The sequence below is a fragment of the Sarcophilus harrisii genome, chromosome 5 (assembly GCF_902635505.1).
Source record: "Sarcophilus harrisii chromosome 5, mSarHar1.11, whole genome shotgun sequence".
NCBI classification, from domain to species: domain Eukaryota; kingdom Metazoa; phylum Chordata; class Mammalia; order Dasyuromorphia; family Dasyuridae; genus Sarcophilus; species Sarcophilus harrisii.
The window spans coordinates 9,864,564-9,979,563 of NC_045430.1; the positions used below are offsets into that span (position 1 = coordinate 9,864,564).

The 115,000-nt window shown below is 55.5% G+C and overlaps 8 protein-coding genes across 16 annotated transcripts in view; 4 read left to right on the plus strand and 4 right to left on the minus strand.

Moving 5' to 3' along the window:
• LOC100926939 (cytochrome P450 2D15) overlaps positions 1–7,157 on the plus strand; it is a gene marked incomplete at its 5' end in the record, with an annotated part of 7,908 nt that extends 751 nt beyond the window's left edge. The window contains 7 exon segments of the mRNA XM_031938665.1: positions 2,082–2,234; positions 2,620–2,780; positions 2,941–3,114; positions 3,235–3,376; positions 4,504–4,691; positions 5,181–5,322; positions 6,802–7,157. Coding sequence (XP_031794525.1) covers positions 2,082–2,234; positions 2,620–2,780; positions 2,941–3,114; positions 3,235–3,376; positions 4,504–4,691; positions 5,181–5,322; positions 6,802–6,980 — 1,139 coding nt within the window.
• Positions 7,158–21,284: 14,127 nt separating this feature from the next.
• Positions 21,285–23,219, plus strand: NDUFA6 (NADH:ubiquinone oxidoreductase subunit A6). The gene is made up of 3 exons (XM_003772238.4): positions 21,285–21,617; positions 22,221–22,336; positions 23,025–23,219. Exons 1-3 carry the CDS (start codon positions 21,467–21,469, stop codon positions 23,154–23,156), a joined length of 399 nt encoding a protein of 132 aa, XP_003772286.2. The 5' UTR covers positions 21,285–21,466; the 3' UTR covers positions 23,157–23,219.
• A 1,115-nt stretch (positions 23,220–24,334) lies between these two features.
• On the minus strand, positions 24,335–27,464 carry SMDT1 (single-pass membrane protein with aspartate rich tail 1). 3 transcript variants are annotated; one of them, XM_031941049.1, is made up of 3 exons: positions 26,926–27,438; positions 25,578–25,718; positions 24,335–24,574 (listed from the first exon to the last, which is right to left on the minus strand). In XM_031941049.1, exons 1-2 carry the CDS (start codon positions 27,328–27,330, stop codon positions 25,581–25,583), a joined length of 543 nt encoding a protein of 180 aa, XP_031796909.1. In that variant the 5' UTR covers positions 27,331–27,438; the 3' UTR covers positions 24,335–24,574; positions 25,578–25,580. The 3 variants fall into 3 exon arrangements, with proteins under 3 accessions (XP_031796909.1, XP_031796911.1, XP_031796910.1); XM_031941051.1 differs by lacking the exon at positions 24,335–24,574 and adding an exon at positions 26,240–26,294 and having other exon boundaries at positions 25,634–25,718; positions 26,926–27,463; XM_031941050.1 differs by lacking the exon at positions 24,335–24,574 and adding an exon at positions 26,231–26,294 and having other exon boundaries at positions 25,637–25,718; positions 26,926–27,464.
• A 369-nt stretch (positions 27,465–27,833) lies between these two features.
• PHETA2 (PH domain containing endocytic trafficking adaptor 2) lies at positions 27,834–32,978 on the minus strand. Of its 2 annotated transcripts, none has more exons than XM_031941048.1 (3): positions 32,922–32,978; positions 30,267–30,519; positions 27,834–29,456 (listed from the first exon to the last, which is right to left on the minus strand). In XM_031941048.1, the coding sequence occupies exon 3, from the start codon at positions 29,435–29,437 to the stop codon at positions 28,700–28,702; it is 738 nt and encodes a 245-aa protein (XP_031796908.1). In that variant the 5' UTR covers positions 29,438–29,456; positions 30,267–30,519; positions 32,922–32,978; the 3' UTR covers positions 27,834–28,699. The 2 variants fall into 2 exon arrangements, with proteins under 2 accessions (XP_031796908.1, XP_031796907.1); XM_031941047.1 differs by lacking the exon at positions 32,922–32,978 and adding an exon at positions 31,816–31,880.
• A 1,555-nt stretch (positions 32,979–34,533) lies between these two features.
• NAGA (alpha-N-acetylgalactosaminidase) lies at positions 34,534–36,338 on the plus strand. Its single transcript, XM_031940111.1, has 5 exons — positions 34,534–34,845; positions 34,935–35,112; positions 35,270–35,322; positions 35,556–35,699; positions 35,864–36,338. The coding sequence occupies exons 1-5, from the start codon at positions 34,534–34,536 to the stop codon at positions 36,017–36,019; spliced, it is 843 nt and encodes a 280-aa protein (XP_031795971.1). The 3' UTR covers positions 36,020–36,338.
• A 1,404-nt stretch (positions 36,339–37,742) lies between these two features.
• Positions 37,743–53,724, minus strand: WBP2NL (WBP2 N-terminal like). The gene is given in 11 exon segments (XM_031938201.1): positions 37,743–37,944; positions 39,221–39,474; positions 40,140–40,211; positions 44,145–44,242; positions 45,043–45,390; positions 46,098–46,250; positions 46,350–46,442; positions 46,626–46,767; positions 47,099–47,207; positions 53,603–53,644; positions 53,646–53,724. Coding segments are annotated over 8 exon segments (936 nt in total). The 5' UTR covers positions 53,666–53,724; the 3' UTR covers positions 37,743–37,944; positions 39,221–39,474; positions 40,140–40,211; positions 44,145–44,213.
• A 2,141-nt stretch (positions 53,725–55,865) lies between these two features.
• On the minus strand, positions 55,866–84,398 carry SEPTIN3 (septin 3). Of its 5 annotated transcripts, XM_031937870.1 has the most exons (14): positions 83,717–84,393; positions 73,646–76,109; positions 72,734–72,799; positions 67,391–67,582; positions 66,990–67,118; positions 65,543–65,624; positions 64,983–65,120; positions 64,339–64,456; positions 63,918–64,013; positions 63,465–63,564; positions 59,573–59,624; positions 58,384–58,477; positions 57,229–57,301; positions 56,809–56,895 (listed from the first exon to the last, which is right to left on the minus strand). In XM_031937870.1, the coding sequence occupies exons 2-13, from the start codon at positions 76,086–76,088 to the stop codon at positions 57,254–57,256; spliced, it is 3,558 nt and encodes a 1,185-aa protein (XP_031793730.1). In that variant the 5' UTR covers positions 76,089–76,109; positions 83,717–84,393; the 3' UTR covers positions 56,809–56,895; positions 57,229–57,253. The 5 variants fall into 5 exon arrangements, with proteins under 5 accessions (XP_031793729.1, XP_031793728.1, XP_031793732.1 ...); XM_031937869.1 differs by lacking the exon at positions 57,229–57,301 and having other exon boundaries at positions 55,866–56,895; positions 63,465–63,561; positions 83,717–84,398; XM_031937868.1 differs by lacking the exon at positions 57,229–57,301 and having other exon boundaries at positions 55,866–56,895; positions 83,717–84,394.
• A 13,711-nt stretch (positions 84,399–98,109) lies between these two features.
• Positions 98,110–104,925, plus strand: CENPM (centromere protein M). Of its 2 annotated transcripts, none has more exons than XM_031938092.1 (6): positions 98,110–98,346; positions 99,432–99,514; positions 100,202–100,300; positions 100,772–100,851; positions 101,544–101,635; positions 103,335–104,925. In XM_031938092.1, exons 1-6 carry the CDS (start codon positions 98,197–98,199, stop codon positions 103,476–103,478), a joined length of 648 nt encoding a protein of 215 aa, XP_031793952.1. In that variant the 5' UTR covers positions 98,110–98,196; the 3' UTR covers positions 103,479–104,925. The 2 variants fall into 2 exon arrangements, with proteins under 2 accessions (XP_031793952.1, XP_031793954.1); XM_031938094.1 differs by lacking the exon at positions 98,110–98,346 and adding an exon at positions 98,610–98,939.
• The last annotated feature ends 10,075 nt before the right edge of the window (positions 104,926–115,000 follow it).

Consider the following 115,000-nt stretch of genomic DNA (forward strand, 5'->3'; position numbering starts at 1 on the left):
AAGAAAGAAAGAAAAGAAAGAAAGAAAAAGAAAAGAAAGAAAAAAGAAAGAAAGAAAGAAAAGAAAGAAAGAAAGAAAGAAAGAAAGAAAGAAAGAAAGAAAGAAAGAAAGAAAGAAAGAAAGAAGAAGAAAGAAAGAAAGAAAGAAAGAAAGAAAGAAAGAAAGAAAGAAAGAAAGAAAGAAAGAAAGAAAGAAAGAAAGAAAGCCACCAGCCAATCCTGGGGGAGCAGCTCTTTCCCCTACTTGGACCTGGTCCAGCTGTTGGTACAAAAGTAAAAACAAGCTGCAAACTGCCTCCTGCCCAGGCCTGGTCTAAAGTCCCTCCTGATCCATCGATCAGACCTATGGCCTCTCGTCCCAGCCTCAAGCAAAGGGGTCTCTGGCCGTCTCCCTGACTGACCAACTCCCCTGTTCCAAACCTTCTCCTCTCTTCCCCAGCCTCCATGCCTCGCCCTTCCCCTACCCAGAGGAGACCCTTGCCTCATATTTGGTGAATGAGAACATTCTCCCAGAGGTCTCCCAGACATCTTCCCCCACCGTCTCCCTCTTCCTTCCATTGTCTCACAAAGACAGGGCCCTTCTCCTTGCCAAGGCAAATCCCCGCGCCACTGGACCGCATCCCCTCCCATCTTCTCCAGCTGCTTGGCCCCGTCCCTGTTTCCTCCTGACTCCCTTCCTGCTTTCCAAAACCTCCCCCTCCTCCATCCTTAAGAACCTCCCTATCCTTTCTTGCCTCTGCCTGCTAAAGCAAACCCCAAAGTACCCTCTTCCTTCCTCTCCCCCTCTTCAACTTTTACCACCTTTCCAACCCCATCAGAGTGATCCGTGAGCTCTTTTTTTATTGCAATAGTCACTTTATGACGATACTCTTTAGAACTGAGCCACAATCTTTCTCTTTTTTTGGAAAGCTTTTTATTTTCAAAACACACGCACGGATACATTTTCAGCACTGACCCTTGCAAAGCCTTGTGTTCCAGATTTTCCCCTCCTCCCCCCACTCCTCCCCTAGATGGCAACAAATCCAATATATGTTAAATCCAAAATGTGGTAACATATTTATACAAAACAAAAAGCAAGTGAATACCTCTCTCTCTCTCTCTCTCTCCTCTCTTTTTTTTTTCTCTTTTTTCTCTGTCTGTCTTTTCTCTCTTTCTCTTCTCTCCTCTCTCTCCTCTTCTCTCTTCTTCTTTCCCTTCTCTCTGTCTCTTCTGTTCTCCTTTTCTGTCTCCCTCTTTCTCTTCTCTTGTCTCTGCCCTCTGTTTCTCTCTCCCTTCTTCTTTCCTTCCTCCTTCTCTCCTTCTCTCTTTCTCTCTCTTTCGTCTATCTTCTCTCTCTTCTCTCTTTCTTTCTCTCTCTTCTTCTGTCTTGTCTTCTCTCTTCTTTCCCTTCTTCTCTTTTCTTTCTCTTCTCTTTTCTCTCTCCCTTCTGTCTTCTTCTCTTTCTCTCTCTCTTCTCTCTTCTCTCTCTGTCTCTTATCTCTTTCTTTTCTTCTCTTTTCTCTCCTCCCACAAAACTCCTTCCAACCTCTCCTTCCCCTTTATTAGGGCCACCATCCTCCCAATCCCCAGGGTCCCCAGGACTGTCCCAATAATCCTCCTGTCCACAGGGACTTTCCAAACCATCTCCTATTGGTTGCCCTGCCTCAGGTCCCTCCGGAGGCCCCCTCTTGTCTCTGGCATCAAATACAACATCCTCCGTCTGCATCCAAAGCCTCCGTAGCATGGCCTTGTGGGTTCCTCCCCTTCGCTGACTCAGTGGGCAGTGCCGGCAGCTAGCTCGCCATGTCCCTTGTGCACCGCTTCCCAGCCCCATGCCTTGGAAGGGGCTCTCCCACATCTGGAGGCCTTCCCTCCACCCTTCCGCCTCCACTTCTCTAGAGACAGCTCCGATCCCATTCCCCAGGACCCTCTGCTGGGCGGGAACCTTGCATCCAGAAGGTGTCTCCTACTTTGCGTTTGCGCCTCGTTTTCCCCAGGAGGATGTAAGCTCTCTGGGACCATGTTTTTACCTTTCGTTTGGTCTCCCGTTTCGGGCGCAGAGAACAGACCAAACTCACCGATCCAGCTGCTTCTTCCCCCCAGGTGTGGTACTGGCCAGGTATGGGGAAGCCTGGAAGGAGCAGAGGAGGTTCTCCCTGACCACGCTGAGGAACTTTGGGCTGGGAAAGCAGTCCCTGGAGCAGTGGGTGACCGACGAGGCAACGTTTCTCTGCTCTGCCTTTGCCTCCAAGGAAGGTGGGTCTGCGCCCCCTCCCCGGGAGGGCCAGAATGAGCAACTATTCCTGCTGGGCTGGGACTGTGGAAGCGGGAACCCACAGGGATGGGGGCAGGGATAGGGGCGTCCTTTAAACTCAACTGGAGGTAACTCAGGAAAAAGAAAAACGAGCTGTTTCGAACTTGGGGCCGAGTCCACTTGCTTCTAGCCTCCCAAAGGACCGGTCCTAATAGCACTTCTAAATTTCAGCACTTTGTGGCAAAGCCCTGTTGACCTACCCCTGTCTGTCTCCTGCATTCCAGGGAGGACAGACAAGTCACAGAACTGGGGAAGGGGGCAGGAGGGTGAGGCTCTGGGATCTCGGCCTCCCGCTTCCCTTTTCCTCCGCCTTGCCTCCCCCCACAGGACGTCCCTTTGATCCCCGATCTCTCCTGAGCTTCTCGGTCACCAATGTGATCTCCTCTCTGACATATGGCAAGCGGTTCAACTACGACGACCCAAAGCTGGAGAAGTTGCTGGAGCTTCTGGAGGCCAGCCTGAAGGAGGACACGGGCCTGATGCGGGAGGTAACCTATGCCCCCCCGTCCCCTCCTGCACCCCCGTCCCCTCCTGTGGCCCCATCCCCTCCTGCGCCCCCGTCCCCTTCTGCACCCCCATCCCCTCCTGTGGCCCCAGGGATGGGAGCCGGCAGACAGGGCTGGCCGTGACCCCCGGCTCCCCATTCAGGTGTTCAATGAGTTTCCGGCTCTGCTCCACATCCCGGGGATGGCCCAGAGGTTCTTCAGAGCTCAGAAGGCCATCTTTGACATGCTGGATGAATTCTTAGAGGAGCACAAGAAAACCTTGGACCCGACTCAACCCCGGGACCTGACTGACTCCTTTCTGATGGAGATTGAGAAGGTGAGGGCTCGGGGGTCCCAGGAGGGCTGCGAGGGGCCACACGGCTGGGCAGGAGAGCGGGCAGAACGACTTCCCCAGCCCCCAGCCCCTGCAGCCTCCCCACTTCCTTCTTCCCTCTAGGCTAAGGGGATCCCGGGGAGCAGTTTCAACTTCAAAAACCTCCGCATGGTCACCGGGGACCTGTTCTTTGCGGGCATGGCAACCACGTCGACCACACTCCAGTGGGCACTGCTGCTCCTGCTCCACCATCCCGACGTCCAGCGTGAGCCCTGGGAGGCTGGGGAGGGAGGGGGAGCCCCAGGTCCTGAGAACGTGAATGCAGGCCCAGGATCCGAGGCCAGTTTTCTGCTAACCACAGCACACTTCCCGTCACCCGGCAGCCATGATAACGTGGCCCCCATGCTCTCCCAGCCCCCTCCCACAGATAAGACACCAAGCAGGGGGGTTGGGGAGAGGTTCTCGGCCAGTGCTCCCGGCCGAGCCCCCGCCGGCAGGTGCCCCAGCCCAGACTCACAACTTGTGCTGTTGGTGTCTGAGGATCATTTACCTTGGGAGGGAACAGGAACGATGGGGAACAGCGGTTCTAACTGTGAGAGCGGCCCCCAGGGGGGTGAGCCGCCTCCCGGGGCAGGGCCAGGGGAGGGCAGGGGCTTGGAGGAGAGATGCCCGCTGGGGCAAATCCCTGTTAGAGTCGGGGAGTTCACCGCCTCTCAAGGAAGCCCTGCTGCATCTGCACCCAAAAGTCGGGACTTTGGGGACCCCACAAAGAATCCCACTTCCGCATCTTGCCTGGCCCTCTGGCTGGCATTGGGACAGCTTGTGCCTGGGGCTTCTTCCCAACTCGGTGTTCCCGGTGCCCTTGGGCAGGGAAGTCACAGAGAGGTGACTGACTCTCTTGGTGCCCAGATCTGCGCCCTGTCCCCTGGGCCGATTCTGGTGGAACAAACGCTTCCCAACTAGAGCTGTTCCAAAGGGCGCTTGGCTCCTCTTGGGAGGCAGCGAGTTCCTGGCTCCCGGAGATACCCAAACCCGCCCGAGAGAGGGGATCCCCGCACTAGCGCCAAGGTGCCTCTTGGGCCCCGGCAGCGAGCAACAGCCATCGATTAAGTGCCCACCTTTTGCCAGGAGCTGTGCTGAGGCTGGGGATAGGAACGGCACGTCCTTTCTGAGGAAAATGGGGGAGAGTCCCAAGAAAGTCGTGCCCCATGACCCTCCATGACCAAATGTCTGAGCTGGAAGAGGCCATAGAGACCGTCCAGTCATCTTGTAGAATATAGAGGTCAAGTTCATGCAGCTCCTTAGAACCAGGGTCTAAGTGAAGTCCTCCCCCCCCCCCCCATGGCTCCACCACCACCCTCCCCTCAGTCTCACCTTCACTGGTCTCTCCAGAAAAGGTCCAGGAGGAAGTAGACCAAGTGATTGGCCGGGACCGGAAGCCAACCATGAAGGACCAGGCCCACATGCATTTCACCAATGCCGTGATACACGAAGTCCAGCGCTTCTCGGACATTATCCCCCTGGGCATCCCACACATGACAAGTCGGGACACTGAGATCCAAGGCTTCTTCATCCCAAAGGTATCTTTGGGGTCTTCATCCCAGCCTCTGGGGCCTGGAGAGGGAGGCCAAGGGCAAGGCCGGCCAGATCTCAAGCCTGCTTTGTACCTTGCTGCTTCTATGGCCTGAAAAGAGTCCCTTCCTTATGTGAACCTTAGTCACTTAGTCTGAAAAATGAGGGGATGGGGAATAGTTGGCCTCTGAGTTCCCACCTAACTCTAAGCTCCCTCCCAGCCCTGACATCCCCTGTTCTAAGCTCCCTCCCAGCCCTGACATCCCCTGTTCTAAGCTCCCTCCCAGCCCTGACATCCCCTGTTCTAAGCCCCCCGTTCTGACACCCCCTGTTCCAGGTCCCCCTGCTAGTTCTGACTTTCTAATTCAGTGGGTTTCATCAGGGTCAGAGAGGACTCCTCTCAGGGTGGGGAGGCCACGCAGGTTCCGTGGGTCTGTGGAGAAGAGAGGGAGCCCAGGAGGCCCAGACTCACAGACTCTCCTGGGGCTGAACTTTAGGGAACCACCATGATCCTCAACCTGAGCTCAGTGCTGAAGGACGAGTCCACCTGGGAGAAGCCTTACCGGTTCCACCCCGGGCACTTCCTGGATGCAGAAGGCCACTTTGTAAAGCAGGAAGCCTTCATCCCCTTCTCTGCAGGTACGGGCAGGGCAGGAGGCGGGGAACGGCCCCTTAGAGAAGCGTCCACGGCCTGGCTCGGGAGGCAGGACTCCCGGCGGCCTGGCCCGGGCTGGGTGCCCGTGGAGGAGCCGCTCCTACGTGCACAGTCCGACCACTGGCTGTGGGGCCGGTCTGAGAGACACGGGACTCGGGGGCTGACCCAGCAGAGGGAGCTCTGCACCAAAGATTGCATCCTCCTCCACTGTGACCATGGGGAGGCCCAGGATGCAGCTGGGGCCAGTGATTAGGGGCGACGGGGTACCCAAGGGTGACACCAGAGCCATCATCGGACGTCCTGGCCCGGGGGGCAAAGGCAGCCGAGGGGTCGCGAGTCAGTGAGCCCTGGGAGAGGCAGAAGGGGGGGGTCTGTCCCTTCTCCCCTTCCCAGACCTCCTCTAGCCCCACAACCCCATTCCCTCACCCTCTCCCACGGCCCCCCTAGTTCCCCAACCCCTGCGGGAGAGAACAGAACTGGGATGCTCAGGCTCGCGATCTCCAGGGGATGGGAGGAACATGCCCCCCTGCTCTCCCCCAGCTGCCCCCACAGTTAGGGCTCTACTACAAGTATGTGGTGTCAACAAAGTTCTAGGGTGCTGGGGACCCCCACCGAAGCCGGGGAGGAGGATTTGAATAAACAGGAAATATCTGAATGGGACGAGCCTCGATCTGGAGTGAGAGGGACCTCAGAGTCCATGCTCCTCAATTTGCAGATGAGGAAACTGAGGCACAGACATACACATAGGAAGTAGAAGAGGCAGGATTTGAACTTAGGATCTCTGAACCCAAAAGCAACTATTGTTCCATATTCCCAAGTGTTTCTCAAAGGAATCTCTAAGCTGTGGGATAAGAGTCCATGACTTTCTGTGAGTTTTTGGCTCCATTCTCAGTCTCTCCAAGCCCCGATTATGGCAGCTGCATCCATCTTCCATAGGGCTGTTCTGCTAAATAAGCCCAAGGAGGCCCAAGGACGACTCGAGAGGGAGCCAGAACCAGGGAGAGGAAGAGGGAGCTGGGGTGAGGAGGAGAAGGGCCCCCGGCATGTCATCCAGGGCCTTCTTGTATGTCCTTAACGGGACTGGGGAATTTCTCAGGTCCTTTCTAGCGCCAACAAATTGGGCTTCCGAGGAGGAGGAGGAGGAGGGGGAAGTAGCAAAGGAGGGGGCGACGGAGATTATAGAGAATGTGCTCTTTAGAGTTTAAAAAACAATTAAAAACCTTATGACTTTGGCCCTGACACTAACAGCGTGACCTTGACAAATGGCAATGTCGGTACCTCAGTTTCCTCATCTGTAAAATGAAAGAGCTAGGGCTTTATGGCTTCCAAGGCCCTTTCTAGATCTCAATAGGTGTTCCTTTCTGAATTAATCAGAGGAGAAGTAGGGTGGGGGATGGGTGTTCCCCTTAGCCTGGGAGAGGATGGTTTCTGGGCTCCCCAATTCTCACGCTTCTCCCCTGCAGGTCGCCGAGTGTGCCTGGGGGAGTCACTGGCCAGGATGGAACTGTTCCTCTTTTTCACTTGCATGCTGCAGCACTTCACCTTTGTCCTGCCCGCGGGACACTCCCCACCCAGTGACAAGGCCGACATCTCGCTTATCTTGAAGCCTCGGCCCTTTCAACTCTGCGCCGTACCCAGATAGGAGAGCCGGGGCCAAGGGTCTCAACCCCCCTGTCCTGAGTCCGGGCCCTTTGTTTGGCCAACCCGGCTCCTATTCTTTACCCATGTAACCCCATCCTCTTGGGCTGAGGGATCATGTCCCTGACAGCCCGGGGAGTAAACCGCCTTCTCAGCTCATGAACTTCCCGCCTTTGAAGTTTGTGGGCACGGAAGGGGGAACACGGCCGGTATTACCACATGCTGGTAGCATTTAGGGTTGGAATACGCTCCGGGAAGATCATTTAGTCACAACTCCCTCATTTTCTAAGGTAGGAAACTTGGAAAGTTTGTCCAAGACCACCCAGTGAGAGCAAGTGTCAGAACCAGCCACGTCTCCGCCTCCAAAGCCTGTGCTCTGTCTCCCAAGCTAGGCTGCTTCCCTCTCGGGTCTGTCAGTGCAACAGGGGGCTGGACTAAATGACCTCTCGCGCTGCTTTTCCCACCCACTTGTAGCTAACGGTAGCAGGGGCCCCACAGGACCCCCACTTATGGGCCCTAGGTGGCCGTCACCAAGGGGTCTTTATGGTAATGGAGGGGAAAGATGAGACCTACTTTCGACATAGCGAGTTTAAGATGTCCAGTTCAAGACCTCCAAGAGTCAGTTGGGTCTAATCCAATTTCCTCAATTTACAAATGAAGACACGAGGTCAAAGGTGGTTATTATAAGTGATTTGCCCAAGATCCAATCAGAAGTGGAATTTGAACCCATGTCATGATTGTGATACAGTGGATTGAGGCCTGAAGTTTTGTTTTCCCGAGTTCAAATCTGGCCCTGGATTCATATTAGCAAATCACTTCACCCTGTTTGCCTCAGTTTCTTTATCTGTAAAATGAGAAGTGGAGAATCACGCCAGCATCTCGATCAAAAAAACCCCAAATGGGGTCTGACTGTAGAGCTGGAATAATGGACCTAAGGGGCAAGTCATGTCACTGCCTCAGTTTCCTTATCTGTAAAATGAACTAGAAAAGGAAATAACAAATCACTCCAGCATCTCTGCCAAGAAAACCCTAAATGGGAGTCTGTCTCTACAGCCGGGATGATGGCCCTAATGTAATTAAGTGAGATTCAGTATTGATACATACACCAGAGCCTCCTCCCATTCATTAAAAACATCAGCTCCACATGTGAGGCATGAGGGAGGGGCAGACCTGGGCAAGGGGAGGGGGGCAGGATGAGGAGCTCAGCCGCTCAGAGGCTTCAGCCCCAGGATTTCTAGACTTTGGGGACCCCCGCGGAGGAAGAGAAGGCAGGGGACTCTCTTGTCCTGTCTTTGGCGTAGGTAAGAGCCCATCTGGAGCAGCACTCGGTCACAGGAAGGACTGATGGGGTTTGCCGCCAAGTATTGGGGAGAAGAGGTTCTAGATCCCAAAGTACATTGAGGTTCCGGGCTGTTCTCCCAAGGGTATCTCAAAAGAATGTGTAGGTTTGGGCCATCTCCACATCAAGAGGCAAAGATTGTGCTACACTGCTGATAGTGAGCAAGTCTGGGTGGGATTTGAGCAAAGAAAAGGGGTTTTACAAATTAACGAGGGGAAAGACAAGGGCTGAGGTCCCTAGTGGGCCCCACAATTAACCAGGAACAAGTTGTTAACAGTAGAAAAAAGACACTGGAGAAAAAAATGGGGGCAGCTAATTGGTGCAGTGGAGAGAGCCCCAGCCCTGAAGTCAGGAGGAAAGGGCGAGTTAAAATCTGGCCTCAGACACTTGACACTTCCCTGCTGTGTGACCCTGGGCAAGTCACTTAACCCCAACTGCCTTAGCCAAAAAAGAAAAAAAAAATGGCTGCCCTACTTTAAGGTTTCTAAAAGAGAAAAGGGTGAGAGCCAGTCAGAACTCAAGCCCTGAGACTCGGGGAGAGCAGATTTCAGAGCTGAGAGATGGGGCCTGGACACTGCCCCTGCACTTGGCGGGCTGCCATGGCCGGGGAGGGGGCCCCGGGCTGCTTTCTGCCCTGAAGAGGGAGGGGGGAGATACCGAGGCAATCTGGAGAACTCTGGCCAGAGATCGTTCCCCATTCTCCCCGCCCTGTACCCTCCTCCCTGCCCTCGGCGGCGACAGAACTCAGGCGGGTACGTGGATGTACCCGACGACACATTTCCAATCAGGCTTTATTAGGACCTTCCTTCCTTTAGTGGTTCTGGGTCTTGGGGAGGTTGGGAGCTGAGAACCAGTCTACCCAGAGGCCTTGGAGAAGCTGGGTGACCCAGCCCTGCACTCTGTCCGCAGGGGGCTCTGAAAGGGACACACAGAGAGGGGGGGCTTGTCAGCAGGGACCCCATCCTGCTTTCTGAGGGCCTGGGGAGGGGGGCTCCGGGGAGGGCCTGGGGAGGGGACTCTGGGGAGGGTCTGGGGAGGGGACTCCGGGGAGGGCCTGGGGAGAGGGACGATTCCAGGGTGGGGTTATGGTGCAGCCCCTCTTATCCCTCTGCAGCCAAGAGAACTGGAGCTCGGTACCCCCACCCCTCAGGGGGCGCTGGCCTTTCCAGAGCCTTGGGCTCCGGGCTCTCCAGGCCTGGCTCCCACCCACCCCACGGGAGCAGCTCAGGGTGAGACTCAAGGGCCCGTGCCCAGCATGGAGGTCCTCAGAGGCGGGGCCTCCCCCGGCCTTACCCATGCCGTAGACCTTGGCCGCCTTCTGCTCACGCTTATTTTCCTGTGGGATCAAGAGACAAGGGGTTGGGAGGGCGAAGCCTGGGGCCGGCCCCAGCTCTGCCACTGTCGCGGCCTGGATTCCCACCATCTTAAAGCAGAGTTTTCCAGGACCTCGGTTCCTCACCAGGTGTGAGGGTGCAGGGCTCCGAGGGCAGGGAAATGGGGCCTCTTGGGCCAGGAGGCTTCCCCTCCTCGGTCTCCACTCACTCATTCACAAGCATTTGTTGAGCACCGGCTGTGTGCCAGGCTCCGTGAGGGGTCCCAGAGGGAGAGGGGACAAAAACGGAGCCTTAAAGCTTCCCGGGGGAAGCTCCATAGGAGCCGCCCTCATTGCTGAGCCCCCAGGCTCCTTCCCTGCTGTTCTTGGGCCCCAATGGGGGCAGCATCTGAAGGAAGGGTGCAGCCCCCCTCACTCAGAGAGACCCCAAAGGGCCCTGGGCCCTTCCTGGAGAAGCAAAGTTTAAGGAGAGCATAAAGATCTGGAAATGCCTGTTCTCCTGTGGTACAAAATCACCCGTTTCCGAAGAAAACTAAGGCACACCCAAACCAGGACAGAAATGGGGGCCCAAGTCCCGGTGCAACCGAGGCCCGAGAATCTAACAGGGTTTTCTTGCTACACGGTGACCCTGGACAAGTCCCCGCCTCGTTTCCCAAAACCCCTGGGAAGGACCAGAGGAACAAAGGGCTCAAGATCCATGCGACTGGAACGTGTGTCTCTTTCTCCAAAACCTCAGGGGTCCCTTGTTGAAAGCATCCCAAAAACCCTTCACCTGCTCCTGGTCCCGGGGGCACCGGGGGCCGGGATAAATTTTCATTGGGAGGGCCAATTTTGGTCCACGGGTTTAGGGGTAGGGCGGCGACTGCTGGACGGGGGATCTTGGCAGTCCTCTGGGAAGGCTTCTGGGGAATGGTCAGGAGGTCCTTGAGGGCCAGGCCAAGATCCAGGGGGAGGGAGGAAGGGGAGCAGGGAGGAGGAGGAGCAGGGAGGAGGGGGAGCAGGAGGGAAGGGGGATGAGGGGGAAGATGATGGGGGAGAGGAAAATGAAGGGGAGGAGGAGAAAGATGAAGGGGAAGAAGATGAAAAGAAGGAAAGGGAAAGGAAAAGGAGAAAGAGAAGGGGAGGAGGAAGTTAATGAAAGGGAGGAGGAAGATGAAGAGGAAGGAAGGGGAAGGAGGAGGAAGGGGAAAAGGAAAAGGAGGAGGAGGAAGAGGAGGAAGAAAAAAAAAAGGAAAGGGAAGAGGGAGAGAAGGAGGAGGGCTAACCTTCCTAAGTCTCTCAAGCTCCAGCCTCCCCCCTTCTCCCTCCCTGAGGGGGCACCGCAAGCTGAGCCTGTCTTCAGAAAGGGGCTGGCCGATCGGAGCTGCCCCTGTGCTTCCAGGCCCCCCAGCTGCCCTCCCGCCCACCTGTCCGTCCCTCTCAGAGCTCCCCTGGGTCTCTTGTTCCTCCCTCTAGTTCCAGGGGCTGCAGAGGTGACAGCTCCGTGAAAGTCCCCAGAACGTTTCTGTAGCTCCAGACCAACCCTTGGTCCCCTAGGACCCGGGGCCGGCTTGTGAGCACTTAGTCACTGACGCTTGTGCCTGCTCCCGCCCAGATTGTGGGGAAGCCGCCCGTCTTGTGGAGACTCGCCTTGCTGCCCCCAGGCCGCCTGCTGACACTTTTGTGGGCTCGGTCTCTACCTGGTATATTGTTCTAGGCCCTATAAAATCGGCCTTCACGAGGAGGATCTGAGGTCCGCTCCACTGGACAGGACCATGGACCCTTTTTTTCTTTTTTTTCCTGTCTTTTTCTTTTCTTTTTCTTTTTTTTTTCCTGAGACAATCAGGGTTAAGTGACTTGCCCAGGGTCACATGGCCAGGCAGTGTTATGTGTCTGAGGCCAGATTTGAACTCAGGTCCTCCTGACTTCAGGGCTCAGGCTCTATCCATGGTCCCCATGGACCCTTTAACAAAGTGCCATTGGCTCAGTCTCTTACTGTAGATGGATAATTTTAATCTCTATAGTCTCCCCAGGCTCTGTCTCCCTGGACCCAGGCTAATGATAGACACTGAGGGCCACGGGGACTGCATCTGCTTTCATTTCTCTGTAACCCTTGGCAGATGCTAAGGAACCCTGAATACAGAGGGTGTTTAATACTTGGTTGGGATTTAAGCCAGATCTGCAGCTCCAAAGTCTGTGATATACTGATCTACGCAACTTTGGGTGGTCATTTAATGTCTCCCTGAGCCTCAGTTTCCCCATCTGTAAAATGGGGAGAGTAACCAAACAGTCTCTGGATCCTACCAGCGGTGGGCCCCCCGCCCAGCCCGCCCAGCTCACCGGCCTTGCTCTCCATTTCCGGTTCTCGGTTCTGTGATTCTGTGGGAAAACCGCAAAAAGGGCCGAAGTTGGGGCCGCCTGACCGCCCCCTGCCCAATCCCTCGCCCCCCCCTCACAATTGGAGGTCCCGGCACCTGGGACATGAGGTTGTCAAGGTGGCCTTGATGCTCCCTGCTCAGTCCCGGGATCCCTCACCCCTCCCCTCCTCAGGCTCCGGGCAGGCAAGGTAGGGCCCCTGGGGACTTGGTAGGGCCTTGCAAGGGGGGAGGATGCTCTCTTACCTGGGTCACTGGGTAGCATTTATCTGCCGGCCCCCACACAGGCCTCAAGGTCTCCCCTACACACTGAAGAGGAAGAGGAGGGAAGCTCAGAAAGAGGCGGCGGTGGGAGGACCCCTGCCCCTCAGGGAGGCCGGGCCGCCAGTGCACCCCCTCGCTCACCCTGTCACCCACAAATGAGCCTCAGGGACCCAGGGACCTCACAAGCAGTGCCCCAGTTTTCTCCTCTGTATGATGGGGCACTTTGGAGAAAGTAGCGGCTAATGCGGTCCCCGCCCATCAGACTGGCACCAGTCTTGCCCAGCTGCCCCAGCGGCGCCGCCCTTACCTTTGAGATTGCCAGAATCCCAAAGTTATCCTCAGAGATGTTCTCGGATCTTGCATGGAAGAAGTAATAGACCATGCCTGCAGAGAGAGAAGCAAGTCGTTGCCCCTGTGGGGGTCTCACCGACCGGTGATCCCCACCCGCCTTTGTCAAGAGGCCCCCAAACCCAGCATCAGACCCGGAGACGGCTGCTGAGGAAGACAGAATTCTGGGAAAGGGAAACCGACCCGCCTGCCGGGGTCACAGAGAGGAAAAACCCTTTTCTTTATTGCTTGGTTTTTTTTTTTCCCCTCAATGTTTTATTTTTCCAAATAGTTTCAGCATTGATTTTTGATATATATGTTCTATTATATTTTATACACATATTAACTTTTAAAATATCATATATAATACAGTTTTCAACCTTCACTTTTCATATATATATGTTTATTATATTTTTACATGTATATTAATTTTTAAAATACCACATATAATTTTCACCATTCATTTTTCACATATATGTTCTATTATATTTATATATATTGTTTTTTAAAATAATTTCCAGCATTCATTTTCACATATATGTTCTATTATATTTATATATATTAATTTTAAAAATATATATAATTTTCAACATTCATTTTTCACATATACATTCTATTGTATTTTATATGTATATTAATTTTTAAAATATATATAATTTTAACATTCATTTTCACATATATGTTCTATTATATACATTAATTTAAAAAATACCATATATGATTTTCAACATTCTTTTTTCACATATATGTTCTATTATATTTATATATTAATTTTTAAATATATAATTTTCAACATTCATTTTTACATGTTTTGTTATATTTTACACACATATTAACTTTTAAAATGCATACATAGTTTTCAATCTTCTTTTTTCATATATATGTTTTATTATATATTTTTTATTTTATTATTATTTTATATTTTATTTTATATTTTTACATGTATATTAACTTTTTGTTATCATGTATAATATAGTTTTCAACCTCCATTTTTACATGTTTTATTATATTTTTACATGTACTAACTATTATATATAATATAATAAAACATGATTCGTAAAGAAATACATTATATTAGTAATATTTCTTTACGAATCCTGTTGGAAGAGAAATAAGTCAGAGCAAAAGGGAAAAGCCATAAAAGTGGGGGAAAACAGGAAAAGAAAGGACACATTCATTTTCGTAAGGGGAAACCTTTTCCCAAGGCGGCTCAGCCAGTGGCGCCCAGGAAAGCTCCCACAGGCTGCCCAGCTGCAGTGAGACCCAATGCCTGCCGTGTGCCGGGCACTGTGCTACACTAGGAAAGCCAAGGGACAAGACTGACCACCCTCCAGAAGCTCCCCCTTTCAGGCAGGTATTTGTGACAAGGCTACGGAAGGCTTTTATTATCAGGCAGGCCATGCTGGGGATGCCTTAGGTCTCTCCAAAGCTAAAGAAACTGTGAAGTGCCTGCCAGGAGACGTGCGAATGGTCCCTCCTGAGGGAATTCACAAACAGTTGACTGCACCTGGAAGTCCTGAGTCTCTTTCCTGGGGAAGATGGCCCCTGTCCTGGCTCCTAACCCAAGATGAAATTCAAGGGCATTTTCTGTGGACCATTCTCCTGCTATAAATAGCTCAGGCTGGGGATTGTTGTCCCTCCTCGCCCCCAGTTCACCAGCTGCCCGGGTCCTGGTCCCTCCCACATGTTAGCCCCAGCTAAGGACACTGTGTCTGGATAAAAATCTGGTCCCTTGGTTAGTTATAGACTCACGTGTCCTCCAGGACCTACAGTCAGTTATCTGAGGTGGTAGAATTATCTTCCACTGGCCTGGATGATTCAGGACCATTTGGCTTATTAGCTGTTTTAACCGTTTATTTTAATGCTCCAGACCCATTAGGGAGCTGATTGTTAAGTTTTCTGTGTGAGCATCAACACTTTGGAAATGGGATAATGCTAGAAATCAAGGCCTGATTTATTGTGCTGTTCATCTCTGGACTTAAAATAACGTAGAAAATGTTACTAAGTGTGTCACTGCATTAGCTGTCTTGGCAGTTTATTCTAGTGCTCCAGACCTTCTAGGAAGCTGTTAAATTTCCTATGTGAACATCAATACTTTGGAAATGAGTTAATGCTAGAAATCAGGGCCGGTTCCTGTCTCCCTGAGCCTCAGTTTCCATCTCCTGAGCCCCGGTTTCTGTCTCTAGGAGATCGCGTCATTTATCGGGAGTCCTCCCCGTCCCACTGCTTGGGCAGCTGATTAGGACAGCCCTGAGCCGGGCTGGGGTCCCAGACCTTCCCAGACCACCTCCTGCCGCCTGTGGGGCCGCCGGGCCAGGGAGAGGAGCCCTGGACTCCTGGGGCAGGGGAGGCTTCCTTACCTGCCAGAATAAAAAGCTGCATCACATATAGGGACTTGGAAATTCTGCAAGAGAGAACAAGCTGGCTGAGACCCCGTGGCTGAGCTCACACTCCCCCTCCCCAACCCGAACCTGCCCCCAACACCCCACGGGGGGGGTAGGGGCCGTGGCCTCCTCAGTCCTCGGTGACCTGCCCAGGGAGGCCCTCAGACCCCAAATGGGCCCTCTCTTTGGCCAGGGACCTCGAGTGCCGTTCCCCTCAGGGCGGCTTCAGCACTTGGGGAGGCCATGACCCCCCTTTCCTGGGCCAGGCCCGAGAGCAGCTTGGGAAGGGGCTCAGCCCTGGAAAGCCTGTGAGCCCCCGGCTCTGTCCAGGGCCCTGTGGCCACACGGCTCCCCAAGGCTTCCCCAAAGGGGTCCCGTCTGGGATCAGCACTCCCTCACAAGGAACCCCCCCCCCTAGAACCGAGGGCCCCGGGGGGAGGGCTCTTGCTGGGGAGCGGTGGGAAAGGCTGCCTTGCTGGGAGCCAGAGAGCTTGGGTGTCACCTGGGGCACGTCCCTTCTTCCCCCTCTGGGCCTTAAGCTTTCCTCGACTGTAAAATAGTGGTTTGCCCTCCCAGGGCCAAGTTTACAGTAAGTGGCTAATAATGGCACCTCATCCCCCACTTTGAGCTAGGGCTGTGTCGGCTGCTACCCTTAGAGGGTCTGGGGGGGGGGACGAATCCCCACGGCCCATTTTTTTCTCACCGCACAGGCTGAGGGGGAGGGAGGGAGCTGGGGTCTGTGTTATTGCTCCCATTTTCCAGACAGACCCATTGAGGCTCAGGGCACAGGGAGGGCCTCTAGCCTCCCTGGGGCCCCTGGCTAAAGCAGTAAGCCCGCCGCCCCACAGGCTGTGGGTGCCTCCCCCAGCCCCCCAGCCCCAACTGGAACCCTGGCTGGGCCACGCGTCTTGGCTGGGCCTCCTGCCTCAGACCCAAAATGTGGAGCAGGTGGGATCTTGGTGGTCCTTGGGTCCAATCCCCTAGCTTTGCAGATGAGGAAACCGAGGCTGCCAGAGAAGTTGGTTTCCTCAGGCTCCCCGAGGGCAGAGCCCCTGACCCTGCCGTGTGGCCCCTAGTGCTGGGCGGCCCCCCAGGCTGGGGAACTTCTAGCAGCTCCCTCATCCTCCCAGCTCAGGGCTCTGGAGCTCTAGGCTCACCAGCATCTGCCTTGGGCACCCCCTCACCGGGTCCTCCCCAAGCGCCCATTTTACAGATGAGGAAGGGCAGCCCCAGGCCCACTGTGCCCCACTGGCTCCTCTTTCCCAGCCTCGGAGGGCGGCACCTGGCTCTGCCCCACACCTACCTTTCTCTTGGGCAACACAAAATCAGCACCATCTTCAGTCTGGGGAGGGAAGAACAAGAAGTTAGCCCAGGCGCAAGGGTCCAGCCCGGGGGCAACGAGGCCTGGTCCAGGGATGCTCAACCTTCTCAGGCTCAGGGTCTCACACTTAAAATTTATTGAGAATTGGGGTCGCAGGTGGTGCAGTGGTAAGAGTCAGGGGATCTGAGTTCGAATCCAGCCCCAGACACTAGCTGTGTGACCCTAGGCCTGTCACTTAACCCCAGTTACCCCCCCCCCGAAAACACTGAACTCGGGCGATGGCCGCCGACTTTTGCCGAGTTCGAAATTCTATTATTTCTACTTTAACCTCGATGAAGCTTCTTTGTCTTCATCTATCAAATGATAGCATTGGGATAAATGGGTTTATACATAAAAAAAAGGAAATCCTACTATTAATGTGACAATAGTGCAGTTCTGGCCTCCCAGGCCTGCAGGGGCATCTCAGGGGCAAGTGAACAAATGAATGAGTGAATGAATGAATCAATGAGTGAGTGAATGAATGAGTGAGTGAATGAATGATTGAATGAATGAGTGAACAAGCACTAATTCAGAACTCAAAAAGACAAGGGACAGAAACCCAGAAACAACAGTTCTTGCTCCCAAATGGCTCACAGCGTCTGGGAGAGTCCTGCTTCAGCCAGGCGGGGGATCATGGGGCGGCATTAGCTGGGTGGGTTAGGAGACTTTGTGGCTTGGGGTTAAGGAAGGTCTCAAGGGACACAGAAATAATAATAATAATAATATATATATATATATGTAACCATTTTCTGGATGAGCAAACTGAGGCTGGGGGCCCGGGGTCCCCAGAGCTAACAGCAGGACGTGGGACTCCCTGTGTCTCTTTGCTCTAAGCCCAAAGGCCCTTTTTTCGCTATCACTTAAGGGCCCAAAGAATTGGGCCCGAAGCCGCCCCTCCTGGGAAGGTTTATGACCTGAATCGGCTCGCAGGCTGGGAGCTGGGAGGGATCTCGGAGCTCCTCGGGCCAAGCCCCTCATGGCCACCGGAGGAAGCGAGCCCGCAGGGGAAGGGCCCTTCTCTGGCCAGAAACCCAGACTCAGAATACAGTGGGGGCAGGTTCGGGGGGGGGGCTTTGTCTTTGGCTAGTGGCAAGTTTCCCGTTGGGACAGGACCCCGCCAGCCCCCAGGAAGCAGACCCAGGGGCTGTATGGGGGGTTTCCCAGGGCACGGCCTGGGGGGGGCCCCGGGGCTGCTCACCCTGAGCTGGGTCTCAGTGATTTCGGAGACTGGGGGCTACTCTCTGGGCATGTCAGCTCCTGCACTGACAGGCTCCCCCTGGCTCCTCTCGGGCTCTAGTTCCGGGCCGGCCCGCCCAGCACGGGCAGGACCATATTCCAAACGCCAGGCCTCTGGGGGAGAATCTCTGTGGCCGGCTCTTCACTGACCAGCCTCTGAAGTCTCCCCAGGAGCTGCCCTTCCCAGGGTGGGCCCCAGTGTGACCTCACTCGGGGGGGCTTTGTGACAGGGCACCCTCATCACCAGCAGGGGGGGGCTCAGCAAGGGGCCAAACAGGCCCGGGCCAGCCCGGGAGGGGGATAAGCATCTACTCACTATCTGGTGCCAGGCCCTGCCCAAGCGCAAAGGGCTGTCCCTGCCCTTGGGGGGGCTGCCAGTCTGGGGGGAAACCGTGTGCCTGCCCTGAAAACTCGCCAGGCCGGACAGTGGGACTCTTAGCAGAGGATGGCTGGGGGAGGCTTCCCAGAAAGGGGGGCCAGGGGCCTGGGCCATCAGGGAGGGCACGCACCCCCCCACACACACACCGTTCTCAGTTCTCAGCGCCGGGGCTCAGGGCCGCATAATCATTAGCCCAGAACCGGATTTAGAGCAGGAACATCGGCTCCCTCATCTTATGGATGAGAAAGAAAAAGGTCTTGGACAGTACTGGAGGGACCAGGCCCTTAACTGATCACCAAGTAGCAGGGTCAGAATTTGAACCCAAGCCTGAAGCTCCCAGAACATTTTCTCCAAAGAAATCTCTGAGTGAGCAGCAGCCGAAACCACGTCGGACTAACTCCAAGGGACTCGGAAAGCGGAAAGCTGGGGCTGGGCCGGGACCCTCCGATAAAGGGAGGCCACGACATCTCCGGAGAACTGCCCGCGGCTCCCTGCCCTGTGTCCGGGGCGCTGGTTCTTGCGTTGGGAGGGCAAGGGGCCAGTGTGTCCGGGGCCTGCAGGAGATGCACCGGTCAGAGGCGGGCCTGGAGTCAGGAGAGAGCATCAAGGCCGGGTGTGGAGCTTGGGGAGTCACCTGAACAGACATGGAGCCACTGGCTGTGGGGCCACAAGGGTGTGTGACACCTTCAGGGAAACAGTGATGAGAGTTCGTGGCGATTAGCAAAAAGTCCCCCCCAAAGGAAGCCCTTAGTGTGTCAGAGGGGCAAGAGCACCGTGGCCTGGGCTGCTTAGTGAGAGACATGGTGAAACGAGCCGAGAGAGGGGAGAGAGAGAAAGAGACAGAGACAGAGAGACAGACAAAAGGGAGCGAGAGACAGAGACAGAGAGAAAGGATAGAAGAACAGAGAGAGAGAGAGAGACACAACAGAGACAGAGAAACAAACAGACAAAATGGACAGAGGACGGGGAGAGCAAAGATAGAGGAAGAGACAGAGACTGAGAAGAGAAGAGATGAGGAGAGTGAGGGGGAAAGGACGACAGTGTGGGGAGAGGGCAGAGACCCGGACGGCAGACAGACAGAGACGGACAGACAGGCACACGAGCAGCTGCACGGATGTCACTTGGGCTGAGCCAGAGCCGCCAGAACCTCGGCCTCTCTCTCTCCCCGAGTCCTCCAAGGCTGTGACAGGACAGAAGTCGGGCTAACCAACGGTGACCCGGGATGCATGAGTCGGCATCAATGTCTGAGCGTGGCGCCCGCCTCGGCCGCCTTCATGGCCCTTAGAAACTGTTCTCACTACCCATTCCCCCAGGGGACGTCTCCACATGCTTGGGGCGGCCCCCCCCAACTCACTGAGGCTCTGTGGCCCCCCTCAGTCTTGTCTAATCCATCTGCTGAGACGGTTGGACCAGGGATGGGGGCCCCACAAGCCGCAGCTTCTTGGAGCCGCAGGGGAGAGTTGGGTGAGCGCCCGCCAAAGGTGGGTGAGAGCCCTGAAAAGGGCTCAGCAAAGCCTGAGGTGCTAGTTCTCCCTGAATATCCCACAAGTGTTAGAGAAGATGGCTAAGGAAAAAAAACAAACAAAAAACAGGTAGATCAAGCAATAGATAACACACATACACACAGCGTTTATTAAGCATTTGCTCCGCACCAGGCACCAGATGAGCCCTGGCCATACAAACGTGGACAACGTTGCTCCCGTATCGAGGTTATGTTCTTTTTTTATTGAAGTTTTTTTTATTTTCAAAACCCATGCATGGGTCATTTTTCCACATTGAGCCTGGCAAACCTCGTGTTCCATTTTCTCCCTCCTTCCCCCACTCCCTCCCCCAGATGGCAAATACTCCAATATATGTTAAGCATGGCAGAAACACATGTTAAATCCAATATATGGGTGCATAGTTATACAGTTCTCTTGCTGCACAAGAAAAATCTGATCAGAAAGCAAAAAAAAGAAAAAGAAAATGCAAGCAAACCACGACAAAAAGAGTGAGAGTGCTGTGCTGGGCTCCCCGCTCAGCTCCCACAGTTCTAAGTGCCCACGGCTCTCTGTCACCGAACAAGTGGAAGTGGTTTGAATCATCTCAATATTGGAGAATCTCTTCTTGTTGCCGTGTGCGACGACCCCCTGGCCCTGCTCGTTTCCCTCGGCATCAGTCCGTGCCGGTCTCTCCGGGCCCTCGGGCATCCTCCGCTGGTCGTTTCTCACAGAACAGCGGTGCTCCATGACATCCCTATGCCACGGTTCATTCAGCCGCTCCCCAGCTGACGGGCCGCCGCTCAGCTTCGGGCTCCTGGCCACTACAAAGAGGGCGGCCACAGACGTCGGTGCGCGCGCGCGCACAGGCCCCTCGCCCTCTAGCATCTCCATGAGCCCGGCAGCAGCGCTGCCGCAGGGGGCGCACAGCTGGACGACTTCGGGCCCAGCTCCATCTCCCCCCGGAAGGGCTGGATGCGCCCCCGCAGCCCCTGCAGCATCACTTTCCCCGCCATCCCCGCCAGTCGGAGCGGGCTCACTCTGCACTTCTCTCATCCCCGGTGACTCGGAGCCCTTTTCATAGGCTTCCCCCGAAAACCTCGCCCGCACCTTCTGGCCGCTCACTGGTGCGAGACCGGCTCGCTCTCTCGGCAACGGGGCCTTTGTCCTCCCCCGCCTTGGCTGGAAGGGGAGCTCCCTGAGGGCGGGCCCGTTGCCTGGGACGTCCGGGAGCAGGGCCCGCTCCGGGAGACAGAGCAGGCAAGGGGGAAGGGCCTGGGGAGCGACCTGAGTCCCGCGGCTTGCTTCCACTTCGGCCCGACCCCGGGCCTCCGCCGCCCCCCCCCCCCGTGAGTAGCCGGCCCTACGGGGATCCGCCCCTGCCTCAGTTTCCCCATTTGTGAAAGGAGGGGGGCGGGGCCGCTAGGGGGCGCAGTGGAGAGCGCGCTGGGGAAGTCAGGAGGACCCGAGGTCAAATCCGGCCTCAGACACACTTCCTGGCTGTGGGACCCTGGGCAAGTCACTTAACCCCATTACTTCAGCAAAAAAGAAAGGAGGGGACCGGCCCGCGTCCTCTGAACTATCCCGCTTTCTCCCTGGGTCTCAGTCTCCCCTTGCACGAGCGCTCCGAGGGCCACCACAGCAATGCCCCACTCCCACCCGTGCCCGGATCCGGACGAGAGCAGCGCCCCCCGTCGGGCGCTCCGAGCCGCACACACACTCACACAGATACCCCAACGCCCTTTTTGTGGCGTCACGCATAGGCGCATGCGCACGCCGCCTCAACGGCTCTCTCTTTCCCCCGTCCTGGTCTGAGAACCAATCAAAGAACTCCGAGGTCCAGCTGGCTTCTCATCGCTCCTCCCACCTGCGGCTAAGGGAGCGTGCGGTTTCCGAACCAACAGCCAATCAGAGAGCCGGGAGGCCGACCTGCCTTCGGTCCTCTCTTCCACCCTCGCGCTCGCGGCGGCCAATGGCCGAGCCTGGAGGAACGTTTCCCCGCCTTCGAGGGCGGAGCTAGCGGCGGCTACGCCAAGATGGCGGCGAGCGGTGTGGGGCGGGCGGCCTCGGTAGCGTCGGGGGCCGTGGGCACGGCGGTGAAGCCCGTCTTCAGCCGGGACCTGAAGGAAGCCAAGCGGCGGGTGCGGGAGCTGTACCGGGCCTGGTACCGGGAGGTGCCCACCACCGGTAAGGGCCCGGCCGGCGGGGAGGGGGCGGGGCGGGCGCTCAAGGTCGCGATCCCGCCGCTCTTAAAGGGACAGGCCGTGAGTTTGTGCGGGGGGGAGGGGGGGGGCAGCGACGCGCGTCCCGTGGCCCCGCGGGGATGCCCCTCTCCTGGCGGGGAAGCCGAGGCGCGGCTTCCCCAGCGAAAGAGCCCCGGGGAAAGGACGGGACGGGGCCGGGGTCACGCAGGCAGTTGGGGCGCTCGTGGTTTTCGAACCCTGGGCCCATCGAGCACCTCGGCCCGGCGTTCTGGGCCCCTCTCCCTTTCCCCCGCCCCTGCAACAGGTTCAGGATAGACGTCACTTTGCGGGGTAGGGAGTCACAGGGAGGGCACGGGGCAGGTCCAGGGCCCCGGGGCCCCGGCAGAGGGCGGCCCTCCCCCAACTCCGGGAGCCACCGGACTGAGAGGAGGAGGGGCACGCGGGGCTGGTTCCCTCGTGTCCCAGGCCGGAGACAGCCCCGCGCTGGGCCTCTGAGGAGTCGGGGGGAGGGGCGGGGGGGCCGGCCTGCGCTGGGGCCCTGGGCCGTGAGGCCGGACCGCCGCCTGACCCGGGCCGCTTCTCGCAGTGCACCTTTTCCAGCTGGACATCTCGGTGAAGCAGGGCCGGGACAAAGTCCGAGAGATGTTCATGAAGAACGCGCACGTCACGGACCCGCGGGTGGTGGATCTCTTGGTGATTAAGGTACCGGATGTCCCACATCCCTGGGAAATGGTGCCGCCGTCCCCGGCTTAGCCATGGGGACCCCGCGGCGGGACGTGGCTGGCCCGGGGAGGCGCCTTCCCTCTGCCCCGCAAAAACACGGAGGGGCGACCACAAAGTGTTTCGGGGGCTGAGGGGCAGCGGTCAGGGCGGGCCTCCTGCGGGGCCCCTTTAGCCATCTCAGTTGTCATCTCAAGCAGAGGCCGCCTTCAGCCTTAGTCCCCAAGAGAAGCCCGAGGGCCCGGGGTGGGCTGGGAAGGCGGGTCTTGGCCCCCTCCTGCAGGACACTCGCTCTGGCAGCTGCATGGAGGGCTGGGGGGAGGGAGGGCAGCGCAGCCGCCTTGGACATTAGGACCCACCGCAGCAGAGAGCGAGCCATCGGTTGGGAGATAGCAAGGTGACACATTTTGGATCGGGGCTGTCTCCAGGCTATGGTGTGAGGTCTGGTGATGAGAGGGGGCTAGGAGAGCTGGTGAGCCTGATGCTCATTCCCTTTGGGACCCCTCGGGCCCATCATCCCTCTTCCTTGTCTTTACGGGGCTGTGAGGCAGAGCCAGTGCGAGCCAGGGTAGGGGGGCTGTGTGGGCCGTGTCAGAAGAGCATTTCCCTGGCCACCGGCAACCCCCCATTCCGAGAGGCCGGATGACTGATGCCATCCCTCCCTGTGCAGGGAAAGATGGAATTGGAGGAGACGATTAAAGTCTGGAAGCAGCGAACCCACGTCATGAGGTTCTTCCATGAAACGGAAGCCCCAAGACCCAAGGATTTCCTCTCCAAGTTCTATGCTGGTCACGACCCGTGATGAGACTCCAGAAAGGGGCGCATTTATTTAATTCTGATACTGAAAATAAACTCTATGGTGGAACCTCTGTGTGATGGAATTTCCTGGATGGGCCTGGCCTGCCGGGCCTGCTCCGTCCCCCCTCCTGCATCACTTGGTGCTCCTGGCTGGGGTGCTGGCAATTAGGACCGGCCAGGCCCTCCTGTCAGACCCTGGAGTGGCTAACTTTTAGGGATCTTAAAATCAGAGTGGGAAGGGAACTCGGGGCTCCCCTCCCCTTGCCAGCATTCCACCCCTGTCCAAAGGCCTCCCATAGTGGGCTGGCCCCTCCCTGGGCTCTGTCTCTGCAATGTCTGCCTTCTGTCCTCTGCTCCTTCTCCCAGGAGGGGAAGATCGCAGAAGTCCCCACCATGTTCCTGTTCCAGGGCAGGTTTCATTGAGGCAGGGGCTCCCTTATGACTTGGACAGCTTAACCAAGTTGCTGCAGCCATAACAACGGTCCCCAGATGTTTAACCTCTTGCTGATGAGCCCTTCCCAGTTGCCAAGGCAGGCCTGGTACAGTGGCTTTCCTGGGAGACCGGTGCGAGACACTGGAGGAAAACAAGAGGACCTGAAACAGTGGGCTTTCAATACCACTCAGACTTGTCTTTTCAGATATGAGAATGGAGACACAAGAGATTAAATGAGAATAAAGGAAACTGTCAAACTTGTGTCTGGTTCTGTGCCAAGGGAACTTGCCCATGAGATGCATGGATTTTTTTAAAGAATGGCTTCAGAAAGAAAAGCTCCAAGAGCCTGGGATCTGGGTGGATTTACAAATGAACAGTAAGCTCCTACGTCAGGGAGAAAGGTGTCCCATCCCCCATGTAGCCTTGATCCCAAGGAAGAAATCAGTTCCTCTTGAAGGCCTGCAGGGCCGGGAGGCTAACCCCCCAGGATTCTGGCCTGACCCAGAGGGTGCCCGGCCTCCTGTAGCTGAAGACAGGGTGCCATAAAAAGCTAGTCCGGGATGGCCCTCTGCTTGCCACCCATATCTTCCTCCTGGGCAGGCAGTGTATTCCCCCCTCCATCTCCACACAGTTGACCCCCCTCTGTGCTCCTGGACCCGGGGCCTGCCTGACCCTCCAGTCAGCAGCCGGCAGCTGACTCCCAGACATCACCCAGGAGACGGCACACACACAGACAGCCCCAGCCTGGCCTGGGTCACAAAGTGCTATTTATTCCTAGTTCAGTGCTCTGGGGCCGCAGCCTGGCCTTCACAGAGGGCACAGGGGCTTGGGCTAACGAGGCTATGGACACACGCCACGTCCACTGGGCCATGCGGGGATGCCGGTAAGGGAGGTGAGGGCCGAGGGTGGGTGCCCTGCCCCTCTGCTTCTGGAGAAAGAGCATGATTGCTACAGAGGCTTCGGTTGGGGCCTCAGGGGGCCGGGGCGTCCTGCGGCATAAAACAGAGCTGGGGTTAGAGGAGGCGGCACTGTCAGCTCTTCCCTGTCCCACTGCCTGGTGGCCATGATATCCCAATCAACCTCTAACAAAGGCTCAGGGGCTCCTGAAGGAGGGGAGGGGAACACCCCCTCAGCTGCCCAACCTTTTGCCCCAGCCCACCTGTTTCTCCAGCTCCCCTCTCCAAGGTCCAGCCTGGGATCAACATGGAGTCATGTCACATGACCTCCTGCATCTCCTGCATTAACAGTTAAGCCAGGCCTCTCTTCTGGGGAAGAATGTTTATTTTCTTTAGAATAATTTAAAAACCATTAAATTGAGGAATCCTCAGGACTTGATTCCTGGCTCCCAATTTTTACCCATGTGGCAGGAGGGAAGTTCTTTAATTTCTTGAGCCTCATTTTACTTATCTGTAAAGTGGGGCCTTGCACTAAGCACTTCAGAAGGCCTCAGTGAAGCAGGCATTTTCTAACCTCCTTAGAAGGCTGGACTGGGTGGCTGGGAGATGGTGGGGAACAGGAAAAGTTCTGGCCTGGAGCAGGGCTTTGATGCTTCCCTGGTAGCCGTGTGATTCTGCCAAGTCTGGGAGCCTGTTTCCTCATGTGTGATGAGGGTGCTTGACCTCTCTATCTTGTGGGGCTCTAGACGGGCTCAGTCCATCATCCATCAATGGCCTACTCTGTGCCAGGCCCTGGCCTGGAGGAAGTCAAGCCCTCGAGCTTTACCCGAGTCCCTCTCCCCAGAGCCGGGTGTCTCCAGACAACCCGGCCCAACGCTGCTCCCCTTTCCATGGCACTGTAAAGGTGGGCAAGGCGCTTTCCGCAGAACGCCTCATAACCACACTAAGGGGAACTGCGAAGGCAGATCTGCCCAGGGCCCCCTGACGGGATCTAAATCCAGACCCCGACAGGCAGGCCAGAAGTGTGCGGGCTGAGCCTCTTCTGAGCTCTCCTGCCCTTCAGCCACACGGAGGAGCGGGAGAAATCGAGTCTTACCCACTAATCGTCATCGTCGTCATCCTCTGGAACAAAAATGTCGTGCTCCTCCAAGAGGGCGGCAAAGTTCTTGCTAATGAGTGTCCCAACATAGAGGAAGGGAATCACAATGGAGAAGACCCGGAGGAGGCCGAAGGACATCTGGAGGACATAAGACACAGAGGAAGGTCCAAAAGGGGGCTGCTAACCCCCCAAGCTCCTCACCCTTGCACAAACAGGGAAGCCAGGTTGGGAGCCAGGTGAGCGAGGACGTAAAAGGCCAGGAAGTAACATTTGGGGGGGGGGGTGCAAGAAAGCGTTCCCCAGGCTAAAAACATGCCCATTTCTGGCAAGTACGGAGGACACGGACAGCCGCCAGGCAGGCTCTGCTCTGGGCACGGTGCCCAGCTGCTAGGAAGGAGGGCCCCTCAGGGTGGCTTCCTATGACCCCCTCCCCTTGGGGCTTTAAAACGGGGTTCTGCTGGTGCTCAGCTCTGACCATGGGCCCGCTGGTCAGCAAGAGGCCTGGCTTGAAGGGAAGCCAAGCCCAGCAATGGTTCTGAAAGGGCCTGGGACCCTGAGGCTGACCCCTGACCTCCCAAGCCAAAGCTGGGGGTGGGGACACGGGACAGGGCTCTGTCTGGGGCCGGCAGGACGGGTCACTGCACTCAGACCTTCCTCACCCTCCCTGAGAATCCGGACCGTCCTTCCCTTTTCCAGGAGCCAAATGAAGTGATTCTGCGGGAAGGGGGACAATGAAAACGGCCAAGATTGACAAAGCACCTACTTTTCCAATGCTGCCGTTATGCACATTTTAGAGTGGAGGAAACTGAGGCCGGCAGCGGTGACCAGTCTCAGCCAGGAGCCCGCATCTACCCAGTGTCCCGAGTCCCCTTTCCGGACTCCAGCCACTGCCTCTGGGGGGGGCTAAAACAGCCCCCTCTCTCGCCCTCCTCCGCCGCAGGGCGCACTCTCCAGTGCCCAGGACCACGGCGGCGCGTGCCCACCGGGCGCTCTCCTCTCTGGCCCCCGCTCCCCTCTCGTTTGGGGGCATCGGGTGGCCCCCGCACTCTCCCCCTCCCCAGGACCTGCCCTGACTGGGTCGGAAGCACAGCCCGGGGGCGGGGCGACAGAAAAGCGCCGCCAACTCGGGTTACGCGGCCCCAGCCCGAGGGGTCACCGCCCCCCACTAGCGACTGGAGTCTAGGGCGCCGCCCTCCCGCTCCCCCGCGATCCCGACTCTGGCCACGCCCTTAGCCGCTTCCGGGACGGCCCCGAGGCCTCCGTCATTGGTCAGTTTGCCCGCCCATCGGCGCGGCCAGACGCTAGGATTGGCCGGAGCTCCGCCTCGCCCCGCCCCCTCGCTTACTTTAGCCGGCTTGGGTAAGATGGCTCCGCTGCGGGTAGCGATGAGCGATCGCGAAGGGGCCGCGCCCTGCCCCAGGCCGCTCCCGGCTTTCCGCGCGGCGGGCCCGAGCCCGAGAGCGCCGCTCCGCGCGGCCGTCGCCGCCACCAGCCAGCGAGACGCTCCCAGCGACATCTTCTCCCCAGCCTCGCGGACGGACGGAGCCGGACAGCCGGTGCCCGCGGAAGACGCCCACCCTCGGCTCTCGCGATAGCCCCAGCGAGCTTCCGGGACCTTCCCCCGGCGCGCGTCCGAGCGGGCGCGCTCCTGAAAGGGGGGCGGGCGGGGCGGAGTTCGTCCTAGGCGCGTGGTGACGTCAGCGAGCGCCGTCCCGCACCCTGAGCCGCGGGGCTCCCCGGGGTCGCCCATTGCTCTGAGGAGCAGACTGAGGCTGCAGGCTGGCCCGGCCCAGCGGGGCGGGAGATGCTCGCGGGCCCGCTAGAGTCTGGGGACCTGGTCTGACAGATGAAGGCGTCCCCGCCTCTCCGCGCCTCCGTGTCCTCGCCCCGCCCCGCCCCCGGTCTCTACATCTTTCCCCTGGAATGGGCGGCCCGGGCAGGGTCGGCGATCCCGGAGCCGTCTCCCCTGCGAGGGCGGGCCCCAGTCCGGGGGACCCCACGTGCTCCGCCCCTCGGAGCCGCCTGCCCGGGCTTCCTACCGCGAGGCCGTGCTCGCTCTCAGAGGTGCGGAGGAGAGCGACCCCTCCCCCCCCCCCCCCCCCGCCCCCGCAGGCGGGAGGTTAGACCCGGACTCCCCTCCATGGAGCCTCCGCACTGGCTCTGGGCCCCTCCAGGCCTGGAGTCACTCCCGAGGGCCAAGGAGCATCTATAGCACACCTACTGTGTGCCGGCGGCGGCGGGCTTAGGAGGCTGGGCAGTTGCTTTGGAGACGGTCTCCCCCTCCCCCCTTTCTCCTCCCCCCGCCCCCCGCCCCGCTGCCCTGCCACTTCCGGGAGGCGCTGGGAGGGGCTCAGGACAAGGACACAAGGACACTCCGGGGGCTTCTGAAGAACTTTACAGGTGGTCTATGACAGAGGAGACCCCGGCCCAGGAGCCGGCCCGGCGGGCCTGGGGAGCAAGTGAGCCAAGCCCCGAGCGGTCGGCGCTCGTGCCCCTGGGCCATGGCCACAGTCCTCCAGAAGGAAAGTCACAGCCACCTGGGGGAGGCGCTGTTACCGAGCTTCACAGCTGGGGAAACTGAGGCAGGCCGCAGGCCGGGCCACACAGGGGCTGAGGCTGGATTCGAACTCGGGCACGGCCGCCGCCGCCTCCAGAGAGATGGAGTGGGCGGCGGAGACAGGCCGGGGGCTTGGGGACTTCTGTAAGGGGACGCTGACTCTGAGGGGAGACTTCAGCCCTTCCACCGAACCTCAATTTCCTTATCTGTAAAAGGGTCGTCACAAGCCCCAGCCACCAGGCTAAAGGGTCTCATTGTTATCCTTTTGCTCCTGTCATGTTCAGCTGTTACATAATTCAGACTTGTTCCCCATCCTGGTTATTTTTACAAATGGGGAAACTGAGGCTCCGAGCTGCTCAATGGGCCCCCTCTGGCCACCCAGCCATTCGTTAGCCATCTTTCCTGGCGGACTTTTCTTCTGAGGACCCCGAGCTCTGTGTCCTGAGGAAAGGGGCAGTGGCAGTCTGGGGGGAGGGGCGGCTCCCTTGGGCTGATCCGGGCCCCCACAGGCAATGTGTGTGTGGGGAAGGCCCGCGCTTGGGAGTTGGGGGGTCCCGGCCCCTCACAGCCCGCCCCCCAGCGCTCTGCTCTGCAGCCACTCCCTGCGGAGATTGATGATCTCCTGGCCGTACCAGTCGTGCAGCTTGGGGAAGCAGGAGGTCTCTGGGGACACCGGGCTGTCCCCCCCGTTGAGGGGCAGGCAGGCCGGGCTGCAGGCCCAATTCTCTGCCGGGCGCCGGCGGCCAACGGGAGCCGGGGGCTTTGCGGCCCCCTCGTCTCCCTCCGTCTCTGCCGAGGGGCCGCCCTCCTCCGGCTGGGGGGGCGGCCGATCCGGAGGGGGGCCGGCCGAGGCCCGGGCCTGAGACCTGGGGGCTGAGCTGCGGGAGGCGAGGCTCAGCTGCAGCTCGTGGAGCTGGCCCTCCAGCTCCTGCACCAGCAGCCGCATGTAGCCGAAGCTGGCCCTGGAGAGCACCTTCACCCAGGCCTCCTGGGCCTCCTGCTCCTCGGCCGCCAGCACGTAGGGCCGCAGCCCGGGCGCGTCGAAGCGGATGGCGAAGGCGAACTCCTGGGGGGCCTCACAGAGCTCCACGGTGCAGCCCTCCAGCACGATGAGCCCCAGGGGCGGCCGGCTCTCCTGCCCCTCGAAGTAGAAGAGCAGATTCCCCTTGAGCACGAACCAGCAGCGAGGGGCCGCGGGCTGGCGGCCCCCTGGGGTGCTGCAGCGGCGCAGGAAGCCCTCGTGGTCCGCAGGAGAGCCGCTCATGGCGTAGTGGGCCACGCTCTGCTCATTCAGCTTCATGGCACCGACTCCCAGGGCCCTGGGGAAGTGGGGGAAGCCCAAAGCCCTGAGTAAGGGGGCCGGGGCTGGCTGCACTCACAGCCGGACGTGCCCCTCCCCACAAAGGTGTCCGTGCTGATGCCAGCCCCCCCACACACCTAAAGGACCCCGTCTGAAGCCCACCTCCGGCCTGTCTTAGAGTTGGGGCCCAGTCCTGGCTCTGGGAGCTCAGGCCCATCACTCAGCCTCTCTAGGACTCAGTTCCTCCATCTGTCCAATTAGGCAATAGGTTTGGAAACCCCTGAATCCCCTTCAGCAGGGATTCTGGGAATGACATCCCAAAAGGCAGAGCGGAAAACAATGTGTGAGCTCTCTATTGTAGCCCCCTCCTCACTTAAATTCTCCTAGAGCCCTTTGTGTAAAGGTGGGATTAACCCTGCCCCCATCCCACCCCCACTGTATTTATTTGCCCACGTGGATTGTAAGCCCTTGGAGAACAAGGCCGGGCTCATGGAAACCAAAAGCTGTGCTTTGATGCAGCAAATGTCGGGGCTGCTGGTGGTGTCTGTCACTCCGTCACAAGACATTGCTCTCGGAAGGGCAAGGAGAAGAGAGATGGGAGAAACTGGGATGATGGGAAAATCAACGGGATCAAGGAAGTCTCGCTTACAAAAATCAAGGTGAAACCTTTTGTTTTACTGGGGCCCAAACTGGGAAGTGAGTCAGGACTAGAAGTCCAGGAGGGACCTGAAAGCAGAGGGATGGGGACAGGGGCGGGGGGGAGAGGGGGGGGATGGGACAGGATTGTCCAACATTCAGAGAACCAGAGTGATCAGTGTTTAGGGCCTACCTGCTTAGGTCAAGACTGCTTTGGACTCTCCGACCCGGTCTTCCACTTCTGTCAAATGAAGGGAGAGGAGAGGACTTTTGCTTCCTCTGGTTCCTCAAAGCACTCAGCCTAGAATCCTATGACCTCCTCTCTGGAGCCCTCCCATTCTCCTGGGAGCAGAAGGTTTGGCAGCCTCGGTTTCCCCATCTGTAAAATGGGCTGTCTCCATCTCTGACAACCTGGAGTCTCCATTCTCTGCCTTTTAGGGCTGGGGCTGATAAAATAAACAAACAAACAAACAAACAAAAAAACTGAGTGTTGGGTCCAGGGGCTGCAGAACAAGGGAACACTGCAATCCCTCACTAGCAACCATGTTCTGGTCAGGACATTCTCATCTCCTGCAGAGTCTAGAGATTCTGGGGAAATGGGGGCACAGATCTCTGGTTTCTTTCTGTCACACTCAGGGCTGAAGGATGTGCCCTGGTATTGCAGGGTCTCCCCAAAACTGAAGCACCCGCTCTAGTCTCTGTGCCAAGGGCTAGGAACACAAAGGCAAACCCGGGCCCTGCCCTCGAGAAGCGTCCAGCCTGATGGGGGGGGATGGTAGCACGTTGAGGGGGCTGTCAGGTGCTGGGGTTTAATGCCCAATTTCCCCAGGATGTAGGAGCTGGAGCCGACATCCAGACTTTGGTCCGGCAGCAAAAGGCACCTTCCTGTTCCCCCAGCCGGTGGCCCGGGCTGCGGGGGACAGGGAGGACAGAGGGGCTCGGCCCCCTGGAGGACACCGACCCCAGCCCATCCCCACTCTGAAAGCGGACGGGGCAGTAGCAGCCCCAGAAGGTGGCAGGGCCCAGGTGGTCCAAACACCGAGTCTGCTGCCGTCACTGGTCCCTCCATCCGCAGGGCCCCCCACGTGGTTGTCACTTAATAAATGCTAGTGACAGTGGAAGAAGTCCAAGCGAGCCCCTCATTTTTGCAGATGAAGAGGTGAAATGGCTTTCTGCCCACAGTCACGTGTTGGAGGGAGGATTCGAATCCAGCTCTCCTAGACTCAACCATACCTCGGTATGGATCCAAAACATCGGGAGACTACATTATAGGTCTGCCCATTTAGAATTTGAGATGACCCAGCCCAGCCTCGGGGGAGGAAACAGAGGCACAGAAAAGGGGAAACAGGCAAGGAGGTGGTAAAGCCCAGGCTGGACCCGGGGCTTCGCCCTCTGGCCCTGTCCAAGGTCCCTCCTAACTCTGGGATTCCAGGGGAGTGATTCTTCAAGCCCCCATTGCTCCCAAGTCCTTGCAGACTCCAGCCACGTGTCACTGCCTCCCTCTCCCTTTTGGCCCCCACCCCAGGGATCTGGGACCACCTTCTGGGGAATGGGTCCCAGGCCCGGAACCCAGCATGCTCCTGCTGCCCACCCACCCACCGCAAAAGCAGAGGGGGAAGGGGAGCACGAGGAGGAGGCCAGGCTCTGCATCTGCCGGAGGAGCTACGTGGCAGCGCCCCTCCATCCCAAACTCACACTCCACACTCCACCCAGGGACTGCAGAAGGGGAAGCGGGCCATTACCTTGACTTTGGATCTTAGGTCTCGCCTCTCCAGCCCCCCATCCCCGGACAGTGGAAAGCCGGCGGAAGGGAGGCAAAGGAAGGCACCAGGGAAAACAAGGTGGCCCCCCTCCCTAGGGCCCGAAACCAACAAGACCCTTTGCTCCCAACTGGATAGGGAAAGAGAAGGACAGACCCAAAACCCCTCCACAAAGGGAAGGCCAGAATGGGAAAAAGGAAGGGGCCCCCAGGGTATTGCGGAACCCTGTGAGGATTGTGGGCTGGAAGTGGAGGCTGGCGGGTTTGGGGGAAAAACTAAAAAACAAAAAAACTGAAACTCTCAAATCAACATATTCGTATTAAAAGTACCAAAAGGGAAAAAGGACCCAATGGGCACAACTTTTTTAAAGCCCTTTCCTAGTACAAACAGGGAAACAATGCCATCATTGGGAACGGCCCAAAATTAAATTTAAGGAATATTTTTTTAAACAATCAAGGGAGATTTCAAACGGCCTAAAGGCAGGGCTTTTCGAGGGACTGAACAAAACCAGGAATCATCTACCCAAACATGGTCATTCTACGGGCTCTTCTCTCAATTATTCAAGTCAATTCCCAAAACTTATGGAAATTAACACCAGAAGAAACTATGGAACGGAAACCCATCAAAGCAAACATTGCCCTTTTTTTGGGGGTTTATGCCTTTTCCCCCCTTTTTTTTTTTTTCCTTTTTCTTTCCAACATTTAAATAAAAGACTTTGAAACCATCTTACCAGGGGCTTTAATCCGGGAGGTAATGGAGAAAAATATCTGGAACTCCAAATCCTACAAAAATGAATCTTAAAAACCATCTTTCTGTGTCATTGGAAAAATATTATTTTTCAATTTTATATAAAAAGAAATGTTATTGCCGCTCTTCTTCCAATAACCTCCTCGATAGATCCCACTGGTCATTGCTCTGGGGCTCAGATATACAATCCTCTATTGGGCGCTCCAAGCCCTCGTTAGGCTCCCTCCCTCTACTCCGCAGCCACCTCCCCTGGCTACTGGCACGGTCCGGGACTGCTTCTGGTGCCTTAGGCCAGGCTCCTTCCCAGAACCCACCCGGCTCCCCTTCACTGGGGGGCTCACCCCCGCTCGGTGCTGGGAACTTTGCTGGGTTCTCCTTCTGGTCAGCGGCCCTCTGCCCAGCCCCTTTCCTCTACCTGCCTTTTACAGTCCCCATCGACTGTCAGTCCTTTTGTAGCCCAGGCCGAAAAGAAAGTTAAACTTCCCTAGTCGAGACTCCCACTGGGAGCGTCGGCTGGCCCACCCCCCTCATCCGGAAAACTAGCTTACCTCGGGGGAAGGCCAGGGGCAAATTTATCTATTCCCTGGGAACCGGACTTACCCCCTCCCTTCCACAAACACACCAAATTTGAAATTTTTCAAAACCTTTTGGAAAAATTATCCCCAATGGGCCCCATGTCTGAAAACATCAAATGGGCATCCCCTTCCCCATTCCTCCCCCCGGGAAAACCCACCTCCAAAACCCCCACAGAAACCCTCCCCCTTTAGGGAGACGGGACGGGTAATTCGGAAAAGGGGCAAAGGGCGGGTCTCCCCGGGGCCCTCCGGTACCCCTCACCCCCCCCTCCCGGGCTCCCCATTGGCGGGGCTCCCTCTTAAAAAACTTCCCCCTCCCAAAAACCGGAAAACCAAACACCCCCACACCTTCCGTTGCCAAAGGGAACGGGGCCCCCCTCCCCCTCCACAAAGCTCCCCGAAAGCCAGGGAATGACCCATTCCCCTCCCCCTTTCCTCCAGGAAATCCCACTCCCAGGGCCTTCCCCCCCCCTTTCCCCATCCCGCTCTCCACCCCTCATCTCCTCCCCCCAACTCTGCCCATCCCCCACATTCTAAACCTTTTAAAACCCCCACCACAGAACAACCTCCCCTTCCCAACCTCTCCCTCCCCTTTACTCCCAAATTCTCCCATCCCGGGCGGGAAAGTCTAAAATTCTGACTCCAACCTCTTTCCCCTCTTAAAATGGCCTAAGGGCCACTCTGGGGAAACTGCCCCGGGAATCTTTCCCAAACGGAAAGGAAAAGAAAAGGGAAAAACCAAAAAAAAATAAATCCTTTAACCTTTAACCCCACAAAATTTGCCCTCCTGGGGCCCTCCCCAAAACCCAAACCCCTGTCCCCATCATCCCCCTCTTTCACCACGAAACCCCCCCTGAAACAGGAAAGCTTCGAAAACCCTCATTCTCTCCCTTTAAGAAACGCTCTCTTGCCCCCAAAAATCCCTCCCAACCCCCCCCCAAATCCCCCCCCAAACTCGTTCCTCCCCCTTGTTCGCCTCTCTTGAATAAACCTAAGCCCCCCCCAAACTGCTTTAAAAAATCCCAACTAAACTTAAAAACCCCATCTTTACCCTGAGATCCCCGAAAAACTCTCCCCCTCCCAAAAGGGCACCCCCCCCCAGCACAAAACCCTTTCTCAACCCCCTGGAAAGGCCTAGGACCCTTCTATCTCAACCTCCGAACTCTGGTCCCGCGGGAAACCCTCCATCCCCAGTTTCCCCCCATCAATATCTGCGACTATTAACTCAGCGGGGCAAAACAGCGGGGCAAACACGCCCCCGAAACCCCACCCTCTCCCTCCCCCAAACTCCCCCCAACCCCAACCATCCAAACAAACAACAAAACTCTTTTACCCAAAACCCCAAAACAGTGGGCGGGCCTTTCCCATTGGACCGGGAATGCTGGCTGGACGGCTGGAGTCCTGGGGGGGGGGGGGGGGGGGGGGGGGAAGGGCTGGCCTCCCTTTGGGGGCTCCCCCGGCCGTGCCAGTCCCCGTTCTTGGAACTTCCGTGACAGGGGGTGTTTGTCCCCTTGCAGGGTACCCTGATATGGCCAGAGCCCTGAATGCCACGGGCCGCCCCATCGCCTACTCCTGCAGCTGGCCAGCCTACGACGACGGTCTCCCCCCTAAGGTGGGTCTTCCCTTCCCCGTCCGGCCCTCAGCAGAGGGGGACCAGGGAGGCCCCTGGGATTTGGGGCAAACGCGAAAGGTCTCCATTCCGGTGGGGGCAGGACGGGGGGTGGGCTCAGTCATCCATTCCCACACCAGGAGGCCCACCTGACCTGGCCCTATTTCAAGGTGAAACACACCCTCCGTAAAATCTGCAACCTGTGGGCAACTTTTGACATCAGGACCGTGGGAGGCGTCTCTCCGTGGTGGACGGTACGGACCCAGGATGTGCTGCAGTCGTGGGGCCTGGCCACGGGCACCGGACATGGAAAGGGCGTGGAAGGGGCCGGGCCCCTGAGGGCACTGGGCCAGCCCGGACTGGGGCCGTCTCTCCCTCCCATTGATCAGGGGAACCGGCCTGACTTGAGCAGGCCAGGGCCAAATGCCCTCTGGCGATCTTCGCCCCCCTCTTCATGTCCCAAATCTTGCACCCCTCTGCCTCGAACATGGACATTCGAAACAAGCTCAATTAAGTTCCCAGGACCCCTTGGGCATCCAGGGGCGCAGGGTCCTCACGGTAGGAGAAGGCTGCCTGGGCACTGGCAGCGGGGGGGCTGCCGCAGATGGAGGGGGGGAGCAGCGTGGGGGGCCCCTTGGGAAGTCAGCGCCTTGTGCCCACCCCTGAGGACTCAGCCTTGTTCAGCTTGGCCAGACTTCCCTGCTGTCCTTCCTCTTCTTGGGGAGACCCCTCCCAGGCCGGCCAGGGCTGGGCAGGTGGGTGCTGAGCCGCTTCCGGCTTCTCTGCCGCAGACCAAACAAAAGATTGATGTCTTCCTGCGCCCACTGTCCAAGAAGGCCAAAGCCATCGTCTTCTTCAGCCGCAGGGTAGACATGCCATATCACTTCCGGACCTCCCTCCGGGCCCTGAACTTCACCGACTCTGTGTTGTATGAGGTGAGGAGTGCCTTGGGCCTGGGCCCCGGGTCCGTCTCTGGCTCCCGGTGTTCCTCCCGGCTGTGGTCCCCGGGCCCCCCCCCCCCACCCCGGCTCTGGCTCCCAGCATCCCCCCAGGGAGGTCCCCCCGACCCTGTCCTGACACTCGCCCTCTCTCCTGCCAGGCTGAGGATGTCTATACTGGGGGCATCATCAGCGGGCTCACGGTAGACACCAACATCACTGTGGTCATCAACCCGTCGGGCGTGGTCATGTGGTTCCTGTACCCCATCATGGACCTGGAGAACCCCATGGTCGGAAAGAAGCGCCCCTGGTTGTGAGACTTCACTGGATTCCAACTTACAGCCTCAACTGCCCGGACGCGGGAAGGGGGCGACCGCCCACCGCGCCGCCACGGCTTGGCTGGGCCCGAACACGCTTGGGCGCCTGTCTCCGCTCCCTGCCCCGCCATCCTGTCCGGGTCCGAATGCTGGGCCCGGCTCCCGCGGCAACTGGTGATTCAGAAGCCTGACTGATTCGTGCGTGTCTGCCTCCCTTCTAGGCAGAGGGCGGCGCGGAGGGCGCGGGGGGCGGCTCTCCAGGCTCTGCCCCTGCCCCTCTGGCTGCCCTGGACCCTAATAAAGCTGCTCTTTAACCAGATCGTCGGTATCGGCTCTGATTCGGGGCAGGGGCGGCGGGGGGCCGCTGTCCTCCCCTCCCATGCCCAGGGGGCCTTGGGGTGGGCAGCCGCAGCTCATAGCCGCCTCCCTGTCCCCGGCCGCACTTTGCCAGCTGCCCATGGAGTTGTGGGCAGAATTCCCTTTCGTGGGGGCCTCTGAGGGGTCCCTTGGGACAGAGTGGGAGGACTCGGCCACATCTTGGGACTGCAAGGCCCGCCAGGAGGGGCACTGACTTGCCCGGGGCGCCCGGCCCTGGGCCACGGCTGGCTGGGGATGTGCTGTGGGCCGGCACGGCCAGGCTGGCACGAGACATTGCCACCTTCTCAGGCAGTGACCAGATGGGCCGCAGAAAATCAAATGTGCTGCCTAAAGCGGCATGTGATAAATAAACTTAGAACCAAAAAATAGAAGCTCAAATTTGCTGCTTTGTTTCAGCCGCCCCACCCAGAGGCACCCGCTCCTGGGCCCCATGGGGTCCTCGCCACTTCCCCATTTGGAAGCAGAAGAAATCCAAGTGAGATCAGGCTGTGGGCACTGGGAGGGGCGCTGGCCACAGCTGCTGCCTTGGACCCAGGAGCCGAGTTCTAGTCCTGCCTGGGAGCCTTGGGCAGGATACCACCCTCTGGGGGCCGTACCAGCTTCCAGCTTGGTCTGTGGCCAGGACTGCAGCCTGGCTCCCATTCTCGGGCAGCTGGGCCTGGTGACCTCCGGCAGGGCCTCCAGGGGTCCCGGAACCCAGCCGGCACAAGCGGTCCATGCGCACAAGAGCCGCCCTCTCGGCAGGGTCGCTCCAATCCTTCCTGTCCATCCCCTGCAACAAGCTGGGCCGTGCGCTGGTCCTCTGCAAACAGACCCCCCCCATGGGCCGGAGGACAACCAGGGCCTGGAGCTGGGAGACGAGGGCCTGAGGGAGGCTGCTCGGGACTCAGGATTCGGGCCTCGGGCCGGAGGATTCCGGGTCCCTGCCGATTCCTTCATGGCTGCCTGGCTCACTAAGGGGGCTCCCCCTCCCACCCAAAGGCCCTTCCTCCACAGAGGGCTGCCCACCTCTAGCCTAATAACAGCTCCCGTGTATTAAGTGCTGACTCCCCTTGGGGCACTGTGCCCGAAGTTTACAACTGTTACCTTATTCCATCTTCTCAAGGAGCCTGGGGGGGTGGGGGGGTGGGGGGGCGGAGCTATTATATTTTACCCATTAAAGGAACCGAGGCAGCAGGTGATGTCTCTTGGCCCGTCTGGGCTGGATTTGTCTGCATGTAGCACCCAGCAGCCCTGGGGGCTCTGCTGGGAAACGCTGGCGAGGAAAGGGCTGGCCAGCCTAAAGCCTCTCACTTCACTTTATTTAGCCCCACTGAGGGCCGGGCCCATGCTGACCCCCGTGGCTCCGGAGCTTCCTCCCCAAGTGTGATGGCTAAGCTGGGACCTGCTGGCCCCCGGCTGCCTCGCCCCATGCTCCCGGTGCTGGGAGAGACCTCCGGGAGAGGAGGGGCCGGGAGGGTGGGCAGCCGTCTCTGGGTGAAACAGGAAAGGTGTGGGACGCCCCTTCTCCGTGTCCTCCTCAGGAAGTGGCCAGGAAGGTAGGCTGCCTTTGGAGAGAACACAGGGGACTTAGTCCTAGCTGGGAGCCCAGTGCTCAGGTGCCTCTGTCCCTGGGGATGGGGAGCCAGGACCACAGAGAACCTCGTCCTGTCCTCCAGGCACCCCCCTTCCCTTTGCCCTCGGCCCACAGGGCGGGGAGGGACAGGGCCTGGTCCGGTCCGGCTTCCCCCACAGAAAGGCCCGATCCTGTCGGTGTCTGTGGTAGGAAACAGAACCGTGACTTCTGCCTTTCGGAATCCCTTTAACAGCAGGGAAGTGGCCGGTGTGGTAAGGTGATGAGACACCGATAACGAGAACAGGGCCGGCCATCCGGGAAGCCGCTTGGATTCGTGGCCTGATTCAGATGCTATGCGTGGGCGCCAAGGAGGGCAGAGATGGGAGTCGGCAGCCCGGAATTGGAAACAAAACGGGTGCCACTGGACAATGGGGGCTGGACAGACTAAGGAGACGGAACAGATGGTACCGTTAGGAAAATGACGGAAAAATTAAGTGTTGTCCTCCCGGGCTTGGAGGCGTGCCCCTGGGCCAGGACAGAAATCGTCAGGGTGGCCACTGAAGGGCCCTTGGGGAGCATCCTTCCCCTGTCCCAAAGCCCTGGGATTTCTCCTCTCCCGCTCCCGGCCATGCCGGGCTGCTGGCTCAGGGGGCCACAAACAAGGCTGGTTTGGGGATCAATGCAGAGAGGAGTGAACAGAACCAGAAAAAATGCCCTACGCCACGATTCCAAGGCCACGCTCCACCCCGCGCCCGTGGTGACCTGGGAGAGCTGAAGTTCCTCCACAGGGGAGAGGGCACAGCCAAAATGTCGGCTTAGTCTAGACTCATGTAGACACCATGATTTTAGACTTGGTTAGCGCCGGAGGCCTGGGGAAGGCCGGGGAGGGCAGATTCTTCGGAGATGAGTTTTAGCTTACAAAGGATCAATGAAAAGTGTGTGGCACTTTCTGCCCGAGCATCTCCAAGTATCTTCCAACCCAATACAATTCTAGCTTTTTTTTTTTTTAAGCCCGTTGAGAGGGGCTTCCTGTGTGACCGGCCACTTCCCACAGGTGGCCCTGCCCTGGGGGTCCATAAACCCCCTCAGATCCAGACCTGGGCCCACCCGTGAGTCTCTCAGTTCACCTGCCGAGGGGAGGTTCTCTTTACATCCTCCCCAGACACTTTCTCACTATCAGGGACACTTCCTCCCGGCCCACCCTCCACACTCCCTGGGACACACAGAGTGCGTGGGAAGTGAGGACAGACTAGAGAGACTGAGCTCACGTGTAGGGATCGTGTGCGCCCCTTGGAGCCCTTCCCCACTGGGGCCTAAGAGAGTGCCGGTCTTGACTGCCGGAGCTGGCTCTCTGTTCCGGTCCTGGTCGGCTCTCTTCTCTGCGGCCAGAGCGCCCCTCCCCGAAGCTGCCGCTTCTCCCCGAGAAGGCCTTGTTCGGTCTGATCTTTGTCTGAAGTGTTTGCTCCTTCACCTGGGCCTTAACTTCGCTCAGAAGTGACTCAAAGTGCCGAACCAGGCTCTCCTGTGAATGGACACAAGGACTAAGCATGAGAGGAGGCTAAAAGCTCCCAGTGACCAAGAGCCAGGCTTTCCCCTGATTCCCAGGACTGTGTCCTGACTCTGTGCCAGTTGTGTCTGGGGCTCAGCTATTGAAAGCCCTTGGGACTGTGGCCAATTTTCAGCCTAGCCTAACTCTGAGAAAGAAACAGGGAGACCCGAGTTCAAATCCAGCCTCAGACACTGGTTAGCTGTGTGACCTGGTCACTTAACCTCCCTTATCTCCCAGGGCTGTGATAAAGATCAAATGAGATATTTGTAAAGCGCTCCTAAAGCAGCAAGCTCTCGGTCATTATCACCATCATCCCTGCTTTGTAAAAAGGTCACTAAGGGACAGCACCTGTTACCCCATCAATCTGTGACCCTATCCTAGGATACTGTCAACTGAGCCATGTGCACGCCGGTGCCTTTGCAAAAATCTGGTCCTTGCTCCATCTCACAGTTATTGACTATTCATAGCTCTCTAGTCGATTCTATTCTATTCTATTTATTATTATATTACATTACATTTATATTAATTATATTATATGAATTACCAATGTATTTGTTCTTAGCATTCAGCATTTTAAAAGCACTAATTACATCAAAATTCTGCAAAATTATTAAAGAGAAGTTCCTAGAAACACGTACCTCCAACATGGGCTGAGCCGTGTAGACTGAGGCCCACCTCAATCAGAAGATCTCCCAGCCTCTCCTAGGAACCTTTAAGACAAACAAAAGAAGGGATGTCTAGCTATGAAGGCTGGCCCATCCCTACCTGGGCCCTGTCCAGGGGATGGTCTGGGAGGGTCTGAGATGATGTTTTCAAGGTCTAGTCATTTGGAAGGAATAGCAGATCTTCACAGAAGCAAGGAAGGCGTGCCCCAAAAAGGTGTTTTGTGGCTCCTAAACTGTTCCCCATCCCCTCCGCCCCACAAAGCCCCCCATACACACAGACATAAACACACACACCCCCATCAGAAACAAGCAGAGGTCTCGCTCTCTGTCCTTCACCACCTCCCATAATCCCATCTCTCCCTCCTTGCGATTCAGACATTTTTCCAGGCCTGGTGGTCAGCTGGATAGGCCACGGGCTGAGGGGATGAGGCGGTTTCATGCCTGCTACTTTTGGGGGCCTGAACCCTCACCCAAAATGAAGCTCCCGCCTCCCAAATGAAGGACCACTGCAGTGGACTGCTTGAGAAATCTTTGAGCCAGCCCGAATGCCATCATGATTCAGGAAGGAAGTGGCAATAATAAATAAGTCGGGTTAGTTTATTTTTTTTTTAAAGAAAAGTTTTATTGATTTTTATTTTTGTCACCTCCATTCCCAAATATATGCTCCTCCTTCCCACGTCCAGAGAGTTATCCCTTATCATTATAAGAATATAAGGAAGAAAAAAAAGCCGTTCAATAAAATAAAGCTCCTCAGTCGAACGTGACAGTGTATGCAGTGCTCCACATCCATAGCCCACCGCCCCTGCAGAGCAGGGAAGGAGGGAGGTACGTTTTCTCATCTCTTCTCTGGGGCCGCAATTGCACAATATTCAGTCTGATGGGGTTCTGTTGGTGTGGTGAACCTTTCTGCCGCCGCCGTTGGGATCCCAATGCTTGCGTTCCCTGGCTCTGCTTGTTTCCCTCTGCATCAGCTCATGGAAGTCCTCCAGGCTCCTCCACTCAGCATTTGTGCCCTATACCAATCGGCCGCCATGCTTGTGAAGCCCAAGTTGGGCATCTACTCCATCTCCAGCTCTTTGCTGCTACAAAAACACGCATCCAGAGAGAGAAGTATGGAGACTGGAAAGCTGAGCATTTCCCCCTTTTTTGTTTGTTGTTTGCTTTTTCCTTCTGGAGACTATCCATGACTGGGTACAAGCACCCCTTTGGGGAAGTAGCTTGGCCGAGGAATCTCTGGGTCAAAGGATATGGACATTTTTGTTCCAACTGCTTCCCAGAATGGCTGGATCGGGCTGCAGCTTCTGCAGTAGCACACCGAGGGTGTCGCAAACGTTCCGGGCCAATTTCTGCTCTAGTAGCGGGCTACCCATTTACCAAGCAATTCCCTTTCCTGTCAAAGTTCCAGGTAATTTAGAAAACTACCCCACTGAGAAAAGATTCCTCTCCCAACCTCCTGGATTATGGCCTGAGTAGAAGTCTTGTGGCCTACGTGTGGAGAATTTTCATTAAGATTATGGGTCAAAACAAGGGGGAAGTAGCTTTGCATCAAATATATAAAACCGAGAATTGTTCCACAAGACACAAGGTCAAAAATAGTAACAGTTTTCGATCCTGAGGGAAGTGAGTAGAACCAGGAGAACGTTGTACACGGCAACAAGATTATATGATGATCAACTCTGAGAGAGAGAGAGGGAGAGAGAGAGAGAGAGAGAAAGAAAGAAAGAAAGAAAGAAAGAAAAAAGAAAAGGAAAGGAAAGGAAAAAGAAAGAAAGAAAGAAAAAAAAGGAAAAGGAAAGAAAGAAAAGAAAAGGAAAAAGAAAGAAAGAAAGAAAAAGAAAAACAAGAAAAAAAGAAAAGAAAATGCCATCCATGTCAGAGAAAGAACTATGGAGACCGAAGGTGAATTGAAGCAGAGTATTTTCACCTTGGTCGGATTTTTCTTGTATAACGTGACCAACATGGAAATAAGTTTAAAAGTATTACACATATATAACCTGCAGCAGATTGCTTGTTGCCTTGGGGAGGGAGGGAGGAAGTAAGGGAAGGAGGGAGAAAAAAGTTGGAACACAAAGTATTTTATAAAAATGTTGAAAACTATCTTTATTTGTATTTGGAAAAATAAAATCCTGCTACTAAAGGGGAAAAAAGATATGAACAGTTCTCAAAAGAATTGCAAACTACTAACCACCACGAAAAAGATTTTTTAATATTTAAAGATAATAGCACTTTATAGAACTTTAAGGTTTACAAGAAGGCAGCCGGCTGGCTTAGTGGATAAAGCAATGGGCCTTGAGTCAGAAGACCCGAGTTCAAATGGTCACTAGTTGAGTGACCTTAGTTAAGTCACTTAATCTCTGGGAAAAGGTGACTAAAATGTCCATACCCTTTGACTCACAGATTCTGGTGCTGGGCAAACACCCCAAATGAAGAGCCCCCCAACATATGTCAAAGTCCTCGTGGGAGCAAAGAACTGGGAAGTCAAGTGAATGTGATGGCTATTACTCGGTCAGAAAAGCCCGTACTATGGGAAGACCAAGAAGAAGCAAGCAGTGCCAGGTCAACGATTTACTCCATGTCTCGGACAACATAAACGGAAGGAGGAGCAACGCAGCAGACAGCTCCGAGGGCTGCAGAAACTTAAGGGGCAAGCTTGTCCTCCAAAGAGGAAAAAGGCTCCTCCCTCCTGACCTGGGGACAGGTGGGGGACTATGGGTGTGAAGTGTTGCATACACTATCAGGAGGATGCTGGGATGTGTCATCTGGCTGGCTTTTTTTCTTTTTAAATCCTTTTGTTTAGTATTGACTCTCTGGGGAGGAGCTGAGGGGAGGATATATTCAGAAATGAAAGAGATACAATAAAGGACATTAATTTAAAAAAGAGAGAGAGATTTCTCCCTCATCTCAGATGCCCGAGGAGGTGGGGAGGTGCCCAGCCCCTTTGTTCACCAGGAGGAAGCGCATTCCCCGTTCCCCAAATTCCTCCTGTTTGGGAGCCAGGCCTCCAACTTTGAGAATGGGGAGGCTCATTCCCGGGCTCCCCAGCATCCTAATTCACAACTCAGTGCCCGGCTGGCCTCACTTGGGAGAAGCCAGGGAGGCTCCCGGGGTTCCGACTCCTGGTCAGAGGCAGCCCCGGAGCCTGGGCCCGGGCCTGCCTGGGCCTGCCAGAGCCACCATGAGCCTGGAGGGAGGACAGAGAATTATCAGCCTCTGTGATGAGACTGAGCTGGCTGTCCTCCCTTGCCCCCAGTGGGGGGCAGCTCAGAGGCCAAGTCTGGGGCAGCCCCAGCCCGGGGAGGACCCTCAGGTGCCTGCTCCCAGCCCCGAGGCAGCACCAGCCAAGCCCTGGCTCCCACACCACTGCCCACACATGCTCAGAAGCAGCTCTCCTGTCCTGCCTGGACAGCAAGCAGAGGGGCAACGGAAAGAGCCAGAGAATACAGATTCGAATCCAGCCTCTGATATTTACTATCATGGGAACCTGGGCAAGTCAGTCACTAGAGCCTAAAATGAGAAGAGACAGGACCACAACTCTCTTTCTCTCCCTCCCTCCTTCTCTATCTGTCTCTGTCTCTCTTTCTCTTTCACACACACACTCTTCCTATTGTCACGGGTTCCTTTACCATCCTGACTGTCCTCCTCGTGACCCTAACTTATTAATGTTCACCTTAAACTTGGATGCCCAGAACTGGGCACGGCATCACTTCTGACAAGGGCAGAGGACAGTGGGGGAAGGGGGGTGACTCTCCCTTCCCTGTTCTGAAAATCAGATCTCAAGACTCATTACCTTTTCCGGCTGCTGCATCCCAGCTGCTGACCTGCCGAGCTTGTGGCCCACTTAGACACCCTGCCCCTATCCCTAGATCTTCCTCAGAGCACCTGCTCTTTATCCAGACCTCCCCCACTTAGGAAGCTGCTCTTTTCCCCTGCATGACCTGGGCTTCCCTTTGGGGGGCTTGTTCCCAGTTCCTACCCTACCTGTTCAGGGCATATTCGCAGGGACTGGGGAAGGGCTCTCCTTAGAAGATGGCAGCTGTACCGCTCTCCTTACTTCTTGGTTTCTTTAGTGTCCTCTTCTTTAAAAAAAAAAAAAAATAATAATAAATAATAAATTTCCCCCAGTTACATGAAAAAACCCTATTTTGGGGTTATCCATGGACATTCATCTTTCCTTGTGAATCACATTGGGCCTTAGGTGGATTCTTAAAACATTCCCCCTTGCCTCTCCCATCAGCCGAGCTCCTTTGGATTTAGGGGAAGGAGCCCAGTGGCTTTCGGCCTGGTTTCCCGTGGACACCACTCAGGTCTCTCTGCTCCAGGGCCTTCCTAGCCAACATGTGGGATGTCCCGGGTCCTCTAGGATAAATCGGGGGGAGGCTCCCCCACCCCAAACTGGGTCTCCCCCTGCTCTCCTTTGGTCTCCTCCTAGGCTGGCCGATCAGGTCCCTAGTCTTGCCGCCCCTGCAGGTCCCTAGACCATATGTAGAAGGTGAGGTCACCCTCTGACCTCGGGCCAACTAGTTCTCCTACCGATCCCCCACTTTTGGCCTTGCCCTGGACCCTCTTGACTGTTGATTGACTTCAGATCAGAGAGGGCTGGGGTACGTGGGAGGGATTCTCCACAATCTCTGAATCCAGCCCCATACGGTCCCATTTCAGTCTGCCTGTAGCCAGAACAGGGAATGGGATGAAGCCCACAAGGGCACCCTCTTGTAGCCCACCTGCTGGCCTTGGATACTTTGCCTCGGGCACCCAACCCAGAGGGTCCCGAGGGCAGCTTCCAGGCTCCCCCTTGCCCGTAGTTAGGCCATCTTTCCCATCCCATGGACCACTAGACAAGACTTTGGTCATATCCCTTGAAACAGCTTTCTCTTACCTTTTTTTTTGGGTTCTGATTGGCTTGCAGGGGCTGGGGAGTCAGGAAGCTCAGTGATTGTGGCTGAGGGAGGAAGAGCCGGTCTGTATACAGGAGGAGGGGGTCCATATCCAGGAGGAGGAGGTCCATATCCAGGGGGAGGAGGTCCGTATCCAGGGGGAGGTCCATATCCAGGGGGAGGAGGTCCGTATCCAGGGGGAGGAGGTCCATATCCAGGGGGAGGAGGTCCATATCCAGGGGGAGGAGGTCCATATCTGAGGGGAAGGGGTCCGTATCCAGGGGGAGGGAGTGAATATCCAGGGGGAGGGGGTCCGTATCCAGGGGCTGAGGTGGAAGGGAACGGATACCCTAGGTAACAAAGAGGAGAAAGATTGTATTCAATGTGATTTATGAAGCATTCAGTATTGGGCCAGCTTCGAGGAGACCCCGGCCCGGCCCGGCCCAGCCCTCTCGCCGCTGCCAGATACCACATCTGAATAGCTATAATCCAAAGGGACACGCAGGTTAGATACTGAAGAGTCCGGAGAGAGGGCCCCGGAGCTAGGTACCAAAGGGGGTGAAGGCTGGCTAAAGCGGGATATGGGGGTTCGGGCTCAGGCGACGGAGGGGAAGATGGAGGTGACGACGGGCCCAAAGCCGGCGGGAAGGCCGGCACTGGGCCCCGGATCCGGCCGGCCCAGCCCACAGGCTCTGGATTTCCCACACGGCTCAGCCTGTGACCCACTTATGGACTCGCCACATCTGCTATTGGGGCTGCAGCTATTTGGGAGCTGCCCTGGTGGCGATGGCCCAGAGTTCCCAGGGGAGGCCCCGTCTGTAGCACAGGGGACAATGGGAGCAGGAAAAGCTCGGTTTTGGACGGGGCATCTGAGATGCGGGGGGCCCAGAGTGAACCCGTCCTGGCTGGCGGCCATCATCGTCCTCCATGACCGATGCTTGATGAGGCCATGAAAGCGTCTCCAAAGCCCAGCCCCCTTCTGGAAGGGGCCAGCCCGGACTGGCAGACTGGGGGGGGCCCAGAATGGGTGGGGGGCTTCCGGCCCAGAGCGCCTGACCTGAGGAGGACGACATCTGGGCTGAGCTGGCCGGTACCATGTAGATGACCTGGGTGGGGCCCGGTGGGGCCCCTCGGGAGTACATAGTGATCATCAGGGCAGAGTGGGGGCTGAAGCCAAAGAAGGTCACCGGAGGCGGGAGCCCTCGGGAGGCTGAAAGGCAAAGCAATCAGGAGAGCTCAGAAGAGCTCTGGCCCCATCCTGTCCCCTGGGGACGTATCCAGCGTCTCCCAGCCCGGCCTGGTCACTCACCGTTGGAGGCGCATTTCATCATCAGCCGGCCAAACTCCATGGCCCCTCCGCTCCTGAAGATCAGTTTGAAGTTGGCCTGTCCTTCCCAGCCCCCTGAGGGGAGAAGGAGCCCATTCTGAGGGGCTGGGCAGCCTGGGGATGCACACAGGGCAAAGGGGCCTGGGGATGCACACAGGGGACGCGGGGAGGGGCTGAGGCCGGCCCCGGGGCTGGGGCTGTCCCAGTGGGGCCGAGGCAGCCCCCGGCTTGGGCTCAGGCACAGAGGGTGGTACTCACCATTGGGGGCAGCAGAGATGATCCCTTTTATGTAGTTGGCGCCAAAGGTGGGCTGCTCTATCGAATAGTCCTTCATGAGATTGAAGGGCATCATGAAGGACTTGAGTGTATCCTTGCCGGGGCGTGAGGCAACAAAGATCACCTGGGGGTCAGGTGAGAGGCAGGGGGGAAGGAAGGGACGCAAGGTCAGGTGGGAGCATTGCTGGGGACCCAGAGGATCGGCATCTCAGGAGGGGACCGCCGGCGCACACGGATGCCTCCCTGGGCAGGTGGCTCCCCCCCTTCACAGCCCAGCCCCCTGCAGGCCCCCGTCTTGCAGAGAGGGGAGACTTGGACTTTTCTCTGCCCCCAAGGCCCCATCGGCAAAATGGCCTGTAGCTTCTCCAGCACCAGAGGGACCTCGGTGTGGGCCCTTCCGCCCCCCCACCCCAGCTCCAGACCCAAGGTAGGCCCCAGCCTGGGGCTCCCATTACCCGGTACTGAGTGAGGTACAGCACTCCCTTCCTGGAGCCCTTGAAGAGATTGTTGGGGACAGACAGGTTGGAGAAGGACAGCTCTACATCCTCAGTGCGCATCAGAACACTGTGGAGACAGGAAGAAGTAGAGGGCCTGGGGTCACCTCAGGCTGCCCCCGGAGCCCCCACCCACCGTCCTTTCTCTCGTCCATTGAGCTGCACATCCTATGGCTTGCAGCCCCCAACAAACGTGGGCCTGGCGATGACGCTCCTGGACAGAGTGCCCTCTCGCAGACCTCCTCATGGAGGTCAGGAGAATGTCCTGGCCTGAGGCAGATAGCAACCCCTTCTCATCTAGCTCTTCCACTGCTCCCGCAGCCCCAGAAGGGCCCACAGGCACCGGGCTGCCCAGCTCCACCACAGGGCCAGTCCCACACAGCCTGAACGCTGCCCACGGCCACTTCTGGAGTCCTGGGAAACAGCGGGCACCCTTCTACAAAAAGAAGGCAAAGTTAGACCATCAACACGCATTCATTAAGCTTCTACTGGGTGCCAGGTGCCAAGATACAAAGAAAGGTGGCTTCTGGTCAAACCGAGGTTCCCCACACCCAATCCAGAGCCCTTCCCACCGTTTCAAGCTGGAGCCCCTTGTGGGTGCTCCTGCTGGCAGATGGAAGAAGGCCGGGATTATTACTCCAAAGAGACCAGCAGGACAATCCAGCAACTGAAGGAAAACGACGCTTTGATGGCCCTAGCATCAGCCCAATGCACCGGCACCCACATCTGGGGCAGGAGGAAGAGGAGAGGGGCCAGGCCTGGGGAGGAAGAAGGGAGCAGGAGGGACGATACTGGGGAAGCCTGCGGGCAGAGAATGCAGCCACAATAAATGTCATCTTAGCGGGCCTCAGACCTTCCTCGCTGTGTGATCCTGGGCAAGACACTTAACTCTGACTCAGTTTCCTCATTTGCAAAATGAGCCGGAGAGGCCATGGCCATCCATGGCGGTATCTCTGCCAAGGAAACCCTAAATGGAGTTACACAGAGTCACACGCAACAGACAGCTGAATGACAAAAATAAAAGTTCTGAAAGGGGCGCATCTTTGTGGGAAGCCCAGCCCGTTTGCAAAGGATTGGTGATGGGCACTCAATGATTTGACTTTCTGGAAGGGGAAGCAGGTGGCTGATTTTGAGATGAGAAACGGCGAGCTTAACTTGGGTTCCAGACACGTTCCAGGACGTGTTATTAAAAAAGAGTATTATCTAACATGTATCGCAACATATTTAACATGTATGAGACTACCTGCCATCCAGGAAGGGGGGGGGGGGTCGGGGAAAGGAGGGAAAAATTGGAACAAAAGGTTATGCAAGCGTCAATGTTGAAAAATTACCCATGCATATAACTTGTAAATAAAAAGCTTCAATAAAAAAGGGAGAGAGAGAGTGTTAGCCACAAGAGAAGGTGCCAGATTTGGAAGGAGAAGCAGTGGGAGCTGGGAGTGTTCAGATAATCCTGTTGGCTTCTGTGTTCGGGCAGTCATTGGGATGGTGAGTCACTAAACATGGCCAAGGCCCACAGATGCCTGATTTTAAAAAAAAGATTATTTAATATGATGTTATGGAATATGATTGTTCTGTAAGAACCTATCGGCAGGATGATTTCAGAGAGAACTGGAGAGACATGAACTGAGGCTGAGTGAAATGAGCAGAACCAGGAGATTATCCACGGCAACAGCAAGATTATATGTCGATCAATTCTGATGGACGTGGCTCTCCAACGATGAGATGATCCAAACCAGTTCCAATTGTTCAGTGATGAAGAAAGTCATCCACACCCAGAGAGAGGCCTGTGGGAACTGAGTGTGGTTCACAACTTAAGCATTTTCACTCTTAAAAAAAATTATTTAATATTCTTATTTTTCCTGTTATGTTTAAAACATTTTTTACATTTGTTTTTAAAACCTTGAGTTCCCGATTCTTTCCTTTATCCCCACTCCAACCCCCATCAAGAAGGGACATATGAAATTATGCAAAACGTTTCCATAAAAGTCATGTATGTAAAAGAAAACATAGTCCCCTCAAGAAAAATAAAGTTTAAAAAGTGAATAGCTTCATATTTATATTTGTATATATATCAATATTAAAATATTTATTATATATAAATATATACATATTTATATTCGTATATCTATATGAATTCATATATATTTAATATATACATATAATTAAAAAGAGAGAATGCTTCAATCTGTGTTCCGACACAATCAGCCCTTTCTCTGGATATGGATAGGATTTTGCATCCTAAGTCCCTCAGAGTGGTCTTTGATCATTGTATTGCCGAGAATAGCAAAGTCCTTCGCCGCTGATCATCCCAGAGTTCTTTCACTTTGTACACGGAACATTTCGCTTGGCTTGAGTCTCTGAGACGATTCTTGGAGAGCATCCTGCTGAAGGTACCTGATTTCTAAGCAAATATTTGACAAAGCCTCTCCCTTGTTTCTTCTGGACACGGAAGAAATGGGAGTATAATTCGGTTGTACCAGCATGGGTGGGGCCAGTAAATCCAAAGAGAGGTAAACTGAAATTAACTGAGACAGCAACTTTGTCACTGAGGAGAGGGGTCTCTGTCGGAGTGTCCCGGGGATCTACTTGCAGCCCTGAGCCGTTTCACATAGTGACTAGGGTCAAAGCAAAAATGGCATGGTTTAAAAATGAGGTTTTCAGGTCAAGCACACTTGGAAGAGATAAATAACAAGCAGATGGCACCTGGCACACAGTTGGTGCTTAATAAATGCTCTCTGACCGAGCCGTTAAAAGTCAGAATTAACAGCCAAATCTCTTTCAAGAGGTTAACATGATGGGATGAGTCTAATGATATGAAAGTTAATAAGGATAAATGTAATAGCCCACATCTGGGTTTTTAAAAACCCAAACAAGTACAAGAAGTCTGGGTAGACAATAGGTCCTGTGAAAAGAATCAGGGAGTCTCAGTGGACAGCATTAGTGAAATAGCCCCCAGATCTCAGGTCCCCTCAGGCTCAATGGCAGCTCCGTTTTGGGCTCACTGACCCCTAGTTCGGGTTCTGCCCGTGAGCCACGTTGGCTGGGTGCTGTGGGGCACCTCTCTGAGAAAAGTAGCTCCAGAGAAGTGACTAGCCTGCACAGGTAGAGGGTCGTTCCTCATCCAGGAGTTCCCTAGCTCATGAAATCTTAGCCTGAGTTCATGACAACCTCAGTGGCTCCAGGAGGAGAAAGGTGAGGGTCTTGCTGCCCTTGCTCTGGCCAGGCCCTAGCTGAAGCTCCACGCTGAGTTCTGGGAAGGCGCTGGCCAGCTGGGGAGGGTCCGGAGGAGACGGCCTGACAATCTGTCCCTTGATGACTGACTGGGGGTCTGAGGGAGGGGCGAGGGCTGAGTCACCTGAGGAGAGGCAGTCAGCCAATAAGCCGATGGTTGAGAAGATACACAGAGAAAGGAGAGGCGAGGCTTGGGCAGGACTGGGAAGGAGCAGTCAGAGGGGTTCTGGGAGACCCAAGCAGGGAGGTAGGAGTCAAAGAGGCCGGGGTCTGAGAAGAGGCTGTCTGAGAGGAGGCTGTCTGGGAGGCAGCAGGAGATGGCCGGTCACTACGGAGGGAAGTTTCAGGAGAGCCGTGAGGCTGGGAACCAGCTTTTGGAGAGTTTGGAAGAGAGGTAGAAGAGAGGAAGTGGAGGCAGCCAGTGTCGATGGCTCCCTTGCAGCGTTTGCCTCAGATGGGGAAGAGGGACCAGGACAGTGAGAACAGGAGCTGCCCAGACCAGAGAGCGCTGGATCCCTACCCACAGAGCTGCCTCTGCCAGGCCCATCAAATGGGGGTAATTACCTCCCTCTCCCCGCTAAGAGCAGGCGGTCATAGGCAGGGGAAAGAACCTCAGATTTGGGGAGTCTAGACCCTGTTTTAATCGACTAAATGAGCCATCCCCCTCTTTGGTCTCAGAGTCCTCACTTGTAAAATGGGCTTTGTGGCACTTATTTCACAGGCTCGTTGGGAGGAAAACAGAAGTAACCCATGAACCCCAAATTCACAGGAACCTTTGCCTCCGTGGGAGCAGCGTCACTCCCAACAGGCTAAAGGGGATGTGCTTTCCCTTTCCAGATCTGCCCAGTTCTCGTCCTCAGGCCCAGACAGAACAAGCTCATCCCTCTTCCATGGGGTGGCTTAAACCAGAATGCTTGGGCAGGCCCCTGGGTACCATCTTGGGAAGAATGTCCCGGCAAGTCAGAGAGCGGCCACAGGGCAGGGAGGTCACCAAGGGAGGGAAGATGTGAGAGATCTGGACAGGGGCCAGATGCAACCCCAGCTGGAGCAGCCCAGGGACCGTGTCAGGTAGAGACTTCATCATCTTTCTGGGAAATCCCACCAAGAGTGCCTTGGAGATGGAGACACGTGCAATGGCCAGAGCACAGACAGCGATGGGGGCCCGACAGCCTCACTGCCTGGAGGAATGAATGGAAGGAGGGGCAGCTACTCGGGACAAGCAAAGAGAAAAGATGGTAGTTCCTCCTCCCTGACTCTAACGGAGGGAGACCAGAACCCCACTTCTCTGGGGGCTCAGCAGGAAAAGAGGGAAAAGGATCAGCTCACTTTGGCAGAGCTCAACATGTCCTCCTCCACAACTCCCCCTCATAATCCTCCCTTTCTGTCTCCATTTGGTGTCTGTGCTGGGCCCCATGCAGAGGGTCACCTTCCCATCCCTGTGCCTCTGGGGCCGTGGCTCCAAGAGGGCCTCCAGCCTCAGCCTTATCACTAGACCACGGGTTTCTGGGCTTGCCCGTTTTGTAGCTTATTCCAGAAGGGATTCTCTAGGTTAGTCTTCCATGAGTCACAGATTTTTATTAACGGGACGCTTATCTCTGCAGGCAAGTGCTTTGTGCAATACCAAGAGCTCTGGCCCTTTGCCCTCCAGTTCTGGAGGCCCCAGAAATCAGGGCCAGAAGCAGGGTTAGGGGCCCAGGTTCACATTCAGCTCCTCTCTTGCTAATGGGACCCTCCCTCTTCCATGTGATGGCTTAAAAGTAAAATAACAAAGCCTGGAACAGGCTGGCAGAACCCCACCCTGGGGAACATGCACCATTCTGGGAAAGAATTCCCGGCAGAACACGGGCTGGCCCAACAGGGCACCAAGGGGTTGGGGGCAAGGCTGGGGCCCAGATACCCCCAGATAGAGCAACACGAGAGAAAATGGCCGGCCGGAGACTCCACAATGTCTCCCTGGAAATTCAGTCCAAGTGACTTGGATCTGGACGGAATGCTTGAAGCACAAACCACCTCTTTGCATGACTGAGAGAAGGATAAGGAGCAAGAATGATAATAACTGTTATCTGTGTTTTTACTCCATTCCTTAAGGCAAGAACAGTCATCTATCTACCCTTGCACCTCCTCTTGTCCTTTTCCTGGTATTTCACAACAAGGAGGGACCAACCTAATCTGCCCAGTAGCCCAACAAAAGGGCATCCAGCCTCCAGTGAAGGGGGCTCCAACGGATCATCCTCCTCCCCACATTGTGCTTTGGGATTGATAGGGATGTTTGGTAAAAATCTGGATGCACGGGGCAGCTGGGCGGTGCAGTGGGCAGAGCCCCAGCCCTGAAGTCAGCAGGACCTGAGTTCTAATCTGCCCTCAGACACTTCGCCCTTCCTGGCTGTGTGGCCCTGGGCAAGCCACTTAACCCCAATCGCCTCAGCAAAAGCAAACAAACAAAAAACTGGGTGCATACAGCAGGCACTTAATACATGCTTGTTGGATTAAGTACTCCAGAGAATGGGATTAAGTGTTATAGAAAATGACTAGAACAACGGGCCTCTTGGGCCTCTTGCCTCATCTGTCTTGTTCACTTCTCACTCATCTTAGCCAACACATGCGCAGGTGGCCCCCGGGACCAGGCGGGCACCAGCGTCCTGGGCCTTTTGGTGGGCCCGTCTCCCTGCTGGTTCTCGGGGCCCCCACGAAGCTTCGGGGGTGACTGGGCGCTTTCTGCCCCCCGGTTGGAGAAGTGTTCCCTGCCCCCGCCCGCCCCTCGCCCTCCCCGCCCCTCCCCTCCCCCACTCTTTCCTTCCCTCTCCCCGTTCTGTCCCGGGCCGTTCTTCTGTCCCCACACTTCCCCCCGTGGTGACCTAGTAAGTGGCACCTCCTCCTCCGGAAGCTTTCCCGGGTGTCCGGGAGCAGGCCCGCCCTCCTTCCCATAACCCCCGTTTGTTTCTGTTTCCTTTGGGGGGCTCCCCGCCGCGCGGTCAGCCCAGAGCCAGGAGAGCAGCTTAATAAAGGCGGTCACAACTGACCCTGCCCTCGCCCTCCGCACCACCAGGGGGCGCGCCTGCTCTCCCGCCTTTCCGGTGTGCTTCCGTTCCCCTCCCCACCAGAGGGGGGCGCGCGCTCCACGCGCTCTTGGCGGGGGAGAGAGGTGTGGCCTGCCGTGGTGACGCGCTCGCGAGGGGCGGGCTCAGAAGCTGTCCGTTCCCCCCCCCCCACTCGCTCGCTTCCGCCCCGCACCTTTCTCCATGCGGGATGATGACGGCGTTTTGGCTGTCCTCGGTGGTGCTGATTCACCGCCATTTTCGCCCTTCCGGGGCGGGCCGCCCCTGGCCGGGGGTGGGGGACAAAGGGGGGGGGAAAGGGGAGGGAAGGGAGGGAGGGGGCGGGGTCTGCTCCGCGAGGGGCGGGGCTCTCGGGGGCCGAGTGGGTGAAGGGTGCGGAGATTATGGCGCAGGCGCGTGGAGAGAGCGAGAGAGGGTGAGGCTTGTCACGTGGGGCCGCTGGGCGGGGTCTGGTTTCCAGAACACCCGGGGGCAGGGTCTGATCCGGACACGCCCCTTGGGCGGGGAAAGGGACGGCACGAGAGGGACAATGCAAATGACGGGGAGGGAGGGAGACCGCGCCCCGGGCCGATGACGTCACAGTCCGAGCTTTCCTAGGCTCCGCCCCTCGCAGTCTGTGCCTGACGGCGGTTTAAACCCGGTCTGGAAGCGGCGAGTCGCGGGTTCGAATGTGGCGTGTTGTGGCTTTGTGACCTAGGAAAAGCTCTGCCACTCCTCTGGCCTCTAGCGTCCCTATCTGTAAAATGGGCTAATAATACCTTCCCAATGCCCCTCGGAGCCAGGGCTTTTACTCTGAGATTATCCTCAGGGATTAGCACAACGCACACAGTCGGTGCATAGTAAGTGCTTATTCCCTCCTTTTCAAAATATTGGGATTAGCACCACAGTCAAAAGGCTCTGGGTTCAAATCCCATCTCACCATTTTCTAGCTCAGCAGTCCCTTATTGTCCCTTCACCTTGCTGCCTCGGTTTCCTCCTCTGTAAAATGAGGGGATTGTTCTGTGGCTTTAGGAAGCACCTGCGGTAATGTACGGGTTGCCACAGTGCCCGGAAGCGGCAAAACCTGAGTTCAAATCCACACACTGGCTAGCTGGGCCTTCATCAACTGGGAGTCAGGGATAGGAGCACCTTCCTCCCAGGGTGATGTAAAGCACCTGGCATGCAGTAGGTGCTGCATAAATGCTTGCTGTTACTATTAAATCATCTCCATTCAGCGAGTATTAAATCATGTAAAATGCTTGGCCAAAGCTCCTTGCAGGGCAGGCCCCTGGCACGCAGCAGGCATTTAATCAATGCTTGTTATTGGTGCTACTTCAAGGGCTAGCCCAAGCTCCATGAGGTGGCCAGAAGAGTCGATGTGAGTCGACTTAAGAGGAAAGGGAAGGTGAGGACGTGCTCATCCTCTGTGCCTGTGGCAGACCTCCTTGTGAAAGCTGGGCACAATTCTGGGCACCGTGGGAGAAGCTGGCTGTGCGTACTTAGCGGGGACAAGAGAAGACTGGGGGCGGCTTCAAGCTGTCCCAGTGTGGGAAGGCTGTCCTGTGAGGCGGTGGGCCCCTCCTTTCAGGTCTCAGGCAGGATTTGTAGAGGAAGGGGGTCGGCAAGGTGGTCCCCAAGGCCCTTCCAGCTCCCAGTTCTTTCTGGGAAGTGACTTACCCATGTTGCCCAGGGGGTCAATGGCAGCCTCTGGTCTCAGACTATGGGTGCAACACTTTCCCCACTGCCCAGACTGCAAGATGGAGGCCCAGACTGGCCCGTCCTGGGCCACAGACCCAAAGCAAAAGCCCCCGGGGGCCTTTCCCCTGCCCTGCCCAAGGGCCTCTAGGCATTTCCTCCTGGCTAGGACCAAGGACAGAGCCCTGTTGTCTGCTATCCTGCCAGTGGCCTGGAGCCCCCTGCTGCCCCCTGAAGGGAGAAGGGCATCGCAAAGCTGCTCCCCCTTTCTCGACCAGGCCTCTTAGGGGCCAGGCTTTGTGGGGGGGGGCAGCAGAACAGAGGCCGGCCTCCACCCTTCTGCCTCTGGGCTCAGTTCAAGGGCCCCTTTCTACATGAGCCTTTCCGATCTCCCTGGTTACTGCTGTTCCCCCCTTACTTTCTGCTGTTCCCCCATTACTTTGTGCTGCTCCCTCCCCCCCCTGTTACTTTGTGTCTGTGGGAATGGGTTTACTTGGGAGTGGATTTAAAAGGCCCTTTCACAGGTTTCTTTGTAACAGACAAGGGCAGGTCTTGCCCAGGCCTTCTGCCCCAGGGGCTTCTGGGCCAGGGCTGGGCTCACCCCGAGAAGGGGGGCTTGTCAGATTTGATGCTGGATATAGACAGGTTTGGGGCGGGGCTTGGCCATGAAGGACCCCCAGGCCCACAGCAAGCCCAGAGAGGGTGAGGGGATGGGGGGGCGGGGCAGGGTCAGCGGCAAAGAAATAACAAACAGACCAGGTCCCTCTTGTTCAAACAGCAAAGTTTTGTGGAATTAAACAATACATAGAAAGTCAAAGTGGACACGGTGTGTGGCGGGTGGCTTGTGGTGGGTCGGGGCTGCCATCGCCGCCAGCTGGCTCGGGCCCCTCACCGGGCCCCCAGTTCTCGGGGGCCACCGTGCCCTGCCGGAGAGAGGGCAGGCGTTTCCCAAAGACCCGGTCGGGACAGCAGTGTCGGCCAACACTCACACACTCATGCATCGGGGCTCTACAGGCCTGAGGCCCATCTAGGCCCAAACTCACATTAACGGGGGCTCGGGGTAGGGGCCGGGAGGGACGGACATCTCCTCTTATTGCTAAGGGATACAGACTGGGGGGGGGGGGGGGGCTCTATCTGTAACTTCACATCTCACGGGCTTTCTAAACTTTTTTTTTTTTTTTTTTTTTTTTTAAGTTAAGGATAAAGAAAAATGTGCTTTCAGGCTACTTGTCTCCTCCTGGGCTTCTCATCATGGGGGAGGGGGCGGGGGGATGTTGGCCACGCTCTGGGCCAGCCAAGCCTGGGGTACTGTCTAGCCCCCCAATGACACAGGGGGGTCCTGGTTGTCCCCCCGGCCCCGTGCTGGGGCTCACCCCTGGAGGTGAGGAATCAGAGGAGAAGCCCTCCTGGTTCCCGGAGTGCAGGAGAGCGGCCCAGGAAGCCTGGTGGAGGGGGGCTCGGCGCCATTTCCCCTGGAGAAGGTGGTGAATGGCTGGCTATGGGTCTGCAGAAGCTGGAGCAGGTGAGGGTGCTGGCCCAGCAGAGCCAGGCACCCCAAGGGATCCGCGGGGGCAGGCAGGATGGCGCCGGCCCCCCTCCCTCCCGCTGTGGGCAGAGCTTGGCAGGTGGACAGTTGGCAGAGCACTAGAGACCTCGTCCCTGAAGGGTGAGCAGCCGGGGTGGGGGGCAGCAGGGGGAGGAGGAGCAGCCTGGAAATGACCTTCATTCGGTGGCGGCGGCGGCAGCGGTGGCAGGGCGGGGGGAGGCTGGCGCTGGAGGAAGGACGCCTTCTCCCTGTGGGGGAGGGGGAGGAGAGCGGGTGAGGGCCTGGGGAGCCCCGACTCCCTGCCACCCCTCGCTCCTGCCCCCTCACCGGCCCCCACTCTCCTGCAGTCTAGCGCAGCCCTGTTGGCACAGGCCTGGCCTGGGGCCTGGCCGCCATCAGCACCTGGAGGCGGCAGCCAGCCACTGAGTCCTGGTGGCAGGAGCTTACAGGGAGGGAGGGGCCCGGGGGGATGGGGGGAGAGGGCGAGTGGGCGCCGGGCCGGGAGAGCCAGACACCCGGGAGCCGGGGTCCTGGTGCTCGGGGCGCTCCGGGCCCACTGCTCTGGCCTCCTTCCCACTGACCTGCTCAATCTAGCGTCTCTGGGACTTATTTTTCCAAGCCCTTGAAGGAGGTGACATTTGATGGATGAGGTGCCTATGGAACGGACCAGGAGAAAGAGGTCACGGCCAGTGGTCAGTGCTGCCAGGCTCCTCTCCTACGGATCCTTCGTGGCCTCCCTGCCAAGCCTCCCGGCCACCCCAGCCCTGGAAACAGGGGGCCCAGGGGCCCAGGGCGGGGCTCCCTGGGCAGGCGGGGGGCCTGGGCCCAGAGGAGCAAGAGCCCGAGGCACAGAGAGGCTCCCCCAGCTGTCAGAACCTGGACTTGACCTGGCTCTCCTGACTCCCAGGTCCAGAATGCTAAATGAGGCTGGCGCCCTACATGCAGGCAGGCTGGGAGCGAAAAGCCGTGCGAGTGAAGGGGGAAAAGGGGAAGAGAGGGAGGAGAGGAGGAACAGAGGAAGGGAGGGAGGGAGAGAGGGAGGAGAGAGGGAAGGAGAGGGAGAAGGAGGGAGGGAGGAAAGGAGGAAGAAAGGAAGGGAGGGAGGGAGAGAGAGGAAGGGAAGAATGGAGGGAAAGGGAAGGGAGGGAAGGAAGAAGGAGGGGGAAAGGAGAGAAAAAGAAGAGGGAGAGAGGGAGAGGAGTGAGAGAGGGGGAGAGAGGAAGGGAAAGAGAAAGAGATGGGGAGAGACAGAGAAGGGTGGAAGGAAGCGGAGGCTGAGCAGGCAGTGGCTGATGGGTAAACAGCGGGCAGCTTCATGACAGATGGCGGCTGCTGGACAGTGGACAAGACACGGGTGCAGGGCTGGCATTCTCTCCCGCCCTCCCTAGATGCCCGCAGGCCTAAAGCTCTCCCCAGCATCTCCTGCCTTGGCTGCTGCCCACATCCCTGAGCTCCCACAAATCTCTGAGTCCCAAGCAGCCCCACTGGCCCTTCCCTCTCCCACCCAGATTTGGGGAGGGGTTATAGGGAAGAGCCAAATGGAGAAGGGGCCACTAGGGAGGGAAGGCCGAGAGAACAACCCAGCCCAACACCCACATCACATGGGTTCACGCTCTTCCACAAACACCAGGGGCCACAGGGGCTGCTGGACACATGTCTAAGTGGACTAGGACAGGGGGGCGGGGTGAGTCACAGGCATCCCGTGTGCCCTGGCTGCCTGCTGTGCCCGCGCTCACCGGAGGGAGGCCGCCATTGTCATTGAGCCGCCGGGCCCGGTAGGTCTCGTAGTGGATGTTGTGGGTGACTTCCTTGAGATCCTGGAGGTGGGTCCTGAAGGAGCAGCGAGAGGGAGAGGAAGCCGGGGGGGTGAGCTCCCAGCCCGTCCCGGGCTGGACGGCCAAAGGGATTGGGCTCACGGGCTGCCCCAGCGGGAAAGGGAGCGAGGCTGGATTTGAGCGGGTGTTGTGACTGCAGGCCAGCTGCCAGGCGCTGCCTCTGGCTCCTGTTGTTAGCTAACTTCCTGTCACCAGACTGTGCGACCCCCGAGGACAGACCCAAGTCCCCCTTTATCCCCTGAAATACTGGACAAGCTCTTTGAGTAGAGGGGATGCCTGTGGAACCATGACCACAGGCTCTGGGGCTGGAGAGGGCCGTCTGGCTCTCCTCTCCCCTACTGGTTTTACAGAGGGGGAAACTAAGGCTCAGGGTCCCAGCAGGGGCAGAGCCAGGATCCTCAGATCTCCTTTTTCTGCAGGCAGAGGGAGTCAGTGACTGGCTGGGTTCCCCTCTGTGCCAGGCCCACTGTGCCAGGCCCAGGGCTCCGGCCTCGGGAGAGACTCCCCTTAGTGTTCCTGCTGCACCTTGGGTGGAGAGCAGGAAGAGAGAGGGGGCTTCATCAAGGGCAGGCAGCACCCCCCCCTGGCTGACTCTTTGGTGGCTGGCACCTCAGTGGGCACTGGGGCCGGGTGAAAGAGAAACACCCCCTCCCCTCCATGGATACTTGTTAGCTGTAGGACCCTGAGTAACCCACTTCACTTCTGCCTCAGTTTCCTCACCTATAAAACGGGGAGAATACCAACATCCCCTCCCAAATGATGTTTATAATCATTATGATTATAATATGTATAATATATAATTTTGTAGAGCAGCACAGAGCCTGGTGTACATAAGTGCTTGTTCCTAATCCCCTTGAGGAGAGAAGGGACCAGGCGGGCACCTCTCAGGCAGGCAGCTGCCCTCGATGGGGCTCACCACCGGGCTCCCTGTGGACGGAGGCAGCCTGCTCCCTGGGGCTCCATCCTCGTGGGAAGCAGAGAGGGGTTGGGAGAGGGGGGAGCTCAGGCCAGGGAGAATTGAGGCTGGGGTCGTCTCTGCCAGTTCCACTGGCCTAACTAAACTGGGTCCGTATTTCTGGGAGGACCTTACCTGATGACAAAGTCTCTGAGCAAGGCAAACTCACAGTGGGTGAGGTTTTCCACTGAAAATCCAAAACAGAGAGAAGTTACTGTAAGCTAATCCACAGAAGGGGAGGGTGGCCTCCAGGGACCTCTTAAAAGCACATTACTGTATAACCGCCCAGCCTTGAGCTCCATGTCACTCATTAACTCATTCACTCATCAGCCAAGTATTTACTAAGAAGTGACTGTACACATGGTCCCGGTCAGGCTTTAAGCTCTGCCTTCTCTGCCACTTGTGACTCCTTTAATTGCTGCCAACTTTTTCACGACCCCCTCGTTCAGTTATCCACAACCCATGGCTGAAGAAGCTGTCCCCCAAGGATCTTAGAATGTGATTGGACATACTCTCACCCTATTCCCTTAGGGGAGACCTTCCAGGAAGAACACAGAAGGCACCGGTGAGCTCTAGCCCCCAGGAAGGAGGGATCGGCGTGGGCTGTACTGGGCAAGGAAAGGCTGAGGGGGAGCTCACAGAATCCCAGGATCTCAAGCAGTCGATAAGCATTTATTAAGTACTTCTGATAGCCTGGGCCCCGTGCCAAACAGTGGGGATACAGAGGAAGGCCAAAGACAGGTAATCCTTACTTGGGGAGCTCAGAATAGCAGGGAGACATCGGGCAAACACCTCGGCGCCTAGAATGGGCTGCCTCCTCTGTACAGAGGTCCTGACTAGCCACTGGTCCTCCAGCTTGAGGGCACCCCTGATGGGGTCCACCTTTGCTTAGCTTTAACTGTGAGGAAATTTTTCCCAATGTGAAGCTCATATCTGCTCTTCTGCACCCACCACCCACCGTGTCCTGGTCTGCCTTCTGGGGCCAAGCAGAACTCAGTTAATCCCTCCTTCCATGACGGCCCTTTAGACCCTGGTGGTCAGATGCGGTCTGAAACCAACCATTTCCTTGAAATCCATTTCACCCCAGCACGACCAAAGTGGTCAGTGCTTTTATCAGCAACAGTAGGGCATCGGAAGGAGCACTCTGGAAAGCCTGCCTGGACTCTCCCTTCACTAATGCCATGAATCGCCCAGACTGCCCAGACAGCTGGCACCCACTACGCGCAGGGTGGTTTCGTAACCCTAGAAAGACAAAACTCTTCAGGATGATTCGGGGGCTCCCTGGTGAATCTGCAATTTTGTCGGGGTAAATGGAATCTCTCCTGTAGCTTCTATCTCATTAGCCTGAGTGCTTGCAGGAGGATCTTTGAGGAGAAACAAAATGGGTCAGCTATTGACGTTGCTCTGGACGCTTGAGCCAGAGACTTTATGCTTCTGAGAAGCACAAAGAGGATATGGACATTCCCATTAGCCAATGCTAATGGCAATTGGCCCGAAAACTCTTGAGAGAGACCCTCCGAAATCAGACCCAGGTCTGTTATGGTGAGGGTCCTGAGGCTCCTTTCTTGGATAGGAGCTGGGTGATCTTGAACAAGTTACTTTCCCTTTTAAACCTCAGTTTCCTCATCTGTAAAATAAGGATAGTCATATTTGCATTTTCTACCTCATGTGACTATTGAGGAAGATGGGATGAGCTAATGGATGGGAAAACTCTTGGTCAACTACTTAGATCTCGACTAGTCAGCAAGCATCTCTTACAGGCCCGTGCTTCAGAAAGGCCAAGTGCTGTGGTGATTGATGGCAAACTTTAGATCCCAGCCCATGGTCCAGCACCGTCCCTCGTCCTTTCACGCGGCTGTGGTTCACAGGCAGAGAGAATGGATTAAGTCTGGCTGGGCCCTCTCTGAAACTTCCATACCCAACAGTCACTTCTAACAAAGAACGCCAAAGAGCAAGTCGGGAAAATTGTCTGTCTTTTCTGTATTCTGCCACCTGAGCCATGGCACAGCTGTCACACACAGGGAAGTGGTGCCCCACCTAAGGACAAGCTTGGGGCCGTCAAAATGAGTTGGCCAAGAAAAATGGGAAAACTGTGGCCCTGTGTGTCAAAAATGGCTTTCAAATTCTTGCTTCCCAGCTGACTGGGAGATATATGCTCCAAGAAAGAATAACGGGCAGGTGGGGCAGCTGGGTGGCACAGTGGGTAGAGCACCAGTCTTGGAGTCAGGAGGATCTGAGTTCAAATTTGACCTCAGATACTTAACATTTCCTAGCTGTTTGACCCCAAGCAAGTCACTTGACCCCAAGTGCTTCAGGATGCAGCTGTGATTCCCAGAGGATCAGAAGTCATAGAATTGCCCAGTAATAAACATGATCACTCGGGGCAGGGAAGCGCCTTGGGAAATAGGAAGAAGAAGGATGGCTTCCTTCAGGAAAAAGAACCAAAGTAGCCCCCAAAAGCCTACAGGGTGGCTGAGAACCCCCCAAGTTGCTAACAACCTCAGAGTCTTCCCCTCAAAGTCACGGGGGAGAAAACCAAGGCTGGGGAAGACTGGCAGCTCATCGGTCCAGACACCAGGGGCAGGCGGTGCCTGTCCCTCCCTAGACAAGATGAAGCCCCCTGGGAGAAATCATCTGCGATGGAGGGTCTGGGAGAGGAGGAACTAGAGAAGGAACCTCGGGGCCTGAAGCTGGGCTGTGCAGGTGGGAGCCTGGGCCCACGTGTGGGCTGCGGGGCAGACTTTGGGACGCCATGTTCCTCTCCTACCCCAACTGATCGACCCCAAGGTCATGCAGAAGCTGCCGTTTGGACTCCCCTTGCTGTCAGCCCTAATCATTCTGCTAGTCTGACACAAATCATGAAGGGATAATTAGCCAAGACAAGTTCTCACAGCCAGCCCCTCCTCGGGGTGACGGCTGCCACTTGTTTTCCAGCTCTGAGGCTCACTCGTGCAGGGGAGCCATCTGCGTCCCGTTTCCCTCAGTCTGGTGCTTTGGGAGCCCCATTACTTCTGTGCCCCCGGACCACCCTCTCTCGTCCCACGTGACGACTCGGGCGCCAGGGACAGCCCTCGCCTGCCCACCGAGATTCTGGGCCCTGGGAGCAAGGTCTGAGTTTTGCCTCTCCTGCACCTTGGGGATCAGACTTCAAAAACAAGGCCCTGGGGAGCGGGGCTCTCCTTCACCAGAGGGGCGCGGAGGTCGGCCTCGGCTTCTCCTGTCAGAGGGGGGACAAGCTCCACCCCTCCAGCAAGGAGAGACCCTGCAGAGGACTCCCGGGTTCTTTTCTGGGCACCTCTGAGCACCTGGCAGGCAGGCAGGGCGGTTGGGGCTACCCCTTTTACAGGTGGAGAAGCTAAATGACCGCCCCCCCTCCCGTCACTCCACCAGCCAGCAACAGTCAGGAACCCTGTGGTTCTAGACTAGGCCATTGGGTGCCCTTTCGCCTTTTGGGGTTCCAGATCTCTGCCGGTCGCAGATTGGGGAGAATGGGGCTGGAGAACAATCCCGCTGAAAAAGACCTGGGGGGCCCAGTGGCAATGAGTGTGGCAGGGCATCCAGGACAAGGAGAACAGACAGATGGCCTTGCTCTGTCACACCCTGGTCGGGCAGGGTCAGAGCAAGGGGCGCTCTGGTGGGAGGATGACCCCCCTGCGGAGAAAGTGCAGGTGCTCAAGGGTCTGGGGTCTGATGCTGGCTGGTACAGCCCGGCATAAGCCCCTTAAGCTCTGGAGGCCTCAGTTTCCCCATCTGTAAGGTCGGGGCGCCCCTTCCGGGTGACTTTTCTCCAGCTGGTTTGCCTGCAGCTGTCTGCATGTTAACAGACTGGAAGCCTCCCTGAGGACAGGACCCCTCCCCAACCTGCTGCCCGGCTGAACAACACACATCTTCCTCCAGTGGCACACACTTATTTAGCACCCACTATATGCAGAGCCTTGGCACAGGCACCATATCTCTTGTATAGCTCCCAGCCCAGCTTTAGGCATCCAGCAGGTGCCCACTAAAAGTCAGTAGATGTTGCTCTTACCTTCGATGATTCCCCAGGGGGTTTTTCTCCCAAGGACCCTCTTGCCATTGACCTGATACTCCTTGTCGCTTCCGACCACGGCGAAGGGCATGCTCTCCTGCTGGAGAGGAGACACCGCCGGGGGCTCAAGGTCATTCTCCAGCCAGTCCTGTCCACGAGGCGCCCTCCCCTCGGTCCGGGGGGGCAGTGAACTCCCTGAGTCCAGAGTCCAAGGGCCTAGGTTCCTATCTCATAGCTGGTCAGTAAGGTGCCTCGCTTGCCCCGAGGGGCCCAGGCCCGCCTCCCACTGCAGCAGGGTTGGGGGAGCTACTTCTCCCCACTCCCCCTCCACCCTGCAGCTCCAAGTCCATCTGCTCCCTCTCCTAGGCCGCCTCCATCACTCTGTCTTAAAGCCCCAGAAACCTAGGAGGGGGGGTCCTGCCCTCAGGGGGCTTCCACTCTGCTGGCCCCTACCCTGATCTTGTCGTTCTCCGTCTTGTCCTCCAGGTCTTCGTCAAACTCCTTCTGTGGGTAAAACTCAATGCCATTGACCTCGAGCTCCTTCCGGACCTGGGGGCCAGAGGCCGAAACCGAGGGTCAGAAGGGACCTCACCACACAGAGCAGAAGGCAGAGGGGTCTCAGAAGGGGCAGAACTCACACAGGCCCCCGGGGTCAGCTTGTTCAACTCCTCATCGGGCAGGGGGCCGCAGGAGCGGGATTCGGCTTGGCCCAAATCCTGGCTGTGGCCCCTCGAGCTCAGACTGCTCCCCAGTGGAAGGGGCAAACGCGAGGGCCACAGGGCAGGGGGGGGCAGGGGCTCACAGGGAAGGCCTCCCAGAGGGGGCCAGTCCTGGAGGGGCCAGAGCAGAGGTACAGGGGCCGTGGCAGGCTCACCCTCTGCTTGAACTCCATCTTCTCTTCCAGGGTCATGGTGTCGGCCTTGGCGATGATGGGCACGATGTTGACCACTTTGCTGAGATGCTTCATGAACTCCAGGTCCAGGGGTCTCAGCCTGGCCCGGGGGAGAAGCAGGAAGTGAGGGCCCCGGGCCCTGCCGGGGACAGGAGGATGGGGAGGTGTCTGAGGGGCTGTGGGCCGTTCTGCAGGGGAGGAGGCTCAGGCAGGAGGGGGGCCCGGGGCCCCTCCAGAGCTGGGCTCAGCCCCCTGGGCCAGCCACCCCTCTCAGCCCCCTTCCTGAGCCCCTCTACCCTGGCCCATCGTGGTCTGTGGGAGAAAAGGCCTCTGCACTGCCCTACCTGGGCACCAATGATGGGCGAGAGGCTTGTCTAATGGAGGAGCAAATGAGGGAAGGTGGGGGAGGCGGCCCCTTCCCACAGCCACCTATTCTGAACAGCAGGACTTGCAGGATCTGGATTCAAATCCTGACCTGGCCACTTCTTAACTAAGAGGGTTGGATTCTGTGGCCACTGAGATCGCGCCAGCTCCTGTTGGCACTGCCTGGGAGCTAGTGGGCACTGCCAGAGACAGCAGTCAGGCCGGGCCCTCCTTTGTGCTGGGTGGGGGGGACGGGCACTCACGAGTGTCCCGTGGGAGAGATGAAGTAGAGGCAGCAGTGGACGCGCGTGTCCGGGATGCGCTTCTTCCTGGCGATGTTCACCTCCTCCTTCAGGAATTTCTCGTACTGCTCGTTGATGTACTTCTCGATGGGCTCCCAGCTGAGGAGGCCGGACACGGGTGGTTGGAGGCCGCAGAGGGCCCAGCCTCCCAGGATCACAGAGCCCGGGGTCAGAAGGGATTCCCATAAACCCCTTGGGGCCGCCCTCATCATCAGGGTGTTCTGGGGCCCTTGGGGGCTCTGCCCATCCCTCCCCCACCCCCAGGGGCTTGGCAGAACAGCTCAGAGCCCCCCAAACACTTAAAGAAGGAGACCCCCCCCCACATCCCTGTCCTGCCTCCATATTCCTCAGGCTTCAGGGGCCTTGCCTGGCAGGCTGCCTGGGCCCGAAGCATTTAGTAAGCCCCTACTGTGTGCTGGGCCACGTGATCAGAGCTGGATCCAGCTCCCCGGAGCCCTTGATCCCGACACCCCGCCCCCGCCACGCGGGCTCTAGGCCTGGGACCCGGCCGGGGGACGCACCAGTTCTCGTTGTTGATCTGGTCTCCGAAGCCTGGGGTGTCAATGACGGTCAGCTTCATCTTGACTCCGCCTTCCTCGATCACTGTGGTGACAGACAGGACAAGGGTGCCGCCTGGGGCCCGCCCCGGCCCCCCTTCCCACCCCTGCTCTGCGTCTGGTCCAACCCCCCAGCAGTGACTGCTGGGAAAGCTCCCACCTCTGAGCCTTTGCTCCCGCGGTTGCCCGGCCCGGAACACCCTCTCGGCCTCTCCAAACCCTACCCATGCCATCCTTCAGGCCACAGAGAGCGCCTTCCTTGATCGTGACCGGGCCAGAATCCCTGGCACCCATCACCCTCCCCTTCTAAAGGAGTCACGGATGGGGGAGGAGGTAAGCATTTACAGAGCGCCAACTGGCACCAGGGAACGGAGCCCCCTCTGAACATGTCCAACAGGGGTTATCCAGCCTCTACCTGACTCCCTCAGGAACAGGGAGCTCACTACCTCCAGAGGCAGCCCCAACCCCTTCTGGGTCACCCCAGGAAGCCTTTGACATCCCCGCCCCCCAGATACTTATATGCCAAACAAAGGCAAAGCAATTCTGGGTGGGAAAGGGTCCCCAACACGGGAAAGGCTCCAAAAACGCCCCCACTAAACTCAGAATCCCCTCACAAATCGCTTCCGGGCCCATAAACACCGGGAAATTCCGGTACAAAACATCCACATCTAAATCTGGACTGAAAATCCTTCATTTTAAACCCCATAAGTTTCCATTTTAAGGGAAAAAGGGCCAATTTCCATTTACAGGAGGGAAAACGAGGTTGAAACAATTTCCATTTCAAGGAAAGGGAAAACAGGTTCAGGGCTTCCATTTTATATAGAGGGAAAACTCGGGCTTAAGCAATGGTTCCATTTTACAGGGAAGGAAAACTCTGGCTTGAGCCCGGTGTCAATCATCAGAAGGGCTGGGACTAAGTTCCAGGACTGCCAAAAGTTGCGTGGGAGGAGGGAGAAAGAAGCAGCGGGGATCCCTATCCCTAACTGTATCCCTAACGCTGGATCGATTACCGGATATTGCCAGAATCATGACTGGAAAATGTGTGTCATTGGTCACTGAGGCGGAGAGTCCCCCCCCACCCCCTCCCACCCGGGGCAGGGGATAGATCTGATCCCCTGCATCTCCCAGCAGGCAAATATAAAAATATCCTTCCCAATCAAAGCCGAGCTGTCCCGGGGGAAACTGACGGGGATCCAGCTGGGGCAGGGAGAGCAGGATCCGCGTTTCAAGATTAATTGTTAGGAAGTTAATTGTGTCAGTGACCGGCTCCCCGCGGAATGGGGGAAGGAGCCTCGGGGAGGCCGAGCCGGCCAGAGGGCAGCTCCTCCGTGGCCAGGGGGGCAGGGCAGCCTGAGGCCGGGACTCGCACCGGGAAGGCCGGGCCTGGCCTGGCTGTGACAGCCCCACTCACCGTGCCCGATGGCCTTGATCTCCACCGTCTTGGGGATTTTCTCCTCCCGGTTCCAGCTGGCTGACTTCCGGCTCACTTGGGATTTGAAGAGGGTGTTAATGAGGGTCGACTTGCCCAGCCCGCTCTGACCTGGATGGGGAGCCAAGGAGGGACCGTAAAGCTCAGAGAGAAGAGGACGATTTGGAGCCGGGCTCCCATTGCCTCACAGCCAGCCGGCTTTCAGAGCTCTGTGTCCACTTCCGGCCCAGGAGGCGGGGGTGGGGACAGAAGGGGAAACTGAGGCTAAAGGGCCCCCCAGGAGCTCCCGGATGTGCAGGCGCTCCTGGCTCCCGGGCGGCCCCCGTGGAAGAAGCCCCGGGCACTCGGAGAGGGCAGAGCTGACCAGTGGCCTCCCCGCTTACCCACAACCATGATGTTGAAGTCGAAGCCCGTCTTCATGGTCTTCTTGCGCATCTGCTCGATGATGGTGTCGATGCCGATATAGCCCAGGAGGTTGGAGCCGATGCCGAGGGGCTTCATGGGCACGGCCGGCTTGGGCCTGGGCTCTGCGACCAGCTCCGACATGGCGAGTTCGGTCCTGCTCTCTGCCAGCCCTGCAAGGGGCGGGGGGGAAGGAGGGGCACGGCAGTCATGGAGCTGGAATGGCCCCAAGCTGCAGCGAGGGAAGCCCAGGGCTCGCTCCCAAGCCTCTGAGGCCTGCAAGAAGTGAGTCCCGAGGAACCTGAGTCTTACTCTGAACCTGCCTGTCCTCAGTGGGTGCTCCCTCGCCACTTCTCGGAGGGGCCTGGAGGACGTTATTCTCTTAAATGCTATAGAATGTCTGTGCTGAATGGGTCCTTAGAATGGGGGATGTCAGAGCCGGGAGGGAGCCTAGAACAGGGGATGTCAGAGCCAGGAGAGGGCTTAGAACAGGGGATGTCAGAGCTGGGAGGGAGCCTAGAACAGGGGATGTCAGAGCCAGGAGAGGGCTTAGAACAGGGGATGTCAGAGCTGGGAGGGAGCCTAGAACAGGGGATGTCAGGGCCAGGAGGGGGCTTAGAACAGGGGATGTCAGAACTGGGAGGGAGCTTAGAATGTGAAATGTGAGAGTGCATTGCTGAAGAAGCTAAGAACGACAGTCTCCTTCAGCCAGGATGCTCCCCTAGGAGAGAGGGAAGGAGGCGCAGGGTCCCCAGGTCCCTGAGTCTCATGCTCTGCCTGCTCTGCACCTGATCCTGGCCTTGGACAAGGCTTGGCTGGGCCTGCGGGGCTCCCTCCCCTCCCGCCCTTTAGCCCAGGCTCCAGAGTGTCTCCCTCCCAGCCCGGGGCACCCCCAATTTGGTTTGTGGCCTCCTCCTCCCAAAGAGGAGCTCATGACTGGTGTTTGGGGCCACAGGCAGCGCCCCCCACAAGTGCACTGACGATGCAGCAGAAACTGCAGGATGATCCGCTTTGATCAGAAAATCTCCCCCCACCCTCCTGGCCAGGCTCGCACGATTACCCACCGCAGGGCTGGGCTCTGCAACCAGGGCTCCCCCTCGGCCCCTACAAGGGAAGCCGCCATTGTGGTTCCTGACTCCCTCCCCTCCCAGGCCCTTGTGCGCTGCCTCTTGTCCTGAGCCCTGACCCCAGAAGGCTCCTTCCAAGCTCCGTCTCATGCTCCTTGACCTCTGACCCTGGGGACCCCCTCGGTTTCCACCCCCATCCCTTGCTCCCTGTGTCGTGGCTCTCAGGCCTCTGCCCCACAGCTCCCTTACATGGGGTGCCCCGCGTGGCTGTGTCCTTGGGTGCCTCTCCTCTTTGTGATCTCATCCCCTCCCGAGGCTTCGGTTATCACCTCTCATGCAGGTAACTCTCAGCCCCGGGATCGGTCCAGAACTCGGCCACAACCCAGCCGACTGCCCCCGCCGCCCCTCGGGTCCAACGTGGAGCTTTCTCCCTCCCCTGCCGTGTCCCCCAGACTCCCCCGTATCTGTTAATGGTGCCCCCTCTTCCTGGCTCCCTGGGCTCCGAGGAACCCCCAAGTCACAGGACCCAAGTCTGAACACTGCCCCTGCCTCCATCCCAGCAGTGTCTGCTTCCGTTTCCTCCTCCTGATTCTACTGCAATTCTTCAGCTCAGGCAATAAACGGGCATCCAGTAAGTGCCTACTATGTGCTGGCATACACTAGGAGATCCAAGTGTCATGAAGACAAAGAATGAGCCAGGCCCTGCTTGTAAGAAACCTTCATTCTGCAGCCCTCACCTGGGCCTGCCAGCCCGATTCAAGCAACCCCCATTGCAGCCCTGACATTCCCTGTTCTAAGCCCCCTCCCGGCTCCGGTTTCCATGTTCCGTGCTCCTTCCCCCACCCACACTGCCAGCCCTGCCATTCTGTGACGCTGGGATTCTCTCCAGCTCTCCCTCTACTCCCGGGGATGGAGGTCTGATGCCGAGGGGCAGCGAAGGCCAAGCGGAGGCTGGAGCTTTCTTCCCACTGGCCTCCGCTTCCTGTGGGAGCCCGCACACCCGCCCATCTCCCTTGGATACGGCCAGCAGCCACCCAGTTCGCACATGGGGATTACTTGCCCCGTTGTACGGATGAGAAGGCTGAGGCGGGCAGAGGGGCAGTGCCCGGGGTGCCCGGGCTGGCTTGGGTCTCCAGCCTCCCTGGCCCCAGGCCCAGCGCGCTGCGCTCTGCTCCAGAGCACCCGGGGCTCTCTGCAGCTCCCTCCCTGCCTTGCTCCCTGTAGGGCTGTCGGTTCCAGCCCTGAGAGGGGCTGCCCCTCACCCAGAGGCACACGGAGCTAGGTGGCAGCCAGCCAGGAGTAGAACACGGGCCCCTGCCCCTGCCGCCAGAGGGCCCGTTGTCTGACCTCCTGGCCCTTCCAGCCCCCCCCCCCCCCCCCCCCCCCCCCCCCCCCCCCCCCCCCCCCGAGGCCTTTGCCGTGAGGCCGGCAGACTGCCTCCTGAGCCTTGGCGGCCACCGTGGGCACATCCCGGGTCCTGGCTCTGCTGTCCACCGGCCCTATGGCCCGGCCCTGCCTGCTCCCGGGGACCTCCTGCGTCTCCCCCTCTGGGGCTCAGTGATGGATATTTGGGAGCAGCCATCGCTCCTCCTCAGAGGGGAGGCCCCACGCCGATGTCCGAGGAAGGCGCCCACCCAACCTGCATCCCGCCCCTCAGGGGTCTGCCCTGGGACATTGGCCGCCCTCAAGATGCGGAGCAGGAGGGAGCTGCAGGGTCTCGGACCCGGGGCTCCCAGGGCCCCTGCTCCGATCCCACCATTTTACAGATGGGAAGCCTGAGGCCCAGGGCACAGAGGGACTTGCCCACTCCCGCAGGATTTAAATCCAGGCCCTCCAGGGTCTCCCCGCCGCCCCTTCTTGCCTTTCCTCCCCAGCTTGTAGGTGGCCACATCACTGGAGCCAAACCCCTGGGCTCTGGGCTGCAGAGGAAGCACCAGCGGAGCCCTCTGGACACCGGCCCCGCCCACAGAGACCCCTGAGCTCCCCCCAGGAAGGAGCTGCTTCCCCCTCCCCCACATCCAAGACACGGCTCGGTGGGCCCCAAGGGGAAGGAAGCGGTTCAGAAAACCCAGCCCTGTCTTTGTCTGGCCCCGTGCTCCACTGCCCGCGGCTCACCTGCGGCTCTCCAGCCTGGCAGGCCTTGGCCCGGCCGCAGCCCCTGGGCCCCCTCCCCCTTTTGTTCTCCCCTCCTTCCCTCCCCACCTCCCCCCAGGCTGGGGGCCTCGGTCCCCTCCCCCCCAGCTGTCACGTCCCGGGAAGGCCGTCCCGGCCCCCTCCCACTGGCCACGTGAGTGTGGGAGTGGGGAGCCCCGGCTCGGCGGGGGGTGTGAGCGTGCCCTTGGGCCGGTTCCAGTGTAGACAGCTGCGGCGGGTCCCTGCGTGTGCGAGCGTGTGACAAGGAGCCTGTCCCCACGGGGAGCTGCCCGAGGGCGGGGGCGGGGGGGGGCGCCGAGGATGGGGGGGCCCAGGATGAGGGGCACCAAGGATGGGGCCCCCCCTCGTTAGTCTCGGAGCGTGCATCCTGCCGTGTCAGGGTGAGTGTGAGCACATCCCGCAGCAGCCTCCCTGCCGGTCTCCGGGGGCAGGGCCGGGCGGTGGCTGCTGTGGCCACAGCTGTGGCCTTGCTGGGGCGGGAAGCCCCCCCCCTGCGGGGCCCCCGGCGCCCCCTCCCCTCCAGGCCTGCTCCCCCCCCCACGCGGCCGGCGCCGGCCCCTACCTTTGGACATGAATCTTCCCTTTGTCTTTGGAGATGCTCTGGGGGGGAGGGGGGGCGGGGAGCGGGCCGCGGCTCAGGCTCCCCGCTCAGACAAGGGGCCGCTCGGCCCTGGCCTCCCTCCCTCCTGGGCTCGCCTTCCCCTCGCCCGGAGTAGCGGCTGGGCTGGGAGGGAGGCGGCGGGGAGGGGAAGGAGGGATGCTGCCGCCGCCGCCGCCGTCACTACTGGGATCTGCCACCGGCACCACGTGATGCGCAAGTGAACCATCCCCGCAGAGCCTCCCCCCTCATCCCCAGCCCCTGGCGGGGACCCGCCCCCTTCCCCTCCGCACTGGGGGAGGGGGAGCCCCGGGGCCCCGCTGCAAGCCCCTCCCCAAGGCACGCTCCCTCACAGCCTCTGTTTCCCCACCAGTCAAGGCTCAAAACTGCCTCAGTCCCTAAGGACTTGCCAACGAGCAGGAGGTCTCCCGGGCTCTGAGCCTCTTTCCACATCTGTAAAATGGGGGCACGGCTCTGTGCCCTGTGGCCTCAGAGCTGGGCACACAGGGGGCGCTGCCCGGGGTCCCGGCCCCCGGGGGGCTTGGTTCTCCAGATCTGTCTTCATGGACCTGGGCCGGCCCAAAGCAGGGGTCCAAGGCCAGGGCCTCTCCCTTTAAGTCTGGAACAGGGGAGGGGCAGGCTGGGGCCCGCCTGAGTAGGGACCCGGGCCAGAGACTCCCCTTGACCCCCTCAAGACCTCCCTCTGCCCTCCTGAGGAGCCAGCCTAGAACTGGAGGGAGGACAGGTCCCCCTGGCCCAGCGGCCGAGGGAGCAGGAGAGAAACCGAGGCACCGTTGGCTCACAGCGTGACCTTGGCCAAGGCACTGAACGTCAGAGCTGAAAGGGAACTCGGAAACCGGCTCCTCCAACCCCCCCTGCCCTCCTCTCCCAGCTGGCGGTAGGGCAGTTCCAGACCGGGACTCTCCCCTGGACCGACCTCGGTCTGCTCATCTGTCAAGTGGGGCCAAGGGGCCCAGAGACGCTTCCAGCCCCTTTTGTGCAGCTCAGACAATGATGTAGGGTGAGGGGCCCCACATCCCTCCTCCCCCTCCCCTGCCCTGCCCAGGCCCAGAGGCTGGCCCCCTTTGGGGAGACCCCAGCTCCGCTGGACCCTTCCGGCTCTAACCTCCCCATCACCTCCAAGGCTCCTGGCCCCCGAGGTCCGAGGCAGACCTGGGCCAAGGGAGGGGAGAGGCTTAGTAAGAGCTCCCAGGTGGTCTGAGCACGACCTCAGAGGCCACAGGCTTCCCTGAGTCCCCCTTGTCCTGGCCCAAGCCTCCTGGGTTAAGGAGGCTCCCAGAGCAGGCCCTTGGGACCGCTGGGAGGAGTGGGGGGCAGGACCATGTTGCCCCCACCCCCACCCCAGTCTGGGTGTCCTCTGAGCCTCCTGGGGAGGAGGCCACGCAGCCCCGGCCCAAATAGCTCCCGGGATGGGGAGCTCCCTCCCTTCCCAGACAGCTCCCCCGCACTCAAAGGAGGACCCCAGAGGGGGGTCCTGAACTCACCCCGTCTGAGCCTCAAAGGGAACCCCTCCGCCTTCATGCGCAACTCGTTTCGCACCGTCCGGAACCCTGAAAGGTCAGACCCCAGAATGCGTCAGGGGAAGCCGGCCTTTGGGAGACTCAGCCACGCCTTTCACAGACTGACTCCTTCCCTCAAAGAGCAAAGGGGGGAACCCCAAGGGTTACCTCCTGGTTTGGGGTACAGCAGGGTGCACCTCCATCCAGCGGCTTTCTTCTGCCTCTAAGAGCCCGTGCGCTGGACGCTGGATCCCAACCTCCCCAGTCTGTGACCCCCCCCTAACTCTGCCCTTTCTGGCTCTGGCCCCTGCTTCCCCTCCATTCACTCGGGCATCCCAGGACCCCGGCCTCCCGGCTGTGCCCCGAACGAGACCTTCATCTCCAGCCTCCGGATGCCTGCACTTGCCAAGGGGGTTTCCCTCTCCACCCGCTCTCATTTTCGGGTCCCACCTAAACCCTCGCCTTTTCCGTGAAGCTTCTTCTGAGCCCCTTCCTCTGGTCCCCGGTTTCTCACCCCCGGTTAATTTTTGCCCGTTTGTCTGCACGCCCTGCAGGGAGGGCTCCCGGGGGCGGACGCTGCTTCCACCTCTCCTTGTGCCCCCCCCCCCATAGGAAGGGCTTGGTGACTTGTCCCGGCTCACTGCCCACCCCATCTAACCCTCTCTGGCTCCCGGGGGCCTTCTCCCTTTTGTGTGTCCCGGACCCTCCTCAGAGACCTTTCTGGCTCAGTGCAGGAAATGCTGCATCTCCCTTGGAGGCAGAGATGGCTGCCCTTCCCCACGCCTGAGTGAAGCTCCTTCACCCTCCGCTCGGTCTCTCTGGTTTGGCCCCAGGCCTCTGGGATTCTCTATCCCGGGGCCAGCGCAGCCCCATAGTGCCGGGCTCCCGGTCACTTACCTCTATGGGTCACTGCCAGGTCCAGGGCGTCCAGGTCGGCGGCTGTGTAGGTAGCCCAAGTGTGGGGAGTGGCCTCGGCTTCCTCCTTGGGCTCCGGGCTAGCCGAGGTGCACATGCGGGGGCCGGTGTCAGCCATGACTGGGAGGAGGACCGGCACCGGGGGGTGGAAGGCCGGCAAAGGGGGGTGGATGGCCGGCACCGGGGGCCGGAAGGCCTTCCTGGGTGCAGCTGCGGCCTTGACACTCTCCACTAGGTGGGGGGCGGTGGCTCTGTGTGGCCCGGCCTTCCGGGGGCTGACCAAGACCATGGCCGTGCAGGGCTGGGCTTGTCTGGGCCTGGGCGTGGGCATCCCTGGCAAGCCTGAGGATGCGTCCAGGCCCGGCACCATGAAGACAACCCTGGCGCCTTTGGAGGGCAGGGTCAGGATGGTGTGGGACGAGGCCAGCACCATCGCGGTGCACGGCGCGTCTCCGGCTGATGGGGCTTCCAGCTTGCCGGGGTGGGCGCTTCTGTCCGGCCTGGGAACGGCGTGGGCCAGGCCCGGGAGTGGCCTCGGTGCAGACAGAACCCCGCCTGGCCGGACCGTGGTGCTGCCGGACGGAGGCGGGACCGGGGCTGCCGAGGCCAAGGCTGGCAAGGCTTGGGCCCGGCCTATGGCAACCACAACTGTGGCTGTGTGGGTGTGTGGGATGTGCAGGGTGAGGTCTATGGCTGGGTGGGGGGCTGGCTCCGGCCCGGGGCAGGGTCTCGCCGTGTCCTGATCCTCTGGGGCCGAGGCTGTGGGTGGCACTTCAGAATCGCTGACTGTGACCCTCCTGGACGGGAACCTGTCTTCTTTGGCCCCGGCCGTAGGTGGGACCCCGTGCTCTTCGACCATGGCCGAGGGTGGGACCTTGTCCACTTCAGCCACAGTCATGGGGGGGACCCCATCCTCTTCAACCACAGCCATGGGGGGGACCCCGTGCTCTTCGGCCACGACCATGGGGGGGACCTCATCCACTTTGCTCACCGCCACAGGTGGGACCCCATGCTCTTCGGCCACAGCTATAGGTGAGACCACATTCTCTTCGACCACAGCCATGGGTGGGATCCCGTGCTCTTCAACCATAGCCACAGGTGGGAGCCCTTCCTCTTTGATCATAGCCGTGGGTGGGACCCCATGCTCTTTGGCCATAGCCACAGGGAGGACCTCGTCCACTTTGGTCATGGCCACGGGTGGGACCCCTTCCTTTTCAGCTACAGCCAAGGGTGGGACCCCGTGCTCCTTGGCCACAGCTGCGGGGGAGACTCCGTGCTCTTCGGCCACAGCCACAGGGGGCACCTTGTCCACTTTGGTCATGGCCACGGGTGGGACCCCTTCCTTTTCAGCCACAGTCAAGGGTGGGACCCCGTGCTCCTCGGCCATAGCTGGTACCCCGTGCTCTTTGGCCACGGCTGCGGGGGGGACTCCGTGCTCCTCAGCCACAGCTGGCACCCTGTGCTCTTCGGCCATGGTTGGGGGTGGGACCCCATGCTCTTCGGCCACGGCTGCAGGCTGGGGAGCTAGCTCCGTGACTGTGGCCACGGCTGCAGTGGCCGCTTCAGACTCCATGGGGCCCGGTTCTACATTTGAGCCGACTGGGCCCATGGCCGGATCCATGGCGGTACTTAACGTGGCTGGGGCTGGATCGGTGGGCGTCCCCGGTGTAACGGACAAGTCGTTGCCCCTGCCTGGCCTGATCAGTGTGAGCCTTCCTGCCTTGAATAGCCCCCGGGCCGGGATGCCCCTTCCAGATGGCAGCCGGAGCCTGGGGATGCCCAGGTGCCGGGTGCCCCCCCTCCCTAGGGAGCCTGGGCTGGGTATCCGGGAAGTGTACCGGAATGGGAGCCCTATGCCGGGCGGGCTTGATGGGCTCTGAGATGAGCGTGGCTGGAAAGAAAGGGCCAGATGTGAGGTCAACAGGGGCTTCTCCGAAGCGGGGGCCCCCGTGAGCCTGCTGGGGTGTGAGGGACTCACGGTGCGGGCCCTTATGACAGGCACCCGAGATGCAGGGGAGGGGCCCACGATGGAAGACTCCCCTCTCCCCTGGGCAGCCTCCCTCCTATCTCTAACAGCCACCTCCTGCTGAGGGTGAGCTCCCGAGGCAGCCGCGGCCTCCTGGCGGCTGTGGTGGCGGAGGGTGAAGGACAGGGAGCTGGACTTCCTGGGCGCGGGGCTGCCCGTGGGCCGAAGGAGAGCCCCCCTGGCGGTGCCCGGCTCCCTGGAGCCCAAGGACCAGGGCCTAACTTTGGCCCCAGACTGGATCAAGGGGATGGGGAGTTGACTCGAGATGGGGCCGGGACTCAGGATTTTCCTGTCCCCAGAACTGGGGGCAGGAGGGGTCCCCGAGGAGCCACCGGGGTGAGCGGGGCCCCCGCCTGGCTGCCGGTCCCCAGGAGGGGAAGGAGATCGCTTCCGGTCCATCCGGGTTACTCAGGCTTCTCCCTGAGGAAAAGGGGGTTGTGGCCATGACCAGGGAGTCTGCCCAACCTGCCCAGGCTCCCCTCGCACCTCCCTGCCCGGGGCCGGGGCTTCTGCAGAGAAGGCCGAGCCCGAGGGAGGCGGGCAGGATGGACGTTCCACTCCCCCCCACCCCCCCAGACAAAAGTTCCTGCCTCCACTGCCCCAGCCCTGCCTGACCCCACGCACACACATGTGCACATGCTCACAAACTGACCTGCGTACATGCAATACACATACACAAGCATGCCATGCACTGTCCACACATGCACATAATTACATGCGAAATGCACGCACACTGCACACATACATGCAAAGCACACACATGTACATGTGCAGCACAAGCGTGTGAAATAAACAGGCATGTGTGTGCACATGCACATGCTCACATACACACACAGCACACGCACACACACCCCCACTCCTCAGGGTCAGAGGATCACAGCCCCTTAGATCTAGGGCTGAAAGGGACCTTAGAGGCCATCTAGCCCAACCCCCTCGTTTTACAGGTGGAGAAACGGAGGTACAGAGAGGGCCATGATTTGCACAGACCTCCCTCTCCTCTCCTGCCTCCTGCCCACTCACCCTCATAGACCTCCCAGCTACCCAGATTATTCCAGAATGTATACCGGAGCTGCCCTGCAGGGAGTGAGCAGCCTGTCCCTAAAAGAATTCAAATGGAAGTTGGATGGGCAAAGGGAGGGGCCAGGCTGGGCGCTCTAGAGTCCCTTTGGAGGCTGGGACTCCACGATCTAAGATTCTGGGGCCCAGAGACCCCTCCCACCCAGAGGCCCGAGCACCCCCTGGTGACTCAGAGATGCAGGATCACAGAGATCAGATGAAGTCCTGTCCCCAAAGCGCTTTGCAAACCTGAAACTACTATCTGGAAGTAAAAGGACTTACTGGCAAGTCCCGGCCTGCTCCCATGGCAGGGGTCCTAGAACAGAGGCCGGCCAAGCTGACCCGGGAGTCAGGAGCAAGCTAGCTTTTATCCGGGGTGCGAAGGTTTACAAACCGCTTTACCATTAAATCTGAGCCTTTATAACTTACTCCTAAATGATGATTGAATGTCACTGGGAGAGAGGTCTTAGTCTCCCCGTTCCGGGAGGCCAAGGGCCTCACAGGCCTCCGTCCAGCTTAGTTCACAGTGACAGCTTTGGCTAAGGACTCACACCCTGAATTATGAGCCCCAAGGGAGAATTTTGCTATTGGCAAAAATAGCAACTCCCTGTCACCTCCAGGGGCAAGCGCAAAAGCCTCCGTTTGACATCCAAAGCCCTTCGCCTCCGGCCCGCTCTTCTTGCACTGTAATCCCCGATGTTTCTCTTCAACCCAGTGACCCCGGCCTCCTGGCTGGCCCAAGAACAAGGCTCTCCATCGCTAGCATCCAGATACCTTTTCTGTCTCTCGTTTCTTTCTTCTCATCTGCCTCCTGACCTCCCTTTCCTTCAAGTCCTAACTAAGTCCTACCTTCTGTGGGAAACCATCCCCAGCCCCGCTTCATTCTAGCACCTTCCTTCTCTCGGCTCCCCCATTAAGCTCCTTGAGGGCAGGGACTGCCTTTTGCTTTTCCCCACAGCACTTGGAACAGGGCCTGGAGTATAATAATAATCATAGTTAACATTATATAATACTATGTGCCAGGTCTCCCAGAAACCCTTTTACAATCATTTGACCCTCACAAACAACTCTGGGAGATAATAGCTATTATCATCCCCCTTTTTGGACACTTAATAAATGATTGTCAACATTTTGGTGATAGAGAAGGAGGGGGAAAGTTACCATTTTTAGCAGCCTGGTTCTTGAGAGATCAGATCCCTAGGAATTAATAGAAAGATCCCATGGGAATCCCATGAAAAGTCAGCCCAAAAGGGACAGATGTACAAAATTTTAGTGTTATAAACAAAGAAATCAGAAAAGAGAATAATGTGGCTGTACAGGGAGCTCACGGGCCAACTCGGACTTTGAAAAGGCAAACATCCAGAAAAATGGGTAATTTGAAAAGAAGATGGGAAATAGGTAGTGAGAAGAAGGGGTAAAAGCCAAATGGGTGCCCACCAAATATTAATATTATTAATATTAATTTCTTAACAGAGAAATCGTCAGAAGATATGAAGAGGCGGTTGTCAAGGAAAGAAATTCAAGTGATTAACAACTGTGTACTATATAAGAGAAAAATAACAGATAATATCGATAATGATTAGAGAAATGAAAATTAAAGCAACTCTAAGATCCCCCCCACATACACATCAGACTGGCGATGATGATAAGACAGGAAATGACAAATGTTGGGGGGCCTATTGAGGAGCAGGACTCAAGGTGCTCAAGTGTGCTCCTAGATATCCCTGGGCCTGTATCCCAAAGACGTCAAAGAGGAAAAGATAGCGGCTCTTTACATAGCTGCAGAAAGAAATGGAGGGGATGCCCCTCGACTGGGGAAAACCAAACAAGTTATGGTATATGATTGTGATGAAGACCATTGTGCTGGAAGACAATGAGGATCGTTTCAGAGACAATGGGGAAGATTAGTCCAAAGGATGCAGAGGGAAGAGAGCAGAAGCGGGAGAATAATTTATACAAAGAGAACGATATAACAAAGATTAACATCTCTGAAATGTTAAAGAGCTCTGACCAACACAAGGGTCAGTTATGATTCTAGAAGCCTCCTCTCTCCTAACTCAAAATGCAGAATGAGCCTGACATTTTGAGACATGACCCATGCTGGAATTGGTTTCCCTTCTTTCTGCATGTTTCTTACGGGAGAGCAGGGCTGAGTTTCTCTTTCTGTTTCTCTTTTTGTCCAAATAGGATAGAGGGAGGGAGAGAAAATAAAAGCTCGGAAAAATTAACACGATAAAGTTCTTAAAAATAAAACACCTAAAAGATTTCTTTTCAAGTGGGGCACTAGGGGAGTGGGACACTGCATACCCTATCAAGACTCAGATGATGAATTAGTTGATCAGATTTAATTAGTTGCTGAATCGATCTTTGAAAATTTTTTGTTAAAGGATGTATCTTGGAGGTGGGGGCGAGGTATATTTGGAAATAAAGGGGATGTAAACGATGTTTTATTTAAATTTTTAAAAATTAAGAGGATGCCTTCATTCATTTTTTTAAAAATCTGGGGGCAGGTCTCCAGAATATTGGGTAGAATGTTCAGGGACGATCCTTGAGACCCAGTGGATGAGTGTTATCTGGGATGAAGACAGGATGGGCTGCCATCTTGTACCTTTGTAAAACCACGCATTTGGATAAGGTTATGGATCTACTAAATCACAGCTTTAGAGCTTGAAGGAAACAGGGAAGTCACCCATGCAAACCCCTCTCACTTTTCCTTTTCAGAGGAAGAAACTAAGGTCTGACTCGTTCAGCCACAAAGGCCAGAGAGAGGATGGATCTGACCCCAGGTTATCTTGCCACCTCCTCCTGTAAACAAGGCTGGTGCCTGACGCCATCAAGTCCCCGTAGATGAAGGCAGGTTGAGGAAACCCCCGCATGGCCCAGGAGCTCATAAAGACATTTCTGAAAGCTTTGTTGGGGACAAAGGCGGGGCAGGGCCTTTGCTTGGAGCCCTAGGGGCGAGGGCCCATAGCGGGAACACAGGACTACAGTTAGCCCTTCCACATCACGGGGATTGGGGGCGTGGTGCCCCGGCAACCTGGAAAACCCACATACCCGTTGGACCACAGAAGAAATCTGACTGAATAGCATAATATCATACAATACCATACATCTATTTTATTTATTTCTGAGTTTCTAAACTTTTTCCCATTTATTACGCCAATTGGTGACTTATCTCAAAATCTCCACGGAAAAATTGTGGTGTGGAAGGGATAACTGTATTCTCCTCAGACCCAGCTCCTGATTGTAAAGGGCTATGGAGGGATGAGCTGTCATTATTACCCGGACTCATCAATGTCACGTACAGAAGATATATTTTTATATATGTTATGATTCTATAAACTGATGTTTATACACATTTGATTAATAAAGCTTGATTGCTGGCAGTGAGAAATGGGAGGCTGATTAGTGTTTCCATTGCACTGATTAAGCAATTATAGATTGGTTTTGCTATCCAAGGAGTATCCATTCCAGTCTCAGCACAGAGGGCTACAAAGCGGCCCCCAACCCCCACCCCTCCCACTACTCGTTTATCCTCACCACCCAGACAGCTCCCATTTTAAACCGAAAACCTTAAGTAAACTAAATGTGCTTTTCTTATAGCAACCCTTCAGATAAAATAATGGAAAGATTATCATTAATCTTTCTAAGATCTATCATTCTATCTATCTAATCTATCATTAATCTAAACCCGCCCCCCCCCCCAGGGCCGACCCTCCGGGTCTCCGCCCCTCCCCCATCTCCTCCCCCTCCCCCCGTCTGTCCGTCAGCCTCGGGCTCCGGCGCTCACTCAGTGCCGGCTCCGGGATCTCTCCGGGCCAACCCGGCTCTACCGCCCTGCTGGTCCCTCCCCGCCCCCACTATCTCTGCCCCTCATACCCCGCTCCGCCCCTCCCCCCTTTCCCTGCCCCGTACTTGACCCTCCTTTAACCCCACAACCCCTCCCGCTCCCTCTCTCCTCCCCTCCACAGCCGCTACCGCTCTAACCCCGCAGGTCCCTCTCTGCCCCCTCCCCCTCTCCTTTAGCCCCGCCCCCAGACCTCTCTCCCCTCCCCTCCCGCCCCCTCCGGCCTCCTCCTTTAACTCCCCGCAGGCGCTCTCTGTCCCCCTCCAATGTCTGCGCCCTTTCACCCCCCTCAGGTCTCACTCTCACTGCCTGGGGGGGGTGCCCCGGGTGGGCCCCCCACCCTCCCACGGGCCCCCGGGCCCCACCGACCTGCTCCCGGGGCCTGGCGCCTCCACAGCTACCGCCCCCTACTGGCGACCTCGGGCTCTGCAGCCTCTCAGATCCCGCCCCCCTGGGGGCGTGGTCCCTCCTCCGGAGCCCCGCCTCCTCCCTCCTCCGGAGGCTCAACTCCAGGGTCTGTAAAGTCCGGGCACTTTCCAGAGAACCACAGGGGGTCGCTGCTGGATTCCCCTCCCCTCCCCCACACCGGGAGGGGGCTTAGAGCAGGGGGTGTCAGAGGGGGAGGGGGCTTAGAGCAGGGGGTGTCAGGGGAGGAGGGGGCTTAGAGCAGGGGGTGTCAGAGGGCTTTTAGAACCAGAACTTTCAGCTTAGTAGGTGCCCCCCTTAAAACACCCCCAAAATGTTTCTCTTCCAGGGACTTCAGCCAGGACTCCCTCCACTGTTCCCCGACACCCCATATAAGTAATGACCATTTTCCTGGGGCTTTAACATTAATAAGGCCTTCTCCGCCCCACAGGACAAGGACTATTACTCCCATTTTGCAGAGAAGGAAACCGAGTCCGTGATTTGCTTAGACTCAGAGGTGGGGGCCCGGGATTGGCCTACAAGGACACCCTTCCCTAGAGAAGTCAGGTCTCAGGACAACCAAGAGGCCCTGGGGGCTGCAGCGTCTCAGAGGGAGGGAGGGGGGGGGAGGGGAATGCTCCTCTGCCCTCCTGCAGCCAATGGCCCTGAGGGGCCCAAGGTGGCCCAGGCTGGGATTCTGGGCTCCCAGGCTCTAGGCCCGCTGTGTGACTTTGGACGAGACCCTTCCCCTCTCCTGGTCTCAGTTTCCTCCCCTGGGAAATGCAGGGCCTGCATCTATAAGATCCCTTCCCACTGGACATCCTGATGAAGGAGCCTCACATCTCTCCGCAGGCCATGGGAGCTGAGCCCACGAGCCCTCACTCACGATCCAGGGCTGGAGGGAGCCTCCCTCCTTTAGGCTCTGAGAGATTGGGGGGGCTTGCCTAGAGTCACATGGCGACTCTCAGAGGCAAAATTGGAGTCCCTGAGCACCTCATTCTGGTCTCCTGGAGAACCAACTCAGGATGGTTTTTTCCCATTTTTTGTTAGTTCCAAATTCTCTCCCTCCTGACCCATTGAGAAGGCAAACAACCATTCTAGGCGTGAAGTCATGCAGAACAGATTGCCACATTACAGGATGTTGCTTTAAAAACAAAACCCCAAAATGAGCTTATTGTCTCCTCCCTGGGACTTCGCTTTGCTGTATGCTACAGCCCTGAGGCCTCTTAGGCTGCTCTCCAGTTCCTAACTGGGTCCCATGGAGTCCTCTTCCCTTCCCTAGCCTGCCTGACATAACTCTAGTAAAAGGCCCTTTTAATCCTCCTGTGGTAACTGCCTCTCTCCCCACCTCCACCTTCTCCCCTTCCAAACCATCCTTCACTCCCAGAATTTTCTTCCTGACACACACAGCTCCTGTTGTGTGACTGCTCTGCCCCACACCCTTCAGCCACTGCTTGTTGCCCCCTCAGGAAATTTCACCATGGACGAACATTCAATATGGCGCCACCCAACATTTCCAGTCTCATCTTCCATTACTGGTCTCTGTGAATGTATCTTGTATGTGACCCTGTAGAGCCTGTGTGTGTGTGTGTGTGAGAGATTCTTGCCTCTTTTTGAATCCCCACGTAGCCCTTAGCCCCCTGCCTGGCTCTTACTTTTTTGCTCCCACCAAACAGACCAAAGTACCCTGCAAAAGTCCATATGTACTCATTGTCTCTGAGGATGGATGCAAGCTTCTCCAAGGGAAGGGGCTTGGTCGTATAATTCCCTGTGATTAGCAGAGGCTTTGGGACATTGTCTGATCGATGTTTGGGGGTTGTCTTCCCTTTATCTTTCACTATTGAAGTCCTGCCCATTGGGCAACATGAGATAAGTGGTAAATGGCCTTGGAGCCAGAGACCTGGATTTGAATCTTAACTGCTGCTTTTGAGATCTTGGGCAAGTCATCTGGCTGCTATGGACTCTGGGGTCCTATCTGGAAAATGAGCTTGGAAGAAATCCATCCTTTAAATCTATCTATCAATCATCTAGCTAGCTATCCATCCATCCCTCTATCTATCCATCCATCCATCCCTCTATCTATCTGTCTATCTATCTATTCATCCATGTACCCCTCTAGCTATCTATTTGTTTGTCTGTCTGTCTGTCTGTCTGTCTATTCATCTATCTATCCATGCATCCGCCTCTCTATCTATTCATCCATCCCTCTATCTATCTATCTATCTGTCTGTCCATCTGTCTGTCTATTCATCTATCTATCCATCCATCCATCCACCCCTCTATCTGTCTATCTATATTTACATATTGGCAAAGCAATCAGAGTATTAAGTATCTAAGGCTATATTTGAATTAGGCCGTTGTCCCTCCAGGCCCAATGCTCTATCCAGTGGGCCACCTCGCTGCCCCTTGTCCTTTAAATCTTATTCAGTCTCCTCCTACAGGAAGTCATCCTTGATCTGCCTCTCCCCCCTCCCCATGATTTCCCCATACTCCTCTGTCTGGGTGGGCTGTACCCACTTCCTCCTAGTCTGCAGTGAGCACCCACTGAGTGGGGAGGGGGCTGTATTGTGACTCAGGCCTTACACAAATCACTCACCATCTGTGCCCTATAAAATGAAAACAGACCCCATAGTTCAGGTCCCTCTCCAATCTAAATCTGAGAGGCTGTGATCCTGCTGGACCCCTGACCAAACCTCCATTCCTAATACTTAATACTTACCTTGACCTGAGGAGAGCTGGGCCAGCTGATGCCGGATGTCCAGATTGGGGCCCGGCTCAGCTTTCCCTGGGGCCACTGTGGGGCCAGCTCAGAGAGCCTTCTGCCCGAGGGCCCCAGGCAGTCGCGGAGCCCCGGTCAGCTTCTGTCTCCTTGCAGCTTCAGCGACAAGGCCGCAGGCTCCCCCACCCCACCCAAGTCCGGCCGGCCCCAGGGAGTGGGTGGCGAATGAAAGGGAGCCCTCATCGGCCGGAATCCCGGCTCCCTGAGCCAAAGGCCGGGGCTGCTGGCTGGGGGAGGGCAGCGAGGAAGCCAGGGCTGGGGCAGCCGGGTCCTGTTGAGGATCTGGACTCCAGGAGGGCCCAGGTCAGCAAGAAGACAGCTTAGAAATCATCTAGGCCGCATCTCCTGCTTTTAAAATGGGGGAGTTCAGGCCAGACGATTTAAGGGAGGCACACAGTAAGTGGAAGAGCAAGGATTCAAACCCAGTCCTTTGATTCCTGAGTCGATCGATACTCATGCTTTGTCCCCCTCCCCCCAAACTCTTGCTATTAGGTCGGAGGGTTCTGTTCTGTGATAAGTGGAAGGAGTGGGCCCCAGACTCCTTTGGATTTGTCCCTTCCCTGGGGAAGCAGTGCTGGGTGGGCTGGGGGCTTTGACAGAGCCCTGGGCAGGAGGGGCTGTGAAACCCGGCCCTGGCTTTGGCGGCCTGTCACATGAGAATGGTGGCCCGGCCTTTTCCCCTCTCCCTTTGTGTCTCCTCTGGCCAGGGGCCACGGGGCCCTCCATCCCTCCCTGCTGGCCACCAGCTGGCCAGAATGCAGAGCCCAACAATAAGGGTAGAGGCTCCCTCTCCCCTGGATCTGCCCACAGGCCCCTCTGGCTTCCGTTCCCCTCGCCCACCTCCTCTGGCTTCCCCGTTTCACCCGGCCCAGCGGCCACTCCAGTGGGGCTGGAGAGTACCAGGAGACACGGCTCCATCCCACCGGGAACCCTTCCTCTCTAGGCCAGCCCAACCTTGACCTCCTCCTCAGCCACATGGGAATGATCAAACCCGGCTGGCCGCCTCAGCAGGCTCTCCGGAGCAATCCCTGAGCACACTTGAGGAGGAGAGGGGGTCATCCTCATCAGGGGCCTCCCTCCCAGGCCCCCTGGTGGGGTCAGGCTCATGTTAGTGTTTGGGTGCAGAGTCGGCTTGGAATCAGGACATAGCTTCCATCCCTGCCCAACTGGTGTGGAATTCGGCAGGTCTCTTCCCCTCCTAGTTTCCATAGTTCCCAAGTTGATTCAGTTCAAACCTGCCAGTTTGACCAGGAGAGGAGGCAGTGTTTAAGGCAATAGTGGACTTGAGGAGAGGGCAGAAGGCATTTATTACCATCTTTTAGCAGACAATGAGAAAGAGAGAGACAGAGACAGAGAGTCAGAGAGAGAGAGAGAGGAGATGAGAGAGGGAAGAGAGAAAGAGAAGAGAGGAGAGAGAGAGAAGAACAAGAAAGGAGAGATAGAGAAGAACAAGAGACAGAAGAAGACAGAGAAGACAGACAGACAGATGAGAACAGACAGACAGACCAGAAGGAGATAGAAACGGACGAGGTGGAGAGAGAGACAGTAACAAAGACAGATAGGCAGGAGATGAAACAGAGACAGAGACCGAGAGGCAGACAGAAACAAGGAGAGACAGACAGAGAGGGAGATAGAGACAGACAGACAGAGACAGAGAGACAGGGAGATTGAGAAAAACAGAGAGAGAGAAACAAGAGAGAGAGTCGGGAGGCGCAAATTTAGGGTTAGAGTCACAGACAGGGAGATAGAGATAGAGAGATTGTAGAGCCACATTTCCTGCTCACAACTGACGTCCCGGGACAAGAGCCAGCCGCAGGGCTGGGAGGCTGGTGGTAGTGAAGGTGACCCGCAGGGCTGCGGTGCTAGAGGTGTAGACCCACATATGGCTCCGACAGGGCAGCATGGGATCCTGGCCCATGGGGCCTCAGATCTGCACTAAGTCCTGTCCTCAGCTTCTGGGTTGCATTGGGAGGAGGTTACAGATCAGGAAGGGGAGTCCGGAGAAGCCTAAAGGGGGGTCCTCACCCTCTCCTGAGGTGAACACCCACCTTTCCCAGTCTCAGCTCTATGGCCCAAGGAGATTCAGTGAAGCCCTCGGGGCTCCCGCCCAAAGAGAAACAATCTTGAGTGTGCCCTCGGTGCCCTCAGTGCCCTCAGCAGCCCAGGCCCACGTGGGCTCACTTATATCTCCCCATCCACTCACCCCCAGGTTCTCACGGACACCCCCATGCGTAGTGTTCCTGCCCTTCTGACAAACGCTCACCATGCCCAGAAACCATGAATACAGGTCTCAGGGATGCCCTGTCCTGGGCCCGCACGGGCTGGAGGCCCTGACCACCAGTGGAGTCCACGGGAGCCTGGGTCTTGCCTGTGGGCCTGCGGGGGGGCTGGGGCCGATCTCGTGGTGTTGGGGGGCCGGGGTGATGGTCCCCAATGGGGAAGCGGTGGCTCATGGCAGATAGAAATGGCAGTGCCTGGGCCCCTCCTGCACGCACCCAGTGGGGGGAGGGGCTCAGCAGAGCTGGATGGCCACCCACCCATGGTGGGAGAGGGAATGACTCACATTTTGGGTGTGGCTATTGGCACTAGATGGGGGGGACATGTGGGGACTATAGGACCAACGGGCACCAGCAATAGATTGGCACAGAATTGGGCACAGACTCCCCATTTGCCCAGAAGCTGTTCTTTCTTGTAGGATCCCGGGAGCAGAGGAAGAGCTCATCCCAAGGAGCGGTGGGCATGAGACCCCGGCCTGCCACTGCCCATCTCCTCTGGCGAGTCTTGGATTGTCCAGAAGGGACGGGGGCGGGGATGGGGCATCTTTGGCCAACACCGGATATCCGGGGCTCAGGGAGGGGATGGAACTTTGTCCCCTGCTCCAAGGCTCTGGGAGAGACACCGGCGTCCTGGGCAGGCAAAGAGCCATGGGGCCATCGCTGTGGGACAGATGCTAGGGAGGGGATGGGGAGGACACGGTGGGGAGGGTCTCTAAGCCAGGCAGGGAGCAGGGACAGGGCTGGAGAGCAGACAGAGGGGCCCGCCGTGGCTCGGGAGGGCCCAGGAGCAGCCGCACTAGGGCTGACCCGGCCTCGAGGCAGGGCTCTCCAGCCCTCTGTCTCTGCTGCGGGACCCTCTGGCCCTCTGTCTCTGCCTCCGGGCCCGGGCCGGCCCTCAGACGTCGGGGCTCCCGAAGGCCAGGTTGTCCCTGATCATCAGGGTCTTACGGAAGTTCCGGTCCAGGAGAGGTCTTTGCGTTCGCCACTTGTGGGCTTCCCGTAAGCCGGGCTCGAAGTAGTAGATGCAGGCCCCGAAACCGACCAAGATGAGGATGGAAATCATGAGATAGACGGGCACAAACCAGTCCAGGAAATGCGGCATGGTCCCCTTGGTGGTGGCTGCTGACAGTGCAGAGGGGGAAGCACACCGTTAATGCACATTTACAGCCAGGATCCCCCAGTGCTCAGTCTGGAACATGTTATCACATCCCTGTTGCATCTGGAGAAACTGAGGCTCGGAGGGGGCAGCCAGCACTCACGGAGCTGGGACTCCAAGCCAGGGCTGGGGCTCAGCCACACTTGTCCCACTGGGCCTTTCGCCAGGCTACCCATCCCACCGTGGGGACATGGGCTCCGTGGTCCTGTCACCCAGCCCCCGAGGGCCCCTCACTGTGGGCAGGACTGCAGAGAGGCCTCCTGCACATACAGCTCCGGGGGTTCCTCCCAGCATTGGGTTCCTGCCATGGGAATGGGCCACAGGCAGAGAGGAGACCCCAGCCAGCTGGGGCTGGCAGAGACCCTCCCCAAACCGCAGAGGAGGAAGGATGGACCCTGCAGGGGGGGCCTCTCCATCCCCAGCGCTCCCGTTCTGGGCCAGAGGGCACGAGAGCAGGGGTGCATTGGTGACCCCCGTGACTCCCGAGGCTGCTTAGTCATTTAGGGGAAGTTGGAGGGACTGCGTTGGAGTCAGGGAGGACTGGGGCAGCTTTTGCCTTTGTCCCTTAACCAGCCTAGCTCCCAAGGAAACCTTTTCTAGCCTCAGTCTTCCCGTTGTCAGTTAAAGGAGAGAACACTTTTTGCGCAGCCTCTCAGAGTGCCAAGGGAAGTGCAGGGAAGAAAAGGACTGTCTACAAGGTCCTGCCATTTGGCCTAGATCCGGAGGGGCTCCTCCCCACTGGGGATCCCGGGGCTGTTTCCAGCCCTCCAAAGCTCCCCAGGCTTAATCAGCCATTCCCAGAGAGCTCCCCTTCCCCGGAGGTAAAGCTGAAAGGGGAGAGATGTCTAGAGGTGGGGGCAGCCCTGGGGGAGCAGGCCCTCCTCCCCACAATCCCCCCCAGACTAGCTGGTCTCTCCAGAGAGCCTACACTTCCACACTTCCCCAAACAAAGCCATCAGGGGTTACAAACTGGGAAGGCGAAGCCCTTCTCCTGGAGGAGGTCAAGTGACTGGCCCAAGCTCACCCAGCCGGGCCCAGAATCTGCATTTCCCCGTCTGACTGCCTCCCGGACCCTCGGGATAAGGTCTCATTCCCGGGGGAGCCCCGCCCCCCGTGCCGCCCCTCCCCCGGCTTCTTGGGGTTCAGGTGGCGCCGGGAGGCTTCCCTGCTCCCTTTGTTCCGTGTCGCCCAGACTGAACCTCCCCGCCTCCGGAGGGCCCCGGGCAGACGGGTCCCAGCTGGCATCTCTCCCCGCCCAGCAGAGCAGCTCCCGAGCACAGCCCCCCGGCGCGGGCTCCCCGCGCTGCCGCCCCCCGACTCACCTCGAGCCGTGGGAGCGCTCAGCCCCTGTCCGGGCGCGGCTCTCGGCGAGGCCGGGGCTCAGGGGCGCTCCCTGGGGGCACCGGCATCCGTGCCAGGCGCCGGGGCCCGGGGCTGATTGGTGCCCGTCCGGGAGGACGGGGCCCCGGGCTGGCTCAGGCCGCAAGCAGACGGCCTCACTGGTCCGCGCCGCTGCCAGCCCCCGGCGCTGGTCAGCTCCCTTCTCTCCAGCCTCAGGATGGCAGGAGGCGGGACCGCCCTCCACCAATCAGCAGCCTGGGCTTTCTCCTCAGTTGTCAGGGAAACCAACCTTGGCTCACTTATGCACGTGGTACCGAGCCTGTGATGGGGAGGGGGGGACAGGGAGAGAGAAGAGGAGGGGGAGCCGCTCGGTCTGCAGGGGAGGGAGGGGCTGGATTGGGCGGGGAGGGGCCTTGGGCTGAAATCTCGGGGGTCGTTGAGTGCCCGTCCTAATTGTCAGAAGCCTGTGAGTTACAGGGTCAAAGACAAGGAGAGTTTCTTTCTTTCTTTCTTTCTTTCTTTCTTTCTTTCTTTCTTTCTTTCTTTCTTTCTTTCTTTCTTTCTTTTCTTTTCTTTTCTTTCTTTCTTTCTTTTCTTTCTTTCTTTCTTTCTTTCTTTCTTTCTTTCTTTCTTTCTTTTCTTTTCTTCCTTCCTTCCTTCCTTCCTTCCTTCCTTCCTTCCTTCCTTCCTTCCTTCCTTCCTTCCTTCCTTCCTTTTTTCTTTCTTTCTTTCTTTCTTTCTTTCTTTTCTTTCTTTCTTTCTTTCTTTCTTTCTTTCTTTCTTTTCTTTCTTCCTTCCTTCCTTCCTTCCTTCCTTCCTTCCTTCCTTCCTTTCTTTCTTTCTCTTCTCTTTCTTTCTTTCTTTCTCTCTCTCTCTTTCTTCTCTCTCTCTCTCTCTCTCTCTCTCTCTCTCTCTCTCTTCCTTCCTTCCTTCCTAGAGGTGGGGTCAGTGTGGTTCAGTAGAAAGCATCCTGAGTTTGACCAAAGACCTGGATCTAAAGGCCTGATCCCTTTGGACAAATGGCTCTTCCCTTTGGGTCTGGTTTCCGCCAAATGAGGGGATTGGATGGGATGCCTGGGGTTCCCCTCATCTCTGAGAGGAGTTTGAAGAACTGTGAGTGAACAAAGTCAAACTTCCTCCACAGTGTCCAGCTCTGGACTCTTGCAAGGCCATTGATTAAGAAGATGAGAATCAAAATGGGGGGGTTTCATTAAATCAAATACAGCCCGGAGGGGCTCGGGCAGATGGGACAGTTCTTATGTATCCGGATTCCCCTGTGCAAGAGGCTCTGACGGACTCCTCTCGGCACAGGACCAAGCAGCCATGGAGGGAAAAACCCAAAGCTTCCTAAGAACCAGAGCTCATCCAGATGGGCTACTTCAATAGGAGGTCAAGGAGGCCTCTAGTGGAGTCTGGAAGACCACATCATCCTAGAGATTAGAGAGAAAACTGTCCAGAGATGGGCTCTCTTGTTCATTCATTCATCCATTCAACGGCCCTGGCCCCTGTGACTGTCAGGCCCAGAAGGGCAGGAGCAGCCAGGTCTGAGGTCTTCTGAAGCCCTGGGAACCTCCTCGTCTTCAGCCACCACCCAAGCTGCTGGAAATGGCTTTCAGAAGCAGTCACACTCCCCAGAGAAAGGTTCCTAGAAACCGGATGCTGGAGACAAACCAGGAGGGAAGGGGCACTGATTTCAGCTTTGCCAGGGCCACAGGGCTGGGCTTGCTGGCTCAGCATAAGCCTTTTCCAGGTAGTGCCCACAAAATCCAGCCCTGTGGCCTGCTGATCCCTGCCACGATGCAGAAATCTGCACAATTATCTCATTTGTTTCTCATGACAGTCCATTTTACAGAGGTGGAAACTGAGGCTCAGGAGTCATACAGATTGGTATCAGAGGGAGGTTTTCTTATATCCTCCGCCATGCCGGGAGGGACCAGCTCCTGGTGTATGAGATGCTCACATCCCACTCCATCAAGAGGTTACCAGGGTTATCCCAGGGCTTGCAGCCAGTTCACCTTCTCAGCTGACCATGGAGGCCAGGTCTGAGGACTGAGCTCCAGCACAAACCCCTCTCAGGATCCTCCCTCCTCCTGTGGGTCCCTTTCCTTGCCCTAGACTGTTAGAGTGAGATCCTTTGGAGCACCTTCCCCCAGGCTCAGAAGCACCCCTGTGGTGGTCCAGTTTTCAGTCACTCAGTGCAGAAAGATCACTGGAAACCTGAGTTCAAATTCTGCCTCTGAGTCTGTGAATCAGATGATCTTGAGTAACGTGCTCACAGACTTAGAGGCACGTTACTCAACCTTACACGGATTCAGCTTCCTCACCTCCAAAGTTAGAATGATACTATTTTCTCTCTTTTTTTTAATTAAAGCTTTTTCTTTTTTCAAAACATATGCATGGATAATTCTGCAGCATTAGCCCTTGCAAAAACCTTGTGTTCCAGTTTTTCCCTTCCTTCTCTCATCCCCTCCCCTAGATGACAAGTAATCCAATATGTGTGTTTTTTTTTTTAATTTAATAGCCTTTTATTTACAGGTTATATGCATGGTAACTTTACAGCATTAACAATTGCCAAACCTCTTTGTTCCATCACCTTCTTACCCCCACCCCTCCCCTAGATGGCAGGATGACTAGTAGATGTTAAATATATTAAAATATAAATTAGATAAAATAAAGTATACCTGACTAAAACATTATTTTGTTGTAGAAAAAGAATCAGACTCTAAATATTGTACAATTAGCTTGTGAAGGAAATCAAAATAGGTGGGCATAAATATAGGGATTGGGAATTCAATGTAATGGTTTTTAGTCATCTCCCAGAGTTCTTTCTTGGCATAGCTGGTTCAGTTCATTACTGCTCCATTGGAAATGATTTGGTTGATCTGTTGTTGAGGATGGCCTGGTCCATCAAGAACTGGTCATCCATAGTATTGTTGTTAATGGTCCTGCCATTTCACTCAGCATCAGTTCATGTTAAGTTTCTCCAGGCCTTTCTGAAATTATCCTGTTGGTATTTCTTTACAGAACAATAATATTCCATAATATTATATACAAATTATTCAGCATTCTCCAATGATAAAGATCCACAGTTTCCAGTTTCTAGCTATCAAAATGCCAAAACATTCGTGCACAACGGTCCCTTTCCTTCTTTATAACTTTGGGATATAATCCCAGTAGTACACTGCTGGATCAAAGGGTATGCATAGTTTGATAACTTTTTGAGCATAGTTCCAAACTACTTTCCAAATGGTGGATTCCAACTCCACAATAATGCATCAATGTCCAGGTTTTCCAATCCCTCCAACGATCATTATTTTTCCTGTCATCTTAGCTAATCTGAAGGTGTGTAGGATATTCAGAGTTGTCCTAATTTGATTTCTTGATTAATAATGACTTGGCATCTTTTCATATGACTAGAAATAGTTTCAATTTCTTCATCTGAGAATTGTCTGTTCATATCCTTTGACCATTTTTTTATTAGAGAATGGCTTGATTTTTTATAAATTAGAGTTAATTTTCTATATATTTTGAAATGGGGGCCTTTATCAGAACCTTTGACTGTAAAAATATTTTCCCAGTTTATTGCTTCCCTTCTAATCTTGTCTGCATTAGTTTTGTTTGTACAAAAACTTTTCAGTTTGGTATAATCGAAATTTTCTATTTTGTGATCAGTAATGATCTCTAGTTCTGCTTTGGTCGTAAAGTCCTTCCCCTTCCACAGGTCTGAGAGGTAAACTATCCTGTGTTCCTCTAATTCATTAATAATTTCATTCTTTATGCCTAGGTCATGAACCCATTTTGACCTTATCTTGGTGTACGGTGTTAAGTGAATCCAATATGTGTTAAATATGGTAGAAATATATTTTAAATCTAATTTATGCTACATATTTATACAATTATCTTGCTGCACAAGAAAAATCAAATCAAAAAAAGAAAAGAATGAGAAAGAAAATAAAATGCAAGCAAACAACAAAAAGAGTGAGAATGTTATGTGATCCACATTCATTACCCACAGTCCTCTCTCTGCATGTAGATGGCTCTCTTCATCACAAGATCATTGTAACTGGTCTGAATCATCTCAATGTTGAAGAGCCACGTCCATCAGAATTGATCATCGTATAATCTTGTTGTTGATGTGTACAATGATCTCCTGCTTCTGCTCATTTCACTTAGCAGAATGATACTATTTTCAATAATATCTCCCTCAAAGGTCTGTGGTAAAAGAGAGATATACAGGACCCACATGTGCCAAAATGTTTGTGGCGGCCCTTTCTGTAGTGGCCAGAAACTGGACACTGAGCGGATCCCCACCAGGTGGGGAATGGCTGAATAAGTTATGGTATATGAATGTAATGGAATATTATTGCTCTGTAAGAAACAGAGAAATGATTTCAGAGAGGCCTGGAGAGACTTACAGAAACTGAAGCTGTGAGTAAATTCTTTATACACAAGACCATTTGGTAGGAACTCATTTGATTTTTATTTTTTCAAATTTATTTATTTTCAAAGCACATTGCTTGATGAATCATGTTGGGATAGAAAAATCAGATCAAAAGGGAATAATCAGGGGAGAGATGAAAAGAAAACAACAGAAAAAAGAAGTGAACATAACATATATTGATTTACATTCAATCTAGGAACTCATTTTAGAGATGAGGAAATTCGGGCCAAGGGGATCAGGACCACAGACAGCTCAGACCCCTAGTTTAACGCTCTGAATGACAGAGCTGGAGATTTACCTGTGGAGGGCACTGGGAGCAGCGGGCACATAAGGGGAGACAAACCAACCCCCATCCCAAGGCACCATGCTTGAATACAAGGAGGAAGCATTTGCCCAAGCTCCCAGAGACAGCAAGAGCTCCCACTTAGAGCACTTCACAGTCTGCTATTGTCGTTCCTTCCACATGGTAGCTTTCCCCATGGCAGTTGATATGTCACAAATCAGCATAAAAAATTAAATGGGAATTTGAGGGAGTTTTGTGGAAGCTGAAGATAACCCTGGAAGATCAGCAGACAACACAGAGACTATGACCAACTACAAGAAGACACTGTAAACACCCTATAAAGGAATTGAAACCATCTGGGTATGTCAGGTGACATCAAGTCCATCTCCTTTTAACAAATGGGGAAACTGAGGCTCAGGGGGATCTCAGGTGCAGCTCTTTCCATTTAATGCTCACGGATTTATCCCTCTGGGTCCTTTTAAGATTTTAGGTAACCATGTCCCCTGGGTGTACTGGAGGGGTAACCTGCTGGTCCAGGGGTTTGGGGAGATGTTCATTGGGGTAGTTGGAGAGGGCTTTTCAGAAGGCACCAAGGTATATGATGAATTGGATGACTAGGGTGACGTACAAGGACGTCAGTATTAAAATGGCTTTCCATAAGAGGGGCCAAAGGGGCCGAGCTTCACGGGTTCCCTTGGGGTGATGTGGATTTACAATAGAATGACTAGAGGATTCTGGACCCGGCCCTTGCAGGTTGCTTTTAAATTCTAGCTTTTTATTTTCCAAATACCCGCAAAGATAGTTTTCAACATTCCCCTTACAAAACCTGGTGTTTCAAATTTCTTCTCCCTCCTAGTCCCCCCCCCCCCCAAGATGGCGATTAATCCAATATACATTAAACACGTGCAATTCTATACATATTTCCCCATTTATCATGTCCTGGAAGGTTTCTTGACCCAGTTTAGTGAGAACTCATTTTAGCTTGTAGTTTATCTTTTCCCCTTTGCCTGAGGATTTGCAGATGCAAAAATCGGAGGTGATTTCAAGGCCTTCCTCTCTTTGCTGTCTCATTTGGGACCCCCTGTAAGGGGTGAGATAAACCAAAACAAGGGGTGATTTCTTTCAGCGCTGCTTTAGTTAACTCTTGGGGCCTTTCAGTTCTGCAGTAAAGGGATCTACCAGAACTGGGCTGGAAGCTGTTGCGTGGGGGCATGGGTGCGTTCTGTCTGCCAGTCTTCCTGTGGGCACACGCCCCTCCTCTGATCCACTTTAAGCAGGAATGGCTGCCTCACAACTCTCTCTGGACTGACGGGCAGGGGTATAGTGGACTCAACAAACTGCCTTATGGTCTCCCCCAGCTCGTTTCCCATAAAGACAGGTTTTGTGAGGGTATGAAGCTCGTTCTTCCCCAGGTGGGCTGCCTGGTAGAGGCTGTGAAGAAGCTTCTGCTGGCCCTGTGTGGTCTTGGTTCCCTCCTGAGGGGTTAAGTGATTATCCCTTTTCAGGACCAAGGACTGTTCCTGAGGGCTAAGACTTCAGAATCTGGGGGATCAGGGGTACCAGGGTGAGGGGGTAGACATGTATCAGTCCAGGCTGCTGAGTCCACAATTTGGTTGCCTGTAGCCTGAGTAGAGCCCCCTTTGATGGCCTTTATGGAAAGAAACAGTTCCTGAGCAGACCAGAACATATGTGAAATCTCTCCCCAAGGACTGCTTGGCTCTTAGGAGTCCCTGGGCCTCCAGATGGCCCCGTGTGTGTGCAAGACGTGGAACACATTCTCGGAGTCTTCCCTTCAGCCCTTCCCTAGTTCCTGGTCTCTAGTGAGGGCGATGCGTTCTATCCCAGCGAAGTCGCTGGGCTTGGCTTTTACGGCGTGGGGGCCACAGAGTCACCAGGCCCTCCTCTCTCTTCCATCTCTGTACCTTTCTCCATCAGGATTGCCTGCTAAGGTCTGGGCAACTAGAGTAACCCCCATAAATGGTCTCCTCCCAGTGTATGGATTATGTTCCCAGAACCTGGTGCTGGGAATCAGGGTAGCCAAGTTTCAAGGGCTAGGTCAAGGGCTCAAGAAGAAGGGTTCGGTTTTTGCTAAGCCCGCCCCCAGACCGCCATCGACGGCCTTTGGATCCTAAAACGCTCTGGACGCAGCAAAGAGTAGGACTGCAAGAGTGAGCTTGGTGGCTTCTTCAGTAAGGATGGCCCTCCTCGAAGGCAGGGGAGCCAGCCCAAAGTGACTCTGTCGAATTGTTTGCAGAAATAAGGCACTGGATGGGGGACCGGGCCTAAAAACCCAGCAAGGCGCCCCAGACTCTCACCAACATAAAAGTGGAAGCTTCTCTAGGAAGCCTTAGGGAGAGCAAGGGCCAGCGGAGGAAATAATTCCCTCGGACTGTTCCAACCAATATTAACCCATTTGATAGTCACGTGAAAGTTCTTTATAGGAGGTCCCAGAAGTGGCCGATTCTAAGTTCTTTTGCTTAATTATAGGAAGTTAAACTGAAGGCCCTCCACCCTTGTCATGGTGACTAAGCCCAGTGTGGCAGAGGTGACTCAAGTAGTGGAAAGTCCCCCCGAATATTTTTTAGACTAATCCCTTGTCCAGTAGGGGCAGATGACCATCTTATGCCACTTAGGTCACTGACTGTGAGGCTTGTGCCAATTCCTCCCGCCTGACATAAGGAGCCGCCTGGCCGTCTTGTGTGGGGATATTCCTTACTTTACCCAACTTGTGACTCTACGGACGTATGATTTTGCTTATTTTAGCTTATGTGTCACATGCCAATCGATGGAATCATTCTGTATTGGGCATGGCTGTTCTTGAACGTCTGAACATCCCTATAACGAACTGGGCCCTAGAAGGAGAGGGCGTCTCAGATCTGAGGTCCATTCATTGGAGGGGACCGCCGATCCTTTATTAAAGGGCCATTAGCTCACTTCTGACTCAGGCTCTTTTATTGCAGGTGGAATTACATTAATTCCCACACGTTTTAGGGTTGGGAAGGCCTTGTTCTGAGCCCCAGTGTAGGGGAGCAGAGTTGGGCCCGGAGCGGTGCCATAAAAGGGGTTGGCCACAATACCACAGCTAAAGATCCAGATTTGGCAAAACCCAGCCATAGCCAAACAGGTGCGCAGCTGTTTGTGTTTGTTTTGTAGCTGGGGCAGGAATGACAGAATGGTCTGTTTCCTCTCATGAATTAAAGATTAAGGGGTAGGGGTCGATTTATTGGCTAAGTGATTGACCTGTTGATACGCCATCTGAGCCTTTGCTGGTGAGACCTAATAGCTCCCAAGTGGCCAAAAAATTAAGAGTCTATATTGTAGCCACCAAGGAGACCTCTAGGGAAGGGCTACGAAGGAGAATAGCAGCAGCATATTGGAGGAGCTGGGCCAAATACAGGGGGGACTGTCTTGAAATCTCTGGGGAAGGATGGTCCATGTTAACTCTTGTCGGTTAGGGTCAATTGGAAGTGTCCATTTGAGGGCCAAAATGAACTGGGGGGGGGGCCACAGTGGTTAGAGCACCAGCTCTGAAGTCAGGAGGACTCGAGTTCAAATCTAGTGTCAGACACTTAACCCTTCCTAGCTGTGTGACAGGTCACTTAGCCCCAATTGTCTCAGCAAAAAAAAAAGAAAAAAAAAAAAAAGAAGGAACTGAGGGTCTTGATGGAGAGGGATACAGAAGGAAGAAAGCATCCTTGAGATCTAGGGTGGAGAACATGGGGGGGGGTACTCCATGTGACTTGGATAAGAGCGGTATATGGCTTAGGAACTAAGGGGTGAAGAGGGATGACAGCCTCATTAAGGCTACTGAGATCTTGGTCCTCAAGATTGTCTTGAGACCAGACAACATTGCAAAAAAGACAAGACTTTTTTTGGAGGTCTTTTTACATTTTAAATTTATTTTAATTAAAAAATATTTATTGTATTTAATGATTTATTTAATAATTAACTATTTTATTTTATTTAATGATTAAAATTTTATTTTTAAAAAATAAAGAGGAGAAAAAAATAGAAAAGGAATATAAAACTTTCTGAAGGTCTTGAAGGCCAGTTTCCTAAAAGACATCCTAATGGAGACTCCTGGGTATAGAAAGGGATTGTCCCATGATGCCCTAAAGTCGAGTGCCTAGAATAATAGGCTGATGAAAAAAGGTGGCTAGCCACTATCAGGACCCCACGAGCATGCATTTCCCAGGTCCTCCACTGGGGGGCGGGAACCTGAACTACTATAAGCTTAGGGTCACTAACAGGTAAAGGTTGGCTTTATTGGGGTCATTTCTGTGGTTTTATGACCTGTTTAAGTGTGTGTCCGTTGGCCAGCTCTCTTGGCTCACACTTATCACGGGGAGCAAAGACTCCAGTTGGGGGCCGTTATTTGGGGCCTTCCTAAACTTTTTCCCCAGGATCCCTTTTCCTACAAGACATTGTTACTTGACCCTAGTCACATAGGGATATAAGGTAAGTAAACAAATCAAATATTTGCTGATAGTAAATCACAAATTTATTTTAAAACAATTCTTTGGAATATAAGTAATTTTGCCATTTATGAGAGATGAAAGCAGATTTGCATATTAATGAGATGCATCGATGTGCTTGTTTATTTTTACATAAATCATTAAAATCTTGGGGGAATCCTGGGTAATTTTTCCTGCTCCCAAATTCTTTGTGACAACATATGAGACGGTCCGAGACGCAGTTTCCTTTGTCTTTACAGCTTCAGCTCTTGGCGCAGGGCTCAGCATACAGCAGGCGCTCAATAAATGCTTGTCGATTCTTCTTCCTGACTTTTTTTCCTCTGAAGACCCCGCCTGAGCAATCGGAAACCAGGCATCGGCCTCTTTAAAACTGAGTCTCCCAGAGGCCCGCCCTCCTAGGAGGTGATGTAATGGGAGACTTTCCGTCAGGGCGGCCGGAAGTGATGTCATGCAAGGCGCCAACGCGCCACAGGAAGATTTAAAAACGAAGCGCACATGCGCAGTGGCTCGCCATCCTCCCGATGTCTTCACCGGCGTGAAGATGGCGCTGCTGCGACCCCTGGACAAGCTGCCGACCCTGGATGTGGCCACCGTCCTGGTAAGCCCCGGGGAGACCCCCCCCCCCCACCGGTCAGACCGTCCCCCGAGCCCTCAGCCGCCCCATTCACCCGCTGAGCGTCCCGCTTAATTTGCCAGTTTCCGGTCCCCGGCGGGCTGAGCGGAGGCAAGATGCTGAGTGGGGAAATTGACGTGTGGGGGCGGGAACAACTAACTGTGGACCAATCACAGGAACCTTTTCCCGATCTGCTCGCCAATTGGAGCAGAGGAGCCGTTCCTGCTCGCTGATTGGCGGCCGAGATGACATCTCGTTATTTCTTTCCCGCGGTCCTTCCCGCCCCCTTTTTCTGGGTCTTGGTCTTTGCGGGGTGGGGGCCGACTTAGCGCTTTGGAGGAATCCGCCGGCGTAAAGCTGGGGAGGAGGGGAGGAAGGAAACCCGGGGGGTCCTGGGGGCCAGAGACTGTTAACAGCGAACAGCTGGCACAGCCTGGGCAAGCGCCCCTCCCCCGCGTGTGCCTCAGTTTCCCTTTGTTGAACATTGACAAGAAGATGCTGGGGACAGAGAGAGCGGACGCGTCGTTCCCTGCCCTGCTCCGGCCGTGCGCATGGATTATGCTCCTGCTGTGTGCCAGGTCCTTCCTTTCTCCCGGAGAGTCCTCCTGCGCGGGGCGGTGCCGGCCTTGCCCGGGCCCGGCTGCCAGGGAGTGAGAGGCAGCTCCAGCAGGAGGGGCTGAGGCGGCAGCCCCTGCCGCACCCCCGGTGAGCCCCTCTGCTGTGGCCTGGCATCCGCAGCCGAGGCGGCCCCCAGAGCGGCAGGGACACGGGGGCTCTCAGCCCTCTGCCCACTCTGCAGCGCCAGGCCGCCCTCCCAGCCCCCTTGGGCAACGGCCGCGTCCTGCCTCGGGAGCTGTTCCGCTGCTCCTGGTTTAACCAGTGGGGAAACCGAGGCACCCTGCGATGGGGTGGGATGGGCCCTGGGCCCCAGGAGGTTCTCCCTGGCTCCAGAGCCCACCTCAGCCCTCTGGGGCCGATGGGGACCGTGGGCAGGGAAGGGTGCCTGGGTGCCCATGCCCATGCCAGGGTGGCAGGGCTGGGGGCCTGAGCAGTTTCTTCTCTCCGGGCAGCTGCTGGGTACTGAGGAGACGCTGCTGCAACAGCTGGGGGCGGCCATCATCGAGGAATGTGAGGGCACGGCCAAGATCCAGGTGTGAGTGTGCCGGGGGGGGTGGGGGGATCCTGACCCCTACCCTGACCTCTGCCCTGACCTTTGCCCCCCCAGGGGGAGGGGGAGCGTGGGTCTGCTGCTGGGGTGGCCATGCTCAGGGTCCCCACTGATGAAGGGGCTTTTCTCTCCCTGACAAGGGGCAAGGAGGGATGGGTCAGGGCTGCAGAGCTGGTCCCCAGCCCCCTAGTCCCTTCTGCTCTCTGGGGCTCGAGGCTGTTCTCCCAGCATCCCTTGGGGCCTGTCTGCCCCGCTGCTGTCCCACGGCTGCCGTCTCTCTCTGCTGCTTGTGGCAGCCCTGTGGTGGCAGCTGCGCCAAGTAGGCGGTAAAGGAGTGAATAAAGCGCCTACTGTGCGCAGGGCGCTGTGGTGAGCGCAGGGATGCAGCTGCATAGATGAGTAACCATCCTGCCCCAGAGAGCGCCCTCTAGCGGGAGAGATGACAGATGTGGGGGAAGGTTCCAGCCCGTCCCACGGCCCCCCCTCCCCATTTTCTGATGCTGGGGGGGTAGGAGGAGGCGGGCCTGGGCACCCTTGGTCTGCTGTTACTGGACCCGGTTCCCAAGGGGTTTCCCCTCAGCTGCTGCCGGAGGACGGGGCGGGCCCGGCTGCACGGGGGCCCCAGCCAAGGAGACGCCCGAGCCAACCCGGCCTTTGCCTTCTCGCCTCCAGACACATGGCCTCCTCCCTGCCTCTGCCCTCCGACAGGGAGTGCTTCCGGCCCCGCATCGACCTCATTGTCTTCGTGCTCAGCCTCCACAGCAAGTACAGGTGGGCCTGGGGGGGTGGGGGGGAGGGCCTGAGGCCGGTCCCAGCCCGGGACCCTCTCAGGTGAGGAGCACTCTGGGAGCTGGCGGGGGTCACCTCGGCCTGGCTCCGGTCCCAGTGACTCCCCCTGGCGGCCGATCCCGTGCTTTGTGCCTCATTCGGCCGTGGTCCCCAGGCATGACCCTGGGCCTTGATGGGCCCCCTTCCCCTACATGCTCCCGTAGCTGGGGGGCAGCCGGGCTTTAGACACTTTGCCTTTGGGTCAGAGGCCCTGAGCCGGCTCCAGAGGTCCCCGGGGCTCCCCGATCTGCTCCGGCTCTGCCCCAGCCCCAACTACCAGGAAACCCTCCCAGCAGCCCCTTCCCACAAGCCTGCCTGGCCTCCCCGAAGCTCCACCTTTGCTGGTGGGGGAGGGTCTGGCACTCAACCAGGGCTCTGTTCCAGTAACTTTCTGCCGTCTCTGCCCTGACACAGCCTGAAGACCGTGGAGTTGTCGCTGCCTCACGTGGATGCCAGCTTCTTCCTGGGCAAAGTGTGCTTCCTGGTCACTGGAGGTGGGTGTGCTGGGCCCGCTCATGGGGACCCCCTCGGGCCCTTGGTGCCAGACCCAGGCCGACCCAGAGGGTGCAAGCTCCAAGGAGGATCGGAACCCAGAGCCTGGGACTGGGGGGCCGGGCCCCATCCCCTGCACCTCTGGCCCTCCCCTCATTCCTTTGTCCCGTCTCCCACGTCCGCTGGGGTTCTCGACACCAGAGGTCTGCGGCCACAGCCGCTTTTCCTGCCGCCGCGGCATCAAGGGTACAGGGCGGGACAGCTGGCACGTGACCTGTGACCCGGCGAGATGCAGCCACTTCCTCTAGTGGAGGCAGCAGCGAACGCTCTGCTCAGGCCCAGGGAGCTCCCGGGCCTGGTCTCATGCCAAGGGCTCTGCTTGCTTTGCCCCAGCAGGCGGCTTCACGGCATCCTGTCCCTTCCCCACTAAGCCAACTCTGCCCCGGTGACATCCACCAGGGAGCAAAGGTCGGCGGGCCACGGCCAGCTGGGCGAGGGCATCGGCCCGGAACCCGCTGGGGGTCCCGGCCTATGGCGTTGTGGCGCAGTTCCTGAGGAGGCCCGTGCCGTCCCCTCCCTCCGGGCCCCAGGCTCTGCTGCCGTTGGTGCCCAGGCCACCCAGCCGCTCCCCCCTTGGGCAGGGTCAGGGGTATCTGTTCTCTGCACTGACCGAGTTCCCCTCTGTCCTTTCTAGCCAGAAACGAGCAAAACAATGGCGTCCACTTGGACACCGTCAAGAAAATGGCCGCCACCTACCACAGCCCTCTTCTCTTTGCTGACCTGGAGGTGAGGACCCTCGGCAGGGAGATCGCTGGCCCCCCCCAACCCACGGCGCCTTCGGCCGGGCCAGCCCCATGTCCCTGTGGGAGGCGGCTCTCGCTCCCTCTCATAGCCTTCGTCTGGCAGCCAGGCAGCCAGCCTCCGTCGGCCTGGCACATGCCCAGCGGGGGGGGCACAGAGAAAGAGCCCATGGGATGACGGGCCCGTCCCCTTCAGCTGTCCCGGAGGAGCCTCTGCTCAAGGACCCCCAGCCCGGTGCACTCAGACCCTTGGCCCGCTGCCCACTGCCCCGGTAGTCTCTGGCCCCGACCTCGAGCCCCTGCCAGCTCTGCAGGACGTGTCTCCCCCAGGCCAGGATAAGGCTGGAGGTGCTGGGGAGGTCATTGATGACAGGCCTCCTCCTGTCCCCGGGAAGCCCATGGGGCCTCTGGCCCCGGCCCGGCTCGTTGGGCTGTCCTGGGGAGAGAGCCGGACAGAGGCCGGGGGGCTGCCAGCTCCGAGGGTGGGGGGGTTGGAGGGGCCCCTTTCCTTCTGTACAAGAGCAGGGGCCGCCTCAGGCTGCCATGCCCAGTCATCCCGCTGGCTGTCATTTTCTCTGCGCCCACTAGGTGGCAGGACAGGGCAAGAAAGGCCCCCCGGGCTGGGGCCCCTCATGCTGGGGGTGGAGGGGAGGGGCCTGGGCCGGCTCCTGAGGTCCCTCGGCCTACAGAGCAAGAGTAGAACCCGGCTCCTCAGACATCAGGGCGCTTCTGCCTCCTCCCCCCACCCCGGTGCCCCCCTCTCTGCCCCGCTCCCTGGCCGGGGTCCTCCCCTGCACATGGCCTGGGCTCTCCAGGGGAGCCAGTGCAGGAAGGGGCCGGGGGGCTCCTGCAGTGAGGTGACAGCCGGAGCTCCCCCACCCTGTGCCCCTGGGGGGCCTCCCTTTCTCCTCTGTATTAGGGGAAGAGGAGCCCTGCCCCTCTGAGCCCTCTGGGGGAGAGGGGAGTGCAGGAGGAAGGACCATGGACAGCTCCCTGACCCTTCTGTTTCCCTGCCTCTGCGGGCAGAGCCTGGTCCCAGCCCCCAACTCCAAACCCGCCAGTGGGTGCCAGTCAGGGGGGCCTCAGTTTCCCCCTCCCTCGCAGGGGGATGTGCAGCTGCCTCCCTGGTTTGCCTGAGGGTTGACTTTGTAAACTGTCCTCTGGCTCTCCAGGAACCGCAGCTCCAAGGTGTGAGTCATGGGCTTGTGAATTGAACCCTATTTTAAACCCGCTTGTGGGGGCTCATTGTTTGTGAGCCCTGCGGGGGAGGGGGCCTTTGTGATGCTAATAACTTCCCCTGGCTGCCTGGTGGACCTGGCTTTCCTCAAGTGGGGCACAGTGGGGTTTGAGATGCTGGGGAGCCGGAATTGGAGGCTAAATTAGGCCCTGGGGATGTAGGAGCAGGAGAGGGGCCGCCAAAGATCTGGGTGGCAGCAGTGTCTGTGTGTGTGCACTCTGAGGGGGAAGGCGGGAGGCAGGCTGAGCCCCTGCCCCTGCCTCTGTCCCTGCCCCTGCCCCTGCCCCTCCCTCTGTTTCTGCCCCTTCCCCTGGCTCTGCCCCTGCCCAGCTGTATATTTGGTCAGTGAATGTCTGACTGCAAGTTTACAAAGGACAGAAGCAGCCTCCTTTTCCCCTCCCCTTCCCCCCAGCCCAGCTGCCCCTTAAGTCTCTGTCCTCTCTTTTAGGTGAAATGCTTCCGGGTCTCCATGGCCCAGCGCCTCATCCGCATCCTACAGATCTGTGCGGGCCATGTGCCAGGCCTGTCGGCCCTGAACCTGCTGTCCATGATGAAGGGGTCCTTGGACCTGTCCGAGCAGGAGTGTGACTGAGCCCTCCCCCTGGAGGCCTCAGACGGCTCTCCCCTCCCCTCCGGGGTGGCCGGGGCCCTGCTGCAGGGGAGCCGAGGGGAGCGGTGCCCCGGGGGACCATCCTGCCAATCTGCCCCCTTCCCTGGGCCCCTGTTACTCTGAGAAATCAGGGTTAATTAAAAATGAACCAGAACCAAACTGGCTCTTGCCCCGAGCCCTCCTTTCCTGCACCACCTCTGTCAGCTTCCCGTCCTCCGGCCCGAATATTTCCCAACAGAAAATCCATCGGGTTCCGGACAGTGACCAACCAAGTAGCTTAGTGTGGAGCAGCGTCCTCCTCTTCAGACTCAGAAGAGTGCGCAGGCAGGCCTCGGAGGGCTGGGCCGGGGGCCTGATCCCCCAAAAACTCCGATCTCGCCAGTCAGAGCCTGACGTCTGAGCAGCCGTGGGCCCCATCGTTCCCCAAGAGCCACTTGGGAGGGGAAGGCGTCCAAGGCAACAAGGGAAGGCTTTCAAGAGAAGATTCCCAAACCATGATCAGCCTCCAGGAGAAGAGACAAAGGGGACGGCGGGGGCCTTAACACCAAACTTTATTCTGACAGAACTCTTGCTGTAATTGTACTGATTGGTCTGGGGACTGAATAAACTTCTTGGTTGTCAGAATTCCCCACCGTCCCACCTGAAATTAGTGAGGGCAGATTGAGCTGACCCTCACCCTCCGTCCCCCTTCACGAGATCTCGCCCTGTGGGGAGCCCAGCTCAAGCTGGATCTAGGCCTCTGACACCCTTGTCTCCTTCCTTTGGGATTCAAGACGTGAAGGGCAAACCTGCCAGAATGAAGGGGCTTTCCTCGCCTGGATTGCCAAGGGCCCTGACCCGGACCTGGCTCCCTCCTGCTGCTCCCTCTTCCTCTCCTGAAACTAGAAACACTTTTGTATGGATCTCTTTGGTCCGGAAATCCACTGAACATCTGCTGTTATCTCAAGTAAAGATGCTTTTTCTTCCAATTCATGGCTTTGATTTATGTTAGAACTTCAGGCTTTCTCCTCTCTATCTGCCCTGCTGAGCCCTCTGGGGACAGCGGGGTGCAGGAGGAAGGACCATGGACAGTGCCCTGACCCTTCTGTTTCCCTGCCTCTGAGGGCAAATCCTGGGGTCCAGCCACCCAGTCCAAACCCACCAGCTGGGCGCCAGTCGGTCTTTGGGGCCTCAGTTTCCTCATCCAGCACATGGGGATGAGCAGATGTGGCCCTGGTTTGCCTGAGGGTTGACTCTGTAAACTGTCCTCTGTCCTTTTTCTTTCAATTCATGGCTTTGATTTATGTTAGGACTTGAAAATTCTATACTCGAAAAGGAAAAGGGAGCAGGACTGAACTGGGATCCACAGTTTCATGCACAATCCTCTCTCTGTTCTGTGTATATTCTGTTTGGTGTTTGTTATTTTCAGAAAATAAACTTTTAAAAAGTGTTGTTGTTGTTTTTAATTTGCAAACTATAAATGAAGTCCAGAGAACATGTCCCAGATAAATTGATGGGATAGGCCAAGGTTGGAGGTGCTGGTGGGGGCTGGGAAGTGCTCCCATAATTGTGGATTTCATTTTGAAATTCTACTGGATCAGACGCTTAACACTTCTGTGTGACCCTAGGCAAGTCACTTAACCCCGAGTGCCTCAGCAAAAAAAGACATTCTATTGGAAAAAGTGACCTTTGACTTAGCAGATCCTAGACCCTCCAGAAGGCAGGTGCATCATAGGGGACAATTCCTGTAGTATCTTCCTTTGGGGGAGCAAAGAAATGGAAATTGCCATAGATTGAGGAATGGTCCCCAAACTGGACCACAGATACAGGAGAACATTATTGTGTTTTCAGAAATGAGGGCTTGCAGAATGTGGAGAAACGGGAAAATGGGTATAATCAAATGCAATGGAAGGGTGTGTGTTGGAATCTATACAAAGTGTTAAGCCACATGGAGTTGATTTAATCTTAGAAAGAATTATTTTGGGCCAGAACTTGAAACAAGATACTAAGTGGAACTGATTGAACAATGCTTGTGTTCACACCTTTAGAGAGCTCATACCTATCTAAATACTCAATGGAGTTCACAGATGTAGGGCTTAGTCTGAATTCCCACTTCCCTTGAAGTTCTGAGGGCCAGAGAGCACTCTGGGAGATAACCCAGAATCCCTCTCCCTCCAGAAGGTGGAGTTAACCTTTGGGAGATCACATAAATATAGGGAGCTTTTGAAGCTTCAACTTACTACTTCTGGTGGAACTGACTGGAGGCTGAAGAAAGCAGAGGCAGAAGCCAAGGACAAAGCTGCAAGATCTCTTGGAGCCAGGCAGAGAGTTAGGCCTCAACTAACCGGGCTATTTTGGAAGGAGAAATAAACGTTTGCATTTTTACCAGCTGGCTTCGATTTTGGAGTAATTATTTATTTCAATAAGGCTGCCTCCAGAAAAACCTCCAAAAAGGTGATCACGCCTTCCCTGACATCTCAGGAAAGGAGATGAAAATACCAAAGGGTATCAAATCAGATTAGGAGATTTCTAAAGGGGCTCACTTGAAACAAGGTGTACATAAATCCATCATTATGGGAGGCATTACACACAGTTACATAAGCACATAGCAATATAACACAGGCTAGTAGGAGTGTAACAAACAACATGAATTAACATGAGAATTTACACATTTAAACATTGTCCCATTAGTTCATGTGCCAGGAATCCAATGATTCCTGTAAGCTTTGAAATAAACAATTAACATGACATATGTTTATTTTGTCATTAGCATGACAAACAAACATAACATGAATCAACATACAGAATTATACATCTCCATAAGTCCTAAAAATAGTCCCAAAGAAATCCATTGTCCATTAGTTAACGTGCCAAGAATCCAATATCAGCCATGCTCTTTCAGTATCAGATGTTTCTTGAATCTTTTTTGTTTTGAAGAACTTGAAACAGTCTCTTCTTGTGTTAGAAATCCAATGATTCCTGAAGATTTTAAAGTTCTTTTAACAGTCTCATTGTCAGCCATGCTCCTTCAGTGTCAAATGTTTCTTGAATCTTCTCCTTTGTTTTGAGGTCTTTCTCTTTGTCATCTGGTAATTATATTGGAGCTGTTTGCACTGGACACTGCTCCGTTGGGTTAAAAAATCTGTATTCTCTCCAACTGTAATCCTGATTGCTTTTCTATTGGTTGATGACATCAGAATCCTGAATTTCTAAAGACTCTCTGGATGTAACCTCAGCTGCCATCATGCCCCACCTGTCCTTTGATTGATACTTAGGAGCTGGACCCTGCCTCTTACTTCTCTGGGTCAATCTACATTCAGAGGCCCAGTGAAAGTCTTGATTGCATTTTGGACATGGGGTTTGGGGTTTTCTCTCACCCTGTCTTCTCATTCTATCTCCGTATCTACATTGAGCTCTCAAATGTCCAACTTTTCCACGCTGAAAACATCGACGAATTTCTCTAGAAGTTCCTTGCCAAGAGGGACCCTGTCTTTCCATGTTCATCATAGTTTGGGTATAATAAGCGTTTGTGCCCACTGTGGCACAGCGTCTTATGATCTCCTCTAAAGGAGCATCTTTGTCTAGTCCCCATATAATTCTTTTGCAAATCTCATTGGCATTTTCCTTAGCCAGATGTCTCGTCATTATTTCTGTAGCAGCATTATCCCCAATGGTTCCGATTACAGCTGTTTGCAAACGTCCCACAAAATCTGCAAAAGGTTCATTGGGACCTTGCTCTATTTTTGTGAAAGCTTTATTTCCATCTTTCTGTCCAGGGAGAGAATTCCAAGCTTTTATTGCAGCCTTAGAAATCTGCTCATACACTGTTAGAGGATAATAAATCTGTTCTGAATTCTCTGCATACTGACCTTCACCAGCTAATTGGTCAAAAGTAATTTGTCCAATAGTTCCTGTTTGCCTATTGCATTAAGCTTGAAGCCTACATAATTCATGATACTCCGAAAGCCACAACAAATTTTGTCCCGGTTCTAAGCATGTTTTCGCTATGGATTTCCAATCATTCGGGGTTAAGATTTCATAAGACAAATTATCTAGCAACATCTTCACATAAGATGATGTAGCCCCATAAAGAGTACAACCCTTTTTCAAATATTTAAGTTTTTCCAAATTAAAAGGAGTGCATTGTCTTTCTTTTTGACCTGAAGAGTCAATCTTTTCCATCACAGGATATGCATGTATAAAATCAGATATATCTTCTCCTTTATTTTTTGCTTTAATTAATGCTTCTTCTAATCTTGTCATATTTTGCTTCACAGGAGAAGCTGACTGTGTTTCTGCCTCTCTCTCTTCCTCTTCTTCCTCAGATGAGGAATGATCTAATTCCTCCTGCTGTGAAGTATCACACTCAGGATTGTACTTAACTCCATTATCTGAATTTTCCTGCTTATCACCTAGTTTAGTTGGCACTTTCTTCTTTTTCATTTTAACACTTAAAGAGCTTCTTATAGCCAATTGTATTAAATAATATGTATTAAATATGTCTTTACAAATTAAGTTAGGGCCATTTTTATTACAGAATTGACAAAGATCCTCTCCTAGGAAGTTCCATTCATCCAGATCCAACTCTTTCTCCAGAGAGAAACAAGGACATATGTTCTCAACAGTTTGTAAAAGTTCAGTGATCTGCTCCATATTTATAATCAAACCTTCACTTTCCATAACTTTAACAATGCTCTTGAAACATTTTCCTTGTACAGAAACAGAAGGCTGTTTTCTAAAGATCTGTCCCATCTTAGCTGAAATTCTACTTTAATTCTTTTAACAAAATTTGTTTGTTGTACTCACTCTAATTTGTGAGTTGAAGAGACTTTTCCACTCAATCTGGTTAGTTGAGACCTATCTCTCTGCCTGGTTCCAAGAGATCTTGCAGCTTTGTCCTTGGCTTCTGCCTCTGCTTTCTTCAGCCTCCAGCCAGCACCAAGTTGGAAGATGCAATGAATCTCTCTGTACCTCCAGTCAGTTCCACCAGAAGTAAGTTCACGCTTCAAAAGCTCCTTATAGAATGAAATTATTAATAAATTAGAGGAACATAGGATAGTTTACCTCTCAGACATGTGGAAGGGGAAGGTCTTTATGACCAAAGCAGAACTAGAGATCATTACTGATCACAAAATAGAAAATTTCGATTATACCAAACTGAAAAGTTTTTGTACAAACAAAACTAATGCAGACAAGATTAGAAGGGAAGCAATAAACTGGGAAAATATTTTTACAGTCAAAGGTTCTGATAAAGGCCTCATTTCCAAAATATATAGAGAATTAACTCTAATTTATAAAAAATCAAGCCATTCTCCAATTGAAAAATGGTCAAAGGATATGAACAGACAATTCTCAGATGAAGAAATTGAAACTATTTCTAGTCATATGAAAAGATGCTCCAAGTCATTATTAATCAGAGAAATGCAAATTAAGACAACTCTAAGATACCACTACACACCTGTCAGATTGGCTAAGATGACAGGAAAAAATAATGATGATTGTTGGAGGGGATGCGGGAAAACTGGGACATTGATGCATTGTTGGTGGAGTTGTGAACGAATCCAACCATTTTGGAGAGTAGTTTGGAACTATGCTCAAAAAGTTATCAAACTGTGCATACCCTTTGATCCAGCAGTGTTACTACTGGGATTATATCCCAAAGAGATTATAAAGAAGGGAAAGGGACCTGTATGTGCACGAATGTTTGTGGCAGCCCTTTTTGTAGTGGCTAGAAACTGGAAACTGAATGGATGTCCATCAGTTGGAGAATGGCTGAATAAATTGTGGTATATGAAAATTATGGAATATTACTGTTCTGTAAGAAATGACCAACAGGATGATTTCAGAAAGGCCTGGAGAGACTTACACGAACTGATGCTGAGTGAAATGAGCAGGACCAGGAGATCATTATATACTTCAACAACAATACTAGATGATGACCAGTTCTGATGGACCAGGCCATCCTCAGCAACGAGATCAACCAAATCATTTCTAATGGAGCAGTAATGAACTGAGCTAGCTATGCCCAGAAAAATAACTCTGGGAGAGGACTAAAAACCATTACATTAAATTCCCAATCCCTATATTTATGCCCACCTGCATTTTTTATTTCCTTCACAAGCTAATTGTACAATAATTCAGAGTCGGATTCTTTTTGTACAGCAAAATAATGTTTTGGTCATGTATACTTATTGTGTATCTAAGTTATATTTTAATATATTTAACATCTACTGGTCATCCTGCCATCTAAGGGAGGGGCTGGGGGGGGTAAGAGGTGAAAAATTGGAACAAGAGGTTTGGCAATTGTTAATCCTGTAAAGTTACCCATGTATATATCCTGTAAATAAAAGGCTATTAAATAAAAAATTAAAAAAAAAAAAAAAAAAAAGCTCCTTATATTTATGTGATCTCCCAAAGGTTAACTCCACCTTCTGGAGGGAGAGGGATTCTGGGTTATCTCCCAGAGTGCTCTCTGGCCCTCAGAACTTCAAGGGAAGTGTGAATTTGGACTAAGCCCTACACATGTGAACTCCATTGAGTACTTAGATACTTATGAGCTCTCTAAAGGTGTGAACACAAACATTGTTTCCATCAGTTGTACTTAGTATCTAGTTCAAGTTCTGGCCCAAAATAACTCTTTCTAAGATTAAATCAACTCCAATGGCTTAACACTTTGTAAAGATTCCAACAGGTGTGTAAGAAGCCCAAGCCCGAAACAATTCTACAGTCATGTCCACGAGAGGTCACTGGAAGGAAGCTGCACTTGGAGAAATGGGCATACCAATGAGCGCCCCCGAGGAGAGAGGAGGCCTGGAAACTCCCCGAAGCAGGGCTTGCTCCCAGAGGGGCAGAGATGGTGGCCACAGTTGGGATGCGTCGGTTTATTCTGGTTTTGCGTGATGGTCCCAAGGGAGGGGTGGATGGAGGATGAGTCGGAGGCAGACAGAAGGCACCAGGAGCCCGTCCTCTCTCACTCAGTCCCAGAAAGTGAAAGAACCTCCAGGAGCCACTCGTCTGCCACCCGCTGCGGCCCTGGTGAGCAGCAGAATGCTGGGCTCTCTCTGTACTGGTCAGTCCTGAGAGGTGGGACCATGGCAAAGCGCTGTGTCTGTACCCAGAATCTGGGTGGGGGAGTACCCAGGCGCCTCCCACCAGCTTCTTCCTGGTTCTTGTCCTCCTGGACCGTTTGTCGCCCTCCATGCTGGAAGAACTTAATTTGCAGACACTTCCCCCAAGAGGGGAACAGCTGGCCCAGGGGCTTACTGGGAACTGTTGGCGGCCTTGAAAGGTCCACTCAGCTCCACTTCCAGATGCCCTCACTGGTGTGGGGGGAGGGAGAGGAAGAGGAGCCAGCCCTGTGCCAACAGGCCCCAGTCTCATGGCCCCGCCAGCTGCTGGGCTCGGAGAGGCTTGGAGTGCAGCTAAGCACCTCCCCCTCCCCGTAGCTGTTCCTAAAGTCCTGACCCTCACTTCTGGTGCCAGGGCAAAAGCCAGGCAGGCTCCTGCCCATCCAGGAGTCCCAGGAGCTGGAAATGGAGGGAGGGTCTGATGTCCCCCAATATTCTGAACTGCTCGTTGGCTCCCCCAACTCAGGGGGGTGCTCAGGAGAGCGGGGGCCTGATCTCGGATCCTGCTTCTACCTCTTCATCTCTCTGGGTCTCAGGCTCCTCATCTGTAAAATGGGGAGTTTGGACAGGATCAGATTCATCAATCAGCCAGAAGGCCTACTATGTGCCAGGTGCAGGGAGAATGGTTTTGCCTATGGTCAATGAGGCGCAGTTCTGAGATTTGAATCCAGGACCCCTGACTTGGGGTTTCCACCACACCTTCCTTTGTCTGGTCAGAGCCCTCAGCCAGGGCTGTAGAAGAGAAAAAAATCTGAATGAGAAACAGTCCCAGCCTCCATTTAGTTTACAGTCTCTAGAATGGGCTGCCACATACATTACAGTATGGCATACAGTAGGTGCTTAATAAATGCTTGTCAACCGAGCTGGACACTGAGAATGCTGCCTCCATACAGCCTCCAGAGGATGTCCAGCCTCCACTCAGTTTGGGGCATGGATGGCCAGGTTCATCCCCAAAAGCCACTGTCCCCACTGGGCCCAGACAGAGGCAGGTGCGCCAGGAGAGGGGCTCCCCTGGATGCTGCTATAATCCTGCCTGTCTCCCCAGTCAGAAACTGCCCTGAGGGAGCCTAACCTGGAGAGGCCCAGATGTAGAGACCATTTAGTTCAACTTCCCCATTGTACAGATGGGGAAACAGAGGCCCAAAGAGAGGAGATGACGGCACCTAGGTGATCTAGAGGTCTACCTGGGATTTGAATTCAGGCCCTCTGGCTCCAAATTCATCACTTTTTATTGAATCCCAGTTAGCTCCATGCCTTCCTTATGTGCAGTAAGGGTTAGTCGCCTTCTCTGCTTCTGTCCCTCTGTCTGCTTCTCTTGTCCTTCCCTGCTTCTGTGCATTTATTTTTGTATGTATATGTAAAATAAATATACTTCTACTTTTTCTCCTCTTCTTTCTTCTCTTCCTCCTCTTTTTCTTCTTTTCCTCCTCCTCTTCTTATTTCTTCTCTTCCTCCTTTTTCCTTTTTTTCTCTTCCTTTTCCTCCTCCTCCTCTTCTTTCTTCTCTTCCTACTCATTTTCCTCCTCCTCTTCTTCCTCCTTTTTTCTTTTATTCCTCCTTTTTCTCCTCTTCTTGCTCCTATTTTTCATCTTTTTTCCTCCTCTTCCTCCTCCTTTTCTTTTTGTTCCTTCTTTTCCTTCTCTTACTCCTCTTTTTCCTTCTTTTCCTCTTCCTTTTCCTACTCTTCTTTCTTCTTTTTCCTTTTCCTCTTCCTTTTCCTACTCTTCTTTCTTCTTTTTCTTCTTCTTTTTTCCTTTTCTTCTTCCTTCCTTTCCCTTTTTCCTTTTTCTTTTCCTTTTTTCCTTTCATTTTTTTTCCCTTCTTTCCTCTTTTTTCCCTTTCCTCCCTTTCCTTTCCCTTTTCCTCCTTTCCCCCTTCTTCCCCTTCCTTTTTAATTCTTTGCCCCTTTCTTTCCCTTTCCCTTGTCCATCACCATCTTGGGAACTGGGGGAACATACCCAAAGCTGGGGGGGGGAAGAATTCCAGGTTGTTCCTCTTTTGCCTTGTTCCAAATAGCCCTTTTAAACTGATGACTGATTTTGAAAATTGGTTAGTTTTTGTCTCTTAAAAATTTTTTTTGCAAGATCAATGATCTTTTGTCTTCTTTCTCTTCCTTGATATCTCTTGGTTCCTTTTTGGTCCCCTCTTTACCTTTCTTCTTATCTTTTTCTTTTTTTCTTACCACTCTTTCTTTTCTTCACATATGCACTTATTAAATAATATGCGTCAGGAACTATGCTTGCTGTTGACGGTACAAATAGTGAGAGAAGTCTTGCCCTCAGTGAATTCACATTCTACTAGAGGGATATGAAATTTACCAGTTCTTCTCCCTTTCCTGTTCCATCTTTCTCTCATTTTTCCTCTCTCTTCCTTTCTTTTTCTCCTGTCTGCTTCTTTCCCTGTTCTTCATTGTCCTTCTGTTTCTGTCTGTCTCTGTCTCTCGATCTCAGTCTTGGTCTCTCTCTGTCTCTGCCTCTGTCTCTGTCTGTCTGTCTGTCTGTCTCTCTCTTTCTCACTCCACCCTCTCTCTCTCTTTCCCTACTCTCTCTTTTTCTCTCCCTAGTTCTCTTCACTCCCTCTGATTTATTATTAGAGCCACATCGAGGCTCCTGGGAGGATGAGGACAAAGTGTTATCACTTCTGCCCATTTGGTCAAGCCTTACTAGGGAGCCATGGAAAGATTGAGCCCTTTAAAAAGGACTTCTCCAGTACGGTCAGGCCATAGTTAGACATCACAGGACAAACAGTCATGCAAAATTGGGAGGCTGTGAAATATTGGCTTCTGTCAGCTCCTTTCACCCTTAAGTCAACATGTTTATGAAATCTGACTTTCTGTACCAGGTTTGTATAAAACTCCCACTTGAGTCCCTCCATCCCAATTCCTGTCCCCCAGCATGTCCCTCCATCTCTACCTCTCTTTTTGTTTCTGCCCACTACTATCTTCTTGTTCTTCTTTCTTTCTTTCTTTCTTTCTTTCTTTCTTTCTTTCTTTCTTTCTTTCTTTCTTTCTTTCTTTCTTTCTTTCTTTCTTTTCCTTCCTTCCTTCCTTCCTTCCTTCCTTCCTTCCTTCCTTCCTTCCTTCCTTCCTTCCTTTCTTTCTTCCTTCCTCTCTTTCTTTCTTTCTTTCTTTCTTCTTCTTCCTCCTCTTCCTTTTCCTCCTCCTCCTCCTCCTCCTCTTTCTTCTTCTTCTTCTTCTTCTTCTTCTTCTTCTTCTTCTTCTTCTTCTTCTTCTTCTTCTTCTTCTTCTTCTTCTTCTTCTTCTTCTTCTCTGTCTCTTCTCTTTCTCTCTCTCATCTCTTATCTTCTCTCTCTGTCTTTCTCAATCTCTCTTATTTCTTTATCTGTTTCTCTGTGTCTCTCTCCTTCCTTCCTCTCTCTCCCCCCTTCTCTCTTTCTCCCTCTCTCTCTTCTCTTCTCCCCATCTCCATGTTCCAATCATTTTCTGTTCATGCTTGTCTCCCACATCCTAAGAATGTCCTGCCACGTTCACTAGGAAAGTAAGAGAAGAGAGCCAGATGTTAGCAGCAGCCTCCAAACTCTATGGCAAGACCACTTGTTAACAGAGTCAATCAATCAACAAACATCAACTAAGTGACTATATTAATATCCCAGGCACTGTGTTGGATTCTAGGGAGAGGAAGACAAGTGAAAACGCTATCCCTGATCTCAGGAGCTTCCACTGGGTCTTGGTTTTAGACCCTTTGCCAGTCAATGAGCTCCTGACTTGGAAGAAGACAATTAAGGGTCAGCTCAGCCTATGGGACAGGGAAAAGGTGGACTGGGAGACTGAAGGAAACTCTGAAATTTTAGGGAACAAAATATGATTTATTTATTATTATTATTTTTTTCCCAGAGGCAATTGGGGTTAAGTGACTTGCCCAGGGTCACACAGCTAGAAGTGTCCACTGCGCCACCTAGCAGTCCCTTAGAACAAAATGTCTTTAAATTAAAAATAACACAACATTGTGTGATGATCAACCGTGAGAGACTTAGTTCTCCTCGGCAACACAGTGATGCAAGACAATTCCAAAAGACTCATGATGGAACATTTGATCCCCATCCCGAGAAAGACCCGATGAAACCTGAATGCAGATCAAAGCATGCTCTTTTCACTTTCTTTATTCTTTTTCATGGTTTTTTCCCTTTTCTCCTGCTTCTTCTTTCACAACATGACTAATCTGGAAATACGTTTTACATGATCGCACATATATAACACGTATCAAATTGCTTACTGTCTCAAAGAGGAGGGGGAGGGAAATTTGGAACTCAAAATTGCATTTAAAAAATGAAAATTTAAAATTGTCTTTACATGTCATTGGAAAAAAGAAAATACTATTTAAAAGAAAAAATACCAGAACTCATACTGGGTGAGCAATTGCTTGGTTAGGGAGCACCAGA

What these genes read in the sequence shown, in the direction of transcription:
- NDUFA6 (XM_003772238.4), top strand. Translation starts at nt 21,467, where the DNA reads ATGGCGGCGAGCGGTGTGGGGCGGGCGGCCTCGGTAGCGTCGGGGGCC. An exon ending in CCGGGAGGTGCCCACCACCG is followed by an intron (nt 21,618 to 22,220) that starts GTAAGGGCCCGG and finishes CGCTTCTCGCAG; the next exon opens with TGCACCTTTTCCAGCTGGAC. An exon ending in TGGATCTCTTGGTGATTAAG is followed by an intron (nt 22,337 to 23,024) that starts GTACCGGATGTC and finishes CTCCCTGTGCAG; the next exon opens with GGAAAGATGGAATTGGAGGA.
- SMDT1 (XM_031941049.1), bottom strand. Translation starts at nt 27,330, where the DNA reads ATGGGCGACCCCGGGGAGCCCCGCGGCTCAGGGTGCGGGACGGCGCTC. An exon ending in TCTTACCCAAGCCGGCTAAA is followed by an intron (nt 25,719 to 26,925) that starts GTAAGCGAGGGG and finishes TATGTCCTCCAG; the next exon opens with ATGTCCTTCGGCCTCCTCCG.
- PHETA2 (XM_031941048.1), bottom strand. Translation starts at nt 29,437, where the DNA reads ATGAAGCTGAATGAGCAGAGCGTGGCCCACTACGCCATGAGCGGCTCT.
- NAGA (XM_031940111.1), top strand. Translation starts at nt 34,534, where the DNA reads ATGCTGGCTGGACGGCTGGAGTCCTGGGGGGGGGGGGGGGGGGGGGGG. An exon ending in ATTTGGGGCAAACGCGAAAG is followed by an intron (nt 34,846 to 34,934) that starts GTCTCCATTCCG and finishes CCCTATTTCAAG; the next exon opens with GTGAAACACACCCTCCGTAA. An exon ending in AGGGGCGCAGGGTCCTCACG is followed by an intron (nt 35,323 to 35,555) that starts GTAGGAGAAGGC and finishes TCTCTGCCGCAG; the next exon opens with ACCAAACAAAAGATTGATGT.
- SEPTIN3 (XM_031937868.1), bottom strand. Translation starts at nt 76,088, where the DNA reads ATGGACCGGAAGCGATCTCCTTCCCCTCCTGGGGACCGGCAGCCAGGC. An exon ending in CGGAGAACGACAAGATCAGG is followed by an intron (nt 63,565 to 63,917) that starts GTAGGGGCCAGC and finishes TCTCCTCTCCAG; the next exon opens with CAGGAGAGCATGCCCTTCGC. An exon ending in CCCCTGGGGAATCATCGAAG is followed by an intron (nt 59,625 to 63,464) that starts GTAAGAGCAACA and finishes TTGGATTTTCAG; the next exon opens with TGGAAAACCTCACCCACTGT.
- CENPM (XM_031938092.1), top strand. Translation starts at nt 98,197, where the DNA reads ATGCAAGGCGCCAACGCGCCACAGGAAGATTTAAAAACGAAGCGCACA. An exon ending in TGGATGTGGCCACCGTCCTG is followed by an intron (nt 98,347 to 99,431) that starts GTAAGCCCCGGG and finishes CTCTCCGGGCAG; the next exon opens with CTGCTGGGTACTGAGGAGAC. An exon ending in GGCACGGCCAAGATCCAGGT is followed by an intron (nt 99,515 to 100,201) that starts GTGAGTGTGCCG and finishes TCTCGCCTCCAG; the next exon opens with ACACATGGCCTCCTCCCTGC.